We start from the raw sequence: 121,896 nt of genomic DNA on the forward strand, positions 1-121,896 counted from the left end.
AAATGTTTTTTTTCTTTGTTTGAATTTCTCACTTCCTGTTTCTCCTCAGTAAGCTTTCCACCATCATCCGAGCGGTGGAAAGTCATTTAGAACAGCTTACTGAACACCTTACTGAGGAGGAACAGGAAGTGAGAAATTCAGACAAAGAAAACAAAGAAAAAAAAACATTTAGAAGGGAAATTGAAGGAAAAGGTAAGTGAGAAAATAAAAAATGAACCTTTACAGCCCCTTTAAACAAAGTTGCTTATAAAAAAGACGTACCTGCAAATAAGGAAGTAAAGTACTTATCTCTCCTGCTGCCCACACTGCCAACCACTGATGTGATGCAGAGAAATCCCCAGAAGTTCCTTCTGAAACTGACTCTTAAGAGTGTTGCTTTCCCCCTGTGCTCAGTGGTTCCTCCAAACGCCCTATGTTACCACTGTATCCTTTGTCGGTTTCAGATAAAACTTTGCCTGGGGAATTCTTTGTATAGGTGTCAGAATTTATATTGATTTAAAGCTCAACTCCAGCCAAATATTTTTTTTTTAGCTTTTATCAGACTGGGTAAGAGTCAGAATTTCTGTTACGTTTTTTATGCTGTCTGTGTTCTCAATAGGAGGATTTCTACCTACTTCCTGTCACAATGACACCAGGATAAGAAATAATAGGATGTGGGTGTCACTGAGACATGAAGACACAGGGAACAATACAGATCTAACATGTTCTAATCCCTGTCCACTCTACTACAGTAAATACATGTGCCATTTCTGTCCCCATCAGAGAGATATCCAAAATCACTTCCTCTACTTGTGGCAACCTGTACACGGGACAGGAAATTAGGTTAAATCTTCCCCAATGGGGAGTCAGGCAGCAATACAATCTTTGCAGATATTCTAACCCTCCCCACCCTCTGTACACATTTAAAAAATGTTATGTTTTGGCTGGAACTGGACAAAGCAAAATATTCAGTTTGATTCAGTCCTCCACAGTCACATACAGTGGATATAAAAAGTCTACACACCCCTGTTAAAATGTCAGGTTTCTGTGAGGTAAAAAAACCGAGACAAAGATAAATTATTTCAGAACTTTTTCCACCTTAATGTGACCTATAAACTGTACAACTCAATTGAAAAACAAACTGAAATCTTTTAGGGAGGGGGAGTAAAAATAAAAAAATAAAATAACATGGTTGCATAAGTGTAGCTGGTTTTGTAGCGGTGTTCAGAATTAAGCAATCACATTCAAACTGATGTTAAATAGGAGTCAGTACACACCTGCCATCATTTAGAGTGCCTCTGATTAACCCCCAATAAAGTTCAGCTATTCTAGTAGGTCTTTCCTGACATTTTCTTAAGCCTTGTACACACGATTGGATTATCCAATGGGAAATGTGTGATGAAAGGCTGTTGTCGGAAAATCGACCGTTTGTATGCTCCATCGGACAATTGTTGTTGGATTTTCTGCCAAAAAATGTGGCATAGCATGCTTTAAAATTGTCCGCCAACAATTTGTGTGTTGTTGGATTTTCCTATCATGTGTACACAAGTCCGTCGGACAAAACTCCAAAGTACAAACACGAATGCCCAGAAGCAATGCTCACCATAACACAACCTTAGCAGAAGTTGCCCAAAGGGTGGCGCTAAAGAGCTGAAAAAACACATAGTGTTGTGTCTGTTGGCCAACAATTCTTTGCCGTTTTTATGCAATACAAGTTCCTGGCCAACGCCCTTCAGACAAAAGTCCTACACTTTGTCCAGTGAAAAGCCAATCGTGTGTATGAGGCTTTAGTTGCATCCTACAGCAAAAGCCATGGTCCGCAGAGAGCTTCCAAAGCATCAGAGGGATCTCATTGTTAAAAGGTATCAGTCAGGAGAAGGGTACAAAATAATTTCTAAGTCATTAGATATACCATGGAACACAGTGAAGACAGTCATCAAGTGCAGAAAATATGGCACAACAGTGACATTACCAAGAACTGGAAGTCCCTCCAAAATTTATGAAAAGACAAGAAGAAAACTGGTTGTGTGGTATATGTGACAACAATCTCTTGTATTCTTCATATGTCTGGGCTATGGGGTAGAGTGGCAAGAAGGAAGCCTTTTCTTACGAAGAAAAACATCCAAGCCTGGCTAAATTTAGCAAAAACACATCTGAAGTCTCCCAAAAGCATGTGGGAAAATATGTTATGGTCTGATGAAACCAAGGTTGAACTTTTTTGGTTATAATTTCAAAAGATATGTTTGGAGCAAAAACAACACTGCACACTTCCAAAAGAACACAATACCCACTGTGAAACATGGTGGTGGCAGCATCATGATTTTGGTTTGGTTTTTCTTCAGCTGGAACAGGGCCCTTAGTCAAGGTAGAGGGAATTATGACCAGTTCCAAATACCAGTCAATATTGGCACAAAACCTTCAGGCTTCTGCTAGAAAGCTGAACACGAAGAGGAACTTCATCTTTCAGCAACGACTCAAAGCATACATCCAAATCAAAAAAGAAAGGCTTCACCAGAAGAAGATTAACGTTTTGGAATGGCCCAGCCAGAGTCAGGCCTGGATCCCATTGAAAATCAGTGGGGTGATCTGAAGAGGGCTGTGCCCAGGAGATGCCTCACAATCTGACAGTTTTGGAATGTATCTGTAAAGAAGAGTGGGCAAATATTGCCAAGTCAAGATGTACCATGCTGATAGACTCATACCCAAAAAGACTGAGTGCTGTAATAAAATCAAAAGGTGCTTCAACAAAGTATTAGTTTAAGGGTGTGCACACTTATGCAACAATATTATTTTAGTTTTTATTTTCACTTCCCTCCACCTAAAATATTTCAGTTTATTGTTCCACTGAGTTGTACAGTTTATAGGTCACATTAAAAGTGGAAACAATTCTGCAATTATTTTTCTTTGTCTTATGATTGAAAAAGGTCTGCTGACCGTCTCCCGATCAGCGCTCTTAGACATTGGCGTCCCCCTTGTCTGAACACAATAGCACGGCAGGGGAGATTTAGTACAGCGGCTCCTCCCGAGCAGTCAGTTTTTTTCGTTCAACCCTACAGGTTTGAACAAAAAAAGTGAATAGTGTGTACTAGGCTATAGTTTGTGAGGAAAATCTGCAGCCAACAGCCTGTACAAATAAATAACAGACTTTCAGGCACTTCTGCTATTCACATGTAACCATACATGTACATACAAGTGGTTACATAAATACATATCGACCGTACAGTTAGGAACTCCGACTGGCTCTGGACACAGTTTGCATCCAGGGACAGTGCTGCTGGCTGCAGCTATCTGTCAGGTTTATATGCACTAAAGCATAAAGTTTTGCTGCATCTAGAGAAAGCATTTAGCTGCTTTTGAACATAGAAGCCTATACTCACCACCAGATTGCCCATCTGAATTAGCCCTGCGGATGTTTGAGAATGAATTCCTTCACAGTACATGCAGGTAGAGAGGTTGGGAAAAGCTTGTTTTAAAGTGCTCTTACTTGTATTCACTATTATGCAAAGCATCTTTATATATAAATATTATGCTGCGTACACACGACCGTTTTTTCCGTCGGAATAAACTCAGACGGGTTTTTCTGATGGAATTCCGCTCAAGCTGTCTTGCATACACACGGACACACCAAATTCCGACCGTCAACACTACGATTAGCCTAGAAAAATTAAGTTCAATGCTTCCGTGCATGCGTCAAATTGTTTCCGAGCATGCGTGTTTTTTTCTCCGGAATTCCATACAGACGAACGGAACATGTTCTTTTTCTAAGTCCGTCGGAATTTCCGACGGAAAAAGTCCAATGGGGCATACACACGGTTGGAATATCTGATGAAAAAATTCCGTCTGACTTTTTTCATCGGAAATTATGACCGTGTGTATGCGGCATTAGTATAATATTAAATCACGAAAGAAGCAGCTTTGTGCATTCTGCATTCATGTCTATGAGAATGTAGTACAATGGTTTGGGACTATACAGTACTAAATCACATAGAAGCTGGATCCCCATCAAATCATATCTAGAATCCTAAAACTGCAGGTGAATTAGAAATGAGCTGGATAATAACAGAATTGTGAATACCAATCTTAGTATAATGGAGGAGAGGTAATGCCTGAAATTCATCCTAATACTAAATACAAAATAAGTATTCAATGACATACACTTTGTTTTCATGTGATTTATACTTAAAACGTTTATTGTAAAAAAAAAAAAAAAATGTCCTATTAGATATTACCCAACAGTATTCCACAGTAGCAATTAATACTTTATTCACTAATCGGTAGATAATGACGGTTGTTTACTGAGACTGTAATCTATTTGGTATATAACAACAGACAGTTCCCCTGCATTTCTATCTTTACCCTTATGTCATCAGTCAATACTTAGTCACTAATTAGCAGGGTGCCGTCATCAAGTCTTGGCTTGTTCCAGATGACACTTGAAATCAAGTATGCAATCATTTAAAGCTTAAGTGAAGTTAAATATTTTTTTTTAAATCAGCATTAGGGATGGTACTTACATTGAATGAAAAGTGTCCCTTGTGCTGGTGGCTGCTATGTTCATTGAAACCTTTATTCCTCTTTCCACCAGATTTCCTTGCAGCTGTGATCTTCTGATGTTGGGGGTTTAATATGAGCCACTGGACCCATCACAGCCACTCGTTAAAAGTGATGACTATGCCCACCCTTTAACACCCCTGCTTGGTTAAAAAAAACTGTACTATAAAGGTCAGCCTCCTCCATTCATAGAGCATTTCCATTATGGGAAGGGATAGTCAGGGCAGATCCTAGGGTCACAGGCGCCTGGGTGCAGAAATATTTCTGGCGTCCCTGCGTGGTCATTTTACTAACTCCTCCCCTTTACAAATGTTTCTATGGCAACGACTCAACCACAGAAATGCTTCCCAACAAAGTCCTAATTAACCTGGGATCCGTACATGATCTCTTAATAAAGAAAATACAGGAAGAGAAGCAGAGTACTTTATTGGGACCTGGAGTGGGACCTGGAGTGGGACCTAGTGTGAAAGGGGTCTCCCTTTCACACTAGAGGCGTTTTTCAGGCGGTTTAGCATTAAAAATAGCGCCTGAAAAAAGCCTCATCCGCAATCCCAGTGTGAGAGCCCGAGTGCTTTCACACTGGAGCGGTGTGCTGGCAGGACGTCAAAAAATGTCCTGCAAGCAGCTTCTTTGAGGCGCTTTAGTGTGTGTATACACCGCTCCTAAAGTGCCCCTGCCCATTGAAATCATTGGTCAGTGCCTGCAAAGCACCACAGTAGTGGCGCTTTGAACCATTTAGTTGGCTAGTGGGGGTTAAAAGTACCTCTAAAACTACGGAGACTGAGCACTACCAGAAGGAGGGGAGAACTCTGGCACTTCAGAGCCCCCACCTCTGCAGGCACCTGGGTGCAAAACACCCTGCGCACCCTGCCTAGGATCGGCCCTGGGGATAGTACAGCTATTATGAATGGAGCAGGGGGAAAAAAAGTGTGGGCAAAGTTGGCAGGTTTGACAAGATGAAAGGTCCAAAGGCTTGTAAAAACCCCCACAGCACTGGAAGATCCCAGCTACAGGGAAATGCAGGGGGCATAAGGGACACTTTTCATTCAATGTAAGCACCGGCCCTGGAGCTGATATACAAATATATACTGTATATACATTTAACTTAACTTAGACTTTCACCTGATTTTCTACACATTCATGTTTAGTAATGCTTACTCTGTAGGTACCAGGGCTCAAGTCCTGCGGGAACGCGTGGGAACGGAGTTCCTGCACTTTTTTCACAGCAGGAACGCAGTTCCCTTTGCAGGACTAGAGCAACCGAGAGAAGCCAAGCCACCCGAGCCAATCCTTCACTAAGCGGCGATGCCCAGCTTGAGTCACTGTCAGGGGCAGGCGAACCTTAGTAATCCTTTATTTTACTGGCCGCTTCCTGTATATGGATTCATCGGGTAGTGTGCGGGTATTCCGTCACTTCTTTGATGCCGCAATGTCTCCTGGGAGCTTTTGTCATTGTTCCCAGGAGATATTGCGGAACATTCTTTCTAAATCCCACGATAACTCGCAGCAGACCTCGGCAATGTCTCCTGGGAACAATGACAAAAGCTCCCAGGAGACATTGCAGCATCGAGGAAGTGACGGAATACCCGCACACTACCCGATGAATCCTTATACAGGAAGCGGCCCGTAACATAAAGGTATACTAAAGGTACAGTGGATCGGAAAAAAAAAACAGTGGTTTAGTAATTATGCATACGAGCGTATCTTCTTTTTTTTTGGTGGGGGAGTGGATCTTGGGTGGGAGTTCCCACACTTTTTTCCCCAGGACTTGACCCCTGGTAGGTACTGTATATGTATTCTGATGTTAGGTGGCATTTTTAGCAGTTTCGCTAACAGCAAACTACTATGCATAAATTGGTGTACTTGTTCTGTAAAATAAAGTGCTGGGTGAACTGATATCTTTCAAGGTGAAAATAGTGTTATATATTGATAATACAAATGATAAACAGGCATTACACTTTTATCAGACAGTCAGTAAAGTTACCAACTCATTGGCACAAATTGGCAGCAACCTGACATCCCAGCACTGATTGTCCATCTCCAAATGACAAGACCAAAATGGAGATGTTTTAAAGGCAGTAAGATAACTACGAAGAAACATTATGTTTGCTTCATTCGTCACTGGACTTTCACGATACAAATAAACATATCAGGCAATTCATGCATTGTGAAAACTGGTGTTATCTGACACATATGTTACACATGCACATTCCTCTTACAAACAGTTTTTACAGCTTTAATGTGAAACAGGGTCTTGGTGATATACATAATCTGCTGTATTTTATAACACAAAGCAGACTCCACAACTACTGATAGCAGTTTGTATGTTTGCAGTTAGTACAGGAGTGAGATTGGTGCAGCTAATACAGTAATGCACGTGTAGACTGAGCTATTCATTGATATGACCCTCCACCATCACTGATTAATGAAAATTGTCCTGGACAAGTATAAAAAGGGTAATGTTTATCAGACCAGATCCTATTATAGTTCACACAACAATATTAGCCTTAAATTCCCAACAGGGTTGGACGGTACCAAGGCATGGTTTCCAGCCTCATGCCTTGTTGTCCACAACAATAAATCGGATTATCCATTTCTTTTCTTTTAGGCATGAGGCTTAAAGGGATTAACATTCAATTGAGTCTTCCATTAACTGCATGAGAGAGCCAGGAGTGATAATCTCACTGCCCATTGGTGGAGTTTGAGCATTCAGTTCTCTGTCGCGTACTGTCACTTCCTCATTCACTTCTACAACAATGGGGAGCCGGGATAGTTGTGGGGGTTCAGGCCATATTTCTGAGGTATCCTGGTTCTCTGATACTTGCTCACTGGCATCAGTGGTTGCATCATTAATTGCCTGAATACAGCTATTGAGGTCATCATCTAGTGGAGGCTTCTGGTCACTGCTGTCCACTTCCTCAGTGACCACTAGGGCTTGGGTAATCGCAACTTTCTTTGATTGAAGTTCCTTTGTTGGGGTGGCTTCCTGGTGGGTACATTGATTTCTATTCAAAGGCTCAGCTACAATGAAAGGGGTGGGGTTTATAGGAATATAACAGAAAATATTGCCACATCCAAGAAAAATGTGCACAAGATAAATGTAAGATTGCCTTTAACATCATTATGCCTGGTGGCAAATTTGTCAGGCATAATAATACATCACTTAGACAATAATAAGTTATATTAGTCCCATCCTACATAAGGAGATATGAAATGCAATAAGCTAGAATAGGCTATTCTGTTACACGGCTTGGGTATTTACCTGACAATTCTTGTTGTTTGTTTTTGCATGGAGAGCTTCCATGACACTGGTTTCCAGGTGAAATCACAGCTACAGCTGGCGTCCTTTTTTGCTGCTTGCTTGAGTTCCCGTCTGCCTTTCCTAACTCTTTTATTTTGCTTTGTTTGCTAGGTGACATCCCCTTATCTTGCTCTTCACAAGTCTTCACATCATCAGGGCTCTCACTGTAAGCTGCATTTTGGTAGCCTTTCTCTGCTCGCTGTGGTGAAGATTTACTGGTATTTACCTGCAAAGGTCAAGCCATAAACAAAGTCATTTACAGCTATAAATCTGTAAATCTAAAGTGGAACTTTATCATTGAAAGAGATTTTTTTTTAAATCAAAAAAGTTTATTAAGCAAACTGTGAACAACTTGTTAACATACAGTACATAGTCAAAAACAATATAAAGGTTCACAGTGAGAGAACAGCAAGACATCAAGTGCAAAAGTCTGTGACACATACATAATCATCAGTAATGCAGTACAAATTTGAGACGTCCAATATACCATAATCTATTACCCACATGCAATTGCTTCAAGCGTGGAAGCATTAGACAAGATTTCCACAAGCATTAAGGTAACAAAATTGTATCCATGATAATATCTGTTGAAGAAAGACCCGGTATGGCTTACCAACGTCCCTACAGCTTCTCAAAATTCCCAGGGCACCCTCTATGCTGGAACAAGACTCGTTCCAGGTGGAGGGTATCCCCCCATGTGGTTGATCCACTCCCTATTGGTCGGCGTTTGCTCTGATTTCCAGCACTGTAAGATAAGTCTCATAGCCTTTTAAAAGGATCTGCTCACAGCAGTCTAGTAAACTTTGTCAGGTCATGGTTAGAAAAAGAAATGCAATAGCAGAAAAGCTTTTATTGCATTAGAGACTCAGTATGTCTCTTCTGTAATAAAAGCATCCTGATTGCTAGTGAATTTATATTCATTTTTTTAGCATCTGTGCCTTATTATGCCCCGTACACACGATCTGGCTTTTGCCTGGCCAAACTCACATCGGAATTCCATCGGAGTAAAAGAGAACATGTTCTCTATCTAAACTCCGATTGAATTCCTCGGAAAAATGTCCAATGGGACATACACACGGTCAGAATTTCCGATGGAAAAAGTCAGTCGGACTTTAGGGAGGTTTTCCTTCCTGTTTTGTACATACAATACAAAGTGAGGGAACATTTCTCCAAAGTAAGAGAACACTCCTCTTGTGCCAGTTGTGATCAGAAAAAAGGGGGTTCCCATTCCAAAGTACTGACACCTGGGAACTTATTTATATTAAATTATAAAAATATATTATATATAAATTATATATATATATTTTACAATGGTGTATGTGAGAAGGGTTACGTGTCACCCAGGGATCTTATCCATACAGGTTGAAAGCCTGGTTGTTTAGTCTCCTTTTAATTAGTAAATCTTGGTCCTGAGTCCTAGAGTTTGGAGACTTTGTAGAAAGTCAGAACGGAAGATGCCTCCAATTCTGAGTCCATGTTTTGTAAGCAACTATCTGTGAATAGGCCATTAGACTGGAAGTGACTGTGGCTCAGGACTATATACAGGAGACAGGACAGTTCTACCTAGGAGAGGGTAGGAGACAGTGCAGCTAGGGGTGATGCATATGAAACACAAGAGTGTGTTTGAGATTTGTGTGTGGGAGAAACAGACAAGGAACAGACGCCTGTAAGTCCAGACAAGCCAGGAGGCTGGTATGAAGTATTAGTTTTGCAGAGGAATGCTGAAAACTCCTGTGAGGGTAACTCTTTGTGTGATGTTCGGACATTTATTTTAAAGAAGACATACAGCCAAAGCTACTGTTACCCATTCTCAACTAAAGCCCACTGTCGGCTGACATTATAGAGCCACTCCAGGAACTGAAAAGATCCCGACCATATGGTAGGAATCCACCCAGAAGCCTGGAGCGGCACCTAGCTCGGCCTCTCAGTGATCACCCAAGAGCCTGAGCCAGCCCTTCCTGCCCCCTTGACAGCCCAGCCCTCCAGTGAGCACTAAAGTGCCAGATCAGACTGCTGAGAACAGCAGTCCCAGCTCATGTTTGAGGGGGAGAACTGAGTGATCGCAGTGTTTGATTGCTCAGTCCTCACTGCAGAGCTGGCGGTGGACAGATGCAGCATCAGATCACTGCCACATCTACCTAGGTGAGTATATGTTTTTTTTATTTTGCAAAGCCCATACTTTAAAAGGAAGTTGGCCAAGGAAGCCTTAAAGCATTATTGAAAGTATATATATATATATATATATATATATATATATATATAATGTTTGTAATAATAACTTTGCTCCTCCTGGACCGCTGCTAGCCCATAGATGACTAACATTTGAAAAGAGATGTTTTAAATTGTGAAAAAAAAATATATTAACTTTTAAAGTCAATTCTGAGGTAAATTTTGATGTCAATTCTCAAGTAATGTTTTTCCTACCAACCAATACTCACTGTCTGAAACCATTTCAAGCTCTTTTTTGCAGCACAAGAGAGAGAAGAGATGCAAGTTAGCATTCATATAATTAGGGCTATAACACTGAATTTACAATCAGTGTTAAATATTACGTTTCCAATTAATATCTTCCCATTTTTTAATTCCATAGCTAAAATTGTTGTACCACGTATCTGATTATCATTTGGCTAGTAGATTACATAGCTGTGTCATTTCAAGCTTCACCAGATGTTTTTATCAGGAATGTTTGTATTTTTTCTTTAACTTCTGACCACTCCTATGTCAAATAGGATTTTAAATAAATTCTGGTGTGTATCTTTTATAATGTGGGGCAGTTGAAAGCCCATGCCTAAAATAATTGGTACACTTGTTTCAATAATTGGAACATGTGACTCCAATGATGCTTTTTTAAGTTGCCATTATCCAAATCAGTGGTTCCCAAACTGTGCTGATAGATGATGCTTTGACACTGTCTGTACCTGCCCACGCTAAGTTGTCTGCAGCCTGTGCCAGTGAAAGTCTCAATTTAAAGTTCAGACAAAATGGCTGCTGGAGACTACAATCACAGACATTTTGTGCACAGATTGTAAACAACGAGCGGAAATGTGTCTATGATTGTAGACTTTGTTCTCAATTTTCTATGGTGTTGTCAGGGTGTGGGTGTGGCAGATGAAATACAGAGGGATGTCCAGAAATAAAAAGAAGAATGCAAGAGAAGGGGAATAACAGTAAATGCTCAGACTCAAGGGAATTCTGATTAGGGCAAGTCAACTGGTGACAAGACTAGAGCAGAATTATGCACCAAACACAGAGACTTCGTTTGGGAAAGAGACAGAAATGGATGTGTCCACAATTAGTCAGGGTTAGAGGGTATGGTCCTCACCAGTCCCAAGTATCTCACAAATACTGTGTAGACTGAAGCGTTGGTGGAGCGCTTGATACTAGGGTCAAAGAATGAATTGCACGTATGTAGTGAGGGCAGTTCTCTGTAAAACAGGTGAACCCAACAAAGGTCACTGTTAGTAGTGATGCAAAGAAAATATATGGTTAACAAGTGAAAAGTCCAACTAAGTTTAATAGGTCCAGTTGACTTTTATTTGCAAAAGTTAAAGTCACAAATGTAGTCAACACTAGTGAGCCTCCAAAATATGTTGACTACTCCTGTGATCTTCACTTTGGCAAATCAAAATCATCTAGGCCAATTAAACTTAGTTGTTCTGGTCACTTCTTAAACATCTTTTTTGTATCACTATTACACTTAGTAGTTATATTGTTATTTCCTCTCATCTAATAAAGAAAACACGCAGTGTGTGATGTGTGGTGTGTCTTCAGGATTTGAAGCTTATTTTCAGTGTGCCATATGTTGACAAGATCCAATGTCACTGTCCTAAAGGGCAACATTCTTCTTCTTTTAATGACCTAGAATGTTTAAACCTTGTGTTCATCAAAGCCGCACCAATTTGAAGTGTTCTATGTTGTTTGTTATATAAGATAGTGATTCTTACTATAATTCCAACATGATTCTATAATTCAGTTAACATCAGATCACATTTTTGGAACCAATAATTCAGATTAATTTACCATTATTTGACTTATACTTGAAATAAGTGTGACCAGGGTTTGGACGAAATGCATCTGAACATTCCCCACAAAAAGACTCTGCTAAAGCCTAAAATAATCCTTCTATACAATGGTATATCTCATCCAGTGTGGCAGCCTTGACCAAACTGTGTGCTGGTTTAGATGCTCACTCTTTAGGCCAAATGTCAGCCTACAGTAAAGCACTGCAAAAAGCTAAGCTGATGTATTAAATAAAAAAATATATATACCGTATTTTCCGGCGTATAAGACGACTTTCTGGATGCAAAAAAATGCATCCAAAGTCGGGGGTCGTCTTATACGCCGGGTACAGTCTCAGTACTCACTTTTTTCCCCCAGCGCTGACAGTGTCCCATGCTGCGATCGCGATCGTGAAGGATTTCAAAGCCGCGCCTTCACTGCAGAGTGTTCTGTGATAGGATGAACAAAAATCTTCCCAGCAGCGCCTCTGTTCTTTGTTCCTCCTATCACAGATGCCTTCTCATCCTCGGACGAGATGAGAAGACGTCCGTGATAGGCGGGAAACATAACAGAGGCGCTGCTGGGAAGATTTTTGTTCATCCTATCACAGAACACTCTGCAGTGAAGGCGCGGCTTTGAAATCCTTCACGATCGCGATCGCAGCATGGGACACTGTCAGCGCTGGGGGAAAAAGTGAGTGTTATTGCACTGGGGGGGCAACAAGTTCAGGCACAGTGGGGGCAAGTGATGGCACAATGGCAATGTGAGGGGCAAGTGATGGCAATGTGGGGGCATGTAATGGCACAATGGCAATGTGGGGGCATGTAATGGCACAATGGCAATGTGGGGGCATGTAATGGCACAATGGCACAGTCTGGGCATGTAATGTAATGGCACAGTCTGGGCATGTAATGTAATGGCACAGTGAGTAATGTAATGGCACAGTCTGGGCATGTAATGTAATGGCACAGTGAGTAATGTAATGGCACAGTCTGGGCATGTAATGTAATGGCACAGTGAGTAATGTAATGTAATGGCACAGTGAGATTTGAAAAAGCCTGTTTCTGTCAGCGGTTCTGGCTACCCCTCAGCTTCCAGAAAGACAGTAAGAAGGGGGTAGTCTTATACAGTGAGTATATCCCAAAATCATAATTTTTCCTGGAAAATTAGGGGGTCGTCTTATACGCCGGGTCGTCTTATACGCCGGAAAATACGGTATATACAATGCTTATTGCTATATTCAAAACTTTTTTCATGCAGTGTTTGAAGATAATGCCTGAGACAGTTTAGAAAATAATTAATAGTATTTTATTTATTTCTAATATTTCATTAATAACTAGCAGCACTAGCATCATCTGTTCAAATCCTAGCCATGGCACCACCTGCCTGGAGTGTGCATGTTCTCCCTCTGCTTGTGTACGTGTCCTCCGGGTACTACAGTTTCCTCCCACACGCCAAAGACATGCTGGTAGGTTAATTGGCTCCTGTCTAGATTGGCCTATGTATTTATGAATGTGAGTTAGGGATATAAGATTGTAAGCTCCTTAGGAGCAGGGGCTGATGTGAATGAAAAAAAAAATATATATATATACACTATATTACCAAAAGTATTGGGCCAGTCAAGTTCCTTCATCCCAAACGTGCTTATCAATGTCTTTATGGATCTTGCTTTGTGCACTGATGTGCAGTCATTTTGGAATGGGAAGGGGTCATCCCCAAACTTACCACAAAGTTGGGAGCATGAAATTTTCAAAAATGTCTTGGTATGTTGGCGCCTTAAGAGTTCCCTTCACTGGAACTAAGGAGCCAAGCCCAACCCCTGAAAAACAACCCCACACCATAATCCCCCCTCCACCAAATGATAAGGACCAATGCACAAAGCAAGGTCCATAAAGACATGGATGAGCGAGTTTGAGTTGGAGGAACTTAACTGTCCTGCACAGTCCCGACCTTAACCCGATAGAACACCTTTGGGATGAATTAGAGCGGAGACTGCGAGTCACAAATGTGCTTCTGGAATAATGGTCAAACATTCCCATAGACAAACTCCTAAACCTTGTGGACAGCCTTCCCAGAAGAACTGAAGAGTTGGCAAAGGGTGGGCCAACTCAATATTGAACCCCACGGACACTGGTATGCCATTAAAGTTCATGTGCGTGTAAAGGCGGGCGTTTCAATACTTTTGGTAATATATATATGTAAATTGCTGTGTAAATTGTCAGTGCTTTATAAATACCTGTAATAATAACTACGGTAAGGTTGTTATACAATGATGTATTACAGATGTGCTGTAACTTTAACAATGTTATTATTGCTAGTGAAGCTTGTATATAAATGTGTGAATAGCTCCTTAACTTCCTTGATTAACCACTTCAGCTCCAGAAGATTTTACTCCCTTCCTGACCAGAGCATTTTTTTGAGATATGGCACTGCGTCACTTTAACTGACAATTGCGCGGTCGTGCGACACTGTACACAAACAAAATTGATGTCCTTTTTTCCTCACAAATAGAGCTTTCTTTTGGTGGTATTTGATCACCTGTTCGGTTTTTATTTTTGTTGCACTATAAACAAAAGAAGAGCGACAATTTTGAAAAAAAGCAATACTTTCTACTTTTTGCTATAATAAATATCCTCCAAAAATATATATATAAAAACGAATTTCTTTCTCAGTTTAGGCCGATATGTATTCTACATATTTTTGGTAAAAAAATCATAAAAATCATAAGTGTATATTGATTGGTTTACGCAAAAGTTATAGCGTCTACAAAAAAGGGGATAGATTTATGGCATTTTTATTATTTTTATTTTTTTATTAGTAATAATGGCGATAAGCTGCGATTTTTAATGGGACTGCAACATTGCGGCAGACACTATTTTGGGACCATTGACATTTATAGAGTGATCAGAGCTAAAAATAGCCACTGATTACTGTGCAAATGTCTCTGGCAGGGAAAGGGGTTAAACAATAGGGAGCGATCAAGGGGTTAAATGTGTTCCCTCAGCGTGTTCTAACTGTAGGGGGATGGGCTACCTAGGGCATGACAGAGATCACTGCTCCTGATGACAGGAAGCAGTGGATATCTGTCATGTCACTAGGCAGAACAGGGAAATGCCTTGTTTACACAGGCATTTCCCCGTTCTGCCTCTCCTCGCCGTGGCAGTCACGTGCCCGCTAGCCTGGGATTTCAAAGGAATGTACGGGAATGCCCTTTTGCGCACCGGTGCTATTCTGCGGTCGGGTAGCAGTTAAAAGAGAAGTGTGGGAATCTAAGAAAACAAACATTTATACTCACCTAGATATATGCACCATGCTGCAACTGTCCCCTGCCGCCTCTACACTGAGAAATGCGCAGTAAGAGACAGCTGATTGCTCAGTTCTTGGTCTTTTCTAAATAGAGAGTGGGGATTGTCAGTCACCCACTCTCTGTTCTGCCTCTCCAGCACTCACTGAAGTGCTGGTCTGTAGAGTGGGTGGACGCGGCTGGCTCCATGCTCTCAACGGCATGCTAAAAGGCAGAGCCAGCAGCTGGTCAGGCATCTGGGCACATCCCAGCCTTATTGTTGGGATCCCTGTACAGCCTGGACCATCTCTGTGATGTTAGCCAAAAGCGGACTTTACCCCACTGTCGGCTGATTCTGGGTCACAGGAGAGCACAAGTAAGTGCACTCCTGTGACCCACAGGAGGAGTATGGTCAAAAGAGCTTTTGGTCATACTTATCCTTTTAAGCTTCTGGGTGGGTGAAACATATCAAAGCAAAACTTGGAAGGGTATTTGTCCCCATTGGCATACAACAAAGCTTATTAAAAATTCTGATTCTCTTGGCTGGTGCAGTTGTACTTTAAATTAAAAAAGTGGAAAGGTGGATGAGATGGGTCTCTAAGCTTAGCTGATACACAAGACTCATAAGAGCAGCCTGAGGGTTGCATATTACGGTACATAAGTTGTATTGCATAGAATCAGATTATGTTATGTAATACATCTGTTTTAGCATCAGGTAGACACAAGACCACTAATGTCATACCACACTAGGATGCTTCTCTGTGACAAGTGAAGTTTGGCTCATCTGTTGCTGTTGTTGTCGACGATTCTTCACAATTCTTATTAAAAGGAACAGCAACAACCCAAACACTATCCCAAAAAACCCAAGTCCAGCACCTATCATCGGAAAGTCTGGCAGAGTGAACATGGCTTTTGGCTCTGATGGATCCCGAGGTGCTAAGAAAACAAGTAAATAACAAGAAAAAGATAAAGTCTCAAACAATACGTTTTATAGTGCATTCTACCTCTAGGAAACGGACAGGCAGAATAATGGGGACCAACAAAAATAGAATGCCAGCTTTTACTTAAACAATCAATCACTTTAAGAAATAAATAGGAAAAATAAATTCTGGTAATGTGGCCTATTTGAATGTCACTATGCTTGCTTGATGGCTTTAACAACATTAACTTGAGGTGCTATAAAGCTATGGTACAGCGTTGAAGGTGGGGATCTAACTATCGGGGACATGTCAAAATTCTGCTTGTTAGAAGAGTGGATGCATAAGAGAGAATAAGTTTTGGTGGTGTTCACATAAGTAACTTCCATGAATATGCCCTTTCATGGATGCTGCTGTATCATTTATAAGTTTACAGGTGTAAAAAGTATCTTAGGCCCACCATACTTTCTGTATATGGGACCAAACATAATTTTTGATTTTGTTTTTAGTAAAAGCCGCTGAAAATCGTCTAGACACACAAACACAAAGTAAACTAATGTAGTATTAAGGTTCATATAGTAATTTACAGATCTGGTTGTAGGGAGAGGTGACACATATCCTACCTGCTTGCCCATGAGCCAAGACCTTTACGATCACTGTGCAGTTTGCTATTTCCCCAGATTCTTCATCTCTTGCAATTATCTATAGTTAACACAGGAAGAATGCCTTGGTTAAATATGAATCACACTTAACAACTGTTTGTTTGAACATGAAACAATGCTGTCTGAATCACTTATGGTTACAGTAAAGGAAATAAAATGAATTACCAGAATATATCATGAGCATGGGATTTTTGATTATTGATGTAAATAAACAGCAACTGAATAGAGAAAACAGTAACAGTGAGAGGAAGACAGGAGGTCAGCAAAGGTGCATTAATGAGGATAAAGGAACACATTTTTCATCAATTAAGAAAAGAGTCATGCCGCGTACACACGATAATTTTTCCGGGGTTGTAAAAAACAACGTTTTTTAAAAATGTAATTTAAAACGATCGTTTGTGGGCTTCAGAGCATTTTTCGGGTTCTGAAAAACAATTTTTTTTTCTAACATGCTCTATTTTTTCACAACGTTTTAAACAATGTCGTTTTTCGGGTTGTAAAAAACTGATCGTGTGTGGGCTTTAACGACGTGAAAAACCCACGCATGCTTAGAAGCAAGTTATGAGACAGGAGCGCTCGTTCTGGTAAAACTAGCGTTCGTAATGGAGATAGCACATTTCTTATGTTATAAATGATTGCATCGTGTAATGCAGCACATTCTTTTCTTCTTTTTAATGCTACACTAATCCAAATCTTTTGCTGCTGATATTGTCACATAGTTATGACAAGCTTGTTACTTTATAATTTATTGTTATCTCCTGAATATTATAGTTTTTTTTTTAAGCCAGATCTCCATCTAAAAAAAATTCTGCATATTTAAAATCTTTTAATGTAGCTCTTCTTTTTTGGTTATTAATTGGATAATATTTTAGACTGCTTTCCATTTTTTTTGGAGTGTGTCAAGTTACCACAACAACATTATTATTTAGTATAATTTACCCACAAGAAGGTTAGTGTCCCTTGTTAATTAGAAAATGATTTTTTTTTAAATGTCCCTGCCTACTCACTAGCAAACTCACTATTTTTAAGAAAAACACATGGTCAAGTTTTGTCAGCAAACAAAAAATCCATTTATTCTGGGCTAAAGTAACATAAAATAAAGGCTGAAGGCAAACAAAAAGCTCTGTTAATAAAAACAAAGAAGCCAGGAAGGCAGCACTGGAGAGCCTGCTTGCATTTATAAAGACGCAGATCCCCACAGCAAACAACCAAGGATGTGATCCAAAAAACTGGGACCATTAGGGGCATCACATCACTCCTCATTTCCTGGATTTGGTTGTCCTCTTCCCTGCAGTCTTCCCTGCAGCCCGAGTCCTCGGAGGCTGGGTTCCTGGAGGTTGAGGTTGTGCCAGGAGCAGGACCAAGAGCAGGCTCAGGAAGAGGAGCAGGAGCAAGAACAGGAGGAGCGATCCGCACAATGTCGGTGTCGTCATCGAGCTTCCCCAACATGGCCAGGCTTACTGCCTTGAAGATGGGGGTTTCACAGCACACACACTGGCTCCTCTCCAGCTTGCTGGCAATGAGCGCTGCAAAACCCTCTTCTGCGCTGGGGGGCTCTCGGAGGGCCGCAGTTGCTTCGCAAATAAGGGCCTGGGTCTCCTCCTCCATTTGAAGAAACCTCCTCGTGCCTCCTGTCTCCCACTGAGGCCTGCCTCCCCCTGGCTCCCAGTGGGCTCTGCCTCCTCCTGTCTTGCAGTGGGCCCTGCCACCTCTTGGCTCCCTGTGGGCCCTGCCTCCTCCTGGATCCCTGTGGGCCCTGCCGCCTCCTGGCTTTGCTCTGTCTGTGTATAAAAAAAGTACATAGTTTATTTTTTGTCTTCATAAGTCACACACATTTTTCAACTCATGAAAGATGCAAATTGGATGCCAATATATATTACAGACAATCATTCGGACCCTGCATTTTTCATTCTTGTCCCCATCATGTTTGGCCACTACTGTCTATTGATATGTCCAACACTTTTTGTTCAATCCTTACATTTTGAGCACTAGTAACATCAATTTTACATTATACTTTTATTACAAAAAATCGTTAGCAAATTACAATACCTGGCTCCATGGGTCACAATCAGGCTCCTTCAGGAACTCTGGCTGTTCCTCCGAGGATGGCTGCTCTTGGCTGCAGGGAAGGCTGGGGGGTTGGCTGCAGGGAAGGCTGGAGCTTCTTCTGGGGGGAAGGGTAGAAAGTAATGCCCTGGACTCCAGGTGGTCGTCCAGGAAATGGAGTTGGCTATAGTACCAGAGGTTTGGCCTATAAACATTGTCAGCAGAAGCTCCAGACCTCATTGAGCTCAGGACTAGCGCTCGTTAAATCCTATATGTGCCCCTAATGGTCGCAATTTTTTTATTCACAGTCTTGACTGTTGCTGTGGGGATCTTTGTCTTTACAAATGCAAGCAGGCTCTCCAGTGCTGGATTCCTGGCCTCTTTGTTTTATTAAGTTTGCTTTTTGTTTGCCACAATAGATGGAGATCCCTCCATATCTGCACAAATTCCGTAAAAAAATCATGCTCTTTGAAAGCATCCATGTTCAAAATCAATACAAAAAAAGCTAATTTCAGTCAAGCCTCTACTAATAAACTTTCTCACCATATATAGGCCACAAACTCATCCACTGATCAATAAAGTAAAAAATCATGTTACGTACCGTCGTTGTACACGTCCGTTCCTTCCGCCTTCTTCCACACACTGAACGTTGTTTTGACCCATGCGGTATCCCTTTATACACTGCGCATGCGTGAAGCTCTGCACATTTTCCCCTGCCCCTGACGTTCGTTCTAGTACTTTCCCTGCCCCTTCTCGGTCGTCTAGTGCAAGACAACATGGCGGACACTCGGCAAGTGGCAACCTCAAGCCAGGACGGACCCAGGCGGTACCACACACCAGATCCAGGAGATACAAGGCCACAAATATGGCATTTGAGGAGATAGTGGAAATGGTGGCAATATTGGGGAGGGAGGATTATGATGCTAAACATGGCCCATACAAACACCCTAATAAGGTGAAGGCCCAAATAATGGACAAAGTGGTCAAAAGTCTGTACCACAAATTTGGGGTGCGCAGATCCAAGGAACAGCTCCGCAAAAGATGGTCTGACATCAAATTGAGGGAGCCGGAGCAATACCAGAAGATTAAAAGAGTCATTAAAAAAAGTAAGTAATTTTCCTGTGTATTCAGATTAGTTTTATTAATATCATGTTGCTGCATGTGCTTTTTCTTTCATGTCGTACAGTTCAAGATGTCAAGTTTCATATTTGTGGGCACAATAATTGGTTGTATGAGTCGTCGTTCATTCGCTCATTAATAATTAAATACGATCTTTTTGTCTGATACAGTGTTTTGGAAATTTCATCATGCCTATTTAGGCATGGACAAATGTAGTTAACACTGTATCAGACAAAAAGATCGTATTTTATTATTAGAGAGCGAATGAACGACGACTCATACGACCAATTATTGTGCCCACAAACATGAAACTTGACATCTTGAACTATTTATGGGAGAATAATTATTTTTTTTTAGTGTAGATGTGTTCTTAACTAGATTTAACTAATCAAACTAAATTCAATATACAGTAAAGGAGAGTATGCATAGCAGTTGTTTACACATGTGAACTCAGTAGCACAAGTGTTGGCCACAAGAACAGCCTATTTAGGGTGTCACACACAGGTGATCTAGTGGATACCTGGTGTGTTTCCAAAAATAGATAAATGTAGCAGCTTTGGTAATGGATACAATCATGTGTTCAGCTTAGAAGTATTGACAAAACAGACAATTGTACCACACTTACAAAAATAATGATTCATATTCCTCTTTCAGGCCTCAAATCTTTTTGACTCAAGTATCCCTTTTGTTACAATCTCATAGGGCGACAACGAACTTCCAGACAGGAGCCGAGAAACCCCACACCTCCTACCCAAGCCCCACCCCCACGGGATGTGGAGAAAGAAGAAGCGGAGGAAGTGGCACCACAACAGGTCAGTGTCATACACCACAGCCTTAGGTAATAGATGTAGGCCTGTAAAATTTATAATAAATGGTGTGTTTCCAAATTTCAGGAGCTTTTCTGGCTGGGGACGGCTTTGATACACATAGCGCCCAGATGCTAATTGGCGAGGTAATGGCCTGCTCTGCTGACCTGGAGGACATCAACACAAGTTTGGGTAGATAAGGGAAAAAACAAAAAAGGTGGATCAACGAATAAAATACGTGATTGATGTTCTTGGGAGGGTTTAGAAAAAAAATTATACTTTTACGTCTGTTTGTTGGTAATGTTTTATTTGTTTTTATTTGTATTTTAAAAAATAATGTTTTTATTTTAATCTGAATTTTTAGTTTTACGTGCTAAAACGCATGAACAATGACAAACGAAAAAAGTGACATTGTTCATGCGTTTTAACTAGAAAAAACAAAATATTAGATTCTAAAAATAAAATAAAAAAAAAAAACATTTTTACAAAAACAAAAATATATTTTTTAAATAAAAAAAAATTCTCACCAAAAAAAACTGCCATTTTACAAATAAAACTATAAAAAAAATGACACATTTAAAATGTGAAACAATAAAAAATATTTTTTTGTTATTTTTAAGTTTTATACTCAACAATGTGTGGCTGAGTATATCAATGCTGCCTAAAAGAACAAATAAATATTTGTAGTGTTTACATTGACAATGATAGTTATTTAGTAAAGGAAAATACACATGGCACTACAATGGCACTAGGATAACCTAGGAGAAAGATAAAATAAACCCAAATTAGAAAATAATGAAATAAAAAAAAAATACTTTTTCATTCAAAAATAAATTTTTATTTCAGGAAAGATCAGGCATTGCAATGGCCCCCCTACCCATAAAATATTCCACATATCTTTGGCGGACAGCATGGGCGCTTTGGGGGCCAAGCCTGTAGGGCCAGCAACGGAATTTGTTCAATGGCCTCATCAGGCACAATGGTTAGATAATTTGATGAATGTCTCTTTAAATAATTGTGCAAAATGCAACAACACATGATGACGTGGTTCCATTTGTATTCCGCCAGGTTGATGGCGGTGAGGAATAATCGGAACCGGCTGGCCATGATGCCAAAGGCATTTTCGACCAACCCTTCTGGCTCTGGCCAGCCTATAGTTAAAAACCCTCCTCTCAGGGGTGAGGGTTAGTTGGGGAAAAGGCCTCATCAGGTGGGGACCCAGTGCAAACGCCTCATCAGCAACAAAGACGAACGGTAGTCCCTCTTCATTGTCCGCTGCAGGTGGCAATCCCAGGTCATCCGACTGAAGCCGTTGGGCGAACTCGGTCTGGGCAAAGACCCTGCGTCAGACATCCGCCCATTTTTCCCCACATCCACAAATAAAAAGTCGTAATTGGCCGACACCACCGCCATCATCACAACACCGTGGAACCCTTTGTGGTTAAAGTAATAGGATCCCAAATGGGGTGGTGGCACGATGCGGACGTGCTTGCCATCAATGGCTCCTCTGCAGTTTGGAAAGTTCCAACGCTGCATGAACTCTGATGCCACAGTCTGCCATTCCTGTGGCGTAGTAGGGAACTGTGGAGAAAAAAAATGTATTCAAACAAACATTGCAATCAGATTATCCAAAAACATTCTTGCCAAAAACAACAGGATATCATTAATTTGAAGGAGTATTTTAAGACCAAAAAAATAATGGATCACTAATCAGATTCATCACCACCTCTGATGGCCCAAAAAATTTGTTTTTGGGGAGGGGGGTTCAAGATGAGTTGGGGACCTCAAAAATAAGGGATCTAGCACTCTGTCTGAATTCCCCAAAAATGTGGAAATGCACACATTTGGGGGGGGGGGCGTGGTTTGGGCAAGGACTACAATGGAGCAGACAAAATACTTTGGGAAGTGACTAGGCTAGAAATTAGGAAAGGTGTCTCTATATGGAAACACTAACAGCGCTTAGGTAAAAGAAAAAAATCTAAAATTACCCCTCTGCTTATGGTGATAGATATTCACCCTTGGTGAGAGCAATTGTCACTCCAAATCAATCATATACCATGAGTGAAAAAGAAGAGCACAAAACCTCACTGAAATGATAATGGTTGAAATTGCAAAAGAAACGATGATACAAAGTCCATTTACCAAAAAAACGCATTAGCATAAAAAAGTCTCTAAAATCATTGTAATTCCTGTGTTGTTATACTCCTGAAGTGTCCACACAAAGATCTTCACATACAGGTCTCCCTTAGGAGTTCTACTCACCAGATGCCTATGGTGTAATCAGCCTTGAGAACTCCTGTGATCCTGCTGGGCTCCTTCAAATGGTATGCCTAGGATGTATCCTGGAAGACTCTAAATATCTTTCCTCCTATTACCAGCGTCTCTCGGTGGAGTGGATGGGTAATCAAGGGCAGAGTATGATCATGGAAAATAAGCATAGGAAAGAAACATAGTGTGATACTGCTTTTTATTCAAACCAAGCCCCTCACAAAATGTTATGCTTACAATGTAATAGAAAAATACAGGCACATCAGATGTTAGGACTATTAGCTCACGTAGCTATGTTGCTTGTCAGCTCAGCTCCAGCTGACAAGTTGCTCGTTCTCAGCTGGGATAAAGAAATCCCAGCACCAAGCACAGCATGATCTCTGTGACGAGAACGTACCCGCAACATGGTTAGAAAACGGTCGTCTAATCAGAACGAACTAAAAGAACGCACTGAAGAACAGCAAGGCCTCTGAAGAACGACCTGAAAAACAGTAACGAGCAGACAAGAACGCACTGCAAAAACAGATACGAACTGACTACAAGCACTGAATGACAGATACGAACCCACAAGCACAGACTGAACAACAGAAAACGATCTTTAAAGCACGAAGACTGAAAATCGCGAATCGTCTCTCACCAAACTTTTACTAACACGCAGTAACAAGAAATCAGCAAAAGCAGCCCCAAGGGTGGCGTCATCCGCATGGAACTTCCCCTTTATAGTGCCGTTGTACGTGTTGTACGTCACCGCACATTTTTTTTTCACGATCGTGTGTGGGCAACATCGTTATAATGATGAAGTTGAAAAAAACTTTGTTTTTTCTAGAGCCTGAAAAACTTAGTTTTTTACAACCCGAAAAATGATTGTGTGCACGTGGCATCAGTCTTGTTCATATTGGTTATAGAAAGGCTTTATAATCTGTATCTTAAAAACCTGGACCATGTACATGTGTAATATATGAAAAATCATTTGCCGACCACTATTGCTACTTGAACAAATGATGAAATCTGAAAGAACTGGACCCTTCTGCTTCCAATCCTCCATAGCGCGCATGTTGTTCTAGCTAAAAGTATATACCTGTGGGGTATATAACCTTAAAAGGTTAATGCTAGTATCAACAACAATCTTTGTAATAAAAGCAGCTTGCAATAAGGAATGATATACTGTATATGTAATCCTTTCTAAACTGTAAAAAAAAAAAGTTGCGTCGCTAGGAATGGGACCTCCTCTCAATCTTTAGCTTAAAGGGGTTGTAAAGATTTGTTTTTTATTTTCTAAATAGGTTCCTTTAAGCTAGTGCATTGTTGGTTCACTTTCCTTTTCCTTCGATTTCCCTACTAAATGTTTTTTTCTTTGTCTGAATTTCTCACTTCCGGTTTCTCCTCAGTAAGCTTGCCCCCATCATCCAAGCGGTGGAAAGTCAGTCAGAACAGCTTACTGAGGAGGAACAGGAAGTGAGAAATTCAGACAAAGAAAACAAAGAAAAAAAAATTAGAAGGGAAATCAAAGGAAAAGGTTAGTGAACCAACAATGCACTAGCTTAAAGGAACCTATTTAGAAAATAAAAAACAAACCTTTACAACCCTTATGTAAAAGTACAACATTTTATGTTTCACAAAGAAATAACATCTAAATACATAAAAATAGAGAAGGAAACATTTTTAATAAAAACAATACAATACAATATTGGAAACACCCAGTGACCTTCTAACAGGAGCTACTCAATAATGATGTAAGTACTGTATTTATTGGCGTATAACACTCACTTTTTTACCCTGAAAATGGAGGGTAAACTGTGCCTGCGTGTTATACGCAGGGGGCTGTGGAAGTTTTTTTCCCTGAAACTTCCCTTTTAAAGTTTGGGTGCGCGTTATACGACGATAAATATGGTAATTGGCTATAGAAATGTCTATATAGTAACTGCCTATATTGAGTATAAGTATATCCTCGATAGGAGGTCAACCGGATCCACAATGAAAGACTTGTGCTCTACATGTTTCGCGATTTTAAGTGTTCGAGGGAGGTTAAACTTTAAGGGCCAGATCCACGTACATCGGAGCATATATCCGTCAGGCGTATCGTATCTCTGATACACTACGCCGCCGTAACTTTTTTTTTTTTAATCCTCAAAGAATGTGCGCCATAAGTTACGGCGGCGTAGTGTATCTTTGGCGGCGTAAGGGCACGCCATTCAAATGGATGTGATGGGGGCATGTTTTATGTAAATACGTCTTGACCCAACGTAAATTACGTTTTTTTTCAACTGCGCATGCGCCATCCGTGGGGGTATCCCAGTGCGCATGCTCGAAATTAAACCGGAAAACAAGCCAATGTTTACGACGGTGACGTCATTCTACGCAAAGACCTATTCGCGAACGACTTACGCAAACGACGTAACATTTTTAAAATTCGACACGGGAATGATGGCCATACTTAACATAGGATACGCCTCATATAGCAGGGGTAACTATACGCCGGAAAAAGCCGAACGCAAACGACGTAAAAAAATGCGCCGGCCGGACGTACGTTCGTGGATCGCCGTATCTAGCTAATTTGCATACAAAGTCCATTATTCCCTCAATAAAGTTGATAAAACATAAATAAAAGGACAGTGTAAAAAATTATAAATAAAAATTAATAATAATAATAATAAACTCCTTTTAAAGCGCCCCTGTCCCCCCCAGTGCTTACGCGCAAATGCAAGTCCTGCATATGTAAACAGTGATCGCACCACACATGTGAGGTATCGTCACGAACATCAGATGATACAGCCCCACCCAACCACTGCCCAGATTACTGGGCCACTACTTATACACCAAAAGTATTACACTGAGCGCCCGTACAGGCCCTTCTGTCAGTTTTTTTTGCGGACCTGTACGGGCGCTCCGTGCTCCTCTATGGAGCCGCGGATGTCAGCGGTGACATGCCCGCTGACATCTGACCCGCTCCGATCCGCCAAAGTGTGACGGAGGAAAAACCTACTTTTCTATCCGTCTGGCGGATCGGATCGGGTGAACACGGACATACGGTCCGTGTTCATCCGATCCTCCCATAGGGGGGAGCGGAGAAAATACAGGGCGGTCCCTGCACAGTGTGTGGGGACCGCCCTGTCATCCGCCGGCTCAGCGGGGATCAACAGAACGATCCCCGCTGAGCAAGCGGAGCTGCACGGGGCGGATCATTACTGATCCGCCCAGTGTGAAAGAGGCCTTAGAATCAAAACACAACAGTCCTATTTCAATAAATAATAGGATTAACATCACAATGTATAAAACTCCTGATTTGATGATATATGGTGCCATTCCTTAAATTTTTTTTAAAAGTGGTTGGTGAGTCTTAGCTAAATTTTTGAAAGAATTCCATGAATGTTATTATTACATAAAACCATATAACAGTAAGGCCTCGTACAGACGACCGAACATGTCTGCTGAAACTGGTCTGCTGGACAGGTTTGCAGCGGACATTTGTCCACCCGACCGTTTTCGAGCGGACTGTCCCCTCGTCTGTACGAGGCCTAACACACATAAACAGTATATGTTGGATAATGCAGCCTCTTGCTTTGTATCTCCTCCTGCAAATCTTACCTTTAGAGGATAGGTTTCCATTACTTTCAGTTGGTTTGCTCTGGCTATGAGCAGACCACTTTCTGTTATGTGAAATAGCTGACTATGATTAGACTGTGAGGCTAGGCTGAGATGAATCTGAGGATTGGTTCCCTGAAAAAAGATTAAGATGTTCTGTAACCATCAGACCACAAAGCAGAAAAAGAGAAAGACGAGATTTATTAGACTGAAAACAATATCGGCTTTACAGTTATAGAATAGTAAATATGTTTGTTAAAAAAAGCACCATAAGGTCCCTAATGTATTTTCTATATATTGTACTTCATGAAGCCGAATATCAAGTCGCAGGTTACAAAGGTAAGTGCTTATGTTTCCTATTTAATACTGTTTAGCAATGAACATTAGTTCATGGCATGTACTGGACTTACATTTGGGAAATCTTCATCTGAAGGTATAACAGAGAGCACACGTCCATTGTAAGTGCTGACAAGGGCTGCGGGATTGTTATCTTCCTGAACAAATCCTTGGTACTGGGTAACAACAAACCGTGGTGAATGCTTATTTGCTGCCAGCAGTCGTACCAGTACTTCAGCCAATGAGTATTTTCTGGAATCGCCAACCTGTGAGGCCTGCAATGAATGTATATGAAGAAAGTACTGTAAGTCTGCTATTCAAACATATGTCATGCTCGCCATAAGTCATGCTCGCCTCCAGGACTTTTACGGAACCTCCTCCATCCTCTGGAACTCCCTACTCCAGTATGTCTGGCCAGCTCCTACCCTATCCGAATTTAGGCAAACCTTGAAAACTCTTTTAGTCCGGGAAGCCTACTCCAGCTAAAAACTGTACATAATAGTGTATAATGCAAGCACACAATGAAATGACCCATGCAATGCCTGGTGGGGAGGCTTAATTCGAATAGTCTTTACAATGCTGTAGAAACTTGTCCTGAATAGTAAGGTCAATCGACCAAGAGATAGATCAAGGATCAGTCTATAATAATCAAGCTCTTAAGAGTGGAGTCATCTCTGTATGGCTGAATTATAATAAACAAACAGAAAAGTGCCTGAGAAAGGAGCGCGCATTCTCAGTACGAGCTCTGTGCATGCTCTTAAACTCGTTGTGTTCCTTGGGCATTCTGCTCCCCGGTCACACGCCATCTCTACCACTGCTTTCCATGCTGCTTCCCATCTACTATACCTGGAAAGGTCACAAAGTAGGCCAGCCTCCCTCTCTGCCATGCCACTGTCCCTGCTAACCTGGGCAGGCGCGCTACACCACTTCTACCTGGAGAGATACTGCATAGATGAGCTTATCTATTTGTTTAAAATGTGAGTGTTTCATTGACTTTTTTGGCCAACTTTATACCTCATTAAATACTGCACTTTGAGGCACTTTTCTGTTTGTTTCTTTTAAAAACTGTACATGAGTCACCTCAATCAGATTGGCCCCTGCAGCTTTTACCTTTTGTACCATCTCCCCCTCCCTTTAGATTGTAAGCTCCATGACCAGGATCCTCCTATTCCTTCTGTATTGAACTGTGTTGTAATTGTTCTGTCCCCCTTTATATTATAAAGTGTTATGCAAATTTATATAAATATGTTGCAGCTATATAAATCCTGCATAATAGTAAAAATTGTAAAGTAAAGAGTAATGCAGAGTAGAATTAGAATCAATTATTAAACAAAGCTTTATAAAATAAAATACTGGTACACAAATGTAAGCAATCATGCAGGCTACTTAAAGGGTCACTAAAGGATTTTTTTTTTTTGCTGAAATGACTGTTTACATTTACAGGGTATAGAGACATAAAAGTTAACTGATTCCTTTTAAAAATGATTAAAAATAGATTAAATTCAATCATATAATGTGCCTACAGTTTAACTTTCGTTTTTAAACTGGTTTCATGTTTCTGTGAAGTAAAGAGACCCACAGAACAAAAACAAACAAACCCAGGGCAGTGTTTTGTTTTTAAAATGAATCTGATTGGTTCTGTTAAGTTTTAGACACACAGTAATGACAGCTTAGACAAGTGGTCTCCAAACTGCGGCCCGAGGGCCGGATGCGGCCCTTTGCTTGCCTTTATCCGGCCCTTGGGGCACTATCCCTCCCACTGATACGAGACACTATTCTGCCATCTGACACCAATAATGAAGCACCATTTCTCCCACTGACACAACTAATAGAGCACTATTCCCCCCTCCCTATGATACCAGCAATGGGGCACTATTCCTCCCCCTAATACCAGATGTTTACTAACAATGATGCCAGGAAAATTTCTACTCCCGCTGGCCAAAGTCCGGCCCTCCAAGAGTCTGAAGGACAATAAACCGGCCCTTTGTTTAGAATGTTTGGAGACCCCTGGCTTAGACCATCGTGAAAAGCTCCCAGTATGATGGTTATAAGGAAACCGACAACCAGGAAGTGTGGAGACCACAGTAGAATTACAGCAACTTCAAAGCAAAAACGAACAATGAGGACATGAAACCAGGACTGCAGTAAGGTAAAGGAAGCTATTTAGCTAAAAAAAAAATTCCTTTAGTGATCCTTTAATCTCTGTCTAGTCCTTGTCAATCTTGTCTGTCTGTTCAAGTCTTCTGTTTTTATTTCTATTTCCGGTCAAAGCACATTTGCCCATGGGCATTTATTTGCTATAGAACAGCTTTTCTCCCAATAGAAGTCAATGAAAATGCAATAGTAGCTTAAAACAGCTTGACACAGGCTAATTATCCCTGTCCTTCCCACATTCAATCCCCCCTGCTGCCCAAGCACCCCTATGTGCCTAGGCAGAGGGACAGGGTACAGAGGGACAGATGGTACCCCCATATCAGCGGCCCTGGACACAGCTTAGAAAAAGGTTCATCTGAAGGTCAGAAGCACCTTTCAAAGAACTCATTAGGATCTCAAAAGCATGTCTAACTGATCCCCAATGCAGATAACTGCACCTAATAGTATGTTGCATTTGCAAAGTTACACAAGCCCTAAAGCAGACCATGACATATGAGCAGAACAAGGTGTGGCAGGCACAATACAATTGCACAGGAATGTAAGTTTAGCTAGCTTTAGCCTCACTTAAAGGGGTTGTAAAGGTTTTTTTTTTATTTTCTAAATAGGTTCCTTTAAGCTAGTTCATTGTTGGTTTACTTACCTTTTCCTTCAATTTCCCTTTTAATTTTTTTTCTCTTTGTCTGAATTTCTCACTTCTTGTTCCTCCTCAGTAAGCTGTTCTGGCTGACTAACCCCCAGCCAGATGATGGGGGCAAGCTTACTGAGGGGAAACAGGAAGTGAGAAATTCAGACAAAGAAAAAAAAAATTTCGAAGAGAAATCGAAAGAAAAGGTAAGTGAACCAACAATGCACTAGCTTACAGGAACCTATTTAGAAAATAATCCCTTTAACCCCTTCCCTGCCAGTGACATTTACACAGTAATCAGTGGCTATTTTTATCTCTGATCGCTGTATAAATGTCAATGGTCCCAAAAAAGTGTCAAAAGCGTCCAATCTGTCCAACGCAATGTTGCAGTCCCAATAAGAATCGCAGATCGCCACCAATACTAGTAAAAAATAATAATAATAAAAATGACATAAATCTATCCCTTATTTTGTATACGCTATAACTTTTGCTATAATTTTTGCGCAAACCAACCAATATACGCTTATTGCGATTTTTTTTTTACAAAAATATATAGAAGAATACATATCTGTTTAAAGTTGGCTGCTTTATGCATAGGATAGTCCATGGAGGTGGACCAGATTACCTCTGGAAAAAAATCACACAATATGCTCCTAGTATAGCACTATGTTCAGCAGGACAAATGAATGTCATTGTCCCCAGGGTGAGGAAACAGACGAGGAGGAAGTGCTTTCTCGGAGCAGGGGGGTAAGGTTTGGAATGATTTACTGTTGGTCCTAAAAAACACCACCAATTTGCTAAGCTTCAGGAACAGTTTGAAGACCTTGCTTTTCCAGAAGTGTTATGGAGGCCTATAGGCCAGGGTTTGACAAATTTACTTGGAATCTAGGAGCCAGCTAAAAAAGTTAGGAGCCAGAAAACGCGCCCCGTCCCGCCAAGCTCGCGCGCAGAAGCGAACGCATACGTGAGTAGCGCACGCATATGTAAACGGTATTCAAACCACACATGTGAGGTATTGCCGCGATCATTAGATCGAGAACAATAATTCTAGCTCTAGACCTCCTCTTTAACTCAAAACATGCAACCTGTAGAATTTTTTAAAGGTCGCCTATGGAGACTTTAAAGGGTAAAAGTTTGTCGGCATTCCACAAGCAGACGCAATTTTGAAGCGTGACATGTTGGGTATCAATTTACTCGGCGTAACATTTTCTTTCACAATATAAAAAAAAATTGGGATAACTTTACTGTTGTCTTATTTTTTTAATTAAAAAAAGTGTATTTTTTCCCCAAAAAAGTGTGCTTGTAAGACCGCTGCGCAAATACGGCGTGACAAAGTATTGCAACGATCGCCATTTTATTCTCTAGGGGGTTAGAATAAAAAAATATATATAATGTTTTGGGGGTTCTAATTAGAGGGAAGGAGATGGCAGTGAAAACAGTGGAAAAAACTAATTAGAGCTGCTGTTTTACTTGTAATGCCAACGGCCACCACCAGATGGCGCAAAGTCACAGAAGAAAGCTTGGGCCTTCACAAGGCAGCAAAGCCGCGGCCTCAATTACCGGCCGTCACGGGCCCGCCGCAATCGCGCAGCGGGGGAGGTGGGGGCGCACAGAGACACAGGATCCTGTGCCTTCGTGCGCCCCCACCTCCCTCGCTGCACGATCGCGGTGGGCCCGGTAATTGAGGCAGCGGCTTTGCGACCTTGTAGTCCGCAAAGCCGCGGCCTCAATTACCGGCGGGCGCGGGCGCCAGGTCACAATTTCTTGTCGCAACTGCGACCGGGCACCCGGATTTTGTCGAGCCCTGCTATAGGCCACTGCATCCTGGCCAGTTAAGGACCTAGATTAAGAAGATCAGAATCTCCCTGCTCACTATGAGTCATACGCATCGAGGCCCATGGGTAAGATAATAATAATAGCAAAGAAACCTATTTCGAAAATAAAAAACAAACCTTTACAACCCCTTTAAGCATATAGGATGTTCTTATCCCAGTGTTAAGTTTATATGAATAGAATAGGAGAAAACAGCACAGGTGGTGTGCCCCGTGTCAGCTATCTTGTTGGAAATGACAGTCATTGGGCTGGTTTCCAACCTACCTGATAGACATTTTCCCCAAGAATGGTCCAAAGAGAGAGGGTCTGATGTTGCCATAAACATAAGATTGTTATACAAAAGGGCTGAAAATTACCAAATCAGATCATATCCGTCTTGTGTCTACAGTCAGTGTATTTTTGTCAGTGAGTCTTCCAGACCGTCTCTTTGATTTGTAAGCCTCTACCAAATTCTTCTTTTGTCAGACTACTGTTTGTCTATGTCAGGGGTGTCCAAACTTTTTTCAAAGAGGGCCAGATTTGATGAAGTGAACATGCGTGAGGGTCGACCATTTTGCCTCACATTCTTTAAACCATTAAAATGCAGTCTAAGGCCGCGTACACACGATCAGTCCATCCGATGAGAACGGTCCGAAGGACCGTTGTCATCGGTTAACCGATGAACCTGACTGATGGTCCATCGCGCCTACACACCATCGGTTAAAAAACAGAACGCGATGATGTAAAACACAACGACGTGCTGAAAAAAACGAAGTTCAATGCTTCCACGCATGTGTCGATTTGATTCTGAGCATGCGTGGATTTTAACCGATGCTTTTGATCGGTTTTGACCTATCGGTTAGGCGTCCATCGGTTTAATTTTAAAGCAAGTTCTCATTTTTTTGACCGAAGGTTAAATAACCTATGGGGCCTACACACGGTCGGTTTGGACTGATGAAAACGGTCCTTCAGACCGTTGTCCTCTGGTGATCCTATCGTGTGTACGTGGCCTAAGTGTGTTCGTTCGAGCACTAATACACAGCACAACAAGAATTATCTTGCCTTTGTGACTGTATGTGGTGAAGAGATGAGCTTGGGTGTGTTATTTGGATATACCGTATTTATCGGCATATAACACGCACATTCACTTTAAGGGGAAGTCTCAGGAATAAAAAACTTACATTTTAAATAACTGTGAAGCAAAATAAGGGTCAGTGCCCATCAATGCAGCCTAATCAGTGCCATCAGTGCAGCCTCACCATTGACATCAGTGCAGCCTCACCATTGACATCAGTGCAGCCTCACCATTGACATCAGTGCAGCCTCACCATTGACATCAGTGCAGCCTGATTGATGCCCATCTGCAGCCTCGGAGGGGGATAGGCAGGGTGGCGGGACGACCGCCGAAAGATTGTATATAGGAGAATCTCCTGTTTACATGGCGGCCTGTTTAATACAAAGTCCTGCCTCCTATGATAGACAGAACAGTCATCCAATGGCAGCCCAGGAGACAGGACTTCCAATTACAGACGCCGCCAAGTAAACAGGAGATTGTCCTGTATGTAATCTGATGGCGCACGTCCCGCCCCCTCCCTGTCCCCTCCGAGGCAGCACTGATAAATACAGTATATATCTTTTGTGGCCCTGGGGGCCACAAAAGATATGTATATCCAAATTACCAAGGGGGCCACATTAAACCGCAACGTGGGCCGCAATTGGCCTGCGGGCCGGACTTTGGACATGCCTGGTCTATGTGATAGTTAGTTTGTTTTAAGCTGCTGCTCAGTTTTACGTTGCGGACATTTTCTCTTTCTCCTTCTTCAATTGCCTCAAACAACAAGTCCCCAGTATGTTGGCCACACTCTTTCCTACTAGTCTATGTCTAAGATCCCTTGGTATTGGCAAACTGAATGTGGAAGGAAGTTCCTTTCTTCTCTACTAGTATTCAGTGTCCCACATTCTGTTCTTTACAAATTATATACTCGGGTCAATTAAGGTCGTTTCTCATAAGATTTTTTCATGTTGTTATGTTTCTGTGCTGTTTGTGTTGATGTGTCTTAAATAGAGTATCCTGCTTTATACCCTGTCAACTTTTCATTCTTCACGCTTCTTACTGCTTGTCTTATTTCATTCTTTTTTTTCGTGTTGGCTAAACTGGATGAACTGGTATCTTTTTTTCAACCAAATTAACTATGTAACTATGTCAATTCAGATTCCAGGTCCGGCATCTGACTTTGTTTCTAATGATCCTGTCTCCAACTGCTTTTTTAAAGTTCACATCAGTGGCGGATGGTGCTCAATATTTTGGGGTACGGCAAACAAATCTCACCGCCGACATCCCCCCCATGGGAGACATACAGGAAGGCAGCCTTACCTTAGGAGATGATGAGGATCATTGAGGTCGTGGGGTAGGGCTGCTGCTCCTCGCTCCAGCCAAGGGAAGAGCCGGGGGGCTTCTCCTCCCGGCCGAGGAGATGTTGCTTCTCCTCCCGGGCCGAAAGAGGAAGTGGGCCCTAAGACTCTTTGGCCATAGGGTCTCAGGACCTGTTTCCTGATTGTCCGAAAGGAGAATCAGGAAGACAATAGCGAATATTAATTCGCTATTGTCACACAGCTGGGTGGGCTCAGGGCACAGTGCTCTGCGCCCCGAACCCACCCTTTTTTTAAACCAATTAGAGCCTCAGGCTCTAATCATGTGCTTCCAAAAAATAAAAAAACGATTGCGCCCTGCATGGAGATTAAGGGGCCTGACGCATGGATTAGGGGGGCAGCGCCCCTGTGCCCTGCATTACGGGCCAACACTAGTTCACATAATATATTACATTGTATGAATTAATTGGCTTTGTGAGAATTAATTACACGATCCTACTCATTAAACATATATCTTATGCATGAAAATCAAAAAAATGTGCTCACCATAACCTTCAGATTAAAGGTTATAGGGGCAAGATTGCTCTCCAGGGTGTGAGTAAAGAACACGGACCCAGTCACATTATCAATCTGGAATTTTTCACTGTCAGGACCTATAAAGACATAAATAGAAAATATTTGGAATGATATAACACAGGCAAGAACTGCTAAGATTACGGCAACACAGGCATGAATTAGCAGGTAAGAGATTCAGATAGAATTAGTTATACATATTGGCCCGGATTCAGAAAGGACTTACGACGGCGTATCTCCAGATACGCCGTCGTAAGTCCAAATGAGCGCCGTCGTATCTATGCGCTGATTCATAAAGGCAGTTACGCCTGAATTTGGCCAAGATACGACCAACGTAAGTCTCCTACGCCGGCGTATCTTGGGTGCATATTTACGCTGGCCGCTAGGGGCGTTTCTGTAGATTTTTACGCGTCGAATATGCAAATGACCTAGATACGCCGAATTAGAAACTTGCGCCCGTTGGATTTAGCTACGCCGTTTACGTAAGGCGTCGGTCCGGCGTAAGTTTACCCCTCATAAAGCAGGGGTAAGTCATGTTAAGGTATGGATGTCGGAAACGTCAGGACAACGTCGTATTTTACATCGTTTGCGTAAGTCGTACGTGAATGGGGCTGGGCGTATGTTACGCTCACGTTGACAAAGCATTGAGCCGATGTATCTTAGGGAGTATTTGCGACGTGACTATGAGCATGCGGGCGCATGCGCCGTTCGATCGGCCATGCATTTACATGGGGTCACGCTTCATTACAATACAACACGACCACTGCCTTGCTACTTTGAATTACGTGGGCTTACGCCGGCCCATTTACGATACGCCAACGTAACTTTGGGAGCAAGTGCTTTCTGAATACAGTACTTGCCTCTCAAAGTTACGTTGGCGTAGAGCATAGGAGATGCGTTACGCCCGCTCAAAGATACGACAATGTATCTGAATCACGGCCATTGTGTTTAATTAGCAAACTTATACATATTGCAATGGTATAAAAACCCTGGAAAACCATGAACCCTGGGATCTCATGAAACTCAAAGGGAGTACACTGTCAACAGAACTTCAGGATCTATTAGATTCTAGTAATGGATTTAAAACCACTGTATTTACATGAGCATGTTAAAAACCAACACGTCCACAGCTCACTCCAAGCACATGACCCCTCATATGACTCAAACCATATGACCCCATTTAGTCTATAAATTTCACCTGACAGCAGGGAATAGGAGATGGGAGCCATGATTCCTTTGTCACCATCTTCAGCAAATATAGGTCCAGGAGAGAAGATAAGGGGCCCTGTCTAAAAATACAGATAGAAGTGCATTATTCATATCCACTGCACAATTTTTTCATAATATTGCCTTACAAAGAAAATACTCACTGGCTCCTTTTCTGTTGTGATGTTGACCAAGTATGTAGGGCTAACACAGACACTAAGACCATCATGAGACATGAAGTTACATGGGAGGAATTGTGGATATTGGTCATCTCCATCCAGCACCATGACCCGCACTTTAACTGTAGTGCGCTGACGTTCTCTGGTTGTCATCTCCTATTGAAAATACAAAGGAAATAATATATTGTACATTATATTCTGTTTCATTGATACTACCTCATGGGTACTTTATGGTTATTTTAGATATAATCAGCCATTTATTTGAGTCATTTATGGGCTTTCCCTGCCCCTGTGGCCCACTCCTACAAGAGTGCATTAGCAGGTGTATGTGATCAGTTGTTCACGGCTATCTTTTTCATGCATGTGCTGTTTTCCAGTGTCTTTCAGATTTGGGCATGACTATACAGATTACAGATTTGGCTACCCACTTCAAAGTAGTAGATACAGTATCTCGCAAATATGAGTACACGCCTCACATTGTTGTAAATATTTTATTGTATCTTTTTATGAGACAACACTGAAGAAATTACACTCTATTACAATGTAATGTAGTGAGTGTACAGCTTGTATAACAGTGTCAATTTGCTGTCCCCTCAAAATAACTCAACACACAGCCATTAATGTCTAAACCGCTGGCAATAAAAGTGAGTGCACCCCTAAGTGAAAATGGGCCAAAGTGTCAATATTGCGTGTGGCCACCATTATTTTCCAGCACTGCCTTAAAGGGGTTGTAAAGGTAAAAGTTTTTTTACCTTAATGCATCCTATGCATTAAGGTAAAAAAACATCTGACAGCACCGCCCCCCCCCCAAGCCCCCGTTTTACTTACCTCACCCCTCGAAAGTCCTGTGCACGTTCTCGTCTTCCTGTTCGGTTCCCAGTCTGGCCGTTGATTGGCTAGGCTGGGCGGATTGATAGCAGCGCAGCCATTGGCTGGCGCTGCTGTCACTCACAGCGGATGATGCGGCGCGCCGGGGGGGGGGGCCGAGTGATACAGTCGGCGGCTATGGCTGCCGCTGTATCACGGGAGCTCGCTCGCAAAAGCTTTCCACCATGCGAGGGAGCCCGCATGAACGTGGAAAGCTTTTGCGAGGAGGAGCAGAGACAGACGCCGAGAGACCCCAGAAGACACGGATCCGGGTCACTCTGTGCAAAACGAACTGCACAGCGGAGGTAAGTATAACATGTTTGTTATTTTTAAACCAAAAAAATCTTGCCTTTAGTGTCCCTTTAACCCACTTGGGAATGGAGTTCACCAGAGCTTCACAGGTTGCCAATGGAGTCCTCTTTCACTCCTCCATGATGACATCACAGAGCTGGTGTCGTTATAATGTTGGGATACTGCCCTACGGCCCAGTCGATCATGCTCTGCTTCAGTATGTCACAGTACATGTTGGCATTCATGGTTCCCTCACTGAACTGTAGCTCCCAGTGCCGGCAGCACTTATGCAGCCCCAGACCATGACACTCCCAGCACCATCTTGGCTGTAGGAAAGACACACGTCTTTGTGCTCCTCACCTGTTTGCCGCCACACACACTTGAACCAAATAAGTTTATCTTGGTCTCATCAGACCACAGGACATGGTTCCAGTAATCCATGTCCTTAGTCTGCTTGTCTTCAGCAAACTGTTTGCGGGCTTTCTTGTGCATCATCTTTAGAAGAGACTTCTTTCTGGGACGACAGCCATGCAGACCAATTTGATGTGTATGGTCTGAGCACTGACAGGCTGACCCCCCAACCCTTTAACCTCTGCAACAATGCTGGCAGCACTCATATGTCTATTCAGGGCTTTTCTTTTTTTTTAAAACAGGTGCTGGAACTTAACCACAACCCCACAAAACCCCTCCCCCTACACACACCCTCCAGATCACATCAAATAGTGGGTGTGTTCAGTCAAATTTCACGAAAATAGTAGGAGGATCTAAAATGGGCATTAAATACCAGGATTGCATTAAATACAGAGTGCAGAGCTGTCACTTGTAAACACAGAAACCGGACTTCTATGTTTACAAGTGATTGTGGTGAGCAGGCACCATATGGGCCGAGCCAGAGGTGGTGGAACTGAGTTCCACCAACATCCCCCTGAAAAAAAGCCCTGTGTCTATTTCCCAAAGACAACCTCTGGATATGACACTGAGCACGTGCACTCAACCTCTTTGGTCAACCATGGCAAGGCCTGTTCTGAGTGGAACCTATTCTGTTAAACCACTGTATGGTCTTGGCCACCGTGCTGCAGCTCAGTTTCAGGGTCTTGGCAATTTTTTTATAGCCTAGGCCATCTTTATATAGAGCAACAATTCTTTTTTTCAGATCCTCAGAGATTTTTTTGCCATGAGGTGCCATGTTGAACTTTCAGTGACCAGTGAAAGTGCGATAACACTAAATGTAACACACCTACTCCCCATTCACACCTGGGAACTTGTAACACTAACGAGTCACATGACACTGGGGAGTGAAAATGGCTAATTGGGCCCAATTTGGACATTTCCACTTAGGGATGTACTTACTTTTGTTGCGAGAGGTTTTGACATTAATGGCTGTGTGTTAAGTTATTTTGAGGGGACAGCAAATCTACACTGTTATACAAGCTGTACACTCACTACTTTACATTGTAGCAAAGTGTAATTTCTTCAGTGTTGTCACATGAAAAGATATAATAAAATATTTACAAAAATGTGAGGGGTGTACTCACTTTTGTGAGATACTGTATGTCATTCTGCCCAATACGTTTATGTATGCAGAAGAAAGTATGACAACGTGTCAATTTGTCTCTCAAATATCACAATGAATAGAATGAAGGCTATATTATTTCTTGAAATTACCAGAAAGTATAAATCTCATGTCCCAACCCTACTCTCCTGCTTCTGGAAATGCCCGCAGGCAGCCTAGTAGACAGATGTCCCAAAGATAGGCCTAAGGCTTATGGCCTAGCAGCCCAGGGCAACATGACACACGTCCACCCAGACAGCCACCCAGGTGGCACCGAACCCCGATTACCTGACTCCACTCAAATTAATAGGCTCTCCCAGCAGGCCAAGTGACCCAAGAAAATCCCTGCCCATTGGCTGAGACAGACCATTCAAAAATTATCTGTGCTTGCCATGCTCTTGTCTTATCCAATGTCACCAGATACCAGGCCACCTAGTGACAGAAGAGAGAAGTGCAACAATTCCAGAATTAGGGGGAACTCAATTGATCTCCTAACAATTGGCCAAAGCAACTCTCGCCTGGCAACAAAATTTAAAAGCAGCCCTGCCTAAACATCAGGGTGCTACATCCCTTATATATGTTTATTGTTTAACTTAAAAGCTGAATTCCAGGTATGGGTATTTTTGCATAGTACATTGGCCCAAAGGTTCACTCTCTCAGCATGGGCACCATTCAGAGAACACTGCATTTTCTCAATAAATGTCTCTGATCATCCAATCAGAGAATGCTTTGCTAAGAATATTCAAAGTGTTCTTTGAATAGCGCCTGTGCCGAGTGATTTACCTCCTGTGTTTTCTATGCAACAGGGCAGCTGTTCAGTACGGGTCCTAGAAAATAGCAGCAGTCACTATAGTAGCGATAAGGAAAAGATGATCCCCACTCCGGTCGTTACTCTTTAAAAAAATTGTCGTATTTATTAACAAGCCACAGTGAACAAACGCAAATGAGAACAGTTGACGCGTTTCAGCCTATAAGGCCTTAGTCATAACCACGTCTCCGACAGTGATTTCCAGATTCAATAAGGATCAGCTAGGTATGGAACATACATTCTTACATCTTACAGTGCAACTATGAAAAAATATTCATACCTGGAATTCAGCTTTACTGGTTAATTTGTATGAAGAGCCTCCTCTAAACTTCTGGCTTCCTTTAACCTTATGGATGCCAGATATTCCTGCATGGTGTCATTAACATCTAAGGGTGCTTGGTATTTTTTTTTTCCTCATGTACAGAAAGAAAGCCAAGCCAAGAGGAACAGGGTTAAAAACTCCAGTGTATTTCCTTCCTTACGTCAAAGAATTAAAAAAAAGCTGTTTTTTTTCCCTTATGTTCACAAAGGTGCAGGAAAAACACAATGACGTTAGTCTGCTACTTCATATACCTTCAACATTGTTAAGAGGATAGGACCCATATATAGGTAAGATCAGTATGTTAAGCTGAAATCTTAAAGGTAATAGCAGGGGAGTCCTATAATGACCTAGTCAAAACCAGTCAAAACCTAGAATGGGCAGTAGTGTCAAATGGTTTATGAGCAATACTATTACCAGATTAAAGTTAAATGTGATTACTTGCAGTGTGAGGGGGACACCCATAGCCAGGATTACTATCTATTTAAAACTCATGTCTACCTAGAAGAATGAGTGCATCTGTCTTCACTTACTACAATCATCATAGTTAAGTCTATTTAATGAGCATTTAAAAAGGGTTCACACTAAAATAACTTGACTGAGAAATGGCCTTCTGACCCACATGGACAATTTCCAAATTGTTTTATGACCCACATTTGAAGATTTTAAGAATGTATATATATATAATTTTTTAAATATTCAGTTTTTTTGTTCAATAGTTAGACGACTAACACACGCTTCGTGCTAAACTGATAAGATTATGTCATGAACGGTTTTAAGAAAAGTAACAAACAAGCGCCTTCATAAAAGAAACAGCTCAATCCATTTAATGAGGATCTACTAGATTAGCGAAGACACTAGCAAAAGTGTGCCATATTGCTAACTGGGAGAAATGCACAGATACTGGAAAATAAATGCGTGTAATAGTTTTACAACATTTTAAAATATTAGAATATAGCACTATTAGTACACAATATTAAGTGTATAGCACAGACAATATCAACTTTAGGTGTGATTTTAGGGTCAGGATAACCATTATATCCCCTGCATGGTGCCGTTTACAATTGTCATGTTCCTGTCAAGTTGCCCAATAGGTAGTTGGATCTTTTACCAGATATTTTTAGAATAAAGGTGTCCATATAATATACATTAATAGTCCAAGATCACATTTAGTACTGTATATACTCGGGTATAAGCCAAGGTACCTATTTTTACCACAAAAAAATGGTAAAACGTATTGACTCGAGTATAAGCGTAGGGTGAGAATGCAGCAGCTTCTGTATGCGGAAAAGAGGGTCAACATTTGCAGCTTCACTGTGCCCATTTGCACACCTCACTGTGCCCATTGCAAACTTACTGTGCCCAACCTCACTGTGCCCATTTGCCCGCATCACTGTGCCCATTGCAACCTCACTGTGCCCAACCTCACTGTGCCCATTGCAGCCTCATTGTGCCAGAGTCAGTGTACCTGAAATTCTTAACAGGCTGCGGGCGTCCATTCATTGTTTAAAAGTCACGGTCTCCTCCTGGTCCCTTCCGTGATAGGCGTTTCCCAGCAGACACAGTTCCGACTATCGCAGACGTTCTATCATCCTCGGACTCAGTTTCCCAGCAGACACTGTGTTCAGTGTTCTGCCAATCACAGAAGTCCTTTCATTCTAGGACAAGAGGACGTCCGTGATTGGTGGAACACTTAACACAGTGTCTGCTGGGAAACTGAGTCCGAGGATGAGAGAACGCCCATGATAGGCGGAACTGTGTCTGCTGGGAAACGCCTATCATGGAAGGGACCAGGAGGAGACCACGATGTTTAAACAATGGACTCCCGCAGCCTGTCAAGAATTTCAGGTACACTGACTTGAGTATAAGCAGAGGTGGGTATTTTCAGCCTTAAAAAAGGGCTGAAAAACTCATATCGAGTATATACAGTATGTACCTTGGTAATTAAAAGATGAATACCTGATGATGAGATGAAGGAAGGAGAGGGGTTTAACAATACATTCATTTTTAACTGAGCATTTAACAAACTGAGTTAATAATACCCAAAAAAACTAAAAATGCATACATACATTACATCATTCAAAATATTAACTAATATACCAAAAATGTGAATACACGCAGTGATGTGAAAAGCCGCTTACCAATGTTCCCTCAGCCCTTAAAACTGTTCTCTGTAAGGAATTCAGAAGAACCGGACAGCTGTCTACTAAAAACAGTAATAAACCCAAAAGCAAACATTTATTATTATGCTGCTTACCAATTCTAAGATTCGATGGCCGTATTTTTCCCTTTTTTAGGCTATTCTTCTTCTATTTTCATCTGGTGATCCAACCACTAAAGCCGATTACACATGGGCCAAAATTTTAGGCGGCATCGGCCAGTGTAATAGAAACTGACCGACGCTCGGCCCATGGGGTTAATTTACTAAAGGCAAATAGACTGTGCATTTGGCAAAGTGCAGTTGCTCCAGAGCTTTAGTAAAAGAGGTAAAGTTTCACTTTATAAAGAATATCCAATCGTATACAAGGGAAAAAACAAAATGCATTTTTGCTTGCACATGATTGGATGATGGAAGTCATCAGAGCTTCTGCTCATTTACTAAGCTCTGAAGACACACACGACCGAGAAACTGGACGGGCGAAACACATTGTTTTGCTCGTCGAGTTCCTTGTTAGGCTGTCGAGGATCTTGGCGAGCCAAATTTCTCCATTCCCGTCGAGGAAAAAGAAGACATGCTCTCTTTTTGGCTCGACGAGATCCTCGACAGTTTCCTTGTCGAAAAAGTGTACACACGACCGGTTTCCTCGGCAAAAAAAAAAATACCAGCAAGTTTCTTGCTGTTTTTTGCCGAGAAACTCGATCGCGTGTATGAGGCCTGACACTCCTCCACTAAGTCACAGCTAGAGTTTAGCAACTGAGCGTGAATGTATTCTTACCACAGCATGAATAAAAACCTCCAGTTGTTGAATACTTTCAAAATCCAGAGGACGGGATAGCAATACTTTGCCGTTGTTTGGGAGATCCATGTGAAAGTATTTGTAGTCACCCTGAAAACAAAACTAGGATTCAGAACCAGATCTTTAAATCATTAAAAGTTCTCTTACTCATTCTAGTCATCATAGTTTGTCAATCCACAGTCAATGCTACACATGGGTAGGGTGCTGTTGGAGGTAATGTCTTCCTAATGACATGGAAGATACAAACTACTGTTCTGATCACTGACTGCTCTCTATTTCTCGTTGTGATTCCCGACAGTGTTTTCCTGCCGAGAAACCCGATGGTGTGTATACTTACCTGCCTTCATGGAAACCCGCGCATGCTCAAAATGACTTTGGCGCATGCACGGTAGCTTTCAAGGCATAGGTAAGGTGAAGCAAGATGGCGGCGACAGCATCGAATGTGCTCGTTGTAGTCGATGACGTCACTGCGTTCGCGCCATTCAAAAGAACGGCAGTTCTTTTAAATCGTACGTGTGTACACTCGGCCGGCAAGAAAATCTTGCCAGGAATCTCATCAGGAAAAACAACGCTTTTTTCCTGACGAGAATCCTGGCCGTGTGTACAGGGCTTGAGAGAGCAGATGTGCCTCAGTGATCTGCCTGTGTATGCAGTACTACCATTCCTAATACTGCTCCTGCAACCCAGGCACTGAACGTTCAGATCGGTTAGTTATTATTATACTGTAGGTACAATGTAGGAATAAACCAGTTGGGCCATCAATACATTCATTTATTTTGATTCTGATGTTATAAGTTACAAGTTTATGGGCACATTTACAGGACAGTTTAAACATCTTATTTTCCTGTCTACCTAAAATAGAATAACTGACCTAAAACTCAAAGACAGATGGGTTTGTTCATTATATGCAGGTTTCTGACATATGGTAATACGTTTTTACTTACTTCCTCTTTCCAGAGAAGCAGATATGTGGCTAGCATTTCTTTTTCTAAGAAAGTGGAACACAGTTAAACATAGGAGATTGCAAGGTTTTTCTTACTTTTATGCTATCTTGTTTCACTGTGTAAAATGCAGTGGTATCAGATATCAGGTAGGTCTTAGTAATTTGTGGGGGTTGACACAAATTTGGAATTTAGCCCATAAACCTGATCTCTATTGTACAGAATAGAAACTGGTCTGGCTGTCAGGAAAACAAAGGTTGTCTTTTGGTGTTATTAGAGAGCATAATTCCTGTTGTCATGTGATGTACAATATTGCCAACCTAATGCCTCGTACACACGACCGGTTTTCCTGTCAGGAAAAAAAACTTTGTTTTTCTTGACGTGATTCCTCTTCAGCCTTCCTTGCATACAGACGATCATTCCAAATCCCACCCAACCAAAGCGCGGTGACCATAGGTGTGCGCAGCCTATTGTGTTAGGTTGTGCACCCTTAAGCTCAAACACACACGCTTGTGTATGTATCTACATATATATAACCCTGGCACATTGATCTCCCTGCCGGCATAGTGAAAGAGAAGATCATAAATACTTCTCTTATGGCAGAGCTGGTAAGAGGGAGATCTTTCCCATGTTCCTGCTGCTATACAGAGCAATAACACTAATGTGCATGGGGTGATTAGGGTGTGCCTGGGCACACCCGGCACACCCTGTGCGCACGCCTATGGCGCTGACGTACAACACGTACGACGGGACCATAAAGGGGAAGCCTTTGGGCTGCTTTTGCTGATCCTCGTGTTAGTAAAAGTTTGGTGAGAGAAGATTTGCGCTTTTCAGTCTTCGTGCTTTTTAATCCGTCACACCGCGACGAATGTGCTATCTTCATTACGAGCGCTAGTTTTACCAGAACACGCGCTCCCGTCTCATACTTGATTCTGAGCATGCATGTTTTTTTTTCCACCTCGGAAAAGCATACACACAAGCGGTTTTAGCGACCGCCGGGAATCATGACGGGAGCTGGTTCTAATTTCTTTGCGGGCAGTTTTCTCGTCGGGAAAACTGCTATAGAGCATACATATGCCGGTTGTGTGTACAAGGCATTAGGGCTCATTCAAACGAGAAGTGGGGGTAGAGTATAAGCATGTGGATGAGCCTTAGTTTTAGAGCCCCCTGATCACCCACCCCCAAAAAAAAACCAATGCAGCTGATCGGGGCTGTACTCATGCTGCGGCCAATATATTTAGAGCTAGATTCAGCATTCTTTTACGTTGGCGTATCTATAGATACGCCGCGTAAGTAGAAAGCTGCGCCGTCGTTTCTATGCGTGCCATTCTGGTAGCTAGATACGCCTGAATTCTAGCTTCCTCCGACCGACGTAAGTGTTAGTACGCCGTCGTACTTGGGTTTACGCTGGCCGCTAGGAGCGCTTCCGTATATTTACGCGTAGAATATGTTAATGACCTAGATACACTGATTCACGAATGTACTTGCACCCGCTACGCTGTTTACATAAGGCTTACGTCCGGCGTAACGTTACCCCTGCTATATGAGGCGCAGCCAATGTTAAAGTATGGACGTCGCAACAGCCGTCTAATTTTACGTTGTTTACGTAAGTGGTACGTGAATGGGGCGGTGCGTAGGTTACGTTCACGTCGAAAGCATTAAACCTACGTATCTTAGGGAGTATATGCGACGTGGTGGGAGCCAATGGCTGTGCATCAAAGCCGGGACTCCAAGGAGAGAAGGACGGCGGGGATGCGCCCGCAGAAATTCGGGGCTCAGGTAAGGAAAACTGCAAGGCGTTTTTTCACCTTAATGCATAGGAGGCATTAAGGTCAAATATAGGCTTAGTCTAGGTGAGGTCCTTTTATGGGTTTGATGCAGAAAACTTGAACATGGAGAGGGGTGTGGTTGCTGGAAACTCCAAAGCGTCAACAGAAATTAGAAAGAAGACAAACAGTAGCCATATCCAGCCTTTGCTGGTGGAAGAAGGGAATGGCCAACCAATCTGGAACTCTATGTGAGCAGTCCCAGTCCTTACAGCCAGCTCTGGCACTTGCATCCCCAAGCACATGCACACCTGGGATCCATGATCAAAGTCTTACTTTTAAAGTCCAAGGACAGCTGTCTGTAACCCAGCCTCCATGTGACATTCTACAGTGAGAAAGAAAGGGTCCAGACCACAGGTGACACCCTCCAGCAAATGTCTGTCAATCAGATCTCCTTCAGGCCCTCAGCCAAACACATTCTGAGGCCCAAACAGCAACTCAAGTACACAGGCTGCATCCCAGGGGCAGTAGCCCCAGGACAAGAACACTCTAAACAAGCCTACCCAACATCTTCTCCCACAGCCTCCTTCTGGGTGCCCCTCCTGGGAATTGGCTGGGAGCAGATAAATATTCATAACTTGATGGCTGGTCCTACTACTCTGTTCTCTGGAAGCATCTTCCAGAGACAGGCAGGAGTAATCAACCACTAAGATTAAAGTGACACTAAGGCCTCGTACACATGAGGGGACATGTCCGATGAAAACGGTCCGCGGACCGTTTTCATCGGACATGTCCGCTCGGAGATTTCGGTCTGATGGTTGTACACACCATCAAACCAAAATCCGTTCGGACAGACAGTGCGGTGACGTGGCCGCGGCGTCGCCGCGACGATGACGCGGCGACCCTTGAAGGTCAATGCTTCCACGCATGCGTCAAATCACTTCGACGCATGCGAGGGCTTTCGGCCGAGCGGACATGTCCGGTAAGTCGTACAGACGACCGAACATGTCCGACGGACAGGCTTCCAGCGGACATGTTTCTTAGCATGCTAAGAAACATTCGTCCGCTGGAAACCTGTCCGATCCGCCGGAAAATTGTCCGGTCGGCCGTACACACGACCGAACATGTCTGCTGAAACTGGTCCGCGGACCAGTTTCAGCAGACATGTTCGGTCGTGTGTACGAGGCCTAAAGGTCCCCCCCTTTTTTTTTATAACAAACATGTCATACTTAACTCCACTGTGCAGTTCTTTTGCACAGAGTGGCCCCGATCCACCTGTTCTGGGGTCCCACGCCAGCTCTCGTGGCTCCTCCCCACATTAGATAACCCCCTCTGGGAAGCTCTCTCCCGAGGGGGTTACCTTGTCCTGTGTCATACACTCGGCATCCATAGAAGCTGAGTGTATGACTCAGCCCTGCCCCTCGGCGCCTGCATCATTGGATTTGACAGCGGCGGGAGCCAATGGCTGCGCATCAAAGCCGGGCTGCGCATCAAAGCCGGGTTGGGGGGCGTTTTTTCACCTTAATGCATAGGAGGCATTAAGGTGAAAAAACACGTAGGTTTACAACCCCTTTAAGGAAACCTGACCAGACCAAAAAAACAGATCACCACTCCACTGAGTGCAGTGAAGCCAAAACCAAAGTTTAGCCTTACTAGAGCAGGGCGCTACATGTGCAATGCATGCAGGTGTGGTGTGTTGGTACAGAATTTGGAGATTTAAAACAAGTGGTGAGGAGGTGATACATTGCCTTTTTACCACCTGTTGCATGCCGTCTGAAAAGTGATCAACCACAGATCTCTTTTCAGAGCAGCAGCTATGTTAGCCACATTATGGAACAAGCCCTTAGACAACTTTATAATGATGATACCAGACACCAGCATCAGTACATCATCAGGTAATGCATCAACAACACTACTGCTGAAGTTTCTTAGTCAGAAATGACTATAGTCTGAAAGATCTTATCATAAGGAGGTGAGAAAAAATGTGCTTGTCTGGACTTTTTGCTACTGGAGTCCAACACCACCATAGTATTCTTGCAATTGATAGTCCTGTTTGATACAGTGTAATAGTACTGGCAACATAGTTACTGTATATAAAGTAACTCAAGTATATCATTTGTGTTACAATTTGCTTTATTTCAGAGTATAAAACAACTGTAAAGACCTTCTTGATAATTTCTGAAATGTAACATTTAACCCTTTTACTGTCAATGCCATCTTTTTTTCTTGCACGCATGTTAAATGCACATTTTAGACCTTAAGATTTCTTACAACCCCCAAAACATATGTTTTCTAAAAACAGAAACCCTGTAGACAAATTATTTTATGAGACAGATAAAGCTTTCTTTGGGTGTTTTTAATAACCACAGTTTTTTTTCGTTTGTATTTTTTACTACCAGTATATAAATGAAAAAATACCGAAAAGCTTTGAAAACATTTTTTTTCTTAGTTTCTGTTAAAAAATGTTGCAAATAAATAATCTTTCTCTATGCATTTGGGCCAAAATGTGTTCTGCTATATTTATTTGGTCATTTTTTTTTAGCATATATTATTTACTCAGTTACAGAGTCCACAATCTATGGTATATATTTTTAAATTGTCCTAATTTACTGATGGCCTATTGAATTTTTTGAGGCCCTAAAATGCCAGGACAGTATAAATACCCCCCCCCCCCCCACAATAACAACTTTTTGGAAAGTAGACATCCTAAGGCAGCCCTCAAAATTTCCACTCGCCTACTAGCATTTGGCGAGTGGATTTAAGCTGGGGGCGAGTGATGACAGGGCTGCATGACCAATCTCCCTCCAATCTGTGCCTACACTTAGGCCTCGTACACACGGCCGAGGAACTCGACGTGCCAAACACATCGAGTTCCTCGGCCAGTTCAGTCCTGGAGCTGCCGAGGACCTCGGCGGGCCGAGTTCTCCCATAGAACAACGAGGAAATAGAGAACATGTTCTCTATTTCCTCGCCGAGGTCCTCGTCGGCTTCCTCGGCCGAAAGTGTACACACGGCCGGGTTTCTCGGCAGAATTCAGCCAGAAACTCGGTCGGAAGCTGAATTCTGCCGAGGAAACTGGTCGTGTGTACGGGGCTTTAGAGTTTCCGATGAGATTGGCGGCCGAAGAGGAAAGGTGCATACTCGGGAAAAGTAGTCTGTTGAGCCGCGCACAGGCAGAGCAGTACACAGGTGCTCTCCTTACAATTCTCATTAAGCCATGGGACCTAACAGTATGACCTCTCTGAGCCTGCCCCCCTCCCCCGGGCCAAGACCAATGTAGCTGGAGAGCAGAAAGTAATGAGTGAGGTAGAGGATTGCAAAAATTACCACTCTGGTGCAGCGCTCACTGAAAGTTGCCCTGACATGAGAGCGGCAGCCTTCTAGTTTGTGCAGTTTCCTTCTCCTTGTGCTCTATGTAAGTGTCCAACAGTTTAGCCTGAGCACTGTGAACAGACTGGTCTCAATGTGTGCTGTGCGCTGTCAGTGTGCGCTGTGCTATGGTGTCAATGGCTGTGCAGTTGTGTGGATCTCAGCGCTGGATTGTGCTGCAGCTCCTCTCCTCTCTGCCAGCCTGAATAAAAGGGGGAAGTGGGGACATGCAAGCGTGGAGCCGCACACACAGGCTCCTGATGATGAGATGAATGGGAGAGAGAGAGAGAGAGAGGATGGATGGGAGTTGCAGAGGAAACAGCAAGAGAATGGGGAAGAGACCCAGTTCTAGTGCCCTGTCCCTCTGGTCTGCCACCAGTGCCCTGTCCCTCTGGTCTGCCCCCAGTGCCCTGTCCCTCTGGTCTGCCCCCAGTGACCTGTCCCTCTGGTCTGCCCCCAGTGACCTGTCCCTCTGGTCTGCCCCCAGTGACCTGTCCCTCTGGTCTGCCCCCAGTGCCCTGTCCCTCTGGTCTGCCCCCAGTGCCCTGTCCCATTTTGTTAAAGTTGTTGTTGGTATTTTAATTTTGTAACTTGATTCTGCATAAAACATTGTCATTCCATGAGATAATCTATGAGGGCGTGTTTACGGGTGCAATTAGGCGCAGGGCAGTGTATGAATTAGGTGGGGCAACTGGTGGCGAGTAACTCTTGAGGCCTGGCTAGTAGCTCAGGACTTGAAATTTTGAGCCCTGTCCTAAGGTATTTAGTAAGAGGCATGGTAAAAAAAAATAAGTTGTAAACTTTTGTCCCAATCTTTTGGGAAAACTAAGAAAAAACTCATTTTTTTGTTCACATTTTGTTTTAGGTACTGTCATATACTGCAGGATGGGTGGTGTGGCGATGATTAGGGACTTTGTGTGTCAAAAAAAATGTAAACTTACAATTAAAACATTTATATTTACATTTTTTTTTTACAAACTACTAGTGATCAGGATTTTTTTACTTATTATTATTATTATTATTATTATTATTATAATACAAGATTTATGTAGCACCAACAGTTTGCGCAGTGCTTTACAACACCAGGGAAGACAGTACAGTCACAATACAATTCAATACAGGAGGGATCAGAGGGCTTACAAACTGATTGCTTATTACAGTGATGAACACTGTTATAAACAATCTCTAACACTGTTCAAAGGTATCATTTTAAAACCCTGCTTACTACTGCGATGCCGTGATTGGTCACAGCTATCACATGGTACAAGTCCACTATGATTGGCCCTCTCTAACTGGAACACACACAGTAGTAGCACTTCTGGTAATAACACTGTGTTGCTATTATGCATGTGCTGTAACATCTATATTTAAATGTAGACTAGCACTATGTACAACAGCTACACCAGGGGTCAAGTCCTGGGGAAAAAAGTGTGGGAACTCCCACCCAAGATCCACTCCACCACCAAAAAAAAAAATGATACGCTCATATGCATAATTACTAAAGCGCATGTTTTTTTTTAAGCAAGTTCTTTCTAAATCCCGTGTTAACTCGCGGCAGACCTCCGCAATGTCTCCTGGGAACAATGACAAAAGCTCCCAGGACACATTGCGGCATTGAGGAAGTGACGGAATACCTGCACACTACCCGATGAATCCATATACAGGAAGCGGCCAGTAACATAAAGGATTACTAAGGTTCGCCTGCCCCTGACAGTGAGTCAAGCTAGGCATCGCCGCTCAGTGAAGGATTGGCTCGGGTGGCTCGGCTGCTTTAGTCCTGCAAAGGGAACTGCGTTCCTGCTGTGAAAAAGTGCAGGAACTCCGTTCCCACACGTTCCTGCAGGACTTGAGCCCTGAGCTACACCCAGCAGAAAGCTCATCCAGCATGGTTCCCGAGTCTTGCAATGGGACATGGCCTTCTAAATTGTGTCCCAGTCAACTCCTACCAACTTTCTATCCCCCTGGCTTTTGTTTCAGCTTAGACAAGCACTGTAATCTCTGACCTGGCAGCTCACACCACCAACCCTTCACTGATCTCAGGTACTGGTAGTGAGAAATGCATATGAAGTTACAGCTCCTCACATATGTGCCACTCACCACTGAGCCTTTAACCTCCTCCCCAACACTACTATGCCAGCATCCCCCTCAGGGCCGGCCTTTGCGTTGTGCGGGTTGTGCGATCGCACAAGGCGCCTTGGACAGTACGGGGCGCCGTGCGGCTGTCACAGCTCGCCAGGGCACTTGAGGGAAGGGACTGTGATAAAAGAAAATGTGACAGACAACTCCCATCGCACGGGATTGGTCTGAGTTGAATGGGCGGGCCATCAGCTCTCCATAGAACATCGCATCCAGACTGTCTCCAAGCAGCGTGTGTCTTCTCCCTGTCCCTGCTGCTCTGTGAGCTGGTTCCGCTCCCTCCACCTCTTACATCTCTCACTGCAAGTCAGTGCGATCCTATCTCTCCTCACATCCCTCGTTGCCCCCCTCCCCTCACCACCCTCACCTGTCCTCAGTCATGGAGGGGTCCGGCTGGAGATACATCCTATTAAGCTGGAGCCATTAGGAGCCAGAGAAATGTCTGCAAGCAAGTTCACCAAGAGGTCAGATGCAGGGGGGGGGGGTGTATGTGGACTGTGGAGGGAGTTGAAGCATTCTAAAGTCCAGCCTGGACACTGACATGGCTGGGGGGGCTTCTATACATTGAGGGGGGCTGAGATTTCCCTGGACTCCCCCCTGTACTGAGAACATCCCATATGTGAGGAAGTGACAGGAACCCAGCATGGGAAAGGGGGAGTCCTGGACATGTTGGGACTTGTAGTGACTGTGTGGCTATCCCTAATTCAGTGCCACAAGAGGTTCAGATGAATGTGCTAAAAACATAAGGTACACCCATAACAGAGATCATTAGCACACTACTGGGTTATATTACAACTAAGAACACCAGTGCTGCACATAATTAAAAATGTGCAAACAAAGCAGAATAAACTGATAAAAATAAAAAAATTCCTTATATACAGATCAAATACATCAATAAAGTTCAAGTGAATGTGCACATAACAAATAAATACAATAAGACAACCTTAACCTACTGGATATTGCAACCAAAAGCACCAGTGCTGTAAAAAATCAAAGGTCTTGATGTGAGGTGAGCTGTTAGTACATATGGAGTGATCACACCGTCATATATTCATTTCTATCACCGCTGGGATCTGTTTGATGTATTTATTTGCTTGGACACATTGATGTGGGATGTGAAACACAAAAAAGGACACTTTATTGAGGAACTTTATTATCCTATGAAATATATTTGGTGTATCTATTTATTCACCATATTTGCACATATTTAGATGTTTTACAGCACTGGTGCATTTGGTTGCAGTACCCAGCAGGGGCATCTTATTTGGATATTGCTACAGCATTAATGAACTTTATCTGCATGTGGAATTATCTTGCTTTGTTCGCACAATTTTCTATATTTGCAGCACTGGTGCCTTTGGGTGCAATATCCAGTAGGGTACTATTGATTTTTATGTCTTATATATTTATTTGTTATTTGCCGCGTTGATCATCTATAGAAAAAGGTATGTCCCGCTAGCATTTTTAAAAAACAAACACCGATTCTCATTCTACTAAATAGCCAAAATGCAATGATAATTTTTTTTAGGTGAACCTCCACTTTAAGCAGCGCACATAGCAAAACATGGCCTATCATGAAAGGGGGGGGGGGGGTTAAATCTTCCAGAGGTCCAATTTTTTGCCCAGAGTTTATTTATACTTCAGGCAGTCTGTAATTGGCCTGTACTGGTACCATGTACCCCCGGCTATGTCTGCACCTCTGTCATATGGAAAACTCCTACAGAGGATCACTTCATGTTTGTGACACCCCAGGTTTATTGCCTGAAGTATAAATTAAACTCTGGGCAAAAAAAATTCACGGTTTAACCACGTGACCTCTGGAAGATTTACCCCCCCCCCTCCATGACAGGCCATTTTTTGCGATGTGCACTGCATAACTTAAGATGACAACTGCGCGGTCATGCGACGCTGTACACAAATAAAATTTGTATTTTTTTTTCTCTGTGGTATTTGATCACCTCTGCGTTATTAAATTTTTTCCGTGTTTTATTTTTTATTTTTATTTTTTAACAAAAGACCAAATTTGAAAAAAATACATTTTTACTTTCTGCTATATACCATATCCAATTTTTTAAACGTTTTTTTCATAAATTTAGGCCAGGGGTCTCCAAGTTTTCTAAACAAAGGGCTGGTTTACTGTGCTTCAGGCTTCAGGAGGGCCAGACTGTGGCCATTTGGAGTACAAAATGTCCTGATGTCAGTGGGGAAAAACCATGCTCCATCTTTGGTGTCAATGGGAGAAATTGTGCCCCATAATTGGTGTCAATGGGAGTAATGGTTGCCCCATAATCGGTGTTGTCAGGAGAAATTGTGTCCCATCATTGGTGTCATTGAGAGAAATTGTTTCACATCATTGGAGTCATTGGGAGAAATTGTGCCCCATTATCGGTGTCATTGGATGAATTGTGCCCCATCATTGGTGGCAGTAGGAGGAATTGTACCCAAGGGCCGGAATAAAAGCAAGCAAAGGGCCACATCTGGCTCCCTGGCCGCAGTTTGGAGACCTCTGATTTAGGTCAATGTTGTTGGTACAAAATATCCTAATAAGTGTCTACAAACTATGGGATATATTTATGGATTTTTTTTTTTCTAGTAATGGCGGAGATCAGGGATTTATAACAGGGCTGCGATATTGTGACTGACAATCTGATACTTTGTGGGAACCAGTGACACTAATACAGTGATCACTGTACTAATGACACTGGCTGGCAAGGGGTTAATCATCTAGGGGAGGGGTCTCCAAACTTATTAAACGAAGGGCCAGTTTACTGTCCTTCAGACTTTAGGGGGCCGGACTGTGGCCACTGGAAATAGCAAAAATGTTCCGGTATCAGCAGGAGTAAACAATGCCACGTTTTTTGGTGTCAGTAAGAGGAGGAATTGTGCCCCTTTGTTGGTGTTATTAGAAGGAAATTGTGCTCCATTGTTGGTGTCATTAGGAGGAATTGTGCCCCATTGTTGGTGTCATTAGGAGGAATTGTGCCCTATTGTTGGTGTCATTAGGAGGAATTGTGCCCCATTGTTGCTGTCATTAGGAGGAATTGTGCCCTATTGTTGGTGTCATTAGGAGGAATTGTGGCCCATTGTTGGTGTCATTAGGAGGAATTGTGGCCCATTGTTGGTGTCATTAGGAGGAATTGTGGCCCATTGTTGGTGTCATTAGGAGGAATTGTGGCCCATTGTTGGTGTCATTAGGAGGAATTGTGGCCCATTGTTGGTGTCATTAGGAGGAATTGTGCCCCATTGTTGGTGTCATTAGGAGGAATTGTGGCCCATTGTTGGTGTCATTAGGAGGAATTGTGGCCCATTGTTGGTGTCATTAGGAGGAATTGTGCCCTATTGTTGGTGTCATTAGGAGGAATTGTGCCCTATTGTTGGTGTCATTAGGAGGAATTGTGCCCTATTGTTGGTGTCATTAGGAGGAATTGTGCCCTATTGTTGGTGTCATTAGGAGGAATTGTGCCCTATTGTTGGTGTCATTAGGAGGAATTGTGCCCTATTGTTGGTGTCATTAGGAGGAATTGTGCCCCATTGTTGGTGTCATTAGGAGGAATTGTGCCCTATTGTTGGTGTCATTAGGAGGAATTGTGCCCCATTGTTGGTGTCATTAGGAGGAATTGTGCCCTATTGTTGGTGTCATTAGGAGGAATTGTGCCCCATTGTTGGTGTCATTAGGAGGAATTGTGCCCCATTTTTTATGTCAGAAGATGAATATTGTCCCAAGGGCCAGATAAAATCAAGAAAAGGGCCACATCTGGCCCCTGGGCCGCAGTTTGGAGACCCCCTGATCTAGGGCAATTAAAGGCTTAACTGTTATTTGAGTGTTATTCGAGCGTTATTGAGGCGTTATTCAAGCGAAGCCTCATCTGCAACCCCAATGTGCCGGTAAAGCACCACTAAGACCCTAACGTTTTAGGGCGTTTTTGCAGTGCCTCAGTGTGAAAGGGTAAGGCGTTTTTACAGCGCTTTCAATTCATTTCAATGGAGAGGGGCGTTTTTGGAGCGTCTTTTTTTCAGTGCCCAAAAGCTGCTCCAAAGATGCTGCTTGCAGGACTCAGTGTGTTTGGTCCATTGAGACGCACTTACATTTTCTGTTTGCTTATTAAAACAAATTATTTGTTACAAAGTTTCTCTTTGTGTATGTTTAGGTGACCAGGGGGCGAGGGGGTGAAGATGGGGGGGGGGGGCGCCACAAGATTAGCTCGCACAGGGCGCCTGAACACCTAAGGCCGGCCCTGATCCCCCTTCCCCCATTGGCACTGTGTCTGTATGCTTGTACTCCTCTTCATACTACCATGCCTGAACTCTCCCCATCAATTCGCCTTCATGCCACCTTACCCCTCAACACTCTAACTACCAAAGGTGAACCACATGCTCCTCACTCTGCAATCCCTCTCTGCTCTATCCTACATGCCCCCACTTTATTCGCCACTGTACCAACTGCACTGATGCATGCTTCAGCCAAAACCACCACTGCAATGACTTGACCCTCTGAAGAGGCACAGGCACGTTTTTGATAGTTCTATTTATTTAAATAGATAGGGCATTATACATACAAATATGGGCACTTATCTTGAAAACATTTTAGACAGTTTTGAAGCCTTATCAATCAGTCTATTCATTGTATATCTGGGTGGGACTGCAGGTGACTTGATTTGGTGGCGTTTAACTTTCTTCTTATGGTCCACAGTGTGTGGGCAAGGCTACAGTGGACTGGAACCAGGGAACACATATCAAAGATTCTAGAAAGGGCTCTTCTGAACGATTACTGCAAAGGTTCCATTTAAGAGCTAGTCCAAGAAATAAAGTAACTGACAACCACAGGGATTTATCTACTGCATGAATGCCAAGATGAAAATTAGGGATACGTAAGTGGCTGTTTCCCCAGGGTGACCAGTTTTATTTTCAAACTTACATAGTTACATAGTTAGTCTGGTTGAAAAAAGACACAAGTCCATCTAGTTCAACCAATAATTATCATACTTGACTGTAAAACATGTATTTGCAGTGCAAATATTAAGGAGCAAGTTTAATAATGCATTTATATAGCTTTAGGAAATAGCAGACGGTACTCACCATAGTTCGGTCAATGACATACATTAACGTATCTCCATCCCGATCCACAGCTTTTGCAGTAAATACTACCGAATCTATGTCTGCCAGCTGTAGAGAAGAATATTATTATTATTATTATTATTATTATTATTATTATACAGGGTTTATATAGCACTGACAGTTTATGCAGTGTTTTATAAGATTTGGTTGGTATTTTGTGACTAGGTTAGGCTTTGTAAATTATTGTTGGTATCTTGAATGCCTTTAATTTAAAGATCCAAATTAAAGGCACAATTTTAACTCAGAATGCTAGCAGAATGGTATTACAGTAAAACCTTGGTTTGAGAGTAACTTGGTTTGAGAGCGTTTTGCAAGACAAGCAAAATGTTTTAATACATTTTGCCTTGATATACAAGCAATGTCTTCATATGAGAGTAGCGTCATGTCACAACTGAGAATAAAAGAGAAGAGAGGAGCCTCTAAGTATAGCAATATGGTTACATTTAATGAAGGTGCAACATTTAGCAACTTATTGCTACAGTAATGCCACATACACACGATCGGTTCATCCGATGAAAACGGACCGATGGATTTTTTCAATCGGACTTTTGTACAAAGTACAAACGCGCATGCTCAGAAGCAAAGACAAGCCGGTAGCGTTCTGTCTAGTAAAACTAGCGTTCCTATTTGAAAGAGCACATAGCGTAGAATATGCAAATGACTAGATACGCCGATTCAGAAACGTACGTGCGCCCGGCGCATTTTTTTTACGTAGTTTACGTATGTCTTTTTCCGGCGTAAAGTTAGTCGAACAAATAGCTGGCCTAGTCAATGTTAAGTATGGCCATCGTTTCCCGCGTCGAAATTTGAAAATTTTACGTCGTCTGCGTAAGTCGTCCGTGAATGGGGCTGGACGTAATTTACGTTCACGTCGAAACCAATACGTCCTTGCGGCGTACTTCGGAGCAATGCACACTGGAATATGTACACGGACGGCGCATGCGCCGTTCGTAAAAAACGTCAATCACGTCGGGTCACCACCCATTTACATAAAACACGCCCCCCTCATCCTCATTTGAATTAGGCGCGCTAACACCGGCCCCATTTACGCTACGCCGCCGTAACTTAGGAGGCAAGTGCTTTGTGAATACAGCACTTGCCTCTCTGACTTACGGCGGCGTAGCGTAAATACGATACACTATGCCGCCGTAAAAATGCGCGCATCTACCTCAATCCAGCTAATTCTCTTCTTCTTTATAATGTGATAATACTAAGTCCCCATTCACATCCAGGCGTTTTGTCGCCTGTAGTGCGACGCCGCTGCCGCCAGAGGGATGAAAAGACATTGCCCTCTATGGAGATGGTTCACATCTCCACGCCGAACGCCTGCCGCCTACCGCCTGAAAAAAGGTCCCGGACCTTTTTTTCAGGCGGCTTTCGGCGTTCGAGAACCATCTCCATAGAGGGGCACATCTAGGGGCACATCTAGGCGAACAATCACGGCGTTTTGTCGCCGCAAATCGCGGTACAAAACGCCACTATTTGCTGCCGCAATTCGCTGGACAAAACGCCGCGAATTTGTCTGCCTAGATGTGAATGGAACCTAAAATCTGCTTTGCTGGTGATACTGACGGAGTAAAAACAAATGTCTTTACTTTGGATTAGTGTATTTTGGTTATATGAATCAAACATATTTTTATACATTTTTTTTTGTGGGTCAAGTTAGCACCACCCCATTGCGCAACATGTCTGCTTGACGAACGGACGTTCAGAAACAAACAAAATTACACGAAACTGAAAATCGCGAATGCATACAGACGAAACCTCTACTAACTCTCAATTAGCAGAAGGGCCCAAAGGGTGACGCCGGAAAATTGAACTTCCTCTTTTAAACTCTCGTCAGTACCAGGGCTCAAGTCCTGCGGGAACGCGTGGGAACGGAGTTCCTGCACTTTTTTCACAGCAGGAACGCAGTTCCCTTTGCAGGACTAAAGCAGCCAGGCCACCAAAGCCAATCCTTCACTGAGCGGCGATGCTCAGCTTGACTAACTGTCATGGGCAGGCGAATCATAGTAATTCTTTATGTTACTGCCCGCTTCCTGTATATGGATTCATCGGGTAGTGTGCGGGTATTCCGTCACTTCCTCAATGCCGAAATGTCTCCTGGGAGCTTTTGTCATTGTTCCCAGGAGGCATTGCGGAGGTCTGCCGCGAGTTAACGCGGGATTTAGAAAGAACTTGCTTTAAAAAAAAAAACATGCGCCTTAGTAATTATGCATATGAGCGTATCATTTTTTTTTTTTGGTGGGGGAGTGGATCTTGGGTGGGAGTTCCCACACTTTATTCCCCAGGACTTGACCCCTGGTCAGTACGTTGAAAAGTCACTACTTTCGTGTTTGTTGCCGAAAAAGTCAGCGCGTGTGTTTGCTATGGGTGTGACCGGACAACTCCCTTCGGACAAAAATCCAAGGGAAAGTTTGTTTGATGTCTGATCGTGTGTACGAGGCTTAATGGTTGTCCTGTGGACTTCATCCCTGTCCTGTCTTGTGTGTTCCTTAGCCTTCATGATGCTGTTTGTTCACTAAGGTTCTCCAACAATCCTCTGAGGGCTTCACAGAACAGCTGTGTTTATACTGAGATTAAATTACACACAGGTGGACTCTTTTTACTAATTAGGTGGCGTCTGAAATCAATTTGTTGGGGGTATCAGAGTAAAGGGGGGCTGAATACAAATGCACGCCACACTTTTCAGATATTTATTGGCAAAAAAATTGAAAAACCATTTATCATTTTCCTTCCACTTCACAATTATGTGCCACTTTGTGTTGGTCTATCACATAAAATGCCAATAAAATACATTTAAGTTTTTGATTGTAACAACAAAATGTGGAACATTTTAAGGGGTATGAATACTTTTTCAAGGCACTGTATGTTGTGTAAACACAAATGGGCTGGGCCTTTTTCTATGTAAGTAATTCTCCAGGGTTTTGGCCTTATCCAACGAGTGGGGGACAGATTAAGGGAATGTAGTAGGGAGATCTCTATGCTGGAGAACATGAGTCAGTTGGTAGTTTATCCTAATAGCATCCATATGTGAAGTGTAAATTATGTGGACAGACCCTTTACAGGACAATCTTTACCCACCCAGTTTATCTTATGTATATCTCATCTAAAGGGAATTCTTACCACTTGTCAAACATCATGTGTACTTGACTACACTTTTATACAGTGCCTAGAATAAGTATTCATACCCCTTACATTTTCCACATTTTGTCATGTTACAACCAAAAACATAAATGTATTTTATTGGGATTTTATGTGATAGATCAACATAAAGTGGCACATAATTGTGAAGTGGAAGGGAAATGATAAATGATTTTTACATTTTTTTTACAAATAAATATCGGAAAAGTGTGGCGTCCATTTGTATTCAGCCCCATTTACTTTGATACCCCTAACTAAAATCTAGTGGAACCGATTGCCTTCAGAAGTCACCCTATTAGTAAATAGAGTCCACCTGTGTGTAATTTAATCTCAGTATAAATGTAGCTGTTCTGTCAAGCCCTCAGAGGTTTGTTAGAGACAGCGGCGTATCTAGGGTATGGCAGCCATGGCAAGTGCCATGGGTGCCATATGAAGGGGGCGCTGTTGAGTGGCTGGGCAGCAAGGCACTTACCAGGGTCTGAGTGTCTCTTGTTCCCTCCTCCCGAGCATAGGCAGGATCTCCTTTTCAGCACCTTTGCTAGTGGACAATGGCAGCTCTATCCCTGCTGCGTTCAGCTACAGCCCCTTCCCTGTTCTCCCAGGCTCTCCCATTCCATCTGGTCGGATTGGCAGGGCACAAAGAAGAAGGAGGAACATCGGTTTCTCCCTCTCCTCTGTGAAAACTGAGGCCTTAAGTGATGAAGATTTCATCACTTCCAGTATTGGTTCTGCATTTACCTGGCCTTGGGGGGCAGAGGAGGGACCAGGGGTCTAATAAACCCCAGATTTCTCCATAAAGAGGATATGTCACTACCCAAGGTATCACAAGGGATGATAAATATCACTAGTTTTGTTAGCTGTTTTTTATGTTAAGGTTATCTGAAAGATGGGTTTCAAATGTTTCGACAGGGGCGCAGTTTCAGTGCTTGCCATAGGCTCTATTTTCACTAGATACGCCTCTGGTTAGAGAACCTTAGTTAATAAACAGCATCATAAAGGCCAAGGAACACACCAGACAGGTCAGGGATAAAGTTGTGGAGAAGTTTAAAGCAGAGTTAGGTTATAAACAAATATCCAAATCGTTGAACATCTCACAGAGCACTGTTCAATCCATCATCCGAAAATGGAAAGAGTATGGCACAACTGCAACCCTACCAAGACATGGCCGCCCACCTAAACTGACAGGACAGGCAAGGAGAGCATTAATCGGAGAAGCAGCCATGAGGCCCATGGTAACTCTGGAGGAGCTGCAGAGATCCACAGCTCAGGTGGGAGAATCGGTTAACAGGACAACTATGAGTTGTGCACTCCACAAATCTGGCCTTTATGGAAGAGTGGCAAGATGAAAGCCATTGTTGAAATAAAGCCATAAGATGTCCTGTTTTCAGTTTGCGAGAAGCCATGTGGGGGACACAGCAAACATGTGGAAAAAGGTGCTCTGGTCAGATGAGACCAAAATGTCTGTTTTTGGCCTAAAAGCAAAGCGCTATGTGTGGTGGAAAACTACCACTGCACATCACCCTGAACACACCATCCCCACCGTTAAACATGGTGGTGGCAGAATCATATTGTGGGGATACGCTTTTCTTTTCAGCTGTAATTGCAGTTAAAAGTGGTTCTTCAAAGTATTCCCTCAGGGGGGTTGAATACAAATGCACGCCACACTTTTCACATATTTAATTGTAAAAATATTTGAAAAACATTTATCATTTTCCTTCCACTTGACAATTATGTGCCACTTTGTGTTGGTCTATCTATCACATAAAATCCCAATAAAATACATTTACGTTTTTGGTTTTAACATGACAACATTTGGGAAATTTCAAGGGGTATAAATACTTCAAAGCACTGAAAAGCGTGAAAAGTTCTTGTACATATTACTTACCTCACTGATGTTGTGTGGTAATATTGATTCTTCTAAAAAAGTTGGCTTATTGTCGTTTTCATTTAGGACTTGGACTATTATCCTATACTGGACCTAGAAATAAATGACATATATATATATTATGAGAGAAATGTGTATAATTGCTGATCTGTTGTCTTGCTGTAATGCGGATCCACCAGGAAAAGCCCTTATCTGCATGCTTCTCTTAATCAAAATATCAAAATATTAAAGCAAGAGAGCCAGCATGACACCGGGCAATTGGCAGTTCCATGTAAATTACGTATATATTACGTATATTATTAATGATAGATTTTCTTTGGAAGGAAGCGAGGAAAGATCCCTGGTGGTATAAGAGACAACCTCAGCCTGGGCTCCTGCCAAGCAGGGTGTTTCACTACCCAGAGCTTAGTCATGGGAATTCCATGAAAATATATTGTACTAAGTAGGGTTGTCCAGATACCGATACCAGTATCGGTATCGGGACCGATACCGAGTATTTGCGGGAGTACTCGTACTCGCGCAAATACCCCCGATACCTAAATAGAATACTTGCCCCCCCCTTCCCCCCCCCCCCCCGCCGCTGCCGCCGCATCGCGCCGCCGCATCGAGGGACATGGCTAGAGGGACATTGCTGCATATGTGAGGGACATGGCTAGAGGGACATTGCTGCATATGTGAGGGACATGGCTGCATATGTGAGGGACATGGCTAGAGGGACATGGCTGCATATGTGAGGGACATGGCTAGAGGGACATTGCTGCATATGTGAGGGACATGGCTAGAGGGACATTGCTGCATATGTGAGGGACATGGCTAGAGGGACATGGCTGCATATGTGAGGGACATGGCTAGAGGGACATGGCTGCATATGTGAGGGACATGGCTAGAGGGACATGGCTGCATATGTGAGGGACATGGCTAGAGGGACATGGCTGCATATGTGAGGGACATGGCTAGAGGGACATGGCTGCATATGTGAGGAACATGGCTGCATATGTGAGGGACATGGCTAGAGGGACATGGCTGCATATGTGAGGGACATGGCTAGAGGGACATGGCTGCATATGTGGGGGACATGGCTGCATATGGGGGGGGGGACATGGCTGCATTTGGGGACACATTTAAAAAAAGTATCGGTATTCGGTATCGGCGACTACTTGAAAAAAAGTATCGGTACTTGTACTCGGTCCTAAAAAAGTGGTATCGGGACAACCCTAGTACTAAGAAGTGTATAAATTTCACATTCATACCCCCTCACTTGTCAGCTTCATTACTTTCCCCCACTTGTGTCACCTTCTTCTTCATTACTGCCCCCACTGTGTCACCTTCTTCATTACTGTCCCACACCTGTGTCACCTTCTTCTTCATTACTGTCCTCCACTAGTGTCAGCTTCTTCTTCATTACTGTCCTCCACTAGTGTCAGCTTCTTCTTCATTACTGTCCTCCACTAGTGTCAGCTTCTTCTTCATTACTGTCCTCCACTAGTGTCAGCTTCTTCTTCATTACTGTCCTCCACTAGTGTCAGCTTCTTCTTCATTACTGTCCCCCTCTTGTTTCACCTTCTTCTCCATTACTGTCCCCCTCTTGTTTCACCTTCTTCATTACTGTCCCCACTGTGTCACCTTCTTCATTACTACCCCACATCTGTGTCACCTTCTTCTTTATTACTGTCCTCCACTAGTGTCAGCTTCTTCTTCATTACTGTCCCCCTCTTGTTTCACCTTCTTCTTCATTGCTGTCTCCCCCACTTGTGTCACCTTCTATTCCAATCCTCGCCCCTCTGGTGAGTGAGTGGTGGTCCACTGATCTGGGGTCCCTCAGACAGTCGTACCGCAGGCGGGGGAGGAGAAGTCAGGTAGCCACAAGCCGTGGATCTAAACCAGTCAGCATTTAGCCGATGCCGCCCGGAGGTAGGTGGAGTCGAGACACTGGAGATCACACCAGTCCTTGCTGCAGTGCAGCACTGTGACGTACACTTGAGCTTTGGCCCCTCCCCTCTGCCTCTGCTCACCACGCTTGGGCGCCCACCTTCCTGGTGGAATATCTCAGGCGGGTTCCGACTCCGGTCCAAAGATGCCTAAACTCATCCCTATTATGTATGCATGTGGAGCCTGTCTTATTTAAACTATCTAGAGTCTGGCATTCTCTTTTATATCATGGTATTATTGCAAGATACATAGAGCTTTCTAAGACCCTCAGAAAGAACACTATGGATACCTATGAGTCTCACAAGGGATTAAAAAATATTGCCAAATTATTTAAAATTAATCAAACTGTGAAGACATACAACTGCTAATTTTCCAGGACTGATCAGCCAAACAAATTCAACCCAAGAGCTTGTATGATACTAAAACATGTCCCCAAGACTCCAATACATTTATTGCAACTTCTTGCAAAATGTCTGCGTCAAAAAGCATTCGTCAACAATCAGAAAGAGATTGCACCATTTCAACCTGCATGAGAGGTGTGTTAAGAAAAATATTTTTCTGTCCAAAAACAACATTAGAGCAAGACTATAGTTTGCCATTGAACATATAGGCAAATACCAGGCTTTCTGGAACAATTTACTAAAGACTGATCAATCATAAAAATAGTTTTTGGTCACAGAAACAATAGACATGTGCTTGCTACACACCAAAGACAATACTTCTGGACAACATCATATCAACTGTGAAGCATGGTGGTGGAAATATTATGGTTCTAGATGGCTTTACTGCTTAAAGTGGAGGTTCACCCAAAAACTAAACGTTTTACTTTAGATTGAGGCTCGTTTTGTGAAGGGGAATCGGGTGTTTTTTTTCAAATCAAAGCAGTACTTACCGTTTTAGAGATAGATCTTCTCCGCCGCTTCCGGGTATGGGCTGCGGGACTGGGCGTTCCTATTTGATTGACAGGCTTCTGACAGACTTCCGACGGTCGCATACAACGCGTCACGATTTTCCGAAAGTAGCCGAACGTTGGTGCGCAGGCGCCGTATAGAGCAGCACCGACGTTCGGCTTCTTTCGGCTACTCGTGACGCGATGTATGCGACCGTTGGAAGCCTGTCGGAAGCCTGTCAATCAAATAGGAACTCCCAGTCCCGAAGACCATTCCCGGAAGCGGCGGAGAAGATCTATCTCTAAAACGGTAAGTACTGCTTCAATTTTAAAAAAAACACCAGATTCCCCTTCACAAAACGAGCCTCAATCTAATGTTAAAAATTGTATTTCGGGTGAACTCCCGCTTTAAGGGCCTCAGCAGCCTCAATTATTGAGTCAACTATACATTCTGCATCATATTAAAGTGTTCTTGATAAGAATGTGGGGCCACCTGTCCAAAAGTTGAAGCGGAAATGAGTCTTTCCGCACAATGATGTGAAGCACATTAGCAAATCCCCCAAGGAATGGCCAAAAAGGAAGAAATTGAGGGTTATGGACTGCAATAGTTAACCATTTAAGGACCTCCTAACGGCGATATACGTCAGGAAAGATTGGCACGGCTGGGCACAATCAGGTACCTGTACGTGATTGTTAAATGCCCAGCCGTGGGTCGCGGGTGCGCGCCTGCGACCCAGTCCGAAGCTCCGTGAGCACGGCCACGGGACCCACGGACCCGATCGCCGCCAGAGTCCAGTGATCGGTCACAGGAGCTGAAGAACGGGGAGAGGTGTGTGTAAACACACCTTCCCCGTTCTTCACAGTGGAGCTGTCATTGATCGTCTGTTCCCTGATATAGGGAAACACGATCAATGATGTCACACGTCCAGCCTTGCCCCCCTACAGTTAGAAACACATATGAGGTCACACTTAACCCCTTCAGCGCCCCCTAGTGGTTAACTCCCAAACTGCAATTGTCATTTTCACAGTAAGCAATGCATTTTTATAGCACTTTTTGCTGTGAAAATGACAATGGTCCCAAAAATGTGTCAAGATTGTCCGATGTGTCCGCCATAATGTCGCAGTCACAAAAAAAATCGCTGATCGCCGCCATTAGTAGTAAAAAAAACCATTATTAATAAAAATGCAATAAAACTATCCCCTATTTTGTAAACGCTATACATTTTGCGCAAACCAATCGATAAACACTTATTGCGATTTTTTTTTACCAAAAATAGGTAGAAGAATACATATCGGCCTAAACTGAGTAAAAAAATTTTTTTTTTATATATTTTTGGGGGATATTTATTATAGCTAAAAGTAAAAGATATTGCATTTTTTTTTTCAAAATCCTCACTCTATTTTTGTTTATAGCGCAAAAAATAAAAACCGCAGAGGTGATCAAATACCACCAAAAGAAAGCTCTATTTGTGCGAAAAAATGGACGCCAATTTTGTTTGGGAGCCACGTCGCACGACCGCGCAATTGGCAGTTAAAGCGACGCAGTGCCGAATCGCAAAAAGGGGCCTGGTCCTTTACCTGCATATTCGTCCGGGTCTCAAGTGGTTAAAAAAACCTGATTTAATTCCAATTTAAATTCTATAGGGACATTTTTAAGTGGGAAGTTTATGCAATGAAATTATGAACATATTGCAACTGAAAGAGTTTTATACATAGAAGAGGTCAAAAATAAATAAATAATTGAAAGGGCATTTTTTGTGTTCTTATTTGAATTTATCACCTTTATCTGCAAGTAGTGAATACATATTGATCAATCATTTGCCTGTGTTACAAAAGTAAATAATTTCCATGAGGTCTGCTTTCACATGACTGTATATAATAAAAACACAAACTCGGCACAATAAATGGGTATACTTCGAGCACAGTTTTCCACTGGGTGCCAGTATTCTGGAAAATTACAATATATAAATACATATTTATATATACACATTGAAAAGTTTGGGGGGTTATTAGAAGCTGTGGTAGTGCTCAAGGAGCACACGAAAAAAAGCAGTTTTTAAAGAAACAGGAAGTCCTTATTTCTCCAAAGCTAAACAAAACAATGCTTTCAGCAGCAAACAGAAAACGACTTAATTTAAACAAAACAACAAAATTAACCACTTAACCCCCAGACCTTATTGCTGGTTATTTTTTTCCCACAAATAGAGCTTTCTTTTGGTGATATTTGATCACCTCTGCGGTTTTTAGTTTTTGCGCTATAAACAAAAATAGAGCGACAATTTTGAAAAAAATTAATATTTTTTACTTTTTGCTATAATAAATATCCCCCAAAAATATATAAAAAAAAAATTTTCCTCAGTTTAGGCCGATACGTATTCTTCTACATATTTTTTGTAAAAAAAAATCGCAATAAACGTTTATTGATTGGTTTGCGCAAAAGTTATAGCGTTTACAAAATAGGGAATCTTTTTATGGCATTTTTATTAATATTTTTTTTTTACTAGTAATGGCGGCAAACAGCGATATTTTTTCGGTACTGCGACATTATGGCGAACACTTCGGACACTTTTGACATATTTTTGGGACCATTGGCATTTTCACAGCAAAAAGTGCTATAAAAATGCATTGGATTACTATAAAAATGCCACTGGCAGGGAAGGTGTTAACACTAGGGGGCGGGGAAGGGGTTAAGTATGTTCCCTGGGTGTGTTCTAACTGTAGGGGGGGTGGACTGACATGGGGAAATGACTGATCGCTGTTCATACATTGTATGAATAGACGGTCAGGCATTTCTCCTCCTAACAGGACCGGGAGCTGTGTGTTTACACACACAGCTCCCGGTTCTCGCTCTATAACGAGCGATCACGGGTGCCGGCAGTGATCGCACCCGCCGGGCACGCGCGTCTGGATCAGGGATGAGTGGGGGGAGACGCTTCGCGAGGTGATGTAGAGCTACGTGCTCTCGCGCAGGGGAGCCGACCTGCCGCCGTATAACTGCGGCGGCTGATCAGCAAGTAGTTAAAGTCTGCTTATCTTCAGCACAATAGGAAAAATAGGGTTTCAGCAGCACAAGGCTTTTACCTGCTGGAAGTATCACCCAATCCGAGCATGTTTAAGCAGCTCCCAGCAGAGTGCAACAGTTAAGTCTGGTACAATATCAGGTGGCATTGACCCATTCAATAGAACATTTGGCCTGTGTGCACGGCAGCCGGGCTGGCTTCTGTCGAAGGGGCATGACCGAAAAAAACGACCGAAGCGATCAGCGCTTTCAGCTACCACAATGGAGGAGATTGGTGTACTAACATTGTATAGTTAGTACATTGGCTCCTCCTGAGCCCTTCAGATTTTTTCATTCAGCCCGCAGGGTTGAACGAGAAAAAACAAACAGTGTGTACCAGGCTTTAGGCCTCATGCACACGGAGCTTAAAAAATTTCACTGTTGCAGCATTTAGCATTTTTTTAAAGCTTGTAATAGCTCCTCTGTGTTAATTTGTCAATGCACACAAAGGCATTTACAGGCATATTACTCATTAGCGGCACCAGCATCTTCATAGCCAGGTTGGAGTCTCTTTCCCACCCAAAAATCTCTCTGAATCCCTGAATTCCAGGTCCCAAATGAGGACTTACTGGGGTGGATTCAAGAAGCAATTGCGCCTGTGTAACCATAGGTTACACAGCGCAATTGCTTACTTGCCCCGGCGTAACGAGTGCTCCTGATTCAGGAACCTCGTTACGCCGACTGCAGCCTAAGATATGCGTGGCATAAGGCTCTAATGCCCGCATATCTTAGGCTGCATTCTTGCGATGGCCGCTAGGTGGCGTTCCCGTTGTGCTCAGCGTATAGTATGCAAATTGCATACTAACACCGATTCACACCGTTGCGCGAGCCCTGCGTACGCAATTTACGTCGTTTCCGTACGGCGGTTTTTGCGTAAGGCTGCCCCTGCTATTAGCAGGGGCAGCCAATGTTACGTATACCCGTCGTTCCCGCGTTGCGAAATTTAAAATTTACGTAGTTTGCGTAAGTGAATCGTGAATGGCGCTGGACGCCATTCACGTTCACTTTGAAGCAAATGACGTCCTTGCGACGTCATTTGCCGCAATGCACGTCGGGAAAGTTTCCCGACGGAGCATGCGCTCTACGCTCGGCGCGGGAACGCGCCTAATTTAAATGATTCCCGCCCCCTATGGGATCATTTAAATTGCGCGCGCTTGCGCCGGGCATTTTGCCGGCGCGCCCACGCAATTTACGGAGCTTCTGCTCCGTGAATCGAGGGCAGCGCAAAAAAATTGCGGGGGCGCAGGGCAAAATCGTTGCCCTGCGCCTCCGTAATAAATGCGCAAATCTACTTGAATCCGGCCCACTATTTCAGAAAACACAGTGGGCCAGATCCACGTACCTTGGCGTACCTGGCGTAGCGTATCTCAGATACACTACGCCGCCTTAACTTACAGCGTATTTTCCGTATCCTCAAAGAATTTGCGCCGTAAGTTACGGCGGCGTAGTGTAACTGTGTCGGTGTAAGGGCGCGCAATTCAAATGGATGAGATGGGGGCGTGTTTTATGGTAATACATCTTGACCCGACGTAAATGAAGTTTTTTCTGAATGGGGCATGTGCCGTCCGTGGGGGTATCCCAGTGCGCATGCTCCAAATTAACCCGCAACAAGCCAATGCTTTCAACGTGAACTCAATCTACGCAAAGCCCTATTCGCGAACGTTTTACGCAAACGACATACACAACGGAAAATTCGACGCTGGCCCGACGTCCATACTTAACATTCAGTATGCCTCATATAGCAGGGGTAACGTTACGCCGAAAAAAGCCTTACGGAAACGACATAAAAAATGTGCCGGCCGGACATACGTTTGTGGATTGGCGTATCTAGCTAATTTACATACTCAACGCGGAAATCGACGGAAGCGCCACCTAGCGGCCAGTGTAAATATGAACCTTAGATCCGATTGCGTACTAAGACGTACGCCAGTCGGATCTAGCCCAGCTTCAGGCGTATCTTGTTTTGTGGATACAAAACAAAGATACGCCGGAGCAACTTAGAAGTTACGCGGCGTATCAATAGATACGCCAGCGTAACTGCTTTGTGGATCTGGCCCAGTAAATCAGTTCTCTCCACTCTGACCAGAAACCCCCTTTCCCTGCATGGGTAAGAACCCAGGGGTACACCTGGGTTTTTTTCCCCTTAAAGGGACCACAACCCAAATATAGGCAAAATATAGCACTCATCCAGGACTCAGTGCTCTGTACAACATATAATATATATATATATATATATATATATATAAAACATATATAATAATAAAATAGTATGTTACCGTAGGATATCCTTCTTCAGAGCAGGATAAAGTAACTAGGAGAACTGAGGAATTCATTGCCTGAAACAAAATGAAAGATAAAGATAAATAGCCTCATTCATTCTCATTCAGACCATTGATCATGAGTCTATATCAGGCGTCTCCAAACGTTTCAAAGGTCCTTCAGACTTTTAGAGGGCCAGATTGTGGCCAGCAGGGGTAGAAAATGTTCCAGGTCCAGCCAGTATCAGTGAGAATAAATATAGCCTTAGGGTTAGTGGTCTGTAGGAGGAGGAGTAGTGTGCCTATTAGTAGGAGGAAGAATATCCCATCATTGAAAAAAATAGTGACCCATTGTTAGTGTAGCACCCTCTACTTTAGATAGGTAGGTGTAGGTTTTGTGTAAGCTGCCAGTGCAGGCAAATTTAAGCAGGCCTACAGTATGCTGTGAGCTAGGCCTGTTTGTTTTGATCTGGGGGCAGGGGAGTGGTTTAGTATAGCAGTAGGTGACTAGGGATGAGCCGAACACCCCCCGGTTCGGTTCGCATCAGAACCTTCGAACGAACCGAACGTTCGCACGAACTTTAGAACCCCACTGAAGTCTCGAACGTTCAAAATTAAGAGTGCTAATATTAAAGGCTAATATGCAAGTTATTGTCCTAAAATGGGTTTGGGGACCTGGGTCTTGCCCCAGGGAACATGTATCAATGCAAAAAAAGTTTTAAAAACTGACTTTTTTTTCGGAAGCAGTGATTTTAATGATGCTTAAAGTGAATTTTTTTTTAATTCCTTTAAATATCGTACCTGCTGGGTGTTTATAGTATGCCTGTGAGGTGGCACATGTTTAGAACTGTCCCTGCACAAAATGACATTACTATAGGAAAAAAGTCATTTAAAACTGCTTGCGGCTTTAATGTAATGTCTGATCCCTGCAATATGGATGAAAATCATTGAGAAAAATAGCATGGGTCCCCCCCCCTCACCTACCTCAGGTCATTACCAGCCCATTTGGCCCTATAAACTTTGAACAGCAGTATACATGCGGTGCAAACAAGACAGGGACTGTAGGTTTGTTGTTAAGTAGAATCTAATTTTGTAATTTTGAACTGGTACTTTTTAAAAGTGTAGCTCCAGCCAAAAACCTATTTTTAAGCTTTTTAGAAAACATAGAGAAGGGTTATCACCCCTGTAACATTTGTTTTGCTGTCTGTGCGCATCTGTTCAGAAGATTGCACCTCACTTTCTGTCCCAATGACAAGTGTCTTTTTGAAAAAAACATTTTTTTTTGTGAAACAAGGATTGGTGATAAAGCATCTGTGGACAGGAGACACCTCTTACAGAAGATAATCCTAGTGGTAGATTTCCTCTCACTTCCCGTTGTCTCCTTCCGTTTGCAAGTAGGAGTAGTTTGTATGTTGGATGTTTGAAAGTTGGGGCCTAACGTATATACTTTGGGCCCTAGGTGTTGGTGTTGCCACAACACTGTAAGCCCTCACAGTTAGTATTGGTGGGCGCTAGAACGCCGTGCTGTGAACTATTATATCAGGGAATTGTAGTTGCATGCCATTGTTGAACAGGGCTAGAAAAATTGGACCTTTGGTGCTGCCGTTGGTGCCACAACACTGAAATATTAGATCAAGAATTGTAATTACATGCCCCTGTTGAAAAGGGGCAGAAAAATTGGGCTTTAGGCACTGGTTCCACAACACAGCAACCCCTCACAGATACTCTAGTTGGAGCGCACTAATGAGCCCTGCTGCAAAGTATTGCATCAAAAATTTTAATTACACGCTCCTGTTAAACAGGGGCAGAAAAATTGGGCCTTAGGCACTGGTGCTGGTGCCACAACACTGCAACCCCTCACAGATACTCTAGTTGGAGCGCAGGAATGAGACCTGCTGCAAAGTATTGCATCAAAAATTGTAATTACACGCCCCTGTTAAACAGGGGCAGAAAAATTGGGCCTTAGCCACTGGTGGCGGTGCCCAGAACCAAAAATGTTCTTACAAGCTATCAGCATGATCATTGAGGAGGAAAAGGATAGTCACTCATCATAACAGGATAGTCACTCAGCATGACAGGATAGTCACTCAGCATCAGCATAGGCAGTCTTGAAGGGATCTGACTTTTCCAAAACAATTATTCAGTTACATCAGCATCAGGTAAAAAAGTAAAAAATTTGATAAGCGCTCCAAACAGTAATAAAAACTGCTAAAATACGTGTCCACAAAAAACGTACAAAGTGTCATATAATATCAATCCATATAATCTGATAGCCAGTGAAAATATATAGTGATAAGAAAAAAGAGCAATCCGACTCTATCATCAGTGAACAGTAAATGAATGACAAAATGAGTCAATAAGTATGTGGTATCTAAGAAAATATAGTATAATGTCCTTGAACAAAGTATTGATAGACTAGTAGAGTGGTCTTCTCAAAGAAAGGGCTGATGGCATAGGCGTGCGCACAGGGTGTGCCAGGTGTGCCCAGGCACACCCTAATCACCCTGTGAGGCACAGATTCCCCCTACTGCCCTGGCTCCCATCTTTCCCCCCGCATCGCTGCCAGCTTCCCTCCTCAACTATTGGCTGTTGCTGCTGGGATGTTTTAGAAGTGGAGAAGGGGCCAGTACTGTAAATATGTAATTTACTGGCCCCTTCCTTTCTGAATGAACATTGTGAGTGATCGGTAGTGCATGTTTCGGCTTTGGGGTGCACACCCTAATGCAATAGACTGCGCACACCGATGGCTGATGGTTAATCAGTGTGTAGTGAAGGAACATCCATAAACTGTCTCCCAGAACTCTCACCTTACTGCTACTAAGTGCTGGCATGTAGCGTGGGTGTATGCGTGTCCGGGGTGTAGATCTCACTCCTTCCCGATAATATCCTCTCTAGCCGCCTCTTACATCTATTGCTGGTCCCAGTGGATGATGGACCTGTAGGGGTGCTCAATTTTTAAGCCACTTCATCAAACTTCAATTACACAGTAAATCTGATTCACTTCTCAATACCACTTGCAGCCAACGTCCATCTCATTTAGTCTTGGTTGCTGCCACAGAGGGGTACTGCCACCCCGGCCTCCAAAAGGCCATCACGTAAAGACTTGGGACTTATTCAGAGTGAGGCCTAGTCATATTCTGATGGTGTGACAGGATTACCAAGTTGGACAGTGAAGTAGTGTGCTGGAGGAAGTGTGCTGGAAGAAGTGTGCTGGAAGAAGTGTTGTGAGGTAAAAGTTTAGGGTCAGCCATCTTGTTCTGCTGAGAAGTGTGATGCAGTTACTTTGTTCTACAAAGGACTAATTTATCCCATGTCCCTTTTCCCCAACCAAGTTTAATCCTCTAATAAAAACAACAAAAACAAGCAAGAGACTGTTCATTGACTGAGAAGTGTGTCTAATACAGTGGTTCTCAACCTGGGGGTCGGGACCCCCTTTGGGGGTCAAATGATGATTTGCCAGGGGTCACAAAATCCTGGGCTGTTCCTGAAGCCCGCACCACTCTCCCAGCCTTTTTGCGGCAGCCCAGCAGGACTGTCCCTGGAACCTGTGGCCACCCAGCTGGGCTGTTCCTGGAACCTGTGGCCACCCAGCTGGGCTGTCCCTGGAACCTGTGGCCACCCAGCTGGGCTGTTCCTAGAGCCCAATGCCACCCACTCAGCCTCTTCTCAGCCACCCATTCAGTTCATGGCATGACTGGGGGGCAGAGACTAGATGTCCGCTGACTGGTGAGGATTGTGAGATGGGAGGGGCTGGAGGACCCTATCTCCTGACTTCAGCATAGGTGTCACTGCTACGAGACACCACAAAGTCGGAGACACAGTGAGTAACACTACCTGTGATTATAGTTGCCATTAAAAGTCCCCACTACAGTTCTCAGATCAGCAGATGACCTTGATCAAGAGCACCTAAGTTGGCTGATCAGAACTCCCGCCACCACTGCCACTCATGCCCCCCCCCCCACCCCCTTCAAGGAGTAAGTGAAGGAATAAAAATAGAGAATACATGGAAGGGAGAGGAAAATAGGGGGTGGAAGAAAAGAAAAAGGGAGAGAATAAGAGAAAGAACAAGAAAGACGGCTAGAGAGAGGGATGGGGGGAAAAAAAGAAGAAATTGTGATAAAGAGATAAAAGGGAAAGAAAGGAGAAGAAAGAGTGGTACATCCTAAAATGTACCATACGAGGTTGTAATACTGTTCAAAGTGGAAGGGACTCAGAGAGCGCTAAATGGCCGTGGGTTGGGGGTGCAAATTACTTGTCTTGCCTTGGGTGCTAACAGCCCACACTTCGAAAATAATTTTATTGTTGGGGGTCCCCACAACTTGGGAAATGTTATCAAGGGGCCACGGAACTAGAAAGGTTGAGAACCACTGGTCTAATGGATGTCTGGCAGCAGGGTGAAATGTGTGGATGCTGTAACAGGTAGCAACCCCGCGGGGGCATTGCTACATTAGTATCAGTGGGAGTAATAGTGCCCCAATGGCCTGATAAAGGCTAGTATAGGGCCACATCTGGCCCTCAGGCCACAGTTTGGAGACCCCTGGTCTATACTATTGTAACAATTCTTAGTCAGTAATGTCATACCTCTCGATCTAGAGTTTTTCCTGATGACACATTGAGCCAAACGTTCTTCCCATCCAAGTAAAACCAGTCAGCGTCCGTACCACTCAGACAGAGCTTTACTGTGCTGGTCACGGGGTCCCCGAACATGCTAAGATTAGCCACAAATGTCCCATTAGGACTGTTTTCTAGGATCTCTGTGAAGATGTTACTACCACTAGAGCACTGATCTCCTGAGCGCAAGAAATGGAGAAATTGTTAGTATAAGAAAATACTAGAGTCATACAAAGAAAGTCTTACACTTTACTTTCACAAAGGTCTGACATGGATTATGCTGGTATGTAATGTGTAAATGGAAAACAAATGTACTATACAGTAAAACTTTGGTTTTACTCTATTTTAAATTATATATATATATATATATATATATATATATATATATATATTTTGCGGGAATAAAATTGTGCGAGGTTAGCCGATTTAATTCCCGCGTGTCAGTCTGACTTCGGGGGCGATGTCAGAGACATCTTTGGGGGTTTCTGCACAGATGTCAATATAAATCGCACCCTGAAATCGCCAAAAGTATTACAGAAACTATTTTTGGGAATTGGCACCGATTCGGATGCTGCCATTGCCGGAAATAGCTGCCGATTTGGCATGCGATTTGACATGTCAAATTGCATGCCAAATCACATCAATATGAACCAGGGCTTAAGCAGCAATATAATATGTATACTGTACCTGAAGTCATTTGGAAAGTAAGGCCGACTGTCAATAATAGGATTTCGGCTGAGGGAAGCATGGCCACAGTGTTCTGATCTCCAGTGCAAAACTTCCAAGCTCTGACAAATAAAAAGACGGCTGATGTAAGGCACAGTGAATTAGAAGGATTTCAGGATAACAGCCTTAACACCATACTGAATATGACAATATCCTACCTACAACACATTGATAAAAAGCAGCAGAATAAAGTGTTTATACCAGGGGTAGGCAAACTTAAAGAGGTGGAGATAAAAAAATGGAAGAAGTCAAAGATCGCTGGGCAGGGCATTGTCGCCCAATTTCGTCTACTCACAACTGATTTAAACCTGTAATTGCCGTACTACTGTGTAGCAATCGTGGGTTTAAATCAGGTAGTGAGGAGGCAACATATCGCCTCCTCAACACGTGTCAACACAAACTTGGATCGCTTTTCAGAGGAGCAGCAGTGCCTGCTGCACTTTTGAATGAGCCCTTAGTTGCACTCAGCAGCGGCACTCTTAGGCCTCGTACAAATGATCAGTCCATCCGATGAGAACAGTCTGAAGGACCGTTGTCATCGGTTAACCGATGAATCTGACTGATGGTCTGTCACGCCTACACACCATCGGTTAATTAACCGATCGTGTCAGAACGTGGACACGTAAACCACGTACGACGGCACTATAAAGGGGAAGTTCAAATCCAATGGCACCACCCTTGGGGCTGCTTTAGCTGATTTTGTGTTAGTAAAAGACGATTCGCGCTTGGCGTCCATCGGTTAAATTTTAAAGCAAGTTCCTATTTTTTTAACCAAAGTTTAAATAACCTATGGGGCCCACACACGATCGGTTTTGACCAATGAAAACGGTCCTTCAGACCGTTGTTCTCTGGCTATCCCATCAAGTGTAAAGCCCCATACACACTATCAGTTTTCCTGTCAGTTTTCTCTTCAGGTTTACCAAAACCATGTAGTGCAAGGGCCTGCCTGATTGCATACAAATTGAAACTCTTGAGGTTTTACCTCATATTAGATGGTTTTGGTAAACCTGAAGAGAAAACTGTCAGGAAAACTGATAGTGTGTATGGGGCTTGAGAGGCCTTATGCCGCGTACACACCATCGTTTTCTGCGATGGAAAAAAGCGACGCTTTATGTGCTTTAAAAAAACGTCATTTTTCAAACTTCAATTTGAACAACGACGTAGCATACACACCATCGCTTTTTCACAACGCTCTAGCACAGCGCAGTTCCGTCAATCACGCACTACGTCACTATAAAGGGTCGTTTCCATGCGGAAGACGGCCTCTTTTGCTGATATCGTGTTGCTGCGTGTTAGTAAAAGTTTGGTGAGATACGATTCGTGATTTTCAGTGACTGTGCTTTAAATTTCGTTTTCTGTCGTACAGTTTGTCTATTTGTTGTCGGATCTGTGATACAGTGCTTGTACTAAGGACGTATTTGTTTAGGCATTACGTTTGGTGTGCACGGTGCTGTTTAGCAGGTCGTTCTTCAAAGGCCATTCTTTACTTCAGGGCGTAATTTTTAGTCTGATCTGATTTGACGACCGTTTTCTAGCCATGTTGCGGGTACGAACTCGTCGCCGAGATCGTGCTGTGCTTGTTGTTAGGATGTGTGCTGCATCCCAGCGACGGTCCATGAACAGGGTGAGGAGGAGGTTGTGGACCAAGAACTGGTTGCTACGCAGGGACCAGTTCTCTCATATGCCTCTGCTGCGGGAGATCCGAGAAAATAACCCTGATGATTTCAGGAATTTTCTTAGGATGTCTGACCCCGTATTTCAGCAGCTTTTGGCTTTGGTGTCGCCATATATCACCAGGCAGGACACCGTTATGCGGGAAGCCATCACTGCTGAGCAGAGGCTAGTTGCTACGTTGCGCTACCTTGCAACAGGGAGAAGTCTGCAGGACTTGAAGTTCTCGACGGGCATCTCCCCCCAGGCTCTGGGCCTCATAATCCCTGAGACCTGTTCGGCCATCATTCAGGTTCTTCAGGAGGACTATGTTAAGGTAAGTGGTGTTCTTTCAATGGTCAAACTAATTCCCAAAAAAAATAAAAAAAAAGTAATAATTTTCTAATATGCTCAGAATGCTCACTTTGTCTCTATGTATGCTGTTCTACACAATTAGTAAAGCCCTACATGTTTATTTAATTTAGCCAACCTGTCCATCATTCTATGTTGTGGGCAAACCCACCTAGCATAGTCCCTATCTTCCCGTTTATTTGTGGCCTCCATTGTAGTGCTGCATTTTGTGTGTCCCTATCTTCCCGTTTATTTGTGGCCTCCATTGTAGTGCTGCATTTTGTGTGTCCCTATATCCCCGTTTATTTGTGGCCTCCATTGTCCAAACCCCCCCCCCTAGATTTTTGAAATACATACTAATAATTATTTTTCTTATTTAGATATTTTTTGGGGGGTTGTTTCTCATCTCATCTTGAGCCCCACTCCCCCTAAATATATTTTTTAAACATCAGAGGGGGGTGATTAATATGCTTAATTGTTCACATTTTTTTTTTTAATACTAACCTTTTTTGTTGAATTGTTGGTGGGATCCCTTGTAATTTTAGCTATATTCTGTTTAAAATCTTTGTTCTAATGTTTTTTATTTTTTCTTTCTATCCAGTTCCCCACCACGCCACAGGAATGGCAGACTGTGGCAGCGGACTTCTCCCAGCGTTGGAACTTTCCGAACTGTGGAGGAGCCATTGATGGCAAGCACATCCGCATTGTGCCCCCACCCCATAGTGGATCCCATTTCTTCAATTATAAGGGATTCCACAGTGTTGTTTTGATGGCGGTGGTCTCAGCAAATTACGAGTTTTTGTACGTGGATGTTGGGAAAAATGGCCGGATGTCGGACGGCGGTGTCTTTGCGGAGACGGAGTTCGCACAACGGCTTCGGTTGGAGGACCTAGGATTGCCACCTGCGGAGGAGAACGAAGAGGGTCTGCCCTTCGTGTTTGTAGCAGATGAGGCTTTTGGTTTGGGTCCCCACCTCATGAGGCCATTTCCCGTACGCACCCTCACCCATGAGAGGAGGGTTTTTAATTATCGGCTGGCCAGGGCAAGACGTGTGGTAGAGAATGCCTTTGGAATCATGGCCAGCCGATTCAGATTGTTTTTAACAGCAATAAACATGGCGGAATACAAGTGGAATTATATTATACTATCTTGTTGCATTTTGCACAATTTTTTGAAAAGAAATTCTCAAACGTACCTGACGGTATTGCCTGATGAGGCTGATCTTGTGGCTCCGGAGCCGGGACATCAGGCTAGCCATAGAGGCTTGGCCCCCCAAACCGCACGTGCAGTGCGTCAATCCTATGTGGACTATTTTATGGGGAGGGGGGCCATTGCAATGCCTGATCTTGTTTAAAAAAATAAATTTACTTTTTGTTTGATGAAACAGTGTTTATTTGTTTGATTTTAGTTATTTGTAAGTTTTGGGGGGTAATGTTTCTTTTTCGTAGGTTCTCATCCAGCCATGTGTTTGGGATGTAATAAATTCCCATGAGTGTTAAATCTTAATAACTCTACAAATATGCCTGATTAATTTAATGAGTCTGCATTGATACCAATAACTACACACAAATTGTTTGGAGTCCAAAATGTTATTTATTTGTTACTTTTTTAGTTTTGATTAGTACAACAAATCATTTTATTTTTTTTTTTGGTCTTTTTTGATTATTTCAAAATATAAAATATTTTTTTTTTTTTTTGGTCTTTTTTGATGATTTAAAAATATAATATATTTTCTTAATTTTTTTGGTCTTTTTTGATTATTACAAAATATAATTTTTTTTTTTTTTTTTTTGGTCTTTTTTGATTATTTCAAAATATAATATATTTTCTTTATTTTTTTGGTCTTTTTTGATTATTACAAAATATAATATTTTTTTTATTTTTTTTTTTTTTTTTAAATTCAAGGAAAAAAGAAAATACACCAAAAATTAAACCCTCCCCAAAACATTAATAAAATTTTTTAGCTGCCGTTCCAGCGTCTTGGCTTTGTGGCGTATTTCACGGCAGGCCAGACGTATGTCCTCAACTTGGGCCCTGCAGGTGAGAACCTCGCCGATGAGGAGCTGGGCACTATACGTGTCCAGTCCCTGACCAGCCCGATTTCCTCCTGAAATGTGGAACCAAAACATGTGTTAAAAGATTGTATGCCTATATCTATATTCACAGAAAATGTGGTAGATGTTACTTTACCGGATGTTGAGGCAGGTTCCTCTTCCTCTACATCCCTCGGGGGTGTGGCTTGATTGGCTTGTGCCTCCTGCCTTTGTGCTTCATTGTGCCCTACAAGATTGAAGAAAGGGAAAACATGAGGTTCAACCATTAAGAGCGGCCTGAAATGACACCCAAAAATTAAAAAATGCTAAACAAAAGGTCACTATTGTTGATTTTTAAACAATTATCAATAAAATAGACCAATATTTAATCCATTCACAAAGTAATCTCAAATCAGTTAACACAATTTTTACGTTTAGATATGTAAGCTAAACAAGTCTCCCCTGGATCTGCTCACCCCTGTGTGTGACCCAACATAGGTTGTGATTGTGACAAACAATTGTGCTACTGAGTACACATGTTCAATAAAAAAAGGAGTAGCAAACGCTCCTTTTTGTGAATCTCAAGGTATTTACGTTTCTTCTAAAATAAGCTGAAACACATTTCCATCTAGTCCAGAATTGAATACACCTTTTTTTTAAGCCCCAAAAATGTCACAACTTTCATATTTGTGTCGACTAATTGGTCATAGGAGTCGTCGTTCATTCGCCCACAATTCCTCAATTTACGATTTTTGATCAGATACAGTGCTTCAACTCCCCTTTGCACATGCCAACTAGGCATGATGCCATTTCTCGTTAATATGGTCTTGGATTATTGAAAGTCACCGAATGAACGACGACTACGACGACTGCATCATGCGTCCACATTCATAATATTCATTTTATGGTCAACCTGGCACAAAAAAAAAAGGGCACAAAGAACACACAAAAATAATTAAATACACATGGAAAAAACTTACTTCTTCTTCGAATCACCTTATTAATTCGGTAAAGTTGGTGGGGTTCCCTTTTTTTCAAATCCGACCACCTTTTGCGCAGGTGCTCTCTGCTCCTGGTTTTACCAAACTTCCGCTGGAGCCTACGGATGACCTTCTCCATAATTTGTGCTTTTACTTTATTGGGATGCATGTAGGGGCCATGCTTGGCATCATAGTCCTCCCTCCTCAATATGGTGACCATCTCCACCATTTCATTAAATGACATGTTGGAGGCTCTGCAGCGGAATCTGCGGCGTGGTTGGGCCTGGCCTGCCTCCTGGCTTGAGCTGGAATACACCTCCATGTTGTCCATCTTTTCTCCCTCACCAAACGACAGAGAAGGGGCGTGGAAAGGACGATACCGAACGTCAGGGGCGGGGTGTCGTGCGGAGCGTCACGCGTGCGTAGTGTAAAAGGGATGGGACGTGTTTGGAAACGGCCTGCATAGTCTGTGGAAGAAGTCGTAATTCCCGATCTTTCCTAATAACGACGAGACGTAAGTTTTTAATTCCGACTTTATTATAGTGAATAGGGAATGAGTTTGTGGGCTAGTTAGGGGAAGTAAGCTAGTGCCTTTAATTACATTATGTTTTGGCTTCTGTTTCATGTGCAGAAAGAATGGATGCCTTCAAGGATGCGGACTTCCTCACAGACTTCATCCAAAAATGGAAAGAACATCCAGTTCTGTGGCAAACCAAAAGCACACTAAATAAAAACAAAGATGCCAGGGAGAAAGCTAGACAGAGCATGCTTGTTTTTGTGAAAACAAGGGTCCCCAACGCCACAACAGCCACTGTGAAAAATAAAATCAATTCCATCAGGGGCACCTACAGGGCCCAACGGGTCCAAGTCCTGGCCTCAATGAGGTCTGGGGCTGCAGCTGACTCCATCTACAAACCAACCCTGTGGTACTACAGTCAGCTGCAGTTCCTGGACGACCACATAGAGACCAGGCCATCCCTGTCTACCCTTCCCCCAAGAGGTAGCTCCCAGCTTCCCAGCAGCCAATCCTCCAGTCTTCCCTGCAGACAAGAGCAGACAAGCTCGGAGGAAGAGGAAGAGTTCCTGGAGGACCCCAATTGTGAGCCGTGGAGAATGGTATGTGTTTTTTGTTTGAATTTAGTTAGTATATGACAAGTATAGTAATAATGGTAAATGTATGTTACTATTGTTCTAAATTCTATGTGAATCTCGTAAAGTTTAGGGATAGGATCAATAGTCAGTAGTGGGAAAACATGATGGGGTCAAAATGGGCAAATTAATAATGTTGATGAAGGAGTGGGTGGCATTTTCAGATAGGCCAGTAGGGGGGGAGTAACGCAATACACCTGCAAGGGGTCCCAGATGGAAGACACCCTTTTTGAGTACTATCTAGTTGACACTAAATTGATTAACCTAATTTTTGGGTAAAAGGCCACTTATTTACTAAATTAGGCATGCAACAACCCACATAATTCCAGGGGGACCATGTCTGAAGGTGTTTAAGGGGCCACATAATTAAGGATGGCGACCCTGTGTGTAATATATATTGACATTCAATTTGCATCACTCATGATTGTAAAAATGTGTGTGATTAATGACAAACACAAATAACATATGTTCCTTTTTTTCATACACAGGCAGACCCAAGCCAGGAACAGCCAGGGCACACAGGGAGCCAGGAACAGCCAGGGCCCACAGTGAGCCAGGAAGAGACAGGGCCCACAGGGAGCCAGGAGGAGCCAGGGCCAACTGCAAGGCAGGAGGTGGCAGAGCCCACTGGGAGCCAGGAGGTGGCAGGCCCCAGTGGGACCCAGGAGGCACGCCGGCGGGATACCATCTCCCGGATCCCTCCATTCCGCAATCCCAATAAACGGCTCAGGAGTATGCGACAGATGGAGGAGGAGACCCAGGGCCTGCTTCGCCAAGCTACTGCAGCCATCCGAGAGCCACCCAGTGAAGTTGAGGGGTTCGCAGCGCTCATTGCAGCCAAGCTGTACAATCTGGAGCAGAGCCAGCGTGTGCGCTGCGAACTCCTCATGTTCGAAGCCATAACCATGGCATCCCTGGGGCAGCTCGATGACGACACCCACATTGTGCGGATTGCTCCTCCTGTCCTTGCTGCTCCTCCTGCTCCTGCTCCTGCTCCTGCTCCTGCTCCTGCTCCTGCACCTGCTCCTGCTCCTGCTTCTCCACCTCATGAGGCTGCTATGGCTCCTGCCACCTCATCTCCTCCAGGAACCCAGCCCCCAAGGACTCGGGCTTCCGGGAAGGCTGCAGGGAAGACTGCAGGGAAGGCTGCTGGGAAGAAAAGGGCGAAGAAATAATACGGTGCCCCTGATGGAATTTTTATGTGGACTCACAGGCTGTATTTGTGGCTTCGGGGACCCTTGTTTTCAGAAAAAAACAAGCATGCTCTAAAGTGCTGCCTACCCTGGCATCTTTGTTTTTATTATGTTGTGTTTTTGGTTTGCCACTTTTTTTTTTTCTAAATTTTTATGAAGACTAAAATAAAAATTTAATTTTCAGCCAAATTTAAACATGTTTCTTTATTGTAGATTTGAGAGATCAGTATTGAGTGGGCAGACCCATGACAAAAAAAATAATGAAAACATTAACAAGGTAAAAAAACATGCTTGTGGGTGAGTAAACTAAAAAATTAGGTTGTTGCATACACTTCACACACTCCTAAATAAAAAAATAATAGAGATTACTAATCAAATTGGTGAGAAAAATTTTAAAAAAAAATAAAAGGTGGACCAATATATATATTTAAAATGTTTAAGATGGAAGATACAACTAAATAACAGAACACAAACATAAACATTATCAAACAAGAAAGAAACTAATTAAAAGCTTGTCATAACTATGCAACAAGATCAGCCGCAACAAACGTCCATTTCTGGGTAGCAGTTAAAAGCAGGGGTTAAAGATGCGGTTTATTTTCTTGTCTATAAGCTGAAAAACACCTTAACGAATGTGCTGATTCCATTCTGAACAGTCGTTTTACATGAATGAGCGCTGCCGTCTCCTAACTTGCTTCTGAGCATGCGCGGGCTTAAATCGACGTTTTTACGTACACACGGTCAATGTTTAGAACACAGAAAACGACGTCGGCCAAAAACGACACATAAAATTGAAGCATGCTTCAATTTTTTTCTGTCGTTTTTTAGAAGACATAAAACGACGTTTTTGCCCACACACGGTCAATTAAATTGACGTTTTTGAAAATGACGTTTTTTTCCATCGCAGAAAACGATGGTGTGTACGCGGCATCAGGGCTCATTCACGCATAGAGTTGGGGCGGGGTGGTAAAACAGCAGGATATAATGGAAGTCTATGGCTAAGTACAGGTACTCTACACTGCACTAGCAGTGTGGGTAAACCACAGTGCATCAGTGTGAAAGCAGCCCTAAGACTATTATGCCTGGTTTATTGCTTCACACTGACCTGAAGATCTCTTCTTTCCTGCTGCTGGCACGACTCTGGAGAACGCTAGTAGGGATAAGAGGTGTTGTGCAGTTGGTATCACTCCACATGGGACAGGAGCCAGCACTACAGAGAAGGCATTCGCTTATGCCGCTCTTGCACCCTAATACAGCTCCAAGTAATCCTCTGCATTGTAGTCTGCTTGATGCTCTGGGATGATGGGTCAGCTAACCCACACCGAGATCTGCCAGTCACCTGATCTACAGGTTGCTGACCCCTGGATTATACTGTCTAGGTATGGCATGATGTTTTAATTAAAGCTGAACTCCAGCCTTATCATCAGTCTGGCACAGTTGTACAGAGGCCCCTCTGCTCTGAAACGGCTTACTCTGATTTTACTGATGCAGAAAATCAGAGCCTGGCTGGGGGACGGCCATCGTCATCCAGCCCTTTTCTGACCTGCTTTATTGCCAATGACTTACCTCTTTCATTTACTGGATTTAAGTGCTGTCAATTGTAACGGCCTAGCATCGGATGTGGGCATTACCACAGCTTCTTGTTTGCAGGAATCTATGTACAGCACCTTACCAGCCCTTCCTACCAACCATGATCTATCTGCATTGCATAATGAAGCACAGTGATAATGTCACTGGGTCTCAAATAAGGTATGTAATGAATCCACCCATTTGTTTGTACTGAGGGGACGCACTGGACACCTTTGCTTCCATTGTGCTATATGCTGGGTGTCCAGTGCGCCCCTGTGCCTTTAAAGTGTAACTCCACTTTTGTTGAGAAAAAAACATTCCCCTCTGGGTGATCCATGTACATTAAAGCGGAGCTCCACCCTAAAGTGGAACTTGCGCTGATCGGAACCCGCCCCCCCTCCAGTGTCACATTTGACACCTTTCAGGGGGAGGGGGTGCAGATACCTGTCTAAAGACAGGTATTTGCACCCACTTCCGGCCACATGTCTCGGGCAAAAGACGGGTTTTTCCCGACTTCCCGTCTGTCCCCCGTTGTGTGCTGGGAACACTCGGCTCCCAGCACACAGCGTGTGAGCCAATCGGCGGGCGCAGCGCGACTCGCGCATGCGCCGTAGGGAACCGGGTAGTGAAGCCGGAGCGCTTCACTTCCTGGTTCCCTCACTGAGGATGGCGGGGGGAGCAGCAGAGAGACGAGCGATCGCTCATCCTCTGCTGCGGATGGCGCTGGACTCCAGGACAGGTAAGTGTCCTAATATTAAAAGTCAGCAGCTGCAGTATTTGTAGCTGCTGGCTTTTAATATTGTTTTTTAATGGCACATCCGCTTTAAAAGGATTTTGACAACCTTTGTAGCAGATTCCAACGTTTCGTTAGTTTGAAGAAATACCTGTGTGTTTGTCTGTGTCCATTTGGGAAAGTGAGTCAAATGGGAGTGGTTTCATAATTATCACCCAACTGCTGCACCTGCAGGGCTTTAATGAGGAAAGCTGCTGGGCCTGCATCCCTTTAGATGTGATTTCCTATCGGAAGTATCTCATCAAAAATTGTATTTTTTGTAGCAGGGGATGGTGGAAATCTGACTTGTATCTTAGTGCAGACTTGGGAAAATCGGTGAGCCAATCACACAAGCAGGAAATTACATATCTGGGGGCATTCTGTATACATTCTGTGCACAGAACACCTCCAGGTAGCCATATTGCATTGCATTTCACAGAAAATGACAGAGCTGCAGATTGGAAAGGAGAGACAATTTTTAATAACATTCAATTACAATATGACTCAAAGGGTAAAATAATATAGCATATACAATTGCAACACAAGTCATATTGTAATTGAAATTACCTTTCCTCTTCAATCTGTAGCTCTGTAATTTTCTGAAGATGCAATGCAATATGGCTACCTGAAGGTGTTCTGTACACAGAATGTGTACAGAACACCCCCCAGATATGTAATTTCCTGCTTGTGTGATTGGCTCACTGATTTTTCCAGAAGTCAGATTTCAGACACCCCTGCTACAAAAATGTAATTTTTGGTGAGATACTCCCAATAGGAAATCATGTCTGAAGGGATGGAAGCCCTGCACGTTTTCCCCATTAGAGCCCTGCATTTGCAGTAGCTGGTTGATAATTAAGAAACCACTCCCATTAGATTTACTAGAGTGTTTTACCCCGATACATGTAGCTCCAGAATATTTTTTTCTTCTCAAACAAAAGTTTTTTATTGAGCAGAAGAAGCAAGATAACAATTGTACGCTCAACACAGTATACATCATTATATATATATACCAGTCTTCATCTTATCTGCATGCACAAACCATTTTTTTTAAGACTCACCATAGGGTCACTTCATATTCAACACCACTGAGTCATCAAACATGTAGTTTGGTGGCCTCTTCACTATAGAAGTATACGGTCCATAATCAGATTGACCGGGGTTAAGCCTGGAACATCTAGCCCCTGGGACCATAATTTGTCAAATTTTCCCCTACTACCCCTGTGCTGCTAAATACATTTCTCAAGTCTGATGGTTTCCCCCATTTGAGCAATCGATTCCTGCAATGTGGGAGGTTATGTAGACTTCCAGTGTCTCAATATTAATATGGGGGCCTGAAAAAGGGTTCTTGCAATGTCCTGCCTATGAGCATCCTCCACTGGGAGGCTATCTAATATTCCCAATAGACAATATTTAGGGCAGGGGTCTCCAGCTGTTGTGGCCCTCCAGCTGTTGCAGAACTACAATTTCCATGAGCCAATGCAAGGCTGACATTTACAAGCATGACTCACATAGGCAGAGGTGTGATGGGACTTGTAGTTTTGCAACAGCTGGAGGGCCGCCAGTTTGAGACCCCTGATTTAGGGTCTTCTGGGATCTGAGCCTGGAAAACCCGGTTAAGAGAGTAAGTTCTTCCAGTATAGGTACAACTTCGGGCATCTCCATAGCAGGTGTATCAGATCCCCATGGTCCCTGCGACACCTAGTATAGGTGGGATCTGAGCAGGGCCGTCTTTACCACAGGGCAAATGGGGAAGCTGCCCAGGGCCCTGTCACTGTTGGGGGCCCAAAGCAACCCCCTTTACAAAAAAAAAAAAAAACTTTTTTTTTTTTTTTTTTTTTAGGGGTCTGGAGGTCCCCAGGGGCCCGGAGGCACCCAGGGCCCCAGATGGCAACTCCACTTTTTTATTTATTTATTTGTAAATAAAAAAAAATATTTTTTTAATATATTTTTATTTTATTTTTTATTAAAGGGACAATTTTTTTTTAGAGGTCTGGGGGTCCCCAGGGGCCCGTAGTTCCCCAGGGCCCCGGATGACAACCCCCCTTTTTTTAATAAAAAAAAACCTTTTTTTATATATTTCTTTTATATATATATATATATATATATATATATATATATATATATATATATATATATATATATATATATATATAATATTATATTATTATTATTATTAACCTCTTCCATACAGGGCTTTTATACACACCTCCATACCGGGCCTATTCTGGCACTTCTCTCTTACATGTACAAATCATCATTTTTTTGCTAGAGAATTACGCAGAACCCCCAAACATTATATATGTTTTTTTAGCAGACACCCTAGGGAATAAAACAACGGTCATTGAAACCTTTTATTCTGCACGGTATTTGCGCAATAATTTTTCAAACGCCTTTTTTTTGGAAATTTTTTTTTCATGAATTAAAAAAATAACAAAACAGTAAAGTTAGCCCAATTTTTTTGTAAAATATGAAAGATTATGTTACACCGAGTAAATAGATACCTAACATGTCACGCTTTAAAATTGCGCACACTCATGGAATGGCGCCAAACTTCGGTACTTAAAAATCTCCATAGGCAACGCTTTGAAAATGTTTACAGGTTACCAGTTTAGATTTACAGAGGAGATCTAGTGCTAGAATTGTTGCTGGCACTCTAGCGCACGCGGCGATACCTCACATATGTGGTTTAAACGGCGTTTACATATGTCGGCGGGACTTGCGTGTGCGTTCGCTTCTGCGCGCAAGCTACTGGGGACAGGGGCGTTAAAAAAAAAAAAATTTTTTTTTTTTTTTTTTACATATTTATTTCTTTTTTTACACTTTTTTATTTTATTTCATTTTTTTTATTATCACTTTTATTCCTATTAAAAGGAATGTAAACATCCCTTGTAATAGGAATGTGTGTGACAGGTACTCTTTATGGAGAGATGCGGGGTCAATAAGACCCCACATCTCTCCTCCAGGCCTGAAAGCATGAAATCGGTGAAAAAAAATTCACCGATCTCATGTTTACCGTTGCTTAGCAGCCGCAATTGCGGCTTTGTTTACTTACGGGGACCCGGGCGTGACGTCATCACATCGCGCCCGGGTCCTCCGACGGTCATAGAGATGACTGGTGACTATCTGGTCACCAGTCATCTCTATGCTTCCTGCGAGCGCCGGACGATTCGTTCTCCGGGCCCCCGATGGCACGGGAGAGCCCGGAGAAGCACCGGATGGCGGCGGGAGGGGGGGGATGTCCCCTCCCGCCGCCTGTAAGAACGATCTAGCGGCGGAACCGCCGCTATGATCATTCTTACGTTGTGCAGAATCGGCGGCACAAGAGAAGGATATCTGAATGATGCCTCTAGCTGCAGGCATCATTCAGATATCCCCCCCACAAAGCCCAGGATGTCATATGACGTCCACTCTGAACGGCAGAGGTTCTTTGTGGACGTCATTTTACTATGGGCCGGTAGGGAAGTGGTTAATAAAGGACCCAGAGGTCCCCAGGGCCCCGGATGGCAACCCCCCTTTTTTTTATAAAATTTTTTTTTTCATATTATTTTATTTCTTTTTTTTTCTTTTTATTTCTTTTTTATATATATATATATATATATATATATTAGTGCTGTCAAGCGATTAAAATTTTTAATCGCGATTAATCGCATTAATGTCATAGTTAACTCACGATTAATCGCGCTATTAAGGAGGTTCACCCTTTAAAACATTTTTTTTTTGTTTTCTTATTTATTTTTTATTTTTTTATAATATTAAATTGTGTTTTTTTATTTTTTTACATTTTGATCACTTTTATTGCTGTCACAAGGAATGTAAACATCCCTTGTGACAGCAATAGGTGGTGACAGGTACTCTTTATGGAGGGATCGGGGGTCTAAAAGACCTCCGAGCCCTCCTTTGCACTTCAAAGTATTCAGATCGCCGAAAACGGCGATTCTGAATACTGTGTACTTTTTTAAATCCGGCGCCATTGGCAGCCGAGAAACCCGGAAGTGACGTCATGACGCCGCTTCCGTGGTTTCAATGCGGAGACTGAATCAAAGCCGCTTACGGCTTAGTGTCAGTCTCCAACCTGGACACAAGGCGGCGGATCTAGGATCGGGTCTCCCGGTGGGACGGGAGGCCCGGTCAGAGCGGCGAAAGGCGGTGGGAAGGGGGGATGTCCCCTCCCGCTCCTCCGGCATAACAACCAAGCGGCTTTTAGCCGCATCGGTTGTTATGTTTGGATAGCCGATTGCCTGCTCTAAACAACGGTACCGGGATGATGCCTGCGGCTGCAGGCATCATCCCGGTATAACCCCCGAACGCCGCCTCGTTAATCACGCGATAAAAAAATTGACGGCGTTAACATGGGTTTGCGTTAACGCCGTTAATAGCGCGTTTAACTGACAGCACTAATATATATATATATATATATATATATATATATATATATTTTTTTTTTTTATTAAAGGGCTCAGAGGTCCCCAGGGCCCCATGTGGCAAACACCCTTTTTTATTTTTTTTATAAATGTTTATTTTTTTTATATATATATTTTTGATTTTTTATTAAAGGGCCCAGAGGTCCCGGATGGCAACCCCCTCTTTTTGTAATTTATTTTTATAAAAAAAAAAATATTAAAGGGCCCAGAGGTCCCCAGGGCTCCAGATGGCAACCCCCTTTTTAAAAAAAATATATATATATATTTTATATATATTTATTTATTTTTTTCTTTTTATTAAAGGGGCCAGAGGTCCCCAGGGCCCCAGATGGCTACACCCCTTTTTTATATATATTTTTCTTTATTTCTTTCTTTTTTTGTAAAGGGCCCCCCGCTTCTAAGTTCGCGGCAGCCCCCCCTGCTTCTCAATTTCAGGCGGCAGAACCCCCCCCTGGTTCTCTGCTCCAGGGGGCCCATGCCTGAAGCTGTGTAAGTGGCCCCATAATTCCTGATCCCTGTTGCCCGTTAAGCCCCTGTGCTGCCCACAAATCAGGCTGAAAATCATCAGCGGCACACAGCCAGTGACAGTACTGCTTCCCTTCCCAGTGTTTTAAAATGTACAGCACCCCTGGCTTCCCTTTAGACGTGCACTTCTCCCTTCCTGCCACTGGGTGCTGCTTGTATATAAAAGTGAATTAGAATGTGATTTTATAACATCCCCAGTTTGCGCTTCCCGAGGCTGACTTCTTCATGTCCTGCTCCTCAAGGTATGTCACTGTTTGCTAATCTATATTGTAAATAGAAGTTTTCTGTAGAGTGTGCCCAAAGTCTTTATAATATTTGATGATTCACTGCAGGTCTGGTCAGTGTTTTAAAAAGTTCCTCTATTTTACACATTGCATGGCATGGGGTCACAGCACCGTCTGTCCATTCTGCTTTAGCACCATGGGACCCCATGCCATGCCATGTGTAAAATAGAGGAACTCTTTAAATCACAGACCAGACCTGCAGTCCAGGCTGAGTAAGGCCTCAGAACACATGGCATTACTGTCTGTATTTAACTGCTTGATGGGCTTATTTTGGGCCTGGCTGGTTCACATGTATGTGTTTTGGCGGCCCACATTTGCGCAGGCACAACAGCCCATTCATTTGAATGGGCCGCCATGCCTGCGTTTCCTGCAAAGAAAAGCGCATGCCTCATGTAATAGGCTGCGCACACGGCACACCTATGCCCATCAAGCACTGAAATACAGCACTGTCTGTCCATTATGCTGTCTGCTGTGACTTATCTGCAGTTCCCGCACTGTCAAACTTGCTGCATCTTTAGATGTTTAGGTCACGCTTTTAAAAACACATTGCGTTTGTGTGTGCAAGAACTGCAGGTAAGTAGCATGGTGCAAAAGCAGAATGGATTTCAAGGCAACTGTATTTTTAAAATGCTGAATGCACCTTTTTTCTGCAGGAAACAAAGGCATGGCAGCCCATTCAAATCAATGGGCTGCTGTGCCTGCACAAATGAGGACCGCCAAAACACATACATGTGAACCAGCCAGGCCCAAAATAAGCTGGAGGGGGGCCCAAAAAAAATGTTTGCCCAGGGCCCAAACCATATTAAAGACGGCCCTGGATCTGAGCACACTACCATGCGGGCTAATCTGGCCAATGTGTAGTGTACCCACAAGTTTATGTATAATTGTGAAAGACATGGAGCCACAATTAGAGAGCACTGTGTAACTGCTTGTAATGCTTCTTCCCATTGTTCCTCCTCAAAGGCTCCAACATGCCTTTGCCTTAGGGCTACTACTTTAAAGCCCCGTACACACGACCGGTTTTCCTTGGCATGAAAGCTGCCATGAGAGCGTTTGGCCGGTAAAACCGGTCATGTCTATGCTTCATGGCAGTTTTCCCTACAGGAAAACTGGCAAAAAAAAATATAGAACCTGCTCTTTATTTTCCCGTCGGGATTCCCGTCTGACTTTTTCCCATCGAGAAAACCGTTCGTGTGTATGCTTTTCAAAGGGTAAAAAAAAAACGGGCCTGCTCAGAATCAAGTATGAGACGGGAGCGCTCCTTCTGGTAAAACTAGCGTTCGTAATGGAGATAGCACATTCCTCACGCTGCAAATTATTATTAACCTCTTGACCACTGGGCACTGAAACCCCCTTCCTAACCAGATCAATTTTCAGCTTTCGGTGCTCTCACAATTTGAATGACAATTACTCAGTCATACAACATTGTGCCCATCTGAAATTGTTGTCCTTTTTTTCCCACAAATAGAGATTTCTTTTGGTGGTATTTGATCACCTCTGTTTTTTTTTTTTTTTGCGCTATAAAAGAAAAAACACTGGCCCAGATTCAGGTAGATTTGCCCATTAGTTGCACATGTAAAGAGCAGCTGATTTGCTCTGCGCTGGGGCAAATTGGAAAGATTGCCACCTGATTCAGGATTCCTTTTGTCTGCTAACTTGCTCCTTTGTAAGGCAAAAATCAGGGCCTAAGGCAGCGCAAGTGAAAGTGGGTGTGCCCTATGCAAATGATCTTTTTTCCACTCAGCAGTGGTTTGCGCCTATTTTCAGGGCAAATTTTGCCCACCTGCTTGCACTGAGCAAATAAATAGGGGCAGACCTGCGCAGGTCCTGTGCAAAATTACATCCTGCTTGTTCCACCCCCCCCCTGAGCAAGGTAATTTTGCCCTTTGCTGCGAGATGGCACCTCCCGGCCCAAAAAAAATAAGGAAGGCTAATTTTGTGGCAGCGGAGATGGAGATCATGCTGGCGGCACTGACGCGCTATACTGCTGTTCTGTATGGCGCTGAACGCCAAAATACTACCGTAGCCCAAAGGAGGGCAATATTTGAGGCGATAACCTTAGACATCAATGCCCTGGGCTTTGAGGACCGGACTTGGATGGACATCCAGAAAAAGTTCACGGACATGCGGCGTCGCGTCCTGGACAAAATTGTCCTCATTAAAAACTACAGCAGGGGCACCGGAGGAGGACCAGCCTGTTCTGTGCGACTGAATCCGGAGGAGGAGGTCATCTCTCAGAGTCTAGCGCTGGAGCAGGTGGAGGGACTGCCAGGCTATGACTCCACTGTTGGGGACTTGGGGACTGGTAAGTTTTTTGTTTCTCATATCTGCTGTGTATCATGGGAGGGGGTAGAAGTGAACATATGAGGGGGTAGAAGGGAACATGTAACAAGTTTTTGTTTCTCATATCTGCTGTGTATCATGGGAGGGGGTAGAAGGGAACATATGAGGGGGTAGAAGGGAACATGTAACAAGTTTTTGTTTCTCATATCTGCTGTGTATCATGGGAGGGGGTAGAAGGGAACATATGATAAGTGTGTTGCTCCAGCAACATTTTTGTTTTGTGTCATCCACAGATGTTGATGATGAGGCTGGGCCATCGTCTGCTGTAGGGCGACCCACGCCATCCCCAGAACATCATGGGGTGCAGTCAGGCCCTCTGCAGATCCTGGGCATGTTGGTGGAGGAGGATTTCGGCCAGAGTCCATCTAGGGAGGAGGAAGTGGTGGAGGAGGCCGTTATCCTCAATCTGGAGGAAGCAGTGTCCCTCCAGGAGGATCCCACCATCCCTGACCGACCCACCACCCCCCGACCATAACATCATCCCCCTCCAGGGCAAGCCCCTCCAGTGTCCCTCCCTCCAGTGTCCCTCCCTCCAGTGTCACTCCCTCCTGTGTGACCCCCTCCCCTTCTGCTCCCTCAGTTCATGCCCCAGCCTCTCCTCCAAGGAAGGCTCTTTCTAAAACTAGGGGTGTACCCTCCAGCCTCCGTGAGGGTCTGCAGGAGGAGCAGGCCCGGCAGACCAACCATATAGGGGAGATGGTGGGAGACCTGAGGCGGGTGGCAGACAGCCTGGCATCCTCCTCCTCCTCTGTCCAGCAGGCTTTCACCCACCATGCTGACCGGGGGGACCGACAGAATGAGACCCTGGAGGATGTTAGTGGCAACTGCGCAGCCATTGTGACCTGTCTGGTTGAACAGCAGGATGCCACTGCATTATTAACTTCGGAGGTGAGCAGGTTGGCAGGTGCGGTGGAGGCCAACACTGCTGCTGTGCGGGAGGAGGGGAGACTTACCCGACGGCAGTTGAGGATCACCACCACATGGCAGATGAGGATGTTGGGACAGACCAACACCGTCCTCAACCGCCTGGCCAACGCCATGGAGGGCTTGCAGGCACCACTTGCCAGGAGAGATGAAGTAGGGGTTGATGCTCCCCCCCTCCATCCCCACCCCATGCTCCACCACGGCCTCTGAGGAGCCGGGGCACCCTTGGGCCAAGGATGTCCAAAAGAAAAAAATTATTTATGACCATTTTTTTTTTTTTTTGGTGGCTCAGATTATGAGCTTGTTTTTTGGTTATGCTCAGATTTTTTTTTTTTTTTTATTGATGCTCAGATTATGAGCTTTTTTTTATTTTGTAGCTGCCCCTGGCATGTTGGCACACAGATGTGAGATCCAGAAAGTGTGGGTGCTCTGCTTGTTCAGCTCGTCCGTCTTGGTGCTGCTGTAGTTGCTCTCCAGCTGACCTGTGGCCATCTGTTGCTAACTTGCCCCTGCTTTTATAAAGTGCAAATTTGCCCCGGCCAAACAGCTTGCGCGCTTTGGGAGCAAAATGCTCCTCACACGCGCAAGTTTATGAATCAGTGGCAGTTCCTCATTTGCATATTTGCTGTGGGAAAACCATGAGAGCGCAAGTTGCTCCCTGAGCAAAATTGCCCCTTAATTGCGCCGGGGCAGAGAAACTGCCTCTGTGCAAAAATGGCACATTTCAGGCTTAGCTTGCTTTCTGGGTGACCCGCAAATTTGCCTGGGAGCAAATCCGTACTTGCGCGGCGCAAATCACACTTGCTCCCGCGCAAGTCGTACCTGAATCTGGGCCACTGAAAATTCTGTAAAAAAAAAAAAATATCTTGTTTCTGTCATATTAGCAGGTATTGCGGAGTATTGGGGGTATTGCAGAGTATTGGGGGTATTGCAGAGTATTGGGGGGTTATTGCAGAGTAAGGGGGGGGGGGTTATTGCAGAGTAAGGGGGGGTTATTGCAGAGTATGGGGGGTTATTGCAGAGTATGGGGGGGTTATTGCAGAGTATTGCTGGTATTGCCGAGTATTGCACAGGGAGGGATGGCTGGATCTGTGACTGCATTTGTCACAGATCCAGCCACAGCAGCTGCTGCTGCTGCCGCTCTCCCCCCTCTCCTCTCACACTGTACCGATCGGTACAGAGAGGAGAGGGAGGAACCAGCGTCATCACATGACGCCGGTTTGTTTACAAGTGATCAATCCGTCATTTGACGGAGCGATCACGTGGTAAACGGCCGCTATCAGCGGCAATTTACCGCGATCTGTGATGCGCCGGGTCTTCTAGATCCCGTGCTCACAGATGATTCCGGGAGCGCGCCCCAGGGGGCGAGCGAGAGGAGGATTCTGGGAGGACGTCCCAGGGACGTCCTCCCAGAATAACTCCACCGCGCTGTAGACGTCTTTTGTCTATAGCGCGGTGGTAAAGAGGTTAAGCGTCTGTCACCAAACTTGTACTAACAAGTGATAACACAAGATCAGCAAAAGCAGCCCAAAGGGTGGCGCCATTGGAATGGAACTTCCCCTTTATAGTGCCGTCGTACGTCACCGCGCTTTGGACCGGTGGGATTTTGTATGACAATCTGTTCGCAAGACAAGCTTGGCAGGAATCCCGTCAAGCTTGGCAGGAAACCCATCAGGAAAACCGACAGTTTTTTTTCTGAGGGGAAACCGGCCATGTGTACAGGGCTTCAGAGATATATCTGGTAGAACGAGGTTACGTAACATTGCATAACTACCCTTTATAAGTAGTGACCTCAAACGTGTAATTGAATATGAGGGAAGGTTCTAGTTCCCATTGATCCAACATCTTTTGGGCCTTTATTGCATGCTGAAGTTGCAAGTAGTAAACATGCATGGATGAAGGGAGTATAAGTAGCTCTGGAATTTAGCTGGAATGGAGGGCACGAGTGTGCCATCCAGCCCTGCTACTGGCAGCCTGTCATGTCATTAGATTCTGACAGCTGCTGTGGCTGAATGGGGCTGGGAGGTGCATGTAAGCAATACTTACGGTTAGGTAAGCATATGCATAGATATGAATGTACGGCACAGAATACAGTATTTTCAATGTTATACCTAACAGACTAAAAAGGGAACAAATATGAGAAGTTCATTGTTAGGTGAGGTCAGTTGTGGTTTTGTTGGCAGCAATGATATTCCTGTATTAGAGACACACATTAAGACTTCTTCCATAGGTGTGCTGCTTCCTACATGTCTGTGATAATCTCAGGAACGCTGCCCACAGATTGTTGCTGTCACTAATGACCCGTTATCCTGGGGATTAGAATCTTTAAAGCTGTAGACTTGTCACCCCCTCCTGTATGTTGACTGAGCGTGACACACAGGAATCCAGTGTGTGTGACAAGATCATCTCTAGGCCAGCAGCGCACATGTTATAAATGAACAGTAAGCCGCCATGATAATTATTAGAGAGTCTTTTAAATACCAGCATAGAAGTGCATAGCTCCCAACTGTCCCTGATTTCGAGGGACTGTCCCTCATTTGGAGCAATGTCCCTCTGTCCTTCTCATTTTGGTCTGATCTATATAGTTGAATATAAAATGCACTTTTTATCTTTCAAAAAGTGTTTCCCAGTACTAAACCTTTCATCCAAATTCTAAATTGCTGCATTTTTCAATTTTAAAAGCCAATATAAAGGAATATTAGTGGTAGTAAAAAACACTTGTGGATTTAATTTACCTTTTGTTCTGGTTATGTCCCCTTTAAGGGGCGTGGCAGCGGGGTGTCCTATGCACATACGTGTATATAGATTGGTTTGTGTAAAAGTTATAGCATCTACAAAATCGTTTTTTTTTTTTTACTGGTAAAGCGATTTTTAGCAGGACTGCAACATTGTGACGGACAGATCGGACACTTTTGACACTTTTTTCAGACCAGTGACATTATTACAGCGATCAGAGCTAAAAATAGCCACTGATTACTGTATAAATGACATTGGCAGGGAAGGTGTTATACCTAGGGGGCGATCAAGGGGTTAAGTGTTCCCTAGAGAGATGTTTCTAATGCCTCGTACACACGACCAGTTTTCCCGTCGGGAAAACTGCCATGACAGATTTTAGCCGGGAAAACTGGCTGTGTGTATGCTCCATGGCAGTTTTCTCGACAGGAAAACCGTCACGAATAAATTTGAACATGTTTTTAACCCAGCAGTTTTCCTATGGGGAAAGCCTGCAAGGGGAGCATACACATGGCCGGGTTTCCCGGCCAAAGCTCTCATGGCAGTTTTCCTGCCAGGAAAACCGGCCGTGTGTAGAGGGAAAAAGCTGCCGAGCCGGTTCTCGGCTTTCCCCTCGGGTTTCCCGGCAGTAAAAAGTGAGCCGGGAAACCCGATCGTGTGTACGATGCATTAAGCTGGATACACACTATACAATTTTTCTTTAGATTTATCAAAATCATATAATATGAGGTCAAACCTTAAGCGTTATAATCTGTATGAAATCAGGCAGGTCCTTGGACTACATGGTTTTGGTAAATCTAAAGGAAATGAGACAACAAAAAATGTATAGTGTGTATGGGGTCTAACTGTGGGGGGGAGTGGACTGTCTGGCAGTACATTGCTGTTCCTCTTCACTAGGAACAGACAATCTCTCTCTACTCCCCTGTCAGAACGGCGATCTATTTGTTTACATTGGCAGATCCCCATTCTGGCTTTCTGAAGAGTGATCGCGGGTGGCCGGTTGACATTACGGCCCCTGGCCACGCGCACCGGCTCCGGGGCCGGATAGAACCATTAACCATTAAAGGGACCGCCGTACCAGTACAGCGATTTGCACAGCCCAGCCATTCTACCGTAGTATAACTTGCCTTGAACATTTTAGCTGACACAACGCCTGAACCGGCTTATCTTGTGAGACGCTTGTCTAGGGCAAGTGATTGAAGACATAAAAACGCTGTCAGTCAAAACAGCCATCTCCTTGCTAGCTGCATGGACAACTGTGTAGGGAGGAGGAGTGCCCGTCCAACCTACATGTACTTTGTTCCCTTGAGGACAGAACACACTAATAACAATTGAAGTGAGACTTATTTATTATTACAATTCATTTTGAATGTCATTTTCACACAGCGCTATATTAAGAGCTCCCAATCCTATGCAACTATCTGCTATGGACTACGGACTTAGTAGTGATTATTTTATACTGATTACTCAACAATGTGTTCTATAACAGTGTGATCTTGCTTTATATCTGACAAATACACATTTAGCTGTCAAAGCAGGGGATTTTTAATTTTAGACTGAAGACTTTGACTTTAGACTTGTTTCAGTTCACCATTTGCATACCTCCCAACTTTCTGAGATGGGAATGAGGGAAATCTATTCGACCCCTTTCACACTGAGGCAGTTTTCAGGCGTTTTAGTGCTAGAAATAGTGCCTGTAAAGCACCTGAAAACTGCCTCCTATTCATTGCAATCTGTGCTTTCACACTCAGGCGGTGTGCTTGCGGGACTTTAGAAAAAGTCCTGCAAGCAAAATCTTTGGGGCGGTTTGGGAGCGGTGTATACACCGAGCTGTGCTGAGCTGTGGAACGGATGGGGGGCAGCTGGCTCAGGCTATCAGCGGCTCGCTGATAGGCTGAGCTGGGTGTTGGTCCAAGCACCTGGTGGATCCAGACTTCCATTGTCGTGATGACACGGTGCCTGGACCGACTTCTGTAACGTCAGCAGAGAGCGGACTTCAGCCCGCTGTCTGCTGAAAACAGGTCACAGGAGTGCAAAACAAACTGCCCTCCTGTGATCTACAGGAGAGATGCAGCTTTGGCTATAATTCTCCTTTAAGGGAACCTGTTTGAAAAACTGTTAAAAGTCTCCTGACTTTCTGAGCCAAGACTCCCATCCAATGCTGGAGGTTACCAATGATTGAAAAACGTAGAGAAAAAATAGAGCAGGTTCTAAATTTTCAATGGCCATTTTTCACGTTGAGAAAAATGCTCTGGAGCCCACACACGATTGTTTTTAAGGACCAATTTAAAAAATTGCATTTTTCTCGTCATGAAAAACGGTCGTGGGTACGCGGCATTAGAATCGACTGGATGCTTGCTGTTATCTCTCTGTATAAGCTCTTGTTTAGGGCATAGTAAGGGTTAATTTAATAAATTCAAATAGACTGTGCACTGAATTCGCTCCAGAGTTTAGTAAATGAGGTGAAGCTCTGTTGACTTCCATCATCTAATCATGTGCAGGCAAAAAAAAATCTAATTATAATTTCCCTTGGGTGTGATTGGGTTTCTTTGCAAAGTGAAGCTTTGTCTCATTTACTGAGCTCTGGAGCAAATTCCCTTGCAGAGTGCAACTGCGCTTGCAAAATGCAGTCTGTTTGCCTTTAGTAAATCCACCCATCATCTAAGGCCAGCCATAATCGGTTCAAATCTCGACCGGTTCATTCGAACCTTTAATGGTCAGGCTGAATGTACCAAGTTGATTGATCTATCACTCAACTTGGGTACAGCCAGCCTGTCTGATTCTCTTGTGCTGCCTGGGACCAAGAATGAAATGCTGCCCCTCCCCCCCAAAAAAAATCACATCATGGCTCTATACATGTATAAAGAGGACCTGTCATGGCTCTATTCATGTGATAAAGACAAAATTGCTTAAGGAAAGCAACCAATGGTCGTACTTTATAGGCAACACAGACAGGAATAGCAAAAAATATATAATTGTATTACAAAGTAGTTACATAAAACAACATTAAAAAGAAAACCATACAAGATGTCAGGTATGTATGTTGCCTATAAATGTCCCCTGTGCGTCTACGCGTTTCGCCATGAGGCTTCTTCAGGACAGACAAGAGAGGAAAATAGTCAAAGTCATCCGAACCACATAGGCATAGGCATAGATATATCCTGTACACAGGCTGTCTCCCGGGGGCAAACGCTGCTATCCAATCTGCCATAATGAGTAATTACATTGTACCGGGGACATGCACAGGGGCGGTATTAGGATCATAAGAATTTGTGGGTAGAGTAGGAGGGAGCGGCAATGCAGAGGGCTGGAGAGGCGGAGTTCCGATCGGAGCCGAGAGCTAGGGGGAACAGATTCCGACGGGTAACCATTCTCGGCACAACAGGTTCCTCAGAGGGAGCGGCGCCTGCCTTTCTCACTCGCAGACTGCTCCCCTCCGGCTGTGAGTGTCCTCACAGGCATTGGAGTGGGCTGTCTGGCGGGCGGCAGAATGCTGCCCCCCTAAATGTGCTGCCTAGTACCCATGGTACCACCCGGTCCCATCATAGGGCCGGCCCTGCTTAGAATTATCGCTAAGGGCTGCTAGATATAGTTCCGATATGTTAGCGATTGTTACTGACGTCTCCCTGCAGAGACGGTTTCCCCTGCCTGACCCCACAGGGGAGAAGACAATAGCTCCACAGGAGGGATTCTCCTGTCAGTACTGGCTGTGTTGATGGGGGAATCGTGTGAGTTCCATTCCTGCAACCCGTGGTTTCAGGAAGAATTTTGCACCATGTATGGCTTTCCTAACAGATCAGGTTAGCTTGTCACTGTTATTTATCATTTATAGTAAGGCCCAGATTCTCGTAGGAGTTACGCCGGCGTATCTCCAGATACGCCGTCGTAACTCTGAGTTTGAGGCATCGTATCTATGCGCTTGATTCTTAGAATCAGTTACGCATAGATTTGTCTTAGATCCGGCCGGCGTAAGTCTCTTATGCCGTCGTATCTAAGTTGCATATTTACGCTGGGCGCTAGGTGGCACTTCCGTCGATTTACGCGTCGAATATGGTAATGAGCTAGATACGCCCATTCTCAAACGTACGTGCGGCCAGCGCATTTTTTTACGTTGTTTACGTAAGGCTTTTTTTGGCGTATAGTTACTCCTGCTCTATGAGGCGTAGATGAGGCATACTAATGTTAGGTATGGACGTTGGAACAGCGTCGCATTTTTCACGTTTTACATCGTTTTAAGTCGTCCGTGAATGGGGCTGGACGTAAGTTACATTCACGTCGACTAGGCATTGAGCGGGTGCAATTTAATTTGAAAAATCAAAGTGATACTGAGCATGCGTGCGCATGCGCCGTGCGTTAAAAACATCAATCACGTCGGGTCACGATACATTAACATAAAACACGCCCACACTAGCCTAGTTTGAATTACGCTGGCTTACGCCGTATCAGATACACTACGCCGCGTAACTTAGAGCAGAAAATGTTTCTGAATACGGGACCTGCCGCTCTAAGTTACGGCGGCGTAGTGTATCTGAGATACGCTACGCCCGCCTAAAGATAGGCGTTTTTTAGAGAATCTGGGCCTAAGTTTATGATTATAGGTTATTTGGTTAAACGTGACTGTATCCATTTTAGTCCACTTACAACAACACAGTTAATCACCATCCATGATACCTTTTTTTTACACGGTTACATTTTCAGGACGGGCTTTTGGGGGTTAACCTTCTCCTTCTAAGGTCCAAGCAGTACTGATACAAGAAGGTTTAGCAAGATGTTACATCTTGTTAAACTTTTTGTAGAATAATTTAATAATTTGTAGAGTAATTAAATAAATAAAAAAACACAACCCACAGAATAAGCGACTGCAAAAACCCAACTCTATGCAAACCTTTTTTATATTTACTTATCTTTATTTTTTATTTTTGGATAGCACAGGGCAAGATTATAATCTCTTTTATACATTTAGTCCTGTGTCCACATTGAAGATATTCCCTATCACTTCTTGTCCTGGGTACCACACAGGAAGGGTATTCCCAACAGTGAGGCCTCATACACACAAATGTTTTCCTCAACAGAATCCATCAAGAAACTTGGTGGCAGAGCTTTTTTGCAGAGGAAACCGGTCGTGTGTATGTTTTTCATCAAGGAAACTGTCGAGGAACTCGGCGAGGAAAAAAGAGAACAAGTTTTTCCTCGACGGGAGTCTCAATTTCCTCGTCGTGTTCCTCGTAGGGCTGGTTTTCGAGGAGAAACGCAAGCGTGTGTATGCTAAGAAACCCGCGCCTGCTCAGAATAAAGTATGAGACGGCAGAGCACCTTTGGTAAAAGTAGGGTTTGTAATGGAGATAGCACATTTGTCACGCTGTAACAGACTGAAAAGTGCAAATCGTCTCTTACCAAACTTTTACTTAACACGCAAACACATGAGATGAGCAAAAGCAGCCCCAAGGGTGGTGCCAGTGGAATCGAACTTCCCCTGCCATTGTATGTGTTGTATGTCACCGCGTTTGAGAATGAGGAGATTTTGTCGTGACCGTGTGTACGCAAAGCAAGCTTGTCGAGTTCCTCGACAAGCCTAACAAGGAACTCGTCGAGGAAAACAATGTGTCTTTTCCGATGAGTTCCTCGGTCGTGTGTACGAGGCCTAACACAAACAGAAATAAGAACCATCAAAGGTTCTAACCTTTCCACACTGTACGTGCCCCACTCTGAGAGATTCCCCACACTTCCTGTCAAGGTAAACACACAGGAAGTGAGGGGAATCCTCTCCATTGGGGTCACACATCACAATATTACCAGAGAGAGAGGAACAAGAAAGAGTTCTAACCCTTCCACACCCTATCCAAAACTAAAACAAATTTGTATCTATTACTGCTGTAATGATTTACAATGCATTGAATATAAAATTAACTGAAAAATCAGGCATGCTTAGGCATTTTTTTTCAAGACACTTTAGAGCTTACGAAAGGCAAATCCACTTTGCACTACGAGTGCGAACTACAAGTGCAAAATGCACTTAAAATTGCACTGAAAGTGTACTTGGAAGAGCAGTCATTATAAATCTGAGGGGTAGATCTGAAATGAGGGGAAGCTCTGCTGCTTTTATTATCCAATCATGTGCAAGCTAAAATGTTTTTTATTTTCCTTGCTTGTCCCCCTTGGATCTACAGGGACTGCACTTTCAATGCAATTTCAAGCGCACTTTGCACTTGTAGTGCAAAGTGGATTTGCCTTTAGTAAATAACCCCCAGTGTAAAGATACTGCCATAACGAGCCTAGCAAGAAGTAGGATCCCACTTCCGGAAAGTACAAGGTTGTGAGAGATATTTCTGTTAAAGTTTGATAGTTTTATATGTATTTATGTGGTTTGCACATTGCTCATTGTTTAATGCTACAGCCACACCTCTGCATTTTTCACAAGGTTCATTTTAGAAAAGTTTTACAGATATTTTACAAGCATTGATATTTTTAGGACATCACGCATACCACAAACACACAGATTTAAATATAGTCCGAATAAACCAATCTACTTGATTTTGCAATCGTAAGAAATAAATGAGAAGACAAACAATATATTTTCAGATTTGGCAATTTAAAATCACCACTGCATTCTAAGCAAATTCGAATTCTAGTTATTGGAAATCAGCTCATTAGATACTCAACCTGCTCAGAAGTCAACACTTTCTAACTTGTTGGGTAAATGTGTCGGCCTCTCCGTAGTCCTGGCATGGCTCGATGTAGTTACGAGGTGATTGTGCCCATATTCAGGTTGGGGGTCAGCCTGGCCTTTTAGTAGAGCTGGTGGCCTGTAAAAGGGAAGCAGAAGAAAGGAGATACAGCTCATCAGAGAGCTTATAGTAATACCAACATGGGGAGGGAAGAACATCTGCTAAGAAAGAGAGGAGGAGGGAACACGCTGGGAGAACATGAACAGAGAGAAAAAGTGAATAGTAGAGTAAGTGAAATGTTTCAGGATATGTAACAACTTGGTGAAAAAAAATAAAATAAAATTTAAGACATTAGTGAATGTAATCTGAAGGAAAAAATATTCTGTGTCATAACGAGGAATATTGTAGTTTGGCGAGGCACCAGTTTTGGCCTGTGAATAATGTGATGAATGTGTACAATGTAACAAGCTTGCCTATGATTTCACGTATCAGCTAGTTTTTGTACGCAATGCAATCTGATCCCCCAATAGACATAACAGATTCTATGGTGTACAATTCCACTGGAATTCATGCCGATCTACATTAAAACCTTGGATTGCGAGCATAATTCATTCTGGAAGCATGCTTGTGTAGCGCCCTGCTCCCATTGATCAGGCGCTATGCTAAATTTAGTGGGTGTCTGGGCCAATAGTTGGCTCAGACTTTAATGATTTATGCTAAATCAGCCTCTGTTCTAGCTGTGGCTGTGCCTGAAAAGATTTTCCCACTGTTGCCTGTAGGTGGCGACAAAGGCCAATGTTGGAACACGGGCAGGCTATGGTGTATTGGGTGCCTTTTCCTAGGAACAGCCGAGTGGGAGTGGTCTTCCCGTTGGGCATGCTGGGGAAGGGTACTTAAGGGGCAGACGCCATTTTTGGGGTTCTTCGCCTCATGGCCCGTCTGGCGCGAGGTACGTTTGTTGTGATTTTCAGTCTCGGGGCCACATTGGCCCGAGGCTGCCTTTCTACCAAGTAGGCCCAGCTATCCTGGCTGGGGCCTACAACTGCAAAGAGATCCCAAGCTGTCTACTAGAGGAAGCTACTTAATGGAGGAAACTAGGGGAGGACCTGCCCAGGAGGAGACCAAGCAAAAGGCTAATGTCTCGGGATAGGCCTGGTGACCCCATTAAGGGAGGGATCTACAGCTCAAGTTGCCCTACAGTTTCGCTGGGTCGGCTTAAAGACCCTTTGACTGTACGGCTGAAAGTTCGGATGTTAAAATCCTGTGGCAGAGGATTCCAGACTGTTCGTTTTGCTCATAATCAGCCTGTGGCAGAGACTGTTGCTGATCATTGTTCGTGCATTATTCCGGGTGCTAGGCCAGGTGAAAGGGGGCTATCCGGGTGAGCAATACCCACTTTAGAGGAAGTGGTGAATGACTATTGGGACTTAGGCCGTGTACACACAATCAGTCAAAACCAATGAAAACGGACTGAAGGACCATTTCATCGGTCCAAACCGACCGTGTGTGGGCCCCATCGGTCAGTTATACTTCGGTCCAAAAATTTAGAACTTGCTTTAAAATTCAACAGATGGACGCCTAACCGATAGGTCAAAACCGATGGTTAGTACGCAAAAGCATCGGTTAAAAACCCACGCATGCTCAGAATCAAGTCGACGCATTCTTGGAAGCATTGAACTTCATTTTTCTCTGCACGTCTTTGTGTTTTAAGTCACCGCGTTGGACTCGATCGTTTTTTTAACCGATGGTGGGTAGGCACATCAGACCATCAGTCAGCTTCATCGGTTAACCGATGAGAACGGTCCATATAAAAAGATAATAGCAATGTGATTGGTTGTGTAACCATAAAATGTCTATCCACAAATGGAAGCCTCCACAAGGGAATTAGAAGCAAAATCCAGCAAGAGCTACAGAGTATAAAAGAGAAGAGAGGTGCCTTTAACCACTTAACGACCCGCCCATAGACATGGGACACCCCCCCCCCCCCTCCCGTCGCCCTCCGGTGCTTCTTCCGACTCACCGATACAATCAAAGCCAGGATCATTTTTTTTTTTATTATTATTTCAGGCTTCCCATCCTAGAGGTGAGATGTGGGATCTTATTGACCCCATATCTCACTGTAAAGAGAACCTGTCATCCTATATTCCTATTACAAGGGATGTTTACATTCCTTGTAATAGGAATAAAAGTGATCAAAGCATTTATTTTTGGGGAAAAACGTGTCAAACTAAAATGAATAAAGTAAAATGAACAAAAAAAATAAAAAATGTAAAGCGCCCCCTTTTCCCGTGTGCTCGTATACAGAAGCGAACGCACACGTAAGTCCCGCCCACATATGAAAACGGTGTTCAAACCACACATGTGAGGTATCGCTGCAAACGTTAGAGCGAGAGCAATAATTTTGGCCCTAGACCTCTTCTCCAACTAAAAAGATGCAACCAGTAAAAATATTTAAAGTGTCACTTATGGGGATTTTTAAGTATTCAGGTTTCTGGTCACAAAATCTGGCCAGAATCTCGACGAAAAAAAAAGAGAACTTGCTCTCTTTTTTCTCGATGAGATTCTTGTTGGCCTGTTTCCCGACGAGAAACCCGAGAGTGTGTATACTTACCTGTCGCCGTGGAAACCTGCGCATGTGCGAAATGACTTTGACACATACTCGGTAGCTTCCACGGCATAGGTAGGGTGAAGCAAAATGGTGGGGACGGCATCGAATGTTACGAGTGCATGCTCGTCGTACGCAATGACGTCACCGTGTTCTTTCCTTTCAAGAGAACCGCGTTTTTTTTTAAATGAAAGTCTGTACACTTGGGCGTTTCTTGCCAAGAATCTCGTCAGGGAAAACTACGTACGAGGCCTTAGTGTAGCACCAGTCTTATGGGGCAGACTGGGCTGAGAGGCAAATTAGTCTAGCGCAGTGGTTCTCAACCTGGGGGTCGGGACCCCCTCGGGGGTCGAATGACAATTTGCCAGGGGTCACCAAATCCTGGGCTGCTCTCCAAGCCTTCTTGCATCTGCCCAGCAGGGCTGTCCCTGGAGCTCGCGGCTACCCACTAAGCCTCTTCGCAGCCGCCCATTCAGGCTGGGGGGCAGAGACTAGAGGTCAGCTGACTGGTGAGGAATGTGAAGTGGGAGGGGCTGGAGGAGACCCTATCTCCTGATTCCGGCATAGGTGTCACTGCTTTGAAACACAGCCATTAAAAGTCCCCACTACAGTTCTCAGATCAGAAGATGACCTTGATCAAGAGCACCTAAGTTGGCTAATCAGAATTCGCCCCAGCACTGCCACTCATACCACCCCCCCCCCCTCCCCATCACCACCACCAAGGAGTAAGAGAAGGAATACAAATACAGAATACATGGAAGGAACAAACAAAAAGGGAGAGAACAAGACGGCTAGAGACGGGATGGGGGGAAAAAACAAGACATGAGCATAGAGAGAGATAAAAGGGAAAGAAAGGAGAACAAAGAGAGGGGTACATCCTAAAATGTACAATAAGGGGTGTTAATACTGTACGAGTGGAAGGGACTCAGGTAGCCAGAAATGTCCATGGGTTGGGGGGGGCACAAAATTACTTGTCTTGCCTTGGGTGCTGACAACCCACACTATGAAAATAATTTTACTATTGGGGGTCCCCACAACTTGGGAAATGTTATCAATGGGTCACAGCACTAGAAAGGTTGAGAACCACTGGTCTAGCGCCTCCATAAAGCAGCCGCACTGCTTCCGGTATGCGGGTGGCTGGCATTCTGCAACTGTGAGGGGAGGGATACTGCTTCTAATTTTGACTGTCCTATCATCCTGGACCACAAACCTTCCTCACTGTGGTATATGTTTTCTGCTGCACCATTGGCATGGTTATATCTTCTTAGTCCTCTCCATAAAATGTATCAGAAATTTGTGCTTAACCTCCCTGGCGGTATTTCCGAGTCTGGCTCAGGGTGGAAATACTGTACCATAAGCGGTATCCCCGAGCCAGACTCGGGATCGCATCACAGTATCCAGGCGGAGATTACTTACCTTGTCCTCTGGATCCTGCGATGTCTCCCCGCTCAATTCACACAGTGCCCATGTGCCGCCGAGCTCCGTTCCCTGCGACGTTGCGACACACGGGGCGGAGATCGGCGCCAAATAAAAAATAAATAAAAACACAATACATATACAGTATACTGTAATCTTACAGATTACAGTACTGTAAAAAAAATACACACCCTCTTTGTCCCTAGTGGTCTGCCCAGTGAACTGCATGCACTTTTATATAATAAAACTGGAGATCGTCCATAGCAACCAAAAAGTGGCTCTGTATGTCAAAAGTGGTTTTAGACCAGCTAAAAAACAGCGATAATAAATTAAAATCACTTGCAGAATTGAGCAATAGCGATTTGTGGGGAAATTCGTCATCAAACACTGAAAGTAATAATTTTTATTATTATTATATTATGATGTTATAATTATTTATTATATTATAATTTATGATTTTGTGTTTCAAACTTTATCATACCCGCGATGTCTACTAGACTCTTGTTTGGACAGCTTTAAGTGAGTTATTCCTCAGAATAACAGGCCTACAATATAAAACGCCAAATTTCCATGCAAAATAATGGTACCGCTTTCAGCACCTAAAATCTGAAAGAATCATACCGCCAGGGAGGTTAAAGTAGAACCATAGGCAACACTTTTTTTTTCATTTTGGATAGAGTAAGGGAAGTTTATAGCCCCTGTCAGTTTATTTTTTACCATCCCTGTCCCATTGCAGAGATTTCCTTTCACTTCCTGCCCCATAGCCAGGAGGTGAGAGGAAATCTATGCAAATTAAGGGAATCCACTACTGATTATACCTGTAGCACTAACCCCCGAAAGAGAGTATTTTGGGCGGCATGTTACCTCTATCTTCTTGCTATCCAGGGTGATAAAAGAGAGTCTGAAGAAGTCCAATGTCCACACGATGCACTTTTTTTTCTAGGATTTATTTGCAGAGCTTAGTAGAAAAGAAGTTGGAGGGGGTGGAAGGGTAAATAGGTAGGTAGGTTCAGGTGTAGAATCTCAAATAGGAAACACTCCTGCTTCCAGCAAACAGTTCTCGTTGCCACTCTAGCCAGAGTGGGTGTTGCTCACCCGGATAGGTCCCTCTCACTTGCCTAGCAGCCGGAATGACACACAGAATAAGGTACAGTCTCTGCCACAGACCTTCCTTTATAAGGAGACACTTTTGGTCCAGAATCCCCTGACACAGGATTCAGCACCCGGATCTCTCCGGATTAACTTTTGTAGAACTTAGATCTGACAGGCGATCACCATCAAGCCTCTCAGTGTATGGTGCATCCTTCGATGAAGTCTCCAGGCCTTCTCCCAAGATACCAGCCTCCCGCATGGTCCTCTCCAGGATAGGTCCTCCCCTGGTTTCCTTCATCAAGTGGCTTTCTCCCGCAGGACAGACAGCACAGGATCACCTTGAAAGTGTAGACCCAGTCTGACTACTGGGCCTATTAAGCGAAGCCGCAACCCCGGAACAACGTGGTCAGGATTCAGGAACACGCACCCCAGGCCAGGCGGGCCACGAGTCGCGTGGGACGAACAGAAGCCCACCAATGGCGCCTGTGCCTTAACCACTTTAGCCCCGGGCCTGTTTTTCAGAGTCGGTGTTTACGAGACAAAACCATTTTTTTTTGCTAAAAAATTACTTAAAACCCCCAAACATGATATATATTTTTTTCTAACACCCTAGAGAATAAAATGGCAGTCATTGCAATACTTTTTGTCGACCGTATTTGCGCAGCGGTCTTACAAGCGCACTTTTTTTGTAAAAAATTCACTTTTTTAAATTAAAAAATAAGACAACAATAAATTTGGCCCAATTTTTTTATATATTGTGAAAGATAATGTTACGCCGAGTAAAATGATACCCAACATGTCACGCTTAAAAATTGCGCCCGCTCGTGGCATGGCGTCAAACTTTTACCCTTAAAAATCTTGATAGGCGACGTTTAAAAAATTCTACAGGTTGCATTTTTTGTAGGCCTAAGGCTAAAATTATTGCTCTCGCTCTAACGATCGCGGCGATACCTCACTTGTGTGGTTTGAATACCGTTTTCATATGCGGGCGCTACTCGCGTATACGTTCACTTCTACGCGCGAGCTCGTCGGGACGGGGCGCTTTAAAAATTTTTTTTGGGGTTTTCGCATTTATTTTTATTTATTTTACAATTTTTAACACTGGAAAAAAAAAAACAATTATCACTTTTATTCCTATTACAAGGAATGTAAACATCCCTTGTAATAGAAAAAAGCATGACAGGTCCTCTTAAATATGAGATCTGGGGTCAAAAAGACCTCAGATCTCATATTTAGGCTTAAATGCAAAAAAAAAGAAAAAATTTGGAAATGTCATTTTTTCAAATGACAAAAAAAAAATGTTTCTTTAAGAGGCTGGGCGGGACTGACGTTTTGACGTCACTTCCGCCCAGCAGAGCTATGGGGACGGGCGAAGGAGAGTTTTCCTTCAGTCTCGTCCCCGCTCAGCTAGCGAACGGTCGCGATCCCCTCCGCCGCTACCGACGGCTACGGTCAGCGGCGGAGGGCGCGGGAGAGCGGCGGGAGGGCCCTCTCCCGCCACCGATAACGGCGATCTCGCGGCGAATCCGCCGCGGAGACCGCCATTATCGTTTACATGGCCGCCCACAGAAGAGATGAATATCTCGATTGTGGCAGCAGCTGCTGCCGTTACCGAGATATTCATCTTTAAAGTGAGGACGTATAACGACGGTGGGCGGTCGGCAAGTAGTTAAGTAACCCCCCCAGCATGCACAGCAGAACTATCACTCCCACTGATTCGCTGCTGAGGGGAATACCCAACACACCCTGACTCTGCTGCTGCCACCCTTGATCTGGGATGGTAATAACACTACCAGGTGAACAATGGTGGTTACTCCCAGCACAGCCATGCCTGGAGCAGAGGCTAAATTGCCCACAATTACACTTGTCTGAGCCAAATAACATCTCAGACCCCCTCTAAATTTACAGCAGCGTCTGTTCAACAGGAGCAGGGCGCATCATACCTAACACCCTGGGTATATATCCATATACTGGATGGATGATTTTGAAGAAAATTGGAACAGAAATTGTTATTCTACGTAAATACAGAGAAAACATGCAAGCAATGTCAAAAATGAGATAAGACACATCCAAGACTGACATTTAAAGTGGATTGGAATTGGGAAAATCTGTTCATGGGAAGCGTTTCTATTATAAGATCAGCTTTGATGACTAGTACAGGAAACACTGATAGATTTTTAAGATACAACATACACTAACATGAAAGAGCAGAAGATTGAGTTAGAGCCATTGCTCAGACACAGTAAATGTAGGATACCAGGTCTGTCTCACGCACTGCAATGAATTGGGTTGTCGAATCTCTGGTGTTATTACAATGCAGTATAAGGAATATGAGCACGCTTTGATTAAATCCATCTGGATCTGTGGGGTAATTTAAAGTAGTCCCTGGGGAGGCTGTTTGAACTCAGACTAGATGAAGAATGTGAGGGGGTGTAGTGTTTGCAAGTGATCCCAGTTCATTCTTTTATCTGTGTCGGATTCACAAGGGGAATTTTTCATTTGCAATAACATATCCGATTACATTGCAAAGAAGATGCCACAAGCTCAGAGGGAGTGGGCAAAGGCAGGCTTCAACTTAGAAAGCTATAGACTAATATTGGGTAAACTAAGTGTCACAATGATATCGCACAGTACTGAAGTGTGTATAGTGTGTGCTGGTTATATACTGATCTTGTTACTAGAGCACAGGTATGAAAATGCTCTAGTAGTACACATTATGAACACTAGGGGTCACCTCCCTACAACAGAATCATGGATGATTTTTAAATACTGGGGCTATTTTAAAAAAACTGGATCAATGAACAAAAGGTCTGTTACCCTTGATAACCTGGCTTGCTATCTCAAGCCTCGTACACACGACCGTTTTCCTCGACAAAATCCATCAAGAAACTTGGTGGCAGAGCTTTTTTGCCGAGGAAAACGGTCGTGTGTATGGCCTCGTACACACGACCGAGAAACTCGTCGTAAAAGAAACATCGTTTTCCTCGACAAGTTCCTTGTCAGGCTTGTCGAGAATCTTGTCAAGCTTTCTTTGCATACACACTGTCAAGACAAAATCTCATCGTTCTCAAACGCGGTGACGTACAACACGTACGACGGCACTATAAAGGGGAAGTTTTATTCCACTGGCGCCACCCTTGGGGCTGCTTTTACTAATGTCATGTTACTGCGTGTTAAGTAAAAGTTTGGTGAGAGACGATTTGCGCTTTTCATTCTGTTACAGCGTGACGAATTACGAATGCTACTTTTACCGAAGGTGCGCTCCCATCTCATACTTTATTCTGAGCATGCGCGGGTTTCTAAGCATACACACGAACGTGTTTCTCGTCGTAAACCAGCCCGACGAGAAACACAAGGAGGAAATTGAGACTCCACGACAGTTTTCTCGACGAAAAACATACACACGACCGTTTTCCTAGGCAAAAAAAGCTCTGCTACCAAGTTTCTTGATGGATTTTGTCGAGGAAAACGGTCGTGTGTACGAGGCCTCAGTTTTTCATCGAGAAAACTGTCGTGGATCTCGACGAGAACAAGAGAAAGAAGTAAAAACTGTTTAAAGGGGTTGTAAAGGTTTTTTTTTTTTTTTCTAAATAGGTTCCTTTAAGCTAGTGCATTGTTGGTTCACGTACCTTTTCCTTTGATTTCCTTTCTAAATGTTTTTTTTTCTTTGTCTGAATTTCTCACTTCCTGTTTCTCCTTAGTAAGCTTGCCACCATCATCTGAGAGGTGGTTAGTCAGCCAGAACAGCTTACTGAGGCGGAACAGGAAGTGAGAAATTCAGACAAAGACAACAAAGAAGAAAAACATTTAGAAGGGAAATTGAAGGAAAAGGTAAGTGAACCAACAATGCACTAGCTTAAAGGAACCTATTTAGAAAATAAAAAAAAAACCTTTACAACCCCTTTAATGTGACCATGTGGCCAATCTAAAATGTAAAAATAAAAAACCTCTGTAAAGAAGAATGTAAATACTTACCTTTCCTGTTGGCCATGTGGTCATACACCACTCGACTGGTCAGGTGAAGTTTCAAAGTGTTGCTTACCTGGTCCCTTGCTGTGATCATTTGTTCCTTCTGCTGACTCTCTACGTTGCTATTCTGTCCTGTACTGACATGGGAGCAACCACTGAGCACTGAAGGTAACACAGGAGATCACCTGGTCAATCTGGGCTGTGGTCAAAACTACTGATAAGTATAACCTAACCATGAATGCGTCTTTATAATCCATTGCACTCAGAAGTAAACAATCCCTCTGAAAAACACCTCCAGTGTCTACCTGGTTGGGGATTGGATGCTTTCAAGATGGCAAATGGTACACACATTTTCCTACAAAATGCCTGCCCTGGACCCCTATGTGCCCCTCCTAGGCCCGGAACCTCCCCACACAACCCTTCTCGCCTGCCATTTTGACCCTTCAGCCTCTCTAAGAATTTTCCCTCTACCATTTCCATCTCAATAGTCCTTCATATGATAACTTTCCTCCCTATACCTCATCATCAGGTTTCTTTACCACCCCAGACCCTTAATTACTGCAGATATTCTACTTATTATTACCCACTAAGGGGTAGATTCACAGAGGAGATACGACGGCGTATCTCCAGATACGCAGTCGTATCTCTGAGTCTGGCCGGTCGTATCTATGCGCCTGATTCATAGAATTAGTTACGCATATATTTCTATTAGATCCGACCGGCGTAAGTCTATTATGCCGTCGGAACCTAACTGCATATTTACGCTGGCCGCTAGGGGCATGTACGCTGATTTACGCCTAGAATAGAATATTTAAATTAGCTAGATACGTGAATTCACGAACGTACGCCCGTCCGACGCAGTACATTTATGCCGTTTACGTTAGGCTTTTCCCGGCGTAAAGTTACCCCTGCTATATGAGACGTACCAATTTTAAGTATGGCCGTCGTTCCTGCGCCGAAATGTGAAAAATTTACGTCGTTTGCGTAAGTCGTCCGTGAATGGGGCTGGACGTCATTTACGTCCTTGCGGCATACTTTGGAGCAATGCACACTGGGAAATTCCACGGACGGCGCATGCGCCGTTCGTGTAAAACGTCAATCACGTCGGGTCAGGGTTAATTTACATAACACACGCCCACCTCTTTACAATTTGAATTAGGCGGGCTTACGCCGGCCTATTTACGCTACGCCGCCGCAACTTTCTTTTAAGAATACGGCACTTGCCTGTAAAAGTTGCGGAGGCGTAACGTAAATAGGATACGTTACGCCCGCACAAAGAAACGCCATTCTACGTGAATCTACCCCGACTGTTGACCTCCTACTTTCCACGAGCATCTATTAACACTATAGACTCGCTATTATTAGCACACTGCTAGCTACAATCTTGACTGCTAGCAGTATGTTAGGAAATACTCCATGTCTGGTGGGACCCTCTGTGATCCTCTTATCTGAATCTCGGAGAAGGCTACTATGCATCTGCCACTATATGACTTTACTGCCTTGCATATTATAGCTATGTTTTGATATATCTTGGAAATTGTTTGCATAACCTGTATTTTTGCCAATACAAATTCTTTGAAAAAAAAATACAATGATTTATTAATCACAATAAATTAAAAAAAAAAAAATACATTTAAAACCAAAATAAGACAGTAATGAAAAGTATCATCAGATTAGTTTTAAAGGCAGGTTCCCTGTTGAGAAATGAATATTGCCTCAAAAGTGTCAGATTTGGAACTGTATTGACCATTTATGCATAAAAAGATTATATACACAATTTAAAATTAAGTTAAAAATGTATCCATGATAAAATCAAATAGTATGGCCCATCTCTCACCTCTGGTAAGCAAGTGCTCCTTTTTGTTTGTCACTCTCTTTGCTTTGGTTTTCAAACTCGATTCGGTGTAAAGTGATCTCGTGCCTATACCATACACACTAAAGTATTCACATACTCTGTAAAAGCAATAAGGACTCCTGGACGCGGGAGTCCAGAGCCCATGTATTATAAATTCTGGAATATTTTCCCCGCCAGTGTAGCCCAGGTGCTGCCCACAGCTCCCCCATGGACATGCATGACTGTGCACCGTTGTACTTGGATGTGCTGGTACTCACATAAACACTCGTATAGAGTACAGGTGTTTTACAAGAAGACATTTCCTATTTTTTGGGGAATATACCTGTATGCTATGAGTTTTTACATGTGCACTGTCATAAACCCAGATATAACAATACACAGCCATTTATGTCTATGAACGGGGGTACGCAGCACCTGGCCAATCCATGCAGAGTAAATATGCTGGAATTTCTGTTACATGGGCTATTGCACCCAAGTACAATAATGCTAAAAGCATGTTCAAGGAAGCCCTCTTACCTTTGCATTTATAGGCATTGTAGAGAAATTAAAGGAAAACTATGGTCACGGCATACAAATAGCTATTTTTGACAATCCAATATAAGCTTACTTGAAACATCTCCTTTCATGTTGTTAGTTATGCCTGTCTTCTGGACATCTCTTTTCACAACTTCCTGGATTCCCCACATGCTTTGCAGCGTCTCGTTTGCTTTTAATTTTAAAGGCCTGCATATCCCATGGTACCTTGTTGCCTGCAATGTCCCCCAGACCCTGCAACCTTCCATCCGTATCAGTAGCTGGATGAGAGGAGCGGTGATTTGTGCAAACTTAGGGATGAATCGCACATAGTAACCCACCAGCCACAGGAAAGAGTGCAGCTTAGAAATGGTCGCAAATACTGCACCTCCCCAAAACACACGGAGGATTAGGGTACCCGAACTTGGTGAACTACTACAGAGCAGCACAAATATCAACCCTTGCCAAATACCATGCAAAAAAGGAAGCACCCCTCTGGGTAGCGATAGAGGCGGCTGAATGTGACCCCGTCCCACCAGCTAACTTATTATGGATCTCCCCCAAGTCACGCAGAAACATTTGCAACCCCATTATCAAACACTCGCTGTCATTGTGGGACAAATTCAAAACGAAATACCTATTACAGTCCCCCCTTAATCCATTGCTCTCATTTTACAAAAATCCTGCATTCTACCCAGCTTGGATCTTCCCTAACACATTCAAGGAATGGGTGAAAAGAGATTGTATATATGTTTATAAATTCCTAGGTCCATCAGGCATCATGCCCTTCCCAACATTGTGCAAGAAATATGGTATCCCCCAATCAGAACTGTTTAGATACCTCCAAATAAATTTTTTTGTAGAGTCGCTCATGATCCCGGCGACACCGAAAAACCTGATGTCTCCATTTGAAAGAGTTTGCAAGGAAAATCCACACGCAAGAGGTACAACATCGACCCTATATCTCCAGGCAACGACTCAAACTAGTATGGCAAAACTCCCATATGTACAGAAATGGGAAGATGACCTAAATCTTGTACTCAATACCTCTGACTGGAACCAGATATGGCAAAACACTAAATCTGCCTCCTCCAACATATTAGCATTGGAAACGAATTATAAGGTGTTAACCAGATGGTTCCTGGTGCCTGATAGAATAGCTAAATATGTACCGAGTTACTCTGGACAATGCTTTAGGGGTTGTACAACCGCGGGTACATATTTTCATACATGGTGGACGTGTCCTAAAGCACAGAAGTTCGGGAAAAAGACTTTCGAGATAGCAAATATCCTGACCAAATTGAAAATTCCTCCAGACCCTAAATTAGCCCTTTTGAATTTAAAGCCCAGTAACTTATTACACGCACAATTTAAACTACTAACACAACTCTTTACTGCGGCCAAGCAGACCATTGCTAAAGCCTGGAAAACCCCAAATCTTTCAGTGACGGAAACAAAAAATTGAATGAATACTGCGATGTCACATGCCAAAATGGAGGCATTGGACACGGACACGATCGCCAGGTTTGAAAATATATGGTACCCGTGGACGCAATACACAGCACCAGGAAACTTTAACGAAGGAGTAATGATGCCATGGTAGCTTGCTCAATAAACACATTTGTTATATAAGGTATATATTGACAACAGAGCCAAGCCATCCCTGCAGACCCTATTATTCTATCCCCTTTTTCCCTTCCCCCGGTTAGTTATTGTATGTGATTATATCCTCTTATTTTTTACAATCAACGCAGAGATGGTAGCGTACTTTTGTAACTTATAATTAATATGTTTAAGGTTGTGTTAAACAAAAACTTGTAGCCTTTAATGTACGGCTAATCTGGAAACGAGGCAACTGGGACAGACTGTAAGCATTCCACATCTAAATACTCAAGCTTCTCCAGTTGTCGCCAGAAGTATTTGGTTATACTCTTCTTTGTTTTATTTTGCATTTAATTCTAAAGATGATATAATTTGTTGAGAATATGGAATGCCAACCTTTTGTTCACTATACCAAAAGTTTGCTACATGTACAATGTAACTTTACAATCACCAAATAAAGATAATTTTGACAAGGAAATGGTCTTTGGAGGGGGGTGCCAGTCCTGCACTGCCTGGGCTTGGGCCGGATCCAGGAAAACTCCTGGCTTCCATGATATAGGTACTGAATTTTCTGACTCGTCAAGTGGCACTTACTGGGCTTGAGTTTTAATCCATACTGGATTAAGCGAGTGAACACCCAGTCCAGATGTTGGTCATGGTTCTCGAATGCTGTGGTGAAAATTTTGATATCATCTAGAAAATTTAAATCGCCCAAGCACTTCTCTATCAAACGCTGGAATGTACTGGGGGCATTGCTCAGTCGGAAGTGCATGCAATTACATTTGAATAGTACAAGAGGCATGATAAAGGCATTCTTTTCACAGTCTTATGCCCTGTACACACAACAGTTTTTCCCGTTGGAAAAACTGCAATGAGAGTATTTGGGCGGGAATTCCGACCGTGTGTATGCTCCATCTCAGTTTTTCCGACGGGAAAACGACAGAAAAAAAAAGAGAGCATGATCTCTTTTTTCCCATCAGGAAAATATCCTAGCGGGAAAATCGTTCGTCTGTATGCTTTTCCGACGGGAAAAAACGTGCATGCTCGGAAACAATTCGACGCATGCTTGGAAGCATAGAACTTCATTTTGTCGGCTCGCCATAGTCTTTCACATCACCGCGTTCTTGCCAGTTAAAAGTTCACTGGACTTTTGTGTGACCGTGTGTCTGCAAGGCAGGCTTGAGAGGAATTCCGTCGGGAAAACCATTGTTTTTTTTTTCAGACAGGAAAATCGATCGTGTGTACACGGCATCAGTCCCTCACTGGGTCTTGCCAGTAACCCCTTGCTAGGTCAAGGGTAAAGAAGAATTTGGCCTGACCCAGCGCCATAAGTGATTCCTCCACCCTGGGCAACATGTAGGCATCCTGGTGGGTACAGGCATGTATTTTGTGATAATCCACACAGAATTGCAGGCTCCCATCTTTTGTCTGTACCAGGACAATGGGAGCAAACCTGCATGAGTACCCCACCCTAGCAAGCAGCGTGCTATGGGGTACTCAAAGACAGGAGGAGCCAGGAGCACTGGCAGGGGACCTCAAAAGAGGAGACACGAGGCTGCTCTGTGCAAAACCATTACACAGTGAAGGTTAGTATACAGTAGGTATAGAAAAGAATCCCCCCCTTCCTTTAAGATAATCACAGTTTGTTGCTTTGCAGCCTAAAAATGAAGACAGACATAGGGCCAGATTCTCAAAGAGATACGACGGTGTATCTCCTGATATGCCGTCATATCTCTGAGTTCTGCCGGTCGTATCTATGCGACTGATTCAGAGAATCAGTTACGCATATGGGCCGTACACACGACCGAACATGTCTGCTGAAACTGGTCCGCGGACCAGTTTCAGCAGACATGTTCGGTCGTGTGTAGGCCCGAGCGGGCAGGATTCCAGCAAACATTTGCCCGCCGGGCCTTTTTCCAGCGGGCAAATATTTCTGGACTTGTTTTAAAACAGCCCGCTGAAATCCTGCCCGCTCGGACATGTTCGGTCGTCTGTACAGACCTACCGTACATGTCTGAGCGCCCGCCATCCCTCGCATGCGTCGAATGACTTTGACGCATGCGTGGAAGCATTGAACTGGCAGGGCCGCCCACGTCGCCGCGTCATCGTCGCGGCGACGGCGCGGACACGCCCCGCGTATTGTTTATGAGCGGATTTCTGTATGATGGTGAGTACAGCCACCATACAGAAATCCCCGGGCAGACATGTACGGTGAAAACGGTCCGACGGACCGGTTTCATCGTACATGTTTGCTCGTCTGTACCCGGCCATAGATATTCCAAAGATCCGACAGGTGAAACTGTGTTACACCGTCGGATCTTAGGCTGCAATTCCAGGCCGGCTGCTAGGTGGCGTTTCGGATTTTTTATGCGACGAATATGCAAATGAGGAGTTAGGCCGATTCAGAAACGAACAACCGCCCGGCGCTTTTTTTTTACGTCGTTTGCGTTCGGCTTTTTCCGGCGTATAGTTACCCCTGGGTCTATGAGGTGCAGCCAATGTTAAGTATGGCCGTCGTTCCCGCGACAAAATTTGAATTTTTTACGTTGTTTGCGTAAGTCGTTCGCGCATACGGATGGACGTAATTTATGTAAACGTCGAAACCAATGACGTCCTTGCGACGTCATTTGGAGCAATGCACGCTGGGAAAATTTCCGGACGGTGCCTGATTTAAATACTACACGCCCCCTAGCAGCGGAATTTGAATTCCGCCGGGGGATTTACGATACGCCGCCGCAAGTTTTGAGGTAAGTGCTTTGTGAATTAACCACTTGCCTCAAAAACTTGCGGCGGCGGATCTTAAATCAGATAGGTTACGCGGATCTAAAGATCTGCTAACCTATGTGAATCTGGCCCATAGTCTTTGTTTTATCTAGTGTTCCTGGAGCATGTCTGTCCCTGGTAGTACAACTGAAGCAAACAATCAGCTAATGATCTTCGGCATAAAGTTGTGGACAGGCACAAGTCAGGAGATGGATAATTTTTTTTTTAAGGCTTTATCAATGCCAAAAGCACAGTGAAGTCTATTATGAAGAAGTAGAATCTATTTAGTACAACACAGACCCTCCCTGGATCAGGACTGGATGAAAGAGCCAGGAGGAAACAACTGGTTAGAGAGGCTACAAAAGAGACCTTCAGCAACTCTGAAGCAGTTACAGGTATTTATGACAAAGAGTGGTCATTTTGTGCATGTGACAACAATATCACAAATTCTGCACCAATGTGGCTTGTATGGAAGGGTTGCAAGAAAAAAGCCAATCCTCAAGGAAGGCCACATGCAGTCATGACTGAGCTTTGCCAAAACATACCTTGAAAATTCTGTGGCCACATGGAAAAAGGTGGTATGGTCAGATGAGACTAAAATTGAATTATTTGGCCTCAACACCGAATTATATGTCTGGCGGAAATCCAGTCCAAATAACACCATTCCTGGAGGTGGTAATATTCTGTTATGGGGGTGTTTCTCTGCAGCAGGGACTGGAGCACTTGTCAGGATAGAGGAAAAGTGGATGGGGCAAAATACCATAAAATTCTTGAGGAAAATCTCTGAAAGCCGTAAAGCTGTCAATGGGAAGAAGGTTTACCTTCCAACATGACAATAACCCAAATCACACAGCAACAATGACCACACAGTAGTTGAAGGAGAAAAGGATGAATGTTCTTGCATGGCCTAGTCAGTGCCCAGACTAAAACCCCATTATAAATCTGTGGAATGACTTGAAGACTGCAGTCCACAAGCAGTCACCATCAAATTTAACTTAAATCTTCCCATCAACTTTGACCAGTTTCCTGTCCCTGCTGAAGAAAAGCATCCCAACTACATGATGCTGCCACCACCATGTTTCACAGTGGGGATGGTGTGTTCAGGGGATGTGCAGTGTTAGTTTTCCACCACACAAGAAAAGTGGGTGCATTCTGAACAGTCTAGATGTGCAAAGTTAGTAGAGACATTTCCCTACAGATTAAAGGCTGTAATTAAAGCAATAGGTGGATCACCAAAATATGGATGCAAGGGGGTGATCCTTTTTCTAACTCAGTGATCCTGCTTTTTGTTATTTTTTTTCTGACATGTTGGTGTTATATCCAGGGGTCAAGTCCTGGGAAAAAAAGTGTGGGAACTCACCCAAGCGTGATCAGTGCCCATCAATGCAGCCTGATCAGAGCCCATCAAATGCAGCCTGATCAATGGCCAGTAATGCAGCCTGATCAGTGCCCATCAAGAAATGGTCAGAGACTGCCTGATCAGTGCCCATCAATGCAGCCTCACAAGTGCCCACCAATGCAACCTGATGTGGGGGGTCAGCTGTGTCAGGGTCTCTCACCTTAGCGATGTCAGCTCAGCAGGCCCCCTGGGGGAGCTGATGCTCCTGGTCCAGGGGTCAAGTTGTTGCAAACCAGTGTCTAGCCCCAGAGTCAGTCACGCGCTTCACGACTCCCTGGTGTGCCCTGCCTTTCTCCAAGACTCTGGGAGTTTACTCTGCGCTGCTCTCAGTTCTCCACCCCCTACCATTCTGCACAACTCCCCCTAGTCTGTTCAATACCTCTTACCCCCAGTCTGCACCCCCCGTACCCCTAGTCTGCACAAGCCCACCTCCCCCCAGTCTCCACAATTACCCCCTTCCCCTAGTCTGCACAATCCCCCCTCCCCCAGTCTGCACAATTACCCCCCAGTCTGCACCCCCTTCTCCCCCTAGTCTGTACAATTACCCCCCCAGTCTGCAAAATACCCACTCCCCCAGTCTGCACAATTACCCCCCAGTCTGCACAATTACCCCCCCTTCCCCCAGTCTGCACAATTACCCCCCTTCCAGCAGTCTGCACAATTACCCCCCCTTCCCCCAGTCTGCACAATTACCCCCCCTCCCCCCAGTCTGCACAGTAACCCCCCTTCCCCCATTTTGCACAGTAACCCCCCCTTCCCCCAGTCTGCACAGTAACCCCCCCCTTCCCCCAGTCTGCACAGTAACCCCCCCTTCCCCCAGTCTGCACAATTACCCCCCCCCCTTTCCCCAGTCTGCACAATTACCCCCTTCTCCCACAATCACTCCCCTTCCCCCAGTTTGCAAAGAAAAAATAATTCAGAGGGAGAGGGGGTTGTGCAGATGGCTCACGTACGTTACAACTCAGGTTAGTCACATGAGTCCAGGAAGACAAGCAGATACAGCCCGACTCGTGTGTGTGAAACAAACAAGGAGAGGGAGGATGGAAGGGAGCATTATGGCACTTTGGCCCCCCCACCTCTGCAGGTTATAGGGTGAACTGCACCCCATCACTAGAGTCGGGACTTTGTTACGGCGGCAAGTGGAGGAGGAGGAATAGGCAGACCAAGGGAGGGGAGGACAGGCGCGCATTGATGACAACGTCGTTCCCATGCGTTCCAGCAGGACTCAGGCCCTGGTTATGTCTTGGATGTTATAAATACAGCTGGATAAAATGAACACTGTATCTATCTTCATTTCAGGCTGTAAAGCAAATAAATGTGAATATTTAAAAGGGTGTGATTATTTTCTATACCCACTGTAAGATGTTTACTATTTAAAAAAAGAGACATTAAAGTGATATTAACTGCTTGAGGACCACCGCACGACGATATACGTTGACAAAATGACACGGCTGGGCACAAGGGCGTACATGTACGTCCCCTTTAAGATCCCAGCCATGGGTAGCTTGTGACTCGGTCCTCTTCTCCGTGAGTAGCGACCTGATCGCCGCCGGTGTCCCGCGATCGGGTCACAGAGCTGAAGAACAGGGAGAGGTAAGTGTAAACAAACCTCTCCCTGCTCTTCCTAGTGAGCCTGTCACAGATCGTCTGTTCCCTGTCATAGGGAACGACAATCAGTGATGTCACACGCCCAGCCCCCCCCCCCACAGTAAGAATCACACATTAGAGCACACTTAACCCCTAAAGCGCCCCCTCCTGGTTAACCCCTTCACTGCCAGTGTCATTTTTACAGTAACCAGTGCATTTTTATAGCACTGTTCGCTGTAAAAATGACAATGGTCCCAAAATAGGGTCAAAAGTGTCCGCCATAATGTCGCAGTCACGATAAAAGTCGCTGAACGCTGCCATTACTAGAAACAAAAATTATTAATAAAAATGCAATAAAACTAGATGTATGGTAGATGCCATACATTTTGCGCAAACCAATCAATAAACGCCTATTACGATTTTTTCCACCAAAAATATGTAGAAGAATGTGTATCAGCCTAAACTGAGGAAAAACATTTTTTTATATATCTTTTTTGGGGACAAAATGTAAAAAATATTACATTTTTTTCAAAATTGTCGCTCTATTTTTGTTTATAGCGCAAAAAATAAAAACCGCAGAGGTGATCAAATAAAACTAAGCAGGGGGAGGACCAGAGGAGCAGGGGGGACGACAGAGGAGCATGGGGGAGGGGACAGACAGCTGACTCAGCAGCTATGGCCTGCGAGTTTCTCACTTCTGCCTAATCTTGTCCCATAAGGGGGGGCAACGAACTGATTCTTTGCCCCGAATGAAATAATGTCTAGCTTCCCCACTGGTACTGCCTATAAGAGTACCCGTACCAGTCGTTCTACTCTAATAAAGTAGAACGGCTAGTGGCTAGTGAAGGGGGCTTGGGTGGGCGGGGCTTTTGGTGTGTGGCAGTTGTCCGACTGCCATGGGAAAGACCTGTCAAAGTGGGACAGTCTGGATGAAGTCCAGGGCCAAATTTTTGTCCCAGTCCAGCCCTGCCCGAAGGGGTTACCTTGCGGTCACGCTCCGGTGTGATACAGTCGGCGGCCATAGCCACTGAGTGTAAGACTCGGCCCCGCCCAAGACGCCCCGCGTCTTTGGATTTGATTGACAGCAGCGCAAGCCAATGGTTGCGCTGCTATA

General features: G+C 43.7%; 1 protein-coding gene across 3 annotated transcripts; it reads right to left on the bottom strand.

Annotated features, from left to right (window-relative positions):
- Window positions 1-6,430: 6,430 nt before the first annotated feature.
- LOC120931613 (cadherin-related family member 5-like) lies at window positions 6,431-102,220 on the bottom strand. Of its 3 annotated transcripts, none has more exons than XM_040343226.1 (17): window positions 101,977-102,218; window positions 74,351-74,451; window positions 73,634-73,842; window positions 69,071-69,130; window positions 60,919-61,011; window positions 55,851-55,937; window positions 42,542-42,652; window positions 35,754-35,924; window positions 35,582-35,672; window positions 34,357-34,463; window positions 26,924-27,124; window positions 26,517-26,648; window positions 16,654-16,732; window positions 15,856-16,049; window positions 10,270-10,290; window positions 7,793-8,057; window positions 6,431-7,551 (listed from the first exon to the last, which is right to left on the bottom strand). In XM_040343226.1, exons 2-17 carry the CDS (start codon window positions 74,409-74,411, stop codon window positions 7,157-7,159), a joined length of 2,277 nt encoding a protein of 758 aa, XP_040199160.1. In that variant the 5' UTR covers window positions 74,412-74,451; window positions 101,977-102,218; the 3' UTR covers window positions 6,431-7,156. The 3 variants fall into 3 exon arrangements, with proteins under 3 accessions (XP_040199160.1, XP_040199161.1, XP_040199162.1); XM_040343228.1 differs by having other exon boundaries at window positions 7,357-7,516; window positions 101,977-102,220; XM_040343227.1 differs by lacking the exon at window positions 10,270-10,290.
- Between the last annotated feature and the right edge of the window lie 19,676 nt (window positions 102,221-121,896).

The sequence above is a fragment of the Rana temporaria genome, chromosome 3 (assembly GCF_905171775.1).
Source record: "Rana temporaria chromosome 3, aRanTem1.1, whole genome shotgun sequence".
NCBI classification, from domain to species: Eukaryota; Metazoa; Chordata; class Amphibia; order Anura; family Ranidae; genus Rana; species Rana temporaria.

Excerpts from the sequence above, each read along its gene's own strand:
- LOC120931613 (XM_040343226.1), bottom strand. The coding sequence starts at position 74,411 with ATGCTTCCCTCAGCCGAAATCCTATTATTGACAGTCGGCCTTACTTTC. Across the intron at positions 42,653-55,850 it reads ATGTCATTGACCGAACTATG|GGTGACTACAAATACTTTCA; the intron begins GTGAGTACCGTC and ends TTTTGTTTTCAG. Across the intron at positions 35,925-42,541 it reads AGGTTTTTATTCATGCTGTG|GAGATGACAACCAGAGAACG; the intron begins GTAAGAATACAT and ends TATTTTCAATAG.